Below are 136,244 nucleotides of genomic sequence, written 5' to 3'. Positions count from 1 at the left end.
CATAACCATGCTCGTTAGATAATACCCAACTCTTCCACCTCTCCTTCTCTTATAAATATCGGAAAGGAGTTTGATTGCTGCTGTTCTTAGGAGACTAGCGGGTTCCCTGAAGATAGCTCTTTTTGAAAAAGGAAGGTTGCTTAGTAGCACATGGTTTATATAGCACATATTAAAGGATCCAGAAATGATCTGCATATACCACACCCTGAGAATCAGAAAACCCTAGGAAAACATGGTATCATGTGGACCTTTGTCAAGACAAACCATCACCTCAGAGAACTTAGAACTGCATCATCAGCATTTAGAAGAGTTCCGTGCCCACTTAGAAATGTCCTGTACATTTGATCATATTTTTTTCCCTTCCGAGGCTTCCTTAGATTTCTGTAGAAGTGTGACGCACATATAGAATAATGGCCTGGATTTCTTCATATTAGAATTGGTAAATCAAGCCACTTCTCTTCAGTATTTAAAACAAATAAACAGTGCTCACTTCGGCAGCACATATACTAAAATTGGAATGAAACAAATAAACAGGAATCCCAAAAGTCTTCAAATTTCTTATAGCAAGAATCATTGGTCTCAGATGCTCACATGGTCCAAATGGACATTGGGAACTGTTCGGTGCAAGGATCAATAATCTTCAGAGGTAAGGCTTACAGATTACTGGTCTTAACCAAACTGAAAGACACTGCGTACATATAAAAGCCTCTGAAGATGACACCATCAGTTTCTCCCTTTTCTATGTACATACATGTTACTCTGCTCACCAAAATGTACTCTTTGGCTTCCTGAATCTGGAGTGGCTACCTCACTTACTTTGGCGAGTAAAAGAGAATAGAAATGATGCTAGTTAGTTCACAGCTTGATTTTAAGGAAGTTTGGTAGAGTCTTTGGCTATTGAAGTCAAGAAGCCCATAGGAAATCTGATTAAGCTGACATGAGCTGGGTATAAGGAATCACAAGCTAGCAACATGACACAGAAAGAAAAGAAAAGATGATGCACATGTATGTGTTTAAGTTTTCTTGGATATTCAAGGACTTCCCAGTGCAGTGTAACCTACCTTATATTCCTTGGAGCAGAAGAGTCTCTGTTGATGCAGCCTACAGAATGAAGAGAAGTATTATTATTTTTGTTTAATTCGTTAAGCTTTATGGTATTCTATTGCATAGCAATGGACACCTGGTGGATGCTCAAAAGAAAATAAACAACAAAAACAAGAACATTTTCTACTCGTCCATAGGTAACTAGCTATTATACCAGTAAAAAATTTGCAATTCTTAGTGAATAGCAGTCACCTGGAAAGTTTTCTAAACTACACATACTCCATGAAGGTCATCAAAATGCAAAAACCCTTAGGCTTAACATTTGCATATTTCAATCTCTGAATAAGTATAATGAGAAACCATTGTAGGAGCACACAAAAGTAAAGACTCATTGGCCCAAAGCAGCTCCTCTTTAAATATGCAAATTCCTTCTGGGAGTGATAAATCAAGCAGATGGTGGTAGGATTACATCAGTAATCAGATTGTTTTCCAAACTCCTGGTCGTGAGGAGAAATGTCTTGTGCAAAAACACTAAATGTGGGACAGGCGTGTACCTGATCTAAGAGTTGTTGACTGGGAACCACAAACGATGTCTATTGATCAGTCTAGAGTTAGCTGAAGTGAATTGGTGTCCAAAAACAGAAAGACAGATGCAAGGAGGAATGTGGAATCTTCAGAAAGTTTGGTTATACTTGTTCTGATGAAAAACCATGTTGGGAATTTGCTCTTGTTTAGGGGCCTGAGAAATGATTACAGAATAACTAAAAGACAGGAGGAAAGTTAAGCAGAGTAACTATATCTGCTCTAGAAAACCACATGAAATTGTATTGATTACATAAATAGAGTGTGTCTAAAAGTAAGTCCAACAGGAATTAGGATCCAGTACCAAAGAATGAATATGAACCAAGAAAGGCCTGTGTGGTGAGGAAATGCAAAGTAGGAGAGGCTCTGGTGACTCTCCTGTGCTTTGTTTCACCCCAGCCTCCCTCAGCATCTTTCCCACGGAGCATCTTCCATTGGTCGATTGCCCCCGTGATGCTCTGAGTCAGCTCTGAGAACTCTTCACTTTCACTCTTTCCCACTGGCTCTGTACTGAGCCCCACCTGGGGGTTTCATGCCACCTAAGAGAGGAAGTGAAAGGGGTTGCATTTTCTACATGACTTGATTTCCTACTGGCAGTGAAAAGAAAGAGAAACCTATGCCTCCAGAAACCACTTTACTTCCTGTGGTGCTGAGTCAGTAAGAAGAGAGTCCTGCTCTAAATATGCAGGGCAAGCAAAGCGCGTGATCTACCTCATCCTTTTCACACCATGCCAGAGAGTTACTTTCCTGAAGTGGACTGTGTGGTCCTCTATGACAGGTTGAGACACTGAGGCAAAGACTTGTCAGTAACTTGCCTAGAACTCATGTTTGGGAAATAATGGAGACAGAAGGTAAACTCATTCTAGTTGACGTAAGTCCTCAGATTCTAAGCAGCAAAATATTGGTCAATATCTTTTAAAGCATTATTTCCATGTCCATTTGTCACCAGACAGATGAAGCCTCATCACTTGCCCTTCAAGAGAAGCAGGGACCAGCCACAGGAAACTCACCAGGAGAAGTGATTTTGACATACCACAACTGGTAGCCACTAACTGGCCAAATTGACATGACAAAGGATCTTATTAAAAATGCATCATCTCGGGCTATGGAAATGGCATGTACCCTTTAAGAAGATCAGTGAGTTTGTTAAAAACCTAAGAAGCATTGGCTAAATTAATGTCTTCTGGTACAAATCTGGTACCCTACTAAACTGGATCCCGAATCTAAACACAATGCTATGCAAATACTTGAATCCCTAAAGCTTTCAAATCTCTCAACAAAAGATCTTTGAAATGAGCAAGATAAAATTAGGGTCTTAGACATGCCCATAAATTAGACTCCAATCAAAATAAGTCCTTGTCAATGGCCCAACTTATGTCATTTGGACAATATCCTGATAAACTCTTTACTGTCCCAAGACACCGTGTTAGGTGCTGAGGTGTATTCTATGGTAAAAAAAAAAAAACAAAAAACAAAAAAAAAAAAAAAACCAAGAACAAAAAACCAAGAACAAAAAAGAAAAACAAAAAACAAAAAAAACAAAAAAAAACAAACAAAAAACCCAAAAACAAAAACAAAAAACAAAACAAAACAAAACAAAAAAAACGACCTTCTAAGGACTCCTGACCTTCAGAGGAGGCAGGCAATTACACAAGGCCAGGACTGAGTAGAGAGGAAGCAGGAAGACAGCAGGTGATCACCAAGAGAGACACCACGTTTGCTGGCTTCCTAACTGATTTACCACCAGTTTCATGACAAATTGAATACAATCCCACCACCGCCCCTCCTTCCATGACCACCTCTGCCAGCATAATACTTCATTTCCTACCTCTTTATTTTTTTCTCCACTCATCTCCTTTCTTTCTTTTGGCATGAGTCACTTCTGCTTCTCATATTATTATCTTTGTAGGCTGTTCCTGCTTGCCTACCCCAGTGCACAAATTCTCAGTGTTTGAAACATCCACAACTCTTGTTTACTCGCAATTTCTAAACTTGAGTCTACAAAAGCTAATAATAATCAACTAAGAAACATTAAAACCCAACCAAACAAAACACCCTTGCCAACCCTACCTTACCTTCAACTCTTCAGATGAGGCAAGTGTGTGTGTGTGTGTGTGTGTGTGTGTGTGTGTGTGTGTATTACTGCTTTAGATGATCCTAATACAAAGCAAGTGTTACGGCAAGAACCTCTCATACTACTGTTCTGATATACTATCCTAGCGGGGATTGGGGCACCTTTTGTAAAAGGCACCTTCCATCCACAACCATTATGTTATTTGGTCTGCATGTCATTCCTGTAAAATAGAAAAATAACAAGAGTGAGATGTTTGGTCCATTTAACAAGTAGACAAAACCTGAGCTCGATAGAGGTGGAACCACAAGCCCATACTGAAAGCTCTTAGACCCATGTCTTCTGACTTGCCCTATTCTGGTTGAAATGAGCATGTATCTAGGGTAGGCAAGCTTTTCCCTATGCTTTCTGCTGCTCTCTGACCTACCAGGTGGGAAGGCCTTAACTAACAAGTGACGGCCTCTTGGAAGTCCTGTTTTGGGATATGACATTCATGAGCCCTCAAAGATTCTCCCCCTGAGAAAGAGGAAGTAGAAGTGAGGTGTAAACCAGAAGCCAGGTGACCTGATCCACTTGAGCAAACTCTGTGAGAAAAGGAAGGCTGCAAATAGCTCAAGGCTTCAGAACTTTCCTCAAAATCAATCAGGAGTCACATTCTGATCAGGAGGGCAGATAACGGGATCATGAGGACTGAGACATTCTGGGGTTTCATTTCTCTCCACCCAGACGTCACAAGCTGTCTTGGCCTGGTGTGAATGGACCCCCTTTTTACCTGAGTTGGCTTAAAAAGCAAACACGGAAACAGTTGTTAAGCTCCCTTCTCTCTTGTCTCTCAAAGCAGCCCAGGAAGTAAGGTTGGCTAAAAGAGGCCTCCAGCAAACATAAACATAGACAGGAAGGGAGGGGTTCTGAGTGGGGGATGGGAGAAAAAGGCCTTTCTTCCTTTCTTTTTGAAAAAAAAAATCTCATTGCTGGTTTTCTTCCATGCTCTACCTCAGAAATAAACTTATCTACTTGGGAATATGTCCTATGTATATTTCATTCCACTCTTGGCAGAAATAATTTTCAGTTCTCAGAAATGAGCAAGGCAGCGGATGGTGAGGGGAGGGTTGGATGCCTCCCACAGTGAGGAATGACACACAGATTGGGGTACACAGGAGGGCTGACATTACACAATCCACACATCAGCATTTCGGCTGCAGGCAGAAAGCTACTCCTGAGGGACACATGTTCTAAACTAGCAGAAAATAAATGCTGCTTTGAAATTAACCATCTCAGCCTATGACTTTCCCGGTCAAACAGTCTCTGGGGTTATTTTTCAGGGTGATGTGTATGGGCACACACAGGCTACTGCATAAAGGGATTGATTTCAAAAGGGTCCTCATTTTCATAAATAAATAAACCCCCACTGGCCAGTGGAATACAATTATATATGGAACAAAACGCCTAAATATAGAGCCATTATCTGAAGTCACGTGAACCACACCAGTCTTAAATCATCATGTTGTCCGTTGGAAAAAGGCAAGCTTCTGGGTTGACATAGGGTTGGGTGTGTGTGTGATTTCTCAGCAAATATCATGGACTCCTTTTGCTGTTTTGGGCAAGTTGGGCCAAATGACTTTCTCTGTATTAGGCAAATAAGTTGAAGCTACATACACACACACACACACACACACACACACACACACACACACACACACACACACACACACAAACACACACAGAGAGAGAGAGAGAGAGAGAGAGAGAGAGAGAGAGAGAGAGAGAGAGAGAGATTTTTTTCCTTTGGTAATTACATTTGTTCTTGAACAAAACAAAGTGTTATTCTCAGGAGAAAACACACAAATGTAGGCATACACTATAGATGGAAAGGTGGTTTCTGCCATAATGCTTTTTGTTACCTGACCTCTTCCACCCTCAACCTGACTATTTTGAAATTAGAAGAGGGACATCAGCTCTCTTCCTTGCCAGACACTGGTCTCCTTGTGTGGACTGCATCTTATGAGGTACATCCTAGGCATCTCTTCTCAGGTGGAGGTATTTCTGGGGTTTGTGAAGCTGTCTGTCTTATTAGGAAATAGTCATATGGCAAGCAAGGTAAATGCCATGGAGTAAATGCTAGAGAAAATACGGTAAACACAGGTTGGCCCAGGACATAGAGTTTGGGTGACGGTTTCTTGAATGGATTTTCAAAGAAAATGACATTTCAGATGAGACTTGGGAAGTGGAAGGAAGCCCATGGACAAGTAGACTCAGCAACAAAGAAGTCTTAAGGCATGCACTCATAGGGGACCGTCCCTGTACAAGGTCTACTATGGCAGTGTGGATGACAACAGAGAGGAGGGAATGCTGACACAGGATGACCCCTGGGAGCAAGCCGTACCTGAGCCAGGTAAAAGGAGTGGAAGCATAATCAACTCCAGAGAAGGAATTTTCAAGGTCACAGAGGCCACAGGTGAGACCAGGAAAAAGGTGGGAAGATGGGCAGATATTTCAAGCTATGATGCAAGAGGAGGAAGTGAGAAATGCTGTAAAGTGAGACAGTTGGGGTACACAGACACACTGGGGTTTTGAGACCACAGTTTCAAGTGAGGAAAATAACAGTCCCATTATAAATACTCACACCTCGCACTCTCCTGCAGTGGTGAATTTCATTTGATGACCCAGGTAGCTATAGGCTAGATTTTGCCTACAGGCTACAGTTTGCCAACTTCCACTCTAAACCATAAACTGAATATTCAGGAAAAAGTACACATACTAAACATGCTGTTATTCCCTCCCTCCTCCCCCCTCCTTCTCTCCCTCCCTCCCTCCTTCCCTTCCTCCCTTCTTCCTTCTTTTCCTCCCTTCCTTCCTTCTTCCCACTCTCCTTCCCTCCCTCTCCTCTCTTCCCCTGAGGATAGCGTATCACCCAGAGCCTTGCTCAAGCTGGTCAAGCACCCTTTCTAGCACTAAGCTATTTCAAAGTCCTTGTAGTGTTATTCATTTTTAGAAGAATTAGTCAAATGGAAAACAAACTTTCTGATATTTTGAAATTGGTTTCTTGGGTTCAGAAGAATCCTCCCTTCATTTTTCTAGGAGTCCCTTGAATGTCTAACCTCATGCTTATTATCTGGAAAACAAGGACAAGATGCCTGGGTATGTCAGAACAAGATTAGCAGTACACCTATCAATGTATATGTCCATCCATCCATCCATCCATCCATCCATCCATCCATCCATCTATCCCCTTACTCAGTAAGCAAGTAGTAAGTTTCTTTTATTATAAAACAAGTTGGCAGAATTCTATGGAATCCCTTGATGACTCAGCTATGGGTCTTTCTTCCAGTCTGCTTTCGTTAGGTTGGGGAGACAGCAGGTACATGAACATCTTGGATCTAAGGTGGAAAAGAGAAATGTGATGCCAGAGAAAAGGCTGATGGGGATGTGAGAGTGGTCAGAGCAAGATGACTTCCAGCTGGAAGCCATCAGAGTAGCTGACAAGATGACATCCAGTTTCCTGTTAACCCTTCAAAGTGACATATGAGTCCATACAAAGATTACAAGCAGACTTTGAGAAGACAATGCTCTTTTGTATATGTTACCAGCCTTTAGGTCCCTTCAGGCCAAATTTTATAAATAGTTGGTGAGTTCAAAAGTATTAGAAATGGATTCTCTTTCACACCCGGGGGTCAGGGTGGGGAAAAGATTACTTTAATAGTTTTTCTGTTTTCTATAAATTCTATGTTTCTCAGACCTTTATTTATGCATGAAAATGAGTTGGTGATACTCAAATGAATAACAGTGACAGTTCCTGAGTGCATATACAGCTCTGTGTAAAAAGCAGTCTTGTAGCTGTTATGAAGATGAAGCCAAAGTGATCAAGTAACATAACTAGGATCATATTAAAAAGGGAAACAAGCCTGTCACATATGCCTTCAGACCTTGAGCCTTCTCTTGTCTTCTGCTGTCCTTTCCTCTTTTCTCCTGTCCTCTCCTATCCTGTACTTTCTTCTCCTCTCCTTCCTTTCCCTTTCCTCTCCTTCTGTCCTCTCCTGCCCTCCTTTGTGCTCTTCTTCTTGTCCTCTTTCTCCTCTTTGCTTTCCTTTTATTTCCTTTTTTTCTTTTTTTCAGAGCTGGGGACCGAACCCAGAGCCTTGTGCTTGCTAGGCAAGCGCTCTACCACTGAGCTAAATTCCCAACCCCTTTGCTTTCCTTTTATTTATCTCTCTATGTTCAGTTTCTCTCTGCACCCCTACTCCAGTCTGTCTTACCCACACAGCTCCCTGGCCAGTATAATAGTCTACACAAGAGTTTGACTCCTCGGTAATCACCCTGTATTCTGTCCATCTTTCTGCTTGATATTTCCCTATGTCTGTGACAACTCCATGCCAGATCAACCAACATTTTTGCCTGTGTATAAAACTTTCATTACTGACTCACATGGGTCTCATAGTCTATGATCCAAAGCTTAGAATCATCCTTCTAACCCTTTTGTGACCCTTCAAATATGCCAACTGGACACAAATAAGCATCTGTTGACCATATCTTAAAATACATTTACTGGGGGCTCAAGAGATGGTTCAGAGGTTAAGAGCACTCGCTACTCTTCCTCAGGTCCTGAGTTCAATTCTCAGCAACCACATGGTGGCTCATAACCATCCATGATGAGGACTGGAGATGTCTTATATAGCCTGGAGGCATACATGCAAGCAGAACACTGTAAACATAATAAATAAATAAATCTGAAAACAAAACAAAAAACAAAATGAAGGGACACAATAGTTTAAAAACATACTTTCAGTGACTACCTTGTTTTAGTGACATTTTTCTGGGTTCAGAAAAGAAAAAAGTTAGAAATTCAAATATTAAGTGGCTTATTATTTATTTTATTATATCATCAAGCCTTCAGAATAAATAGCAATCCCCATTTGAGTTGGTCATAAAGTGTCTAGAGTAGACCTATTCCGGATTCAAGAAACAATGAAGTTTGATTTTCTTAGCTGTCTGGTCACTAAAATAGCCCTTGATCATCAACTAAACAACAGCTGGAAGGAAAGAAGTGCAGTGTGAGTATGAGAGACAAGACTCAACACTAAAGAGGATGGAGAAGAAGATGGGCTGCACCTGAGACTGAGAGGGCTTTTTTCTTTTCTTATAAATAATCCTCTATATATAGCCTACTCAACAAAAACCCATCATCCGTTATGGTGATTCGATGTTTTCCTAGGTAGGGACAATTACTAGGAGGTTGGTTGACCTCTGGTAGAATTTCCAGCAGCAATTACTTCATGATTGATTAGAAATCCCTGCAACTACACGTGTCCTGAGAGTTGATGAGGAAAGCTTATTTTGAGGTTTGCTCAATCGGGGTTATTTGTCCTTGTACAACAGCTTATAGCAGACTGTCACTCGAGAACCAAAATCCCAAGGAATTTGGGACGTTATCTGTGAGTGGATTCCATATCTGTAGCTCTGAAGGGATTGAGGTGGGATGGTAGTAGGTAGTGATAATATGACTCCAAAGAGGAGAGTACATAAACAAATAGCTTTGAATCACTGAACGGACTTTTAATTGAAAGAAAGTTAAGAGGAGTGTTAATGACTTTGAATGTTACCTTCCTGGGAAAGGTGCTTCTGTGAGCAGGGTTCATGTGCTGTGGTGGTGAATCATAATGATACCCTTGCTGTGACATTGAGGGACAGGGTGATCTGTACCTTCCTTGAGGTTTCAGTGAATTTGCTTGTGACATTAAGAGGGAAAAGAAGAGTAAAGGGAAATACCCTTTCCTTTGTCACACTGTCAGGGAAGAAACCACTTTGGAGGTCATGATCTATGACAAACACTCTCATGCAAATTCTCTGCTTGTTCCCATGCTCCATGTCTTTACCAACTATGGAGCTAGGCAAAACAGAACAGAAAATAGTGCCTGGAGGAGAAATAAAAGTGCTGGAGTAGACATTGACTTTCTAGAAAGAAAAAAATCAGCCTTAAGATATAATAATGAAATGGGCTTACCTGAGTGACTGTGGGATTTTTTTGATACTGACATATCCAAAACTCATGCAATTAAAGAATGCTGAGAGTTGGGGAAATAGTTTTCCTTGGAAAGGGCACACCAACTGGTTATCCAATACCAGCTCAGCCCTGAAAACACACATACATGTAACATTATAGAGATTGATCATGCTCTATTTATACATGTGTGTATTCATGTATATAATCTCTCTATATATTTATATATGTATTCATATATTATATATCATGTGTATATACTAACAAAGAAAAAAGAAGATCCCTGAGAATCATCATCTGATTAAAGTTTTCTAAATCTAAAGGGGATCATAAAGCAAAGTGCATGTCGTAGTCAAGGACCAGAATTGAGTTGTTTTTTTTTTTATTTGTTCATTCTCCTTGGGCTAAACAGTGTTTTCAATAATTATTAAAGACTGCACGATGGGCTTGATCTTGCATATTGACCAACAAACTTCCAAATATCTACTATTTAGACAGTCAAAAAGAAGTTTTCACATCTGTGACACAGTGTATAAGAATGTAGAACATCTTGGACCAAATAAAACTGGGCTGGCATTCTACTGGGATGTTCCATTCATTGATACAGTCTTTCTTCACTGGGCTTCCAATGTGCCACTCTCCTGATTTTTCTCCTTCCTTACTATCTTATTTCAAATGCTCTTCTTTGACAGTTAACTCACATCCTTCTTGTATCTTAACACCAGATCCAGATCTCAGACCTCAAACCCTGTCTCTTTTCCATCTCATACTCCACCCATACTCACAGTCTACTTTTTTCCTCCATATTTCCTAACATCTGCATATAGTGATTTTCACATTTACATATCTAGTTCAGACATTCTCCTTTGTGTTTTCTTTATAACTGCCACTAGGTATTGAAGAAACATCTCCTACTTGACAGATTTAAAATAATTCTCTTGGTCTCCATCCTCAAATCTGTTTTCCCAGGGGGTTTCCCAGGTGGTGGTAAATGAAAACTCTATCCTCCGTGTTATCATGGTTTCTTTACCAGAAAGTGGTTATAGCACATGTCTCTCAGTTTGTGTAGTGGAAAATATGAGATACTATGTGTTTCTCCTAGTCTCTGCCATATCTTTCATGGAATAAAACTCAATAGAATGAACCAAATGCAACTTCAACTTCATCTTAATGGTTCACAGATCACTCTTTCCTCCTCTTTCAGATTCACATTATCCCACCCAGAGACTGCTAACAATGTTTTTTTTAAGTAGTATCTTCAACTTAGTAAAATGGATGTTATTGTAAGGTGAGAAGAGGGAAATCAATGGCCAAGTTGCAGCCACCACAGAACTAAGCTAATCCTTGGGCTGGGTTAACAACTATAGCTATCTTTTAAAAAGAGGTTTCTTTTAGCTCTCCTCCAGGGTACAACTTCTGCTCTACTTGAAAAATAGATCTGAGAAGGTTTAACAAGGTACCTAGGAGAGCAACTGGAAGGCAGAAAATAAAAGCATATATCAACAGAACTGACATAATTTTCCAGATTTTCACTCCGTATCTCTGAACCTTATACTACAGCTTTTCAGTTTCTTTTTCAATAGATGGTACCAAGCATTTGTTTAAAAAAAAATGAAAAAAATAGACAGTTTTAAGTTATTTTATTAGGCACCTCACTGGAGATTTGGAAAGACTAATTTACAAATATTTAGGAATCTAATACATGAAATATAATAAATGTATTATTATATTTAAAAGTCATATAGAGAAGCCAAATCTGACACTCCAACATGTTAATTAGCAAAGATCACGAAACAGAACTCAGAAAAGAAGTGAAAGCCTGAAGCTGAATGTTTAACACTCAGGCTTACTAATATTCAAATCAATGGAAATGTTTAATAGTTTGGTAGCGTACCACATTAAGGTTCCAAATTAGTAAAAGTATGTGTATGCATGAGAGAGAGAGAAAGAAAGAGGGGGGGGCAGAGACAGAGAGAGAAAGAGAGAGAGAGAGAATGCTGAACACCTGTGGGTACATGGTGAGATGAAATTAGCAAAGCAATCATTTGAAAAACAATTTGGTAGCCCATGACAAAAAAATAGTTACAAAATGTCAGCAATTTTTCCATCAGAGATCTCACTTCTGTAATTGTACTCAATAAAGTAATACCAAAAGGATGACGAATATGTTAGAGGCAAAAGGTAGCTATGACAATCTCACTTACAATAGCAAAACATATACAATGGAAATCCTTTAAATTTTAAACAACCAAGCAGTTTTATCAAGGTGTGTGTGTGTGTGTGTGTGTGTGTGTGTGTGTGTGTGTGTGTGTGTGTGTGTGTTTGTGTGTGTGTGTACTATCATTATATGGAATTATTTACAAGACATTCAGAACGTGACCAAACACAAAGTGGGTTCTTTTTACAACTAAGCTGCAGTGCTCGTTTGTTGAAGCCCCACTCAGCTTTCTGTATTAAGGAAATGTTTCTGGATTAAGAGTTAGGGCAAGCGTGTGGTACATACTTCTAATTTCCAGCATTCAGGATGCTTCTGTATCATACCTTGAGTTTAAGACAGAGTGACTGTATAGGGGCTGCGGGCTGATCTATGCTACAAAATAAGATGTTTATCACAAAATACAACACATGCATCATCAAGTTCACAGTTAGAACACACATATAGATGTGGGATGATGTCATAGGTGAGGCAGGTACAAGATAGAAGGAGGCCTGTCATTGGGAGAGAAGGAAGGATGGGCAGGAGAAAAATTTGAAGGAAGAGGAGGAGACTAGAATGGAAAGGAGGAAGAGTCAGGAGGTACAGAGGGAGAAGCCGTGGCAGGACAATATGGCAGATGACGTTAAGATTCTGCTCTGTGTATTTACAGGTTGTTATTAATGTTCTTAAGGGATGGCTGGTACTGGGCTTTGCATGTTTCAGTGGGCAATTATATCTTATCAATTTGGTCAAAGGTTATTGTGTTGTGTGTTCTTTCATGTGTAGATTTAAGTGTAATGGAGTGTGGGGCAGCTGGTCTGGGCCACCACGGATTGGGATGGTGTTTCTGGCATGGAAACCTGCCTTGGGAACTAGATAGGCAAAGATTGCTGATGGCTCAGAGAGAGGCCTTCGGCAGTGTGATATGGGATGGAGCAAAGCAGGTGAGAGGCTTTGCTGACTGAAAATTAAGATATCCAGCAGATATCTTGGGGCACCGCGGTGCTGGATCTAGTGGGGATAAAAGACAACATTTTATTTTTTATATTTTTACAACAACATATAGATATTGAATATATTATTTTGTTGATTAATCTCTTATATATAATATTAACTTCTCAATTAATATGATTGACATTTATACATATGAAACCAAACATAAACAAAATAAAAGTAACATTCTAAAAGATATTGGTTTCTATTTAAGATGCAGAAAAACAATTGTCAATCCTAGAAGCACCAAAATTCAGTACTAATAAGCCTCAATTTTGCAACTTTTAAAAAATCAATCTGAAAAATCCAAACTAGCTTAAAATTAAAAGAAAGTTAAGCCAGGATATAATCATGAGCTTGAGTAGAACTAAAGACACCAGGAACTTTTTCTAAAGATTGTGAAAGGCCAGCATGAGATTAGAAAATCCCTGGGATTCACAGCCATATGAGAATTCACAACAATTGCTGGACTTTCTTAACAGACTATGAAGTCTGAGCTTCACAATGGTGAATGGTAGGGATTCTAAAGCAACAATAACAAAATACAAACAAAATGCACACAGTAGAAGCAGGGGCCAGACAGATAGACTGCCTCATAAACATGGCAGACATAAAACCCAGAATACTACATCTACCTTTTCTGTGCGACACAAACCTTCTATTTAGGAGAAAAGGGCAGAAAACAATGTTAGCTTTACATGAGTAGCAAAAATCTACTTTATCTAGAGTCAAAATACTGAGAAGAAGAGACTATTGTTGGGTCACCTATAACAAATTCCCCTATCCAAGCCTTAAAGAACATCTCAGAAGATGAAGTAGAAAGAAAAGGAGCAAGGGGATGGGGGCAGAGCCATGAACATTGTCTTCTGGTCACGATGCGGTTGTTCAATGCATCGACTCACTGTGGCTGTGGCTTCTTGCTCAAGACCGGCCCGATATACATCCAGGCAAAATTCCAGCCTGAATGCTGGCCTCATGAAAAAGTAAAGTCAAAGATTACCCGCAAGTGACTTTTCAAATACAGTATTGTTTTGGAGATGGAGTATGAAATGAAATGCTGAGTCCAAATCAAGACACTTGGTTCTTTGGTTGGTAACCATAAGTATGTCCATTTGTAAGGTCATAGAGCTCAATACCTCCCCAAAAGTCGTCTTTGCTGCAGTCCCTCTCCCTTTTAAGAGAAATGGTTTTTGCCCTTGAAATCTCTCCTTGCCAAATACTTTGTTTGAGAGGGTTATAGCACCTGGCCATTTCTGATTATTCCTGATAAAATTCAAGCCTGTTATTATCCTCTTTATTACAACAGCATTGCTTACATTATTATCATGAGTTAGATCATGTGTCACATTACAGATCTTCTGAATGTGTTTCAGATTCAACTTGAGGTTTTAGGTAGTTTGATAATGGAATAACAGCCTTCTTTGGTAATCACTCTGAGTACTGTGCATTTCTCCAAAGGCGTCAAGTGTGTCTCTCACTTCAGTACCTTTCAAAATATGTCCTTCTTCCTACTTGCCTTTCCTCATCTTATCTGTCTTGGCTCATGAGTTTTCCATAGTACTCATGACTTTGTTCAGGCAATACTCTATAAATATGTCTTTTTTTGCTCGATTTGTGACACTTATGGCACCTGTGTCTTATGAGCAACATTTCCAGGCTGCTTTGTTTGTGATCTTTATGGTAAAAAACAAAAAACAACAATAAAAATACTCAGGTAAAGATACTCAGGTGCTAATCCCAAGAAACTGTGACTATATTATTGCACGTCAATGAGGTTTTCTGATAGGTTCACACTAGTGATCTTAAGGTGGTAATGTTACTTTGCATCTAGCCACAGGGACATTATAAGGGTCAGAGAGTCAGAACATAAGGAAACAGGGCACAAATTTTGAAGACGAAGAAGGGCTTCTGCTGTGGAACACAGAATGCAAGCAGGATCTAGAAGCTAGAAACAGCAAAAAGTCAGATTCCCCCTTATAGCTTCAGAAGGAACACAGCTCCACCAGCACCCTGGGTTTAGCCCTTTAAATTTCAACTCAGACCTCTGACCTCCAGAATTAAAGGTGTTGAAACTGAGTTGTTCTAAGTCAAATGTGTATCATACTTTATCATAGCCACATGGAAAGACTAAAAGAATCACTAGAAGATGAACAGTCTTAGTGCATTTTTTTCTCCCTATAAATATGTCAGATTGCTCATAACTATTCTTAGTGCTGGGAAAAACAAGGGCATAGTGAATTAACTGTGGGCTCTAAATAAATAAATAATCGTCAATCCACTGAGCAGTTAACTTAGAAGTTAACTTCATCAGGGCTGGGTGATGAGGACAGAAGGGCAGACTTGATGTTGAAACCCGAATCATAGTTTTAGCTCTGCCACCTGCAAGGGGATGAGCGTTTCATGTCTGGGATGCAATTTCTTTACCTACAAAAAGGGATCAGCATAGTCTTTGGTGCCTTAGGTAGCTTTAAGTCATAAAACTCTGTGACCAGATGCCAAGACATTTTTGGAAGGCATGCCTGACCAGGTGGGAGGTTGGACTGATGACCTCAGAGGTCGCTTTCAGCTCCAAGAGTCTATAACAGACACAGCAGGATGCATCTTGTGCAGAAAGAGACCCTAAGACAACTGATTTTTCAGCATCCCCCACAGGGAAGGGAAGTCCTCCATGAACAAACAAAGGCACCGGTAGCTTCGGGTCCAGCCCCACTTCAGACTCTGGCCAAAGGCAACAAGAATGCCGCAAAGCACATCAAAGGGCAGAATCTGGCTGTGGAACAAGAAGACGGATAGAAGGGAAGTCATGATCTGCAGTAAAACAAATAAATAACCTTTAAAATCACATCTGCAGACGGTCTAATGTCCTTAAATGCTTTCCAATAAGCTGTACTGGTAGCTTACCACAAAGCCTGTCTGGAAGGATTCATAACAGATGGAAGCAAGACTCATGACCTGGCTCCGACACCGTGGCTGACCAATTTTGTGACCTTGGGCTCTTCATTTTACCTTGCTGGCCTCTAAGTTCATCATTTCTAACGGGGAACCAAACTAGATGATTTCCTACCTCTCCTTTGACCTCAAAAGTCTTACTACTTCCCCCTCCCACCCCGAAGCATTGATCACAAATGCCAAAAAAAAAAAAAAAAAAAAAAAAAAATCTGATTCTGTAGCTACTTTTGTTTTAAACAAGCAGACATTTGTAAGACTCTGCCAGGAACCCAAATTTAAATGTAAATCCTCAGATTTGAAGGAGGAAAGCGATGGAACGTTGGGAAATACAGCATTATAAAAGTTTCTCTTTTCTCTCTCTCTCTGTCTTAGAACCATTTCCTTATCGTTGCCTTTTGTTGATATAATGGCTTAAAATCCAAGATGACCACTGCCTTTCTAAATGACTGTGGTCATCCAAGTTGTCATATCAGAGTGAGGTGCAAGCTGCCGCTTCCTGGGGTTAAACACAGCTTCAAGCTTCAGCCTCCCAGGCATGAAATCCCAATCCCAAGAGAAGGCTGAGAAATCTTAATCTTCCTCTGTCTTCAGCTTTGCATAAAGTGTTGCTATCCAGCAAAAGGGAGCCCTGAGCTATCTCCCAGATTTCTTATTTTAGGGCAAGTCTTGAAATAGTTTCTGATGTAACTCTTTCCATTGCATTTCTGATGGACTTTCTCTTACCTAAACCAAGTGGCCTGAGCAAGAAGTTTTTGTCTTTTAAGAAAAGCCCAAACAAAAGAAATCCAAAGGGAGGAAGAAAGAAAGGCTTTACATTCACCAGATGCCAAGAAATGTTCTGAGTGTGAACAGGTTTGTAATTTAACCACAACCAGGCTTTCACTCGTTCATAGAAAACACCTCTGAGTACCAAGACCTAGGTATCTATCAGCAAAAAATGAGTGGGATCATAAAGACAATAAAATGTGCTTGGACAGCTAAACAGCTCTTGTGGGAAATGTATGAAGTATTAACTGTCCATGTCACTCACAAATGAGCATTTCTCATCCCAGAATCTATTACAGTGAAGGACTTCTGTGAAGTTTGAAATGGTGAGGGTGAATGTTTCTTCAGTACCTCTCCTCTAATATCTGTCCACTTTCTGTTGATTGGTTTTGTATAGTCTAATCCAAGGGGCATCGTTCATCCTCTAAGTCCCATTCAATGTCCCCCCACTCATCTATGCAAAGCATCGCTTTCCTTAACTTATCCAGCCTTTCCGAACCAGCTTTAGCATCTTCAAGTTCCTCTAACCCCTCAGCCCTAACCCTCATAAAACATCCATGCACTGAGCATTTTGTTAATCTCCACTCCTGTATCTCAGCGGTGCTTCACCTGCTCTGCACCAAAAGACTTCCGCATCTTTCACTGATAGTTTTCTTGGGTTGGAGCTCTCTTTCAGAGGGTCAGTCAGCTGCTTCGGGTCTTCAGGTTCATTCCACTGATTACCAGCCTATGTTGGATCCTCTACTCTGTAAAATTGGTCTCCAAGCTCCAGACTCATTGCTGTCTGATTTTCTTAAGTGAACATAGCCACTAAGCAGTTTTGTTTCAGGATTCTTTCTATACGTGTCCTTGTGTTTTTATTTCATTTCTAGTAAATAACTTTATTTCAGGAAAAAAGAATGTGAGCTGAATTAAATAAAATATATTTATGGGATACTCACAACAACACAAGTAATATGCAGGTGTGGTCAAATTTTTGTTTATTTAAATGAATGACAGCTTGACAGAGACTACGAATTGAGATCTTTTCTCAGAAATTTGTTTTATAAATCCTATAATTTTAAAGACAATAGAAACAATTAACCCATTGTTCAGACAGGAAATAATGCCTCATTATTTATAGTAGCTGTGTGAACTATCTGCTATAATACAGAAAGTCTGGTAGAAACAGCACTGAAGCAAGAACACACTGACTCCAGCTACAGTGTTCTTTGCTCTTCCAAATCATGACAATCTCTCATTCACACAATCTCTCCTCCTTCAGTATTCAAAGCTGGTCCCAGAATCCTCTACAGATATCAAATTCCCTAGATGTTCAAGTCTATTATATAAAGTTGTATAATATTAGCATTCAATTTATGTATATCTTCTTATGTAATTTAAATTATATCAAGATTCATAATGCTAAATGCCACACAAATGCCATTTAAATAATTGTTATACTATACTGTTTATGAATGGTAACAAAGGAAAATTTTTAACTTGTCAATTATGGGCATAACCTTTTCCAATAACTTCCGTCCATAGTTCATTCTGAAATTCCCCCAAACAGATGTCCAACAGTACTTAAATATAAATAATTCTTAAAATACAGTTCCATATTGAGTTCCATATTGCTTCCTAGAAGCAAAGAGAAATTTCAATAAAAATTATTTTAGATAGTTTTAACGTGTCTTAGGTTAAGAATACTCTATAATCAAAGCAAAGATAGCATCAGTAAAGTAAAATAAGATCCTTTATAGACTACCACATAAATAGAGTGCATAAATATCATTCATGGATCACAATACAAATCTATATTTTTAAACATCAGATATTTGAAAAGCCAAGTTATCCAACCTGAACATTGTGGGTTGGACTGTCTTCACTCTATCCAAGACCTCAGACACACAGCAAGACATTTACAGTGGCCCAGGAGAAGGTAGGATTGAGATCAGCTGCATAGAAGGACTGTCCAATGATATATTTAGACCTAAAGAAGGATGACCCCATAAGCATAATATTATACCTGACTTTCATAAAGAGTCATCAGAACACCAGTAGGACACGTACCTTTGCTTGAATAAATAAATAGGGATTTAAAAATCACTGTGACACAAGTAGGGGCTTAAGTCAAACTGATCCAGAGTAATCTCTGCCCACTCATGTACCTGCAGTTTAAGAACAATATGTCTAAAAAGCCTGTCTTGTTTCTTTACTTTTCAGAAATGTCATCAATAGCACTCAGCTCCTAAAGCTGTGGATAGGGTTGAATGAACTAACTCTTCTAGGAATATTAGGAAGGAAATGTCCAATGAATTGTGGTACTTTGAATGCTATATTTTTCTATATTCTCACTCTGTTCCCTTAACCAAATCAATAAAATAAATATAAGAGAAAAAAATCAAAGATATCAATTACAATTGCCAAAGGCACCCAAAGGGAATGACATCACTGAAAAGCTGTCAATTAAATCCTTAACAACAGGGAACAGAAGGATAGTTCTCAACTGTGCAGACCAACACAGTCTGCAGGCAGATACCTCAGCCCATAATGAAATGTCAAAAGCTAGTTAATATAAAAAGGCACAGAAAGGCATGTAGCCTGCTGGCAGCAGATACATTTTAAGGGCAGAAATGTAGCAGATTATTGAAGATACATGTGAGAAGAAGTCAGAACCACAAAATCATTATCTAACAACTGTTCCTCTCACCTAGAAAAACACAAGACAGTTTCTGTAGAGCCTGCAAAATACCAGGACATTGAAGACACAAAACTTGACTTGGGTATAAGAAACTGAACTCCAAGTTCAAATGTGAGAACAGAAAGCAGATTTCTTCTGGAACATTACAGTGAGTTCTGAAGCCCACAGAGCTGGGTCCTGAATTGGTGACTGGCAGTGAAGAGAGATTAAGAAAGACAAATGTAACTGGATGCTGGCAGGAGGGGGGCTGTGCATTCGGATGGAGACATGGCAGCCACCAGGTCTAGTTGAGTCATTTATACATAAGGAAATAGACTCGCTAATCTCAGTAGAAGGTCTCTGCACCCACAGTAATGACAACAGGATTCTCATGTCCTGATTACAACCTTAACCTCTATTTTCATTCTCTGCATTTTCTTCTTTTTATTTGCTTACTCAATGGATAGTTATTAATTCTTTCTTGCAAGCTAGAGATATAAGTGTGAGTGAGATCCTAACAAGAACTTCCCACCTCCTGTGTCCTTCTGGACACCCAAAGCTGTGCACCCCAGAACAGTCTTTTGACTTCACAGCTGTTTGCTTCTCTTTATGTCTCCTTGGTACAGATCTTCTCATTTCTCAGTTGCCAACGACCAGCAACCCCTACACCGTCCTTGTGTCTTGGCTTCAATGCCTCAGCCTTTAGAAAGCTATTTTTGAATTTTACTTCTCCAACCCCAGGGGTCGTTCCTGAGACATGTCTTCCCACATTTTGGCCTACACTTCAGTACTTAAAGGTTTATCTAAGGACCCTCCCTGAGCTGGTTCCCACTCACTGTCACACCCATTTCAGAGCAGTCCCTCTCCACGCAGTTCACACTGGCCTCCTTTCATTTCTCTAATGCACCCCCTTTTCTGAGGCCTCAGATTACCTACTCTCATGTTTTTATATCTTCTTCCTCACTTGTGTCCTTTACACTGGCTTACCTGTCTGTTCTCAGCTTAAATGTCACTTCCTTAGAAAGTGCTTCATTGAATCCAGTGTGAAGGTATCTGGCTCTCCTGTTACTTCAAAGATACTTTTGTATCCAAAGCACTTTACCACATTTTAATTCCATATGGCATTTTATTATTTCATCCCTGTGCCCCATGAATTTTATTAAGCACATATTGTATAACATAAACAATTTCAAAAGTAGGCATAATTATAACAAACAAATTAATGATCACTTTGAGCAAACACTGGTGTATATGTAATAGTAGAAATTAAAAGTAACAGGAAAGAGAATGATATTTTAGTGCTAACTAGGGAGATATAAAGAGAGCTATCGGACAAAACATCATGAGCAAACTGTTTAGGGACTAGGATGAGTTAGAATATTCAGAGAACAAAAGGAGGTCCAGTGTTTCTGAACCCATGGAAGGCAAAAGAGCAGGGAAAGGGGAGAAAATGAGGCTGCAGGGGTGATCAACCTAAAGTCAAGTCACACAAGACCATGACAGCAGTCCTGAGAGCACTGGGAGAACTCCAGTGGGCTATCTTGAACTTTCACTGCATGAACATTTCAGAGATGCCAGATATGAAACTATTTCAAGAGCTCAGAAGAGAGAAAAAGGTATCCAAGTATAAATTATGATATAACAAGGAAGATTTTGAGATGATATTTTTTAGGCTTTTCTGGAGAGAGAGAGGGAGAGAGAGAGAGAGAGAGAGAGAGAGAGAGAGAGAGAGAGAGAGAGAGGAGGGGGAGTTAGGTTTAGTGTGGATTGAGTGTGATATATGAGAAATAAGAAATACTTGATCCAAGAAGCTGAGTAAATTATTGAACTGTATTCAACTGGAGGCTATGGAAGGCAGAGTCCTTTAAGGGAAGGAAGAAGGTGGGCATATTGATACCATTTGTGCCGTAAGACCAAATTGCCCACTAGATTTCTGGGTGTATTTATTTTGTTCAGGCCCCAGAGAACAAGTTTGAATTGCATATACATGTTTGAAAGTCACAGACATGCAGATATAGAATATTAATTCTTGAAATAAGGGAGGTCCTGGAACAAAGGAAGGAATGGGAAAAAAACATAGGAGTTAAGATAGAATTCCATGATGTTATGACACATACATACAACTAACCTGCTAGATATAAGCAAAGGCAATGAAGAGTGGCCAGGAAAATATGAGGGAAAAGATTATTAAGTTCAAGAAATGGATCCACAGCTAGAAGATGCTCCTATTAGGTAACAAAGTATATAACACAGTCACACTGAATAATTCTAGGAGTATTTATTTGTAACATGTTTGTATATGCAGGGCCTGGGATATCAGAAGGGTTGATACTGAAACTCTCTGCTCAGAGGGTAGAGTTTAGTTAAGGAGCAACACAAAGCTGACCTTCCTTTCTTCCACAAATCTCCTATAGTTGTTATTATTCACTACATCCACACAGAATGGGGGTGTTTAAATACATTGAAAGAGAACAAACATGGAGAAAGGCCAAGAGGGAACCCAAGGATTCCTACAAGATAATAGGTGTTAACTTAAGTTTGAATGCCAATTGGGATTGATTCCATAAATGGAGACAGATGTTGAAAATAAGGAGGCTAAATATTAAGAATGAGTTATTCTAAAGTATCGGAGGTAAAGGATCCAAAGATCAGAACAAATGCTTTGATTCAGACAGAAGAGAGGGAGGTCATCTATCATTACAGAAGGGAAGGCAGGTGAAAAAGGAGGGTTGGGAGACTAAATATTAGAAGTAGTTGAGATGCCTTATTTCACCTAATATTATAGTAAAGTGTGAGACCAAAAGGTTAGTTAATAGGGAGGAGTTTCAGAAATGAAAGGAGATTGAGCCTGGTCATCACAGATAAGAAGAAACTAAATTTAGTGTAGATATGTAGGATAAAAAATATTTGTGTATCACATGATGTAGAGAGAATAAAGTGTGTAGAAGAGAGAATAAACTTCAGATTAAATGACATCATTCTTTGGAAGTCAGGGGATAGAGCCAATAAGTAGCAATTGAAGAGATAAGGGAACACAGTGGGATGCGTGAAATTATGATTTTAGAGATATGGTAAATGCTGGAGATAGCAAAGTGTACAGGATCACCAATAAGTAGGTGGTTGAGGAAGAAATTTTCAGAGCTAGAGACCAAAGGGTTGAAAGGTCAATGTTACGAAGGTTGTGTCTTCGTAGATGCTGAACTAGTCAAATATGACTTCAGGCAGAGAGTAGGTTAAGGTGAAGTAAACCAGATGCTCGAGTTATAAACAATTAATTATTATTAAAATAATAACCAGCATGTATGTGACACTTAGAGTACTTCATGTGGTACTTTATTTCATCTCCACATCTACCCTATCTTTAGAATAAAGATAAAGGGTGAGTCTCAAAGACATTAATTAATATTTGCTCCTCTCACACTAGTAAATGATGGAGTCTAAATCCAACGCAAGCAAACTGAGTTCAGTCTGCTTCCCTAAACATGGGATTCCCTGACTTCTCTACAAAACAAAAATAATGATAGATGTAATTAAAGCCAACACTTTGGAAGCATTTCTTCTACACCAAGTCTTCTGAGTAATAAAGTCTAATGATGTGCTTTAAAGCAGCTGGGGCTTTTGAAGTGGAAACAGGAAAGGGAATAACCCTTTGACCCTCAGGTCCTAAGTTATCTGAGATGTTGGAGATGAAAGAACCACTGAGGAGGGGAAGATCTACAGCAGGGGACTGAAAGTCTCCATTTAGGTCAAGTGGATGACAGACCCATTCCAAGAAAGTCTGAAACATAGTGAGGGCTATTCTTGGATTACCATGAACTCCAAAGAGGAGCAAGGCTTTCCTAAGGTAAGGAAAGAAGAAGAGAGTCAATTTTGGAAAATCTCAGTAAAAAAAAAAAATTCATTGACAGCCTTGGCATCTGTTGGAGACCAATGGGGAAATAATGAGAGTCATCACTGTGAATGGAGAAGACCTAGCAGTCAGGGAACATTGGTAATGAAAATTTTGTAAACAGAGAGCTTTCTTGGAAATAGTGAGAATCAAAGATCTTGGTACTGATGAGATAGAGTCACATTTTGGGGACAGACTATGGGTCTGGCCCATTGTACAACTGAGCTAGCTCATAAAAAATGTTTTATGAATTATTATAACCCAGTGCTCAGCAGAGTTCCCAGCACACGGGTGGGTACCTGTATGTTTCACAAAGGAACCAAGGTCCAGCATTCTCATTATGAATGAAGAGTCTCATTTCATCATAAACTATTGGGTACACTCATACATACCCAGTAGGTTTGATGGGATTACCTAAATCCATATGCCCTTCGGCACATTCTCATCAATGCACCTACTTTCTATTTCTTGAATGTTCCTACTCTAATCTCAGCTTATGCTTCACATGTTGCATACTTTCTCACCCCTCAAAGATCTCCTTAAACATCAGCTTCAGCTCCTACCTATATCCTTGGCCAACACATTCCAGCCTCTGTCTTCCTGTTTTATTTTATTTTCTTCATTGAAGTCCACAACAATCACTTGTTAGCTTCTTCATGTCTATACTTCTTGTGTGTTCTCTCCCCATATTTGTGGAGACAAAAATTCACTGTGTGCCTTATCTTCATGCCCTGGCATTTAAGTTAGAGAATGAAGTAGATATAATAAAAGGAATTAGTGACTAATAAAAAATAGCTAACATTGTCTAGCATGAAGTCCATATCAGACAAGCCTCCATATTTCATGAATATCCATCTCTCTACAGCCTCGCACCATTGCAGTCTCCATGGCCTCAAGCTAGCTCATCCCTGCACATCTGCAGCTAACTGTGTGGTTTCAGTGGCTGGCTGGAGCTGAACGTCTCACAAGGGGAGGAAGCAAATATTTGGCAGGCTCATTTGCCAAAAGAGTCATTGCTCCTGATTAAAAAGCAATTAATTATGGGAATCGAGAATTGAAAATGGCTTTCTTGTCCCTGGACCACCCTTTTCTGAATGACTTGGGCCGCCCAGGGCAAGTCAGGACATAAAAGTAAAATCAAGCCATGTGCACTGAAGCCACACCGAAGGTTTGACAATAAAAGCTGATGAGAAGGAAAGGTCACAGATAAGGTGACCTGAGTGCAGAAGATTCTAAAGAACGTGCCTTTGAACTTGTAATGGAGTGAAGGAAGAAAAGACTCTTATAATTAAAAGAAGTCATACTAATTAAAACACAACTGAGCCTGCATTAAAGAAAGATAAGATTTACTGCACTGGGAATACCGAAGGAGGCCAGGCAGAGCGCCGTCAAGGGATGAAGCAACTGAGATAAGCCTCTTCCAACTCTGAGTAGAGGGGATGAGGTTGAAAACAAAGTGGGCTTTGGCTCTGCCACCCTGTCAGTGTGAACTTCATCTTCCTGTCAGTGTGAACTTTGGCTCTTACTCAAATGATTCTTCACCTAGCCATGGCAAAAGCCTTCGAAGCTCTAGAAAATAACTTGTTTGATTACATTGCTCAGCCACTGGAAGATTCCTTTGCTTTCCCCCATTTAAAAAACAAAACAAAACAAAAACATGTATTGCCATCTCCTTTAAACTGAGCTAAGTTACAAGTTCACAGCTGCATATTAGGTTTGTTTTAATAACTTACAAAATGTAGAGGTGTGTTCCACAGGTATTCAGATAGTTTCCAACTTCCTGGACACTTCATGAATGAGGAATATTAAGCTCGAGAATGCTGAATGATCCTGTGGGGATGGGAGAGGAGGTTAACCGATGTCAGGGCAAACAGCTGAAAATGCAGGTATGGAGTCCGTATACCTTGTTTAAACCTCCTCTTCTATTCACTCGCTAGCTACGTCTTAAGGTTTGAATGTGAGTTTCCGCCAGAGGCTCATTGTTTGAATGTTTGGTCCCCAGCAGGTAGTTCTCCTTTCAAAGGTTTGGAAACCTTTAGGAGGTGGTCTTAAATGTGTCTATAGTGAGGGGCTTTAATATATAGCCCAGGCTTGCTCTGGCTCTCCCTCTATATCCAGATCATCACAGGTGTGAGCAAGCGGCTTCCAGCTGCTGCCACCACAGCTATGAGTCTCTACCATGGCTATACTTCCCTGGCCATGGTGGACTCCAATCCTTCAAAGAGGGACCCACAATAGATTCTTTCTCCTTCATGTTGTGTCTTTTAGCTGTTACATCACAGCAATGAGAGACTAGTGTACAACGTGACAGAGAAGCTAACTGCATTGATAAAGGCTATCCTCTCCATGAAAGCTTACATTCTTGTCTGTAACATAGTGCAATTTCTCTAAGTGCCATGGACACGATCACACACCGGTACTGACAAAACTCCGTGCAAGTAGAGCAAAGAGACACGCGTCAAGTCACTAATGCCAGTTAGTAAAGTGGCAACCATCATTCTCTTACAAAAAGTAATGACAGTCTGAGAGAAAGGTATGAGGGAGAAATAAGGAAGAATCTCTCCCTCACCTCCTAGCGTGATGAAGAATAAGAAGCGTAGTTCATGATATAGACTGTATTGCAAATGCTCTTGGCTTTGTTTCCTCTGTCCCCTCTATGGCTATAAGCAGATGATCTTCTGTGTGTAGGCAAGTGGTATTCTAAAACAATTGCTTCTCCTATGTGTAGAATTGATGGAACCTTTTAACACATTGCATGCCATGGCACACACAGCAAAATTGGGATGCACCCGAGCTTGCTGTGGTCTAGCACAGGAACTTGTGTTTTGTAAATGATGACAGATGCTTGGGTTTTTGTGCCATGTCCCTCCCTAGAGTTTGTAATGACCAGTGGGCTCTAACATTGTTTCCAACGGTAGCCATGAGTAGCGTGACAAAGTAAGAGTATGTCTCTGTCACCTACTAAAACAGGGTATGAGCTAGATCTGGCTTATTGCCTGTTTACCAATCACTGGCCTAATACAATAAATTCAATAAACATTATTCTTAGCCATCCATTAAATCAGCAAATATTTGCCAGCTCCCCTCTACATCCTGGGTCCCATCCTGGGTTTGAAGTTTCCTGTTGAGGAAAAGGACTTAGTCCCTATGTTCAGTAAGCTTACACTGCTTCTTAAATGTGTAGATAGAAAACATGAAGGGAATGAACATTTTGACAATCAGAAACTTGTGTTTTCTGACACAAAGCTTCACATTCTAAGATTGCTGATAAACTGTAAGAAATGAGAAACAAATGACCTGAGCAAGGAGAAATGAATTTCTTCTTAAATAGATTCTATAGCTGTGCACAGTTTTGTGCACATATTAATCAGTTTACTGAGAACACATTGGCTTTAATATCTCAGTAAGGATTTTGGGTTGTCATGGAGACTGTTAAATAGCATTTTCTTCTAACCACTCTACCACCACCCTTCAAGTTGATATAATGATAATTGGCAGACTAATTGGCATGAGTAATTTTTCTTTGGCAATATTAAATCAATGTGTTCAAGCTATAAATCACAAATGGAACAAAATGTATTGGAAAATAGGAAAATTTCCTAGTACTATGTCTTAACCTCGATTCTCCTCTGCCCAAAAAAGTCTGGGACAAAGACTTGCAGGGAGATTATATTTGAAAATGACTCTAAAGAACAAGGCTTGTGAAAGTGAAATAGAATAAACAGATATACTATTAAACTGAAGCCCCTCTGTACAACCAGGGCTTAGGGGTCTTCTGACAAGTCTTCCAAAATGTGCCATGGGATGTCTACCTAAAGAATCAATGATGGACACCTCCCTTTATTTGTCAAGGATCATTCTGGGAAATGCTGCCCCTTTTGAATTTCTATCTGTATTAGAAGAGCAGAGAAACACCAAAACGAAAAAGCAAGTATTTTCATAGAGAGTGCCCAAGGCTAGGTACTCTTGATTTTCTTTTTATGGTAACTATTTATTGAAGCAATGGCTAGGATAGAAATATGAATCGAGAAATTATAATGTGGTATAGCAGTGATGTCCAACCTATCTAGAGATAATGTCTATTTATGCATTGCAGCCCACAGGTGTACCAAAGAGAGTTCTGTGTCTCTATGAGGCAAATGTCGAGCCATCAGCCTACCAGGAAATCTCACCTATGCCTTCTTCTATAGTTATAGTGATGAAAGGAGTTCTGTTTTGTGTGCACTTGATAACACCTGGGGAGACTTATTTTTCATAGGAATCTTATGATGGAGTTAAGAAATGAATTATCCTCCCATTCTTTCTACAGAAAGGAAATCAGGCTTAGATAAGGCAAGAAAAATTGGCTTAACAATCACAGCCCAGCAGAACCAGCTGCTGTGATGGAAATGGATACTCATTGTCCCCCACAGGACCCCTTGAGCCATGGAGTACAGTACTCCGGAACAGCAGTCTTTGTTTTATTTACTTTAAACACTGAATTGTAAAGGACAAGTCAGCTGTTGTTACTTTAATGTGAATTTTGTAATTGTACTCCAAATATTTTTCATTGTTGAAGTGCTGTGAAAAAAAAATGTGTTGACAGGGCATTCTTCTTTTCATACTTAGTCCTAAATTAAACACTTCTCCTGCATTCTTGTTATCACCTGATTGCGTTCCAGTCTTAACTGTAAGAACATATCCAGAAATAGTGCAGAATAACTAATGGGGGTTGAACTAGCAACCATTTTCATAGGAACGAGGCAGGCACAAAGACTGACTTCTCCTTCCCCCAACCCCCTCACTCTCTTGTTTTCAGTCTGCCCCTGATCACAAGACTATTCTGTGATTCCATGCTTGAAGTGAAAATTTCCTAAAGCTTAGAGGAGGCATCCTGTGAAACAATGTATAAGGTGTGATTTGTGTAAGGAGAGAGTGGGAAAATAATTAGTGGGAGATCTGAGAGACTCAAAGTCTTCTGAGCCTGGAGTCCAGGACTTTTTGCTTCCTCTCTTTCCACTTCCTGTTTCAACTGCAGTAAGCATGTCAAGTCCAAATACATTCAATAAATGATTCACGAGTTATGAACCTAGAGTACAATTGTTATTTAAATATTTATGTGTTGTTTGGCAAGAAAGAGGCATTTTAAATATAAAGACAGTAGTAGATCATCTCTCCTGAATTGTTAGAGGATGGGGCATCGCATGTTCATGTATTTTTCAGAAAACCCGAGCTTAGTGTAAGCTTGAAAGCCTGAGATTTCTAAAGCCCTGCCCACTATTACTTGGGAAATGCCTGAAAGAATTCTCCCCTTTTGCAAACATAATATTTCAAATATGTTTATTCTTTCATCCATCTTTTCACTCGTTCAGTCATTTGTTCTTGCAACAAATGTAAAATGAATACTTTCCTCAGGTCAGTCTCTGAAAATTCTAAAACGCAAGGTCACTTCCAGGGCAGGGCATCTCCACAGAATTCTAATGTGGGTCATTCATATCATTTTTAGATTGCCCAGGACTTAGGTTTATACACAAAACTGGTGTGCCTCATTTTAGCGATATATTTAAATGTAAGCATCAAGTTTCATCATTGCAATGCCTTCAAATTTTAAAAATTCGTAGTGAGACATTTAGAGTACTTTCTTTACTTAGTCCTTGGAGCTCCCTCTGTGTTTCAGATCTTCAGAATATCTCAGCTCAGATCAACAGTATCTTAAGGACTCACTGGCCAAATATGGCTCTTGACTTTTACGTTGTACACCACAATTCCAGTGCAAAATAATATTAATGATTAATTTCCTCTTCCCTCGATAGGAATGAACACTTAAATATTTTATTTTCATGTGTCTGCTTGTTATGCATTTCCATTTGCCTTTTACTCTCAGGCAGCGCAGGTCCCTGCATTACTGTTACAAACCTCCTCATTTCGAGCATATGTCAATGAAGCCAATCAAAATGACAAAACTGATTTAATACAGTTTAAAAAAATACTGTACACAAACCCTAAAGTTGAATTAGGCAATTTGTGAATAAAACACATAGGGTTAGTACAGAAATTCCTACTGGAGCTTTGACTTCCCAGCCCCTGCCACTCTAGTAATTACTCCTTGATTGGCAGTTCTCTGCATGGATGGGTACCTAGTAGCCACAGCTCAAGTATGTGGGAAAGGTAGCAAGGTACGTCTCTTTCTGTGCCTGAAGTGCATCTGCCTTGTCAAGCTGTGGAAGTGATGCTCACGCTCATGCAAGTTTGAGAATCAGGGTTAAGTCTCCAACTCCTATATACATGAATTTGAGAAGAGTAAGTGGTAATTTAGCCATTGATATGAATAATGTTTGTAGTTAATAGGTTTTATGATATAATTCTCACATACAAATATTATTGTATCCTTTTAAAATGTGCCTCCTTCTTTCCTTGCTATTTTCTTTATGCTCCTGAAAGTGTTTTTCTGCTTTCATAACATATATATATAACATATATATTCAATATATATATATATAACATATAAAAGAAAATTTACATCTTGTTTTTCCATTCACCATACCTTACCCTTCTTTTTCTTAATGCTCAATATTGATGAAGAAACAAAAAACCATCTATTTCCATCTATCTGTTTTGTGAAAAACAATATCATAACCTGTATTAGTGGACATATGCATCCCTTTTCTAGTGCTGGTATAATAAATTACCCAAAGTTTTTATAATTTAAACAGCACAAGTTAACCTTACAATTCTAAAAGTCAGGAGCTCCAGAGGCATCTTGTAGGCTAAAATTAAGGTGCAAATAGGTCTTGGATCTTTCTGGAGGCTGAGATGGAGGATCTGTTTCCCAAGTCAACTTCTCCAGGAGGCCCATGGGTCTCCTGAGACCATCATAAAACACAGGTATTTATATTAGGATTCATAACAGCAAAATGACAGTTATGAATTAGCAACAAAAGTGGTTTTAATGTTGGGATTTATCACAACATAAGGAACTGTATTAAGGGGTGGCAGCATTAGGAAGATTGAGAACCACTGCCTTACAACAACCTGGAATGGTAAAAGGCAAAGCTTTACTTCATAAAATGGGATGGAGAAAACCATGGAAGGAAGAGGACATGGTCACACCCTGTGCTAGGTGAAGGTCACTTTTGGTAGGACATACAGACAAGTAGATACATTTACAGATGCCACACTCCCATTTCTTCTTTGAGCAGATCTAAAAATCAGAATGTGTCAATAGCCCAATGTTTGTAGGGCATATATATCTAGCAGTACTGCTAATATCATGTCTGTCTATGGGTAAAGTCTTATGTTTTATGCATATCCGCTATTAATAATAAACAACAAACTCTAGCCAACCGTGTGAGGGGGAAAACCCAGTGGCCTTTTGATTCCTCTGGAACAAAAAGTGACAGTGATAAACAGCTGGCTTCAGAAGAGAGGACAAGTGACAGACAACCAAACTAATGTAAAAAGTAATTAATTCAAATAGAGATTTTTCTAACAATTCTATTCACAGATTTTATTGTGTACTTTCTTGCCATTTAAGTGAATATTCATTTCTCAGAATTATGTATTTATGATTTGCATGTTTTGGCTAGAAAACTATGTTTGCTTATTTGTTTATTTTGAGACAGGGTCTCAAGTAGCCCTGGTTGGGCTGAAACTTGATGTGTAGCTGAGAATAACTTCAAAAGTTTTTATTTTGTTTTTCGATTATTGTCATCATTGTTTCTTTACATTCATATGTATGTGTGTTCATAGATATGGGTATGTGGGTAGCAGTGCATGTGCACACTTGTGCATGATTTTATGGACAGCAGAGGTCTTCATTTGGTGTCTGCCTCAGTCTCTCGCCATCTGTCTTCTGAGATAGGATTTCTCACTGAACCTGGAACTTGCTAATTCATCTAGTCTTGTTAGAGAAGAAGTCCAGGAATCCTTCTTTTGTCTCTTCAGTGCTTGGATTACAGGAAGCCATACTCTGACTCTCTTGTACATGGATACACAAAATCAAACTCTGGTCATCATGCTTGGATGGTGAGCTCTTTATCAATTGAGCTATCCCTCAAATCTTAGACAGTATTTTCAGGGCAGCATCAAATCAATGGTTTCTATTGCTTTCTTTTTCAGCACTGGAAATATAGCATCAAGCCTTTCATATGCAGGCACACACACACAGCTGATATATGCACAGTCCATGTCTTCTGATTTTCTCTGTCCCTTGACTATGGTCATTACAGATGGGTATGGACATTCCCAGATTTGTGGTGCAGTGGCCCAAGGCTTCCTCTATCCTGGACAAGTACTCTATCAATGGTACCCCCAATGGTTTTACAAAGTCACCAAATGAAACAATGCAATATCTGACATGTCTATTACATTCATATTTTACGACATCCCTAAAAAGTTAAGAAAAATTTCATGTACTCCCAACTGAAGGATAAGCCAGAACTTTTCTACAGTGAATGGTAGTTACCACTAAGTGATTATATAGTTTAGAAGTCAGTCCATGTGAAATGTTCATTACAGTTAAGATAGAGAGGAAGAAGAGAGCGAGGGGCTCAACATAGTGTCTGTACTTCCAAGTGGTATATTCAGCAACATCCTCATTCACACGGCAAACACCGAAGAAAACTTGGGACATATGAGTGACCACTGCTGAGAAGTGTCACCCTTTCCTTACCAGCTGTACAAAGTTCCTTTTTCAAACACCTTGGACCTCATTACCTCATATTTCTCTAATACATGTAGTGTTAATAACAGCTTCTTGAAGTATCTCCATTGTGCTGTATTTGCATTGCCTTTTAATTTTTTATATATGTTTAATCAATTACTTATATTGCAGTCCCTGTTTAACTTGTCCTATTTTTCACAGAAGAACTTATTCCTTTGGTGATGCTATGGCAGAATATATCTTCCAGAAATAATGTTAAGTGTTAAGGATTAAGGATGAAAAAGAAAGAAGCTGTAACTTCTAGAAATTATGCTAAGTGTTGAGCGTTCAATATGAAAAGGACAGAGGTTCTCTGCCCCATGATGCCAACAAGCTAAAGAAAAATAGACGGCAAGTTCTTCGGATGTTGTATCTGAGGCCATGCTACAAGTTAAAAGGCAAAGGTAACTATGCACAGCAGTGATCCAGGGAGAAGACTGACCAATCCCAACTGAGAGAAACAAGGTGCTCGATGATAATAGGTATTTCTTGACCAAAGAATGAGATTTTAGGACTGGAAGAGCTTGAAGGGGCTCGAGACCCCTTATGAACAACAATGCCAAGCAACCAGAGCTTCCAGGGACTAAGCCACTACCCAAAGACTCTACATGGACTGACCCTGGGCTCTGACCTCATAGGTAGCAATGAATAGCCTAGTAAGAGCACCAGAGGAAGGGGAAGCCCTGGGTCCTGCCAAGGCTGGACCCTCAGTGAACGTGATTGTTGGGGGGAGGGCAGCAATGGGGGGAGGATGGAGAGGGGAAGCCCATATAGAAGGGGAGGGGGAGGGACTAGGGGGATGTTGGCCCGGAAACCGGGACGGGGAATAACAATCGAAATGTAAATAAGAAATACTCAAGTTAATAAAGATAAAAAAAAGAAAAAGAAAAGAAAAGAAGGTTAGGTGGAATAACTAGAAAGACCAAAACCTTGAAAACATGAAAGTCCTCAGAATGATAAGCCAAAGCGAGTGGTTCAACCAAGTCAAAACAAGAGCTGAGGCAGGATGAGACAGGTGAGCCCTTCGATGGCATGAGAAGTTGGACTATGTCTTCCCACAGGCAGGGTAGTCATAAAGTCAATTTGCTCAGGAAATGACATATTCATCTCTGCATTTGTGACATTTGTGACATATGGCACCTTATTCATGCCACTGTGGTCAGCCTCGTGCATTGCATACTTTTTCTACTCCTTTCAGGACACGTAGGCAGATGTTCCAATGAGAGGCATTTAAATCCTGTCTGTTCAGTCAGTACCTTTACTGACAATCACATCACTTTATTCTCTGAGAAAGCTCGTTCAAAAGGTTGATGTTTTGCTCTTTGGTGGGTCTCATAGTGAGCCCTGAGTTGAGGATCTTAAGCCATGCACGGTGGAATGAAAGTGCACGTGACTGTGGCATGAAGTCCATTTTCTAATACTCATTTCACTGATCTGCAAAGGGCTATCCCAGCTCACTTCCTCAGAGTGGTAGCTTACTAGAATGTTAACCATGTCTGTACAATCCATGGTATTGAGTTTGTGTTCCATGCTGGAGTTTAGACCCCTCCAATGCATGGTTCCTATGAATGGGCACTTGTACTGTATGTATGGTACTATATAGTGTTGGCTGTCTAGTACAAGCTTATCTTTCTTTTATTTTGACTTACATCCTCAGTGTCCATTTCATACTACAGAGTTCTTATGAAAAACAGAAGTTCTGGGGCAAACGGTACATGAAGTCATTGATGAAGTCACCCTTTGATGTAGTCTGGGTTTGCTATGTCTAAATCATGAAAAAGAAAATTCAAATCTAGGTAGGGTGGTATGCAGATGTTCACAAGGTTAAAAATAATGCTGCTTTGGACTGCAATCAAATGTGTCCACCTAGGTCCATTTAAACAGACAAATCCCAGTTTGCCCAAAAAGCTCAAAGCTTGGCAACCTATACTGTATTCTCTGCTTCTACAAGTTTTAACACTGTTAAAAAATAAATCATGAGTGGAGTGTTTGTCCTTCTGTGTCTACCATCATCTAGCCTCATCCATGCCATCATAAACACCTCTTTAAGGCTACATAATATGTGTATGTATGTCTTCCTGTGTATGCAACATTAAAAAATCTGATCATAGATTGAAAGAGCATTTGGACTGTTTTATAGTTTTGGCTGCTATTAATTCTGTAATGAATATAGAGGTGGAGTTACAAATGAAAATCTACAAAATTGTAAATAAATCTCACAATTTCACAAGGCAGACATACTTATTTTTTATCATTTAGTGTGTGTGTGTGTGTGTGTGTGTGTGTGTGTGTGTGTGTGTGTGTGTGCATGCACACTAGAGGAACTATATCCACTGTGTTGGGGTGAAGGTCACTTTCATTCCACCATGACGTTCCTGTGGCTTGTACTCTGGCAATCAGTCATGGTGGTGAGCCATTTTACCAGCACCAGATTACGCCATTTTAAGCTGAAAAGAAGATTGTCTTTGCGACCATTCACTCCTTTTTACACTGGCCAGTAGTCCATTAAACATCTGTGACTATCTCACCTCAAAAGCTTGACTCTGGAACAGACTCAAGGCTCACCATTTAACCCACATTGTTCCATCATCACTATAAAAATTCTTTGTTATTTAAGGGAAGACCTACCACCCACCTTAGAAAGATAAAAACAATTCAAGGATTCATGTTACTAACTTAATAAAATTTTAAGTCTAACTAAAATAAAAACTTGCTCATCCAGTAATGTAAGACAGTTTCTTGTCAATGCAAGATAGTTTCCCATATAAGTATTCACTTTCTAGAAAGAAATACATAAGGGAAAACTGCTTTTTTCTGACCAAGCAGGGACTAGTCCATTTTGCATCTATCATATCCGTGTCACACCTATTTCTGTTCTTCAAATGTGCTTAAAAATTAATGTTTCAATGGATGTAAAATGGATTTTAATAGGAGTTACCCTAACACATCATGGATTTACCCTAATATTATATAAACCATCACTTCTGCAACTATTCATATGGATTTTTAAGTCGCCTATTCCTCGGAGGTTCTGAAGATTGTTGTTGCCTTCATATAACCCCCAAACCTACTATGATTTGTTCAAAAAAATTTACCAGTCAGCATTGAAATAAAAAAATGATACATCACACACTATGATAAACTACCCCATGTGGCTTGGATAAATTAAATACTTTAAGCTTTCGGTCTCCCTAACGATTTGGAAATGAAGCAGCTGTGATTTATGACTCCAGCTGATAGCTCGATCTGAAGTTTACACTTTGAAAAATGCCATATTTAAATTCTCCTATAAATAAAAAAAACTCATATTACTCAAAAAATCCAGCCTAAGATGTGCCTGTAATAAATTAGAGATTGTCACATTGGGTGGAGAAATCGTCAAGACTGATGGCTTTCTTCTTTGAGAAAATGGACCGAGTGAGCCTGACACAGGACTGTGTCTATCTGCTACTTTATCATTGGTTATTGTTCCTTCCTATCCAACCTCTTTTTTTTTCCTTCATGCCCACACTGATGACCACAATCGGGTCCACCTGCGATTGCTAAGTTACAACTTGACATACATTTGAAATCCACACCGATTCCAAATATCCATATTAATATCGTTCTGGATATTGTTCGTTTGTTTAAATGACAAAACAGCTGGTTAATTCTTTTGCTTCCTTCAGGGGTGGGGGACTGTGAATAGCAGATAACAGAAAAGCTGCCTAAACTTGGGGGATGGGCTTTGGTTGCTGTCAGCTGGTGCAAGTTTCTTTGGTCGCTATCTCTCTGTCAAAAGCTTTGACAAATTCTATATACACCCTGCCTGGGTTCATTATGATTGGAGGATGGGCTTCTTTAAATGATAAGTCCTCTTCTATCACAGCAAAGAGCTAATTTCACTAGAGTGCAGTGTTTAGTGTGGAACAAACCTCAGCTCAGTTCTCTAACAAGTTCCTCCTGTTCTTTATTGTAATTTTTTGAGGTATAACATGAAGAAATGTTCTCATCATGTAGTTATCATGATGATCTGCCAAGGTAATATACCCAAAAGATTTGCAATTCATGGTATGTAATCATGCTATGTAATGGAAATTATTATTTATTGGAACGTTCAATTATTATTGGAATAAAGGTTATTATTTTGGAATTATCAATGTATTTATTAGTCAGCTAGGTAAAAATCATTGAGGACATAAATATCTCAAGTTTCAGAGAGGGATGGAATATCCAAAAGGGGTCCTCCATTATACTGTCCCATAGTCGCAATACCCACCTAAGCTCTCAAATAGTACAAGTAACTCAGGGTTGTACCAATTTCTTCATGAACCCCTATAATCACCAGATTCTTAAAAGACTCACAAAGATAAGTCTGAGTTCCATCTCCGCCACTTGCTTGCTCTTAGGATTGTGCAAGTCAGAGACTTCTTTTGAACTATCATTTTTTTAATATTTATAAATGAAATAGGAACCCATACCATGCATGAAAGTTATCAAAACTCCCCCATGCAAGCCTTGCTTGTTTTACTCATACGCTAAACTAAGTACTAACACCATGATCATTATTTTTTTTTCTGGCACTGCTTTCCCTGCCCTCCCCATGTTGCTCCTGGTGCTTCAGATTTTCCATGGGGGCCAATCACTTCCTTTCTACTCAAGTTAACAGCCCATTTGACACACTCTGAGAATTCACCTTTTCTGCCTTTTCCTCTGTCTCCATGTCCTTACCTTGTCCACAAGTCCTCAGCTTGCTCATAAGAGCTCTTGTTTTATTTCTGAGGCACTTAGTATACAGATGGCACTATATAAGTGTTTAATAATCACCATATGGCTTCCTTGGAAATTCTGTCACTCAAGGAGAAATACAATAAGACAGCTACATATTTTGACATGAATGGGAGGCAGATCTCTATTTTCCTGTACCCATTGCTAGAGTTCCACATAAAACCAAAGCTGACAATCATACCAGGCTAATAGGAGTTTAGATATCACCAAATTTGGAAGTTGAGTAAGACCAAATATTCTATCCTGAATGTTTCTGTGTATGCCAAAGACAGATTAGTTGGGCCTATAAAAATCCAATCTCTGTGTGAGTTCTTCTATTTCAAGACATTGATTTTAGTAGCTAACTTTGAGATTTACAATTAGGTCCATTTCCATCATGATCTTCTGTCTCCTGGATGTCTTCTTCAAGGGCTTTGTAGCAGATCTCTGTGTCAAAGCTTTGTACTACATATAGATGCATGTGTAATGGAGAGCGATTGCACCTTTGACAAATGAAAAACAAGATTGTCTGGCCTGTTGACAGTTGTTGAGGTGCTCTTCTGACCTGGAAATATCACAGTTGAGTGGTTACAGTAATTGATTGAGAAAACACTTGTCAATAGCCTTCTAATGAAAGAGAGAAATCAGGAAGACAGATTACCTTTCTGGAACCTGGGTTTTGTTTAGCAAAGATGAGCTCACCTCCAAGTCCCATTTGTGAAATAAAAATATAATTCTCTAGCCAACATTTTCAGAGGAGCTCCTCCGTAAATTTAGAGCTCTAGAACATATCTGGAGCTTTATCAGGAGGTCAGAACTCTCAGGCTATCGATGTGAGCCATTTAGTTTCAGCTGCATGTACATTCGTCAAACTTTGAAGCAAATTTCCAATATTTAAAACCAAGTTACTTCATGTTTAAAATCTGTATTTTCTACCATTTTCCAGAAATGATACCACAGGAAATAATGGCCCATCATTTCCATGGGTAGCTGCTGCCTCCTGGAAATGGCTATGTGTGTCCAGCTTTGCCTCTGATCTAACCATCGTGTTACTATATTCACTGGCGTTCAGCATGTTGTTCTCTAGAGGATTTCCAGGTTAGGATCCATACTTTAGGCTAAAGATACTAGTTTATACCTCCTTGTTATAGGAAATCAATAATAGATTTATAAAGCAAATAGAGTATAAAGTAAAGATAAAATAAATTATGAAGTAAACATCTAACAAATAGGAAAAAGTCACCATTTTGTTTTTTAAAGTTTCTACATGGTAAATCCATCTAACATCTAGCATGGTGGCTAACATACATACCCAGTTATTTCACATGATGGTTTTGTTGTTGGTTGGTTGGTTGGTTGGTTGGTTGGTTGGTTGGGTTTTTTGTTGTTTGTTTGTTTTGTTTTTGTAATTCGTACCTCCAGAGGTAGACTGGAGTGTTGTTGAAGGGGGCCTATACCTGCAAGGCCAGGACTTTGCTTGGTGTTCATTTGTGTCAACTAATTGCTAGTAACCTAGAATCATTCATTTCCTGAGATAGCTACTTCTCCAGAGACAAGTGGAAAGGTGAGAGAAAACCACAATGTGCTATACCACTCATGGACTCTACAGTTTTATTGCAATAATGTTATATCCACTCAGAATATAACTCTAAGCAGGGCAACAATTATGAATTTCTTATTGTCAGAAAAAAGTCCTTAAAGTAAAAAAGAAGGCCTCAAGTAACTTTTAATAGAGTCACACAATAAACTGAGTAACCTAAAGGGCTCTTTCTCTGAGCCATAGCCTCAGGAGGTAGCACCCAGAATCGCTTCCTGCTCTAGTTTTTTACTTAATATAGTCTAAATAGAGTCCTACCTACTGTTCATGACACATGCCCTTCCTTGTGAATCTTTCTAGTGCAATTCTAATCCCTCTTATCAGTTTTCTAGTGGATGAAAGAGAAGGATGAGCATGCAGAACTCATAGAATTTAGGCAAAGAATTTGTTTTAGATCTGATTGCGTTTTCTTTTTTCCCCTGGACTATTCTCTTAGAACTACTGAGTAACAATTAACCTGTCACTGTCACTGGGTGAAACTTCAAGCCAGTGTTCATCACCCTAATAAACAAGGAATGTATATCTTCATCCTTAAACTATACTTCCCAGTCCAGAGTATCATGTGGAGCCCCTGGCTTTCAAGAAGAATAAGATGAGGCTTTTCTCTGATTCACGCTAACAACTACAGTCTCTGACAGGCAGGTGTCCCGCCCAAGAGAAGGACCGCTTTTCATCTTCTTATTTTGCTGTCTATTCTCCATCCTTCCCATTCAGTCGAAATGAGAAGAGTGAAGAGAGATAAGAAAATGTTCACTGAGCTATTATATAAAATAGCTCTGAAAGCTACATCTACACCTGTACATTCAGCTTCTCTTCACCAAAGGATCAAGTTGCCTTGTTGCAGTAGTCACCCATTCCTCCCCTTGCTCTATGCTCTCATTGTATGAAGTTCATCCCTTAAGCAAAACATTTGTCATGATCGCGTATGGTCAGTTCGCCAATACCTGTCGTTTTGAGATTCTGAGGACCTTCAGTGAAGGAGGTTTCTTATTTATCTTCAGAAACTAAGAACCCAGCATATATTTTCCATCAAATGCGTTAGTGTCAGTATTTATTGGAAGACAGATGGAGGTCTATTGCATATTGACTATGTGAGAATTAAAATCACACAAGCTCCTTAGATCACTTAAAGTCAGGCTGTTAGGAGGGAAGATCAGGAATTAAGGAAGTCTTCATCTTTATTAGTGGTAGCAACACCTCACCATGGCATGACAGTTTTAAATGAAGCATGCTTACACTAGCTTCTCTTGAAAATTATGTAAACTATAGGAGAAGCTCTCCAACGCAGCGTAGTTCAACTTCTTGTACTCACTGAATAAAATCCTATCAAATTTTCTACATAAAATATATTTCAATGAATTTTCCAACTATATTCTGATTAGAATATCTGCTACCCAGAATTCAGTTGTAGTTTAGAAATTCATGCCATGGTTAGAGTCTAGGAAACCTCTTTTTCCATCTATCTCAGGCTCAGGTGAGCACATCAATCACAGCACTTCCCTTTCCTGGCTGTCTCCAGTGACTGCTTCAGAGATGTATCTGTATTGCCTAGACAATATCACAGGACTTTTTTCATAGGCTTCAGAGAAATTTTCTGCTAATTTAAACCCAAGAGAATATAAATTTTGACTGCTCAGCCACCACCCCTCTACCAAGAGGATTGCAAAATTTGTCTGAGAATGGTGCTAACTCAAAGAAAGATAAAGAAAGAGATATTGAACCACAGAAATACTATTTGAGTTTCTGAGTAATTTTCTACATTTAGTCAATATTAGTTTGAGGCTGTATATCTATTTATCTGTCATCTCTTCATATCATTCATTTTATCTATATAAAATTACAAATAAATATGTCTTGTAATCTAAGTAGGTGAAACAACTTGTTTTGCTTGAAATGTAAATGGTCTTAACAGATTAATAAACTTTTTCAACTAGGAAGTTTCCTATAAACTCAGATTTTATAATTTCCTCCTGGAAAGTATGGATAAGACCACCTATAAAAATCTGAGAACTCCATGCATGAATTCAGGTGACCTATAAACAATAACACTTACTTGTTTACCCAGATACTGTGACAATGCCTAGAGATACAGAAATCTCATCTTGCTTTTCAAGTAGCTCATAATTCTAGCAGGAATCAGATTCTAAAAGTCTAATCATAATGTATGTGAAGGAGTAAAATACAAAGTAACTGGGGGAGAGTTTAAAGGAAGAATAACTTAGTATTGGTTTATGAATAGACTTCCTAATTAATGGATAGAATGAGTTTGTAGATAAAGGGGTGAGTGGATCAGAAGAATGTTCCTTTTCCATGCAGGCTACATGACAGCACCATTTGGACTGTTGCAATAATTCTGATACTGGGACTCACCTGCAGAGTAATGAATGTGGACTCTGGAGTGATGCCCAAGCACTGATGCTTCCCAGAAGCCCCAGAAGTAAGTCTTCCACACATCCAGGATTCTCCAAGCACCATCTATAGTTGCCAATGAGAACAATGCTCAGTCTTTATGTATCCCAGTCACTTTGGGGAGTATATGATTTTCTGGTATCAGGGTTCTGACCTGACAGTGTGATTAAACAGCAGAGGGTAGGATCAAAACACTGAGTTTGAAAGGTCTCCACATGTAGTTTCAGCCATAGCTTAAATATTACCATGAAGAGTTCATCATTCTGGAGGTATTACGTAAACTAGATGATTTTGTCAATTTAACACTAACTAGAGTCACTTGGAAGGAAAGAACCTCAACTTGAGGAATGTTGCACTCAGATTGGCCTGTAGGCATGTTTACATGGGATTTTCTTGATTTTTTTTTATTGATAATGAAGGATCCAGTCCAGTATGGACAATATCAGTCCTAAACAATTGACCCTAGCTTACAGTAAAAGTTAAACATGAGTCTGGAAGCAAACCAGTAAGTATAGTAGCACTGCTCCATGGCCTCTATGTCTGCTACTGCCCCTATGATCCTGACTTAAACACATTCTCTGGGTTCCTCTGATGATGCACTATGACTTCCTAAGTTGCGTCAACGAGTGTTTTGTCACAACAAAAGAAACAAAACTAGAACACAACTAAATGCTCATATATCCAGCTAAATGCATGCATATTTCAGGGGTATTTGGTTCTTCATAGAAAACTTTCCAAACAAAATAACAAGACTATGTTACAGATGAAGAAATACACACATTCCAAATGCAACAAGGCTTAGCCAATGCGACTGACATATACCACTTGCATGGGCAATTGAAGCCGAGATATAAACCCTAATTTGCCTTGTTCCATGATTCAAATTCTTTTTAGTATAGCATTCATTTGTTCCAGCACTCATTGATTGTCAGCCAGTCTATTATTCTTCTAACAACCATTTAGGGAAAGTGTGTGGTTTTACTCCCAGAACATAAAACACTCCAAGAAATAAGGAGTGACCAAAGAAAAACAAGCTATCTCCTTAGAAACATAACCACACAGACTTAGGTGTAAACGACTAACTCTTGTGGAATGGACCAGCTTTAAGCCATCCCAAGTACCTCAGTCTGTGAATACAGTGAGTAGCTTGTTAAATCTTGCTCTGGATACAGCTCTGTGACTATATGACTGCCTTCATAGAAATTCAAGCCACATAAATCAGACTGTGAGAAGTTCACCCATTCCAATCCATAGGGCAAGCTATATCAAATGTGCTTGATTCTCCTCTAATAAAAAAAATGACTTGAAGATCAGGAGCACCCGGGGCTTCCCACTGGGGAAGGAGTACCTGACAAGAGGGCAAAAACAGCCTTCATTTTCGAAATGAGATTTGCCTTCTGGGTACACAGAAAGGAGTTTCTTTGTCTATCTCACTCCCTGAAACAAGTGGCCTTTTGTGATTTTATCTGCCAGTGGTACCTGCCTGAGAGGACTGGGATCCTGTCATCTTAGGCAGACAAAGGCTCCAGAGCCAAAGGGACAGCTCCCTTTCGTCCCTTTCACCTGGATGGAGTCCCATTACAGGTACTCCCCTGCCACTTCAGAGATGCCTGCCATCATACCATCTGGCCTCAGAATGTTAGAATTCAGTGTTCATCTTTCTGTTCACCCACCAGGTCCTCTGCCCAGCTTGTAGCAGTTTCATTCCAAGCCGCATTTTCAGCTTCATCACTTGCTAATGCCCACAGATAATGACCCTGTGGTGCACACACCATGGCCCCTATCTTGTGCTTTCCCTCTCAGAGTGCCTTCTGCCTCTCTTCTTACTTCCTCTTCTTGGAAAGACACCTACATGTTTGTCAGCTCTTCTAGGAAGACTATCTGCTGTACTGGGAACAAAGTCTTTATAAAACACACGTGCACCACACACACACACACACACACACACACACACACACACACACACACACACAAATCCATGGATTCAGAGTATTAGCATTCGCTCCTCAAACCTGCTTGACAAATATCTTAACCACTGAGCTATCTCCTCAGTCCCAAGCAAGCAAGCTTATTTAATTCGTTCACGTTAACCACATCCTTTAAAATTCTTTTGCCAGGTTTTTCTGTCACATTCTGATTTGGGCAGCTATATAGTGGTTTTTTTTTTTCCTTACATGGATGAGGTGATCTTTTGTTGGGGGCCAAAAATCTTCTGATGCATATTATTCAATTGTTACTCTTACATAACAGGCTCTGACTAGATACTTTGGATTTTTAATTCTTCCATTCTTAGTTGATTTAGTCCATAAGCTTTGGTGTACAGCATCATATAGTAGCAGTTGTTTTACACACACATATACATGTGAGTGTGTTATATGTTATAACATGGTATATGCTATAAGGACTCTGTAATGTTATATAAATATATTATAATATTATAATATTATATAATATATTATTACAATTATAATATAATATATTACATATACCTCCGTTTGCTTTTATAGGTCTATTGCTTTTGAATACACCTTAGAGGATTTCAACTAAATAATATCTACATATTAGACTCTGTTGAAGCCTAATTTTCATCATTCTCTACTTTTAATCCTCATTTTTTCCATAATGCTACCATATTAGTACTGGAATATTTATATGCAGTAAAATCATCTGGAGATCTTGGGCCTCCTATTCAGTTATAATTAGTAAGTTTGAAGTGGAGCTCAATAATTGACGTGCATTATATACTCAGTAGTATTAATACTGATAACTCAGGAGCTTCCATTTGAAACTCACTGATCTATGCTCAGTTAAATGTTCTTGGGCCTATAGAATGCATGCTAAATTATTTGTTTACAATTCTATGTTTCCACTCACTCAGTCAATAAGACAGGTAATGAAAGTGATTCCATAAAAATCTGAAAATTCTAATTATCTATTGTTGTGAAATGAATTATCCTAGCTTAAAATAACAAATTCATATATTTTCATCATTTGTTTTTTGTCTACACATTTATTTTATTAGAAAAATGACTTTATTATAATGAGCTTACAAAAACCACTTTGGGTAGCCTGGTCCCAAACTCTAAGCACCTTGGTGAATTTCCACACAGTTAGAAAGGTCATTCTAAAGCCATGGAGCTTGGTTTCTGGTTTAATATTTCACTGTCACATTTTTATTCACTCATTGAACACTAACAACAAAAAAAATACGATGTCAGCCGAAACTAGAAAAATAGCATTATGTCCTTTATGAGAACTCTTGTTCTTTTGCATTCATTTCATTGCTTCTCATCTCTTGATATTACCCTTTCTTGATTTCTTTTTAAAATATAATACTGTATACCATACTGAACATCTGTTTACACATATACATGCATGCATTAAAAGCTCGGATATACATAATGAGGGAGAACATGCAATTTTTCTCGTGTCTCATCATTTCTAAGGGTTGACAATTATGAGTGGCTCTGCTGAATGGTTTAAGTTCAAGATCTTTTGAGGTTTTAGTCCAACTGCAGCCTTTTCTGAAAGCTCATTGAGAGGATCTTTTTCTAAGCTCAAATATATGGTGCTACCAGGTCTCATTGGTGTTAACAAGAAACTCAGATTCTTTCCTTCAATGTGCTGGTGTCTTCCAGAGATAGAAACTGTCCTCCTCCAGAACAAATGCTTCACCTGTTTCAAACCGCGTTTCAGGGTGGGAAGTGATTTTATGAGAATGTAATAAGTACAGGTGTATATCAATTACTGACTACCTCTCAGAGTAGCCATAGGAAACCAAAGCGATTCTTTTGTGTACAGTATCTAGGGATGACCTTCCTGAGGAGAGGGAATGCTTACAGACAAGGCTGAAAAAGAGGAATTAGCCAGCTGTATCAAAACTGAAGAGTAGAAACTTCTAGATGTAAGAAAACCTAATACAACAAGCAGATTAGATGAGAAGAATAAAAACTAGGTAAGTATAGTTATCCTGTGGGGTAGCCAACATCAATGATATCAACAACAGTGACAATTCTATAGGCTTTATCATGTTCAGTAATGTGCATGGGCAATGTGAGAAAAAAATGTCCATTGTTTCTAACTTCAAAGAACTGACATATCAGTTAAAAAAACACTCTAAGTTTTTCAATTTGTGTAATAAGAAGGGGAAAAGTCAAGATAAATTGGCTTCAATGTGTTTCCATTACCATACCCATTATTTCTCCCTGTGTGGGTCCCAATTATGTTTCATCAACCTGTGATCAAGAATTTAAGAAAAAAATGCCAATTAATTGAAGGAAGAAAAGCCTGTTTTATATCTATCAAATTTAATGAGACCAGACCTTTCCAATACTGAATAATGCTCAACTTAGAGCTGTGGAAGCACCAGAGGATCACAGAGTGCATTCCAGCCTTCCTTTAACCTCCAACTTGAATCAGGAAGACACTGGAAATAGCATGTTGTGGAAACAAGCCCAAGTATTGTTTGAATGGCCCCATAGACTCCTATGTTTGAATGCTGAGTCACTAGAAAGTGGCACTACTTGGGAGGGATTAGGAAGTGTGTCCTTGTTGGAGTAGGTGTGGTCTTGCTAGAGAAAGTTTACCACTCTGGGCTGGGCTTTGAGGTTTCACAGGCCCAATCCAGATCCAGTCACAATTTCCCTCCCATTGCTTATGGATCCTGTTATAGATCTCTCAGCCACTTCTCCAGTACCATATCTGCCTGCATGTCACTATGTTCCCTGCAGTGAAGAAAAGGAACTAAATATCTGAAACTGTAAATAAGTCCCAATGCTTTCCCTTACAAGAATTTCTTTGGTCATGTCTCTTCAGAGCAGTACAACACTAAGACACCAAACTATCATGGCATCATCCATGGTTCTCCATCCACTGATTTGATCAATAGATATACTGAACAGCTGTCCCAGCCACAGTGCTTGAGGCAATGAAAGAATGATTAGATACTGGGACCAGGGCACCTAGGTCAGCCTGCTATCCACCTGCGGATGTGACACAGAGACAGCCTCAGGAATACGAAGCAAAGAGAAAGGAGAAGAAAGAAACTGAGGAGCTGTCTGAATATCTTTGCTTCAAAACCAGCAGCAACACATTTTATATGTACCCTGTAAGATTTTTGCCTCTAAGTCTTCTCCTCAAAGAATGCAGAAAAGCACTTTACACAATCCTTTCTTAGGTAACAGTAATGACAAAAAATCAACAAACTGTGCCCTATGCAACAAACCCAACCTTCTGCCCAGTTTTGTTTACCTTCGAGATAAGAATGGTGATTAAATTTCTAAGGAGTCAAAAATACAGCGAAAAGTACAGTCTCATTATTGATAAAATTAAAATCCCAGTTTCCCTGAAGTTTTCTCACAGCCATCCTCCCTCATCTTGGTGCTGTCTAGAGTTGTTTGATGTGAGAATAGCAGAGCAAGGTAACTGTGATAGACCACGTGGTTCCTTTATATAAATTCCTCCAGACCACCAGGATAGTCATATAGCTAATTTCCCTATATTTTTTCATGCCTTTAATTCCCAGGACATCTTTAATATAAATTTATATTTACAATATAGTTGCCTTGAAGATATGGGTCTGGCCTTTTGGTAGAGTGCTTGGTTTATATTTTGAAGATACTTAAAACTAATAACATAGACTTATTTAAGATTACTTATTTAAACCACCCAGATCCTATATGCTTTCCTAATATCAACCTATACTCAGGGTAATAAGAATCTTGATGACTGATATATCATCCCCAAACTTCACCCAATAGAAACACATACTGAGGCAGTGCATTGATCTTTTCCAATGCTTATGATTCATGAATGAGGGGCTACAGAAAGATGTGACCTGAAGAGCATAGACAACTCCAACCTTTACAGCTACTTGAGGCCCTAAGTTGCAAACAAGAAAGGAATAAATAGAAAGAAGGGTGAGAAATGCTGTGAATGCTCCTTGGATTATTGCAACTCGCTTGTTGCTAGGGTGACTGGGATGGCAGAAGCTCAGACTAACAGTTCTTCAGTAATATTAAGTAATGAAATGCATTTTAAAGTCATTTAAATTTCTCAGTACTAGCTCAAGATACTCTAACAAGAATATATTAAAGTGTCTGTTTATACTCCTTAAAATACTTTTTTGAGAAAAAAATTCAAATTACAAAGTAAAATTTCTCCAAGATGACAATGAATAAGTAACATATCTTTTCATGGCACTATCATGGACGAGGGTGAAAAATGTAAGAGCCACAGGATACAAAGGAGTGGCATGGAACGATGCCCATTGTAGTTATTGGCACAGGACCTAGAGAGCTTCAAACCAATCTAGACCTCAGCATGAACTTGAGCAATGATTTCCAGGCCACACCTCTTACTGAGGTGATAGTCACTGGGTGAAGAAGAATCATTTGTTTTTAGGGTGTACCCACTGGTAGTTTGCTGTTGTTATTGTTGTTGTTCAGTCAATAAGCTCAGACCCAGGCACATCTGGGGAGCATTAGTTGGCCCTAGAGGTTATTTGAAGACCTGAAGTTGTGAAACGACCACATGACAGATATAGAGAAGTTGGAGGAAGAACGTGGGGGTTTGGTTGGGACCATATTTTATTGAAAACACTCATGAAATTCTGAAAAATAAAGAAAATTATAATGAGGAAAAGAAACTTAGATACATTGAATAAATAATTTTCGAAACCAAATTAGTACTATAAGCTAACCATAAAGTTGTTATAGTTTGTCCTACCATAACAGCATGCTTGGAAGTAGGTAGTTTATTGGTTTCTTGAGTGTGGGAAGAAAAAACATTCCATACAGTCTAGTGAAGACTGCATCTGACAAAGTCTTTCTTTGCTATAATCTCACATGGAAGATGGAGGTTCAGACAGAATAGGAAAACTGGGGGGAGAAAATGAGATAAAAGAAAAACAGAGAGAGAAAGGAAGGAGAAAAGAGAGACTATCTCTCATTTTTGTAAGGAGTTCAGACTCACAGTTAAAAAGTCACTCTGTAAATAAAGGCATTGGTCCATCTGCTGTTAGAACAGTCTGGCCTAATCTTACTTTTATTACAGCCTACCTGCTCATATTTTTGCATTGTAAATAAGTGTCCACATGTGCATTATTGACATACACATTAAAATCAGAGCAATAGGCATGTCTTTTACAAAAGGCACAAATGAGAAATAAAATAATACAGTGGGAAAGAGGAAAGGAAGAAAGGAGGAAGGTAGAATTGAAGGAAGGAAGCAAGGGAGGACAGAAGGAAAGAAAGAAGCACAGACAGAAGGGCTTTCACAAAGAATTAATTACCAAGAGCTGTTATTTAAAGTAATAGAATTCCCCAAATCTTAATAATTTAATGAGATTTTTTAAATAATTCATTTATAGAAAACTAATATAAAAATACCTCATAGTTGCTTAAATTACCTTATTGCTATTTTAAATATATATATATATATATGTCTATCAAAGAAGAAAATGCAATCAAATATTGCATCCATGTTGCAATTAATGTAAATATATACTTTCATTAGACTAAAAGGAATATCACATGGTGCTTCAAACTATCAATTCTATGGGACAAGAAGAACCTGTGGTCTAACCTTTGGGTGAATTTTTTTCTCTTTTAATTAACATAGAAATGTTCTAATAAATAATACCCTTATTTTGCTTCGAAGCCCACACCTGATGAAAGGAGACGAAATACACTATTTTTTTTAGATATTACTTTTAGGACAATGAGAAACATCCCTCAACTTGGACAGGTCTGAAACCTATCTGTTGGGGGTGGTTCACAAGCCTAAAATGCAGGGACCCATGGGGGAAAGCAAGCTGTGCTCTATCCATAAACTGCAGTAATCGTGACATCAATAGAGACGGATGCCCCTGATGGGAGGCAGAGACAAGGCCACTGAGCAAGCAGCTCAGCAGGGCCAGATGGTATTTATTCAAGGGCTCATTTATTTGTATCAACTTACGTATGAAATAGCAGGGATTCTGACAAGGACATGTGATACCTCATTTCCTTGAAGATTAGGAAGCTGCATACATAGTATTTGGCCTAGGATGAGATTCTAACGAAGGCAGAATGAGGCCAGAGTTGAATGAGCCCCGGGCAGAGCCAAGCTTCCATGAACTATCTAACAGAAAGAAGTGTGCCCTGAGTTATGTACCCAGTTGTATCCTCATGCTTCCTCCTAAAAAGTTAGGCTGGTGCACTTTGAGAAGGCTCCTTTCAGGACTTTAGAGGGGGATCTTCTTTGGAGAGAGCATCACTGATAAGATGAGGTCAGACTAGAGGACTGTAGTCTGATATAACAGCTTCTATACAGGAAAGTGGTACACATATACACACATATAAAATACCATGTGAAGTTACAGAGACACTAACAAAGAGATTGTCATTGGATGACAGAAGCAGAGACGGAGTCAGGAAAAGGATTGGCAACGATTTCCCACCTTCTTCCCAACCCTAGGATGATTCAAAGATGAGATCTTCTGAAAGTGACACAGGAATGCTTGACTTTGACTCCCCAGGTCTCTGAACTGTAAGATAATAAAATTCTAAACTATCTAGTATGCAGTACTCTCTTACAGTAGCCTCAACCAGGAAATTAAGCCATCTCTACTAGCCCCCACAAAAAAGCAGGTAGCCTATGAGAGAATCACAGCTAATTACTTTTCTTTGCTTGCCCTTTGAGTTGCTACAGCTAATCACGATGAGTCTCACTGATACAATGATATAGTGGAATCAACCTGTTTATGAGAAGCCAAAAGAAAGGTGGACAAAGCTGAAATGTGGGCGGACTAGCCTCATGGTAACACATAGGCATCCATGTCAGCAAGCAGAGGAGTAAAATGGAGGTGTCGATGAGAAAGAATTGTGTGCTGGAAAACTCATATATTCTGTCTAGTGATTACAGTGGCTGAACCACTGAAATCAAAGTTATCAAACTGCATTAGTTGTGATGCCTTGGAAGTTATTTAACATCTCTGGGGTTCAGTTGTCTAGTTTCAAAAATGGGCATACTGAGTAGTTCCTAACTTACAGAGATATGGTAAAGAGTAAGTGACTTGGTGCTAATATGCACGCTTAGAACCAACCCTGCGCATGATGTTTTAATGAACATCATGCCTGACCTGGCCTCACCAACTTAGTCTCTGGGCTATTCTTCAATATCAGTTTTGTCAAGTTATAAACAAGAGGCTAGGGAGCCTGAAAAGAGGGCTCAATGATTAAGGGGCCATCTCTGAAACAACAAATTGTTCTCTCGGAGTACCTTAATTCTGTTTGGAGCACCCATATCAAGAAGTTCCACTGGTCTATAACTCTAGCTTCAGGGAATTCAGTACACTCCTCTGGACATCCTGGGCACTATACTCCTAGGTCCATACTCACTTGCAGACAAACAGACATCCAGACACACATACATGCACATGTACACACTTAAAAATAATAATTTCAAAAATCTCAAAGAAAAAGATGCTGAAACTTGACATTAAAGAACCAATAATTGCTGAGCTGAGATAAGGCAGCCTTGTAGTTTGGGCCCCGATTCTGGCAAGAAAGAGGCAATATGCGACAGAGCAGGAATGTGGAGTGTTTCTGTGTCACCTGAAGTGAAATTGTCCCCAGGTGTGAATTACTGACCTGTTCAGTAAAGTTGATGTACTGCTGAAACTACTTTATTGATTATCAGTTAGGAACAAATGTGAAGAATGTCTGCTACTAAGGAGAAACAGAGTACACTTGCCTTTATAGCATGGGACCAAGTAATATTTGTTGTCATTTGTCAAGTGCCTAAGGAAAAGGATTGTATGTCCCTCTCCTTCCAAAAAGTTGCAACTAAAAACAAGAATAAAGAAAGGCACAAAATTTTGAGAACTACTGTGTCCAAAGGGCCTAGAAAAAGCCATCACCCACAGTTGAGTTAAGAGGTGGTTTGGTAAAGGAAATACAATCATAGAAACTTATTGAAAGGTGGGAGCAATGTGAAGGCAGAGAGACTGTCTCATAAGACAATGGATAATGGATGCATATGAAGTTGTCACACAGTGGACCAGGTGAGGGCGAAGGTAAGAATATGAATTATTCAACACAGCTGGGTTTTCCATTGCTTTTACTAGTTTGACTCACAAACCATGTAGAGAAGTCATGTCCTCTAAGTATTTCTCATAAATCAAGACTTGGGACTCCTCTTTGCTCCCAGGAGACTTCATCAGCATCTCCCATTGTATGGACCATTTCATTCCTGAATGATTGAATGGGACCATTGCAAGCAAGAAGAAAGTCAAGCTTCAATGACTCCTACTCTGTAAATATAAATGATACATCCCATAATTATGACAAACACAAATCCCAACTTTCAGGTTAGAAACAATGATTAGTAATACTTATGCTTGTCTCCAATAGTAAACTCCTTCAAGACTGGGAATGTGGGTTGCAAACATCCCTGTGTTAACCAAGCCCTTACCCCATGTGCAGTATGCAATTGCCACAGGTGGTGATCCACATGAGGAGAAGAGCACCAACCAAAAGGAAGCTGAAAACCCATAATGGGAAGACGAATCAAAGCTAGAAAGTAAGAACTATCTGGATATGCTGAGGAACATGGCCTTTATTCTATTTGGTAAAATCATAGAATTTGCTAGATTTTGCTATTTTTGTAAGAAGAATAGTTGATAGAATATATATATGTATATATACAGAATTATGTATGTATATAATATAATTCTGTATACCAACATAAGAACATACTAAAATATACACTTTTAAAGTGAAATTTAAACTTTGTTTCAGCTTATCAATCTAATTTTAGGTTCACCTTATATACTGACAGCAATAATGAAAAGAAGCAACTAATTAGAAATAAAAGAAATTCTATTCAAAAGATTATGATGGTTAATCATGAGCAGTCATTAACCATAGTCTAACATTATATCCTGTGTCACGGGTCATCAGAGGTCCCACTGTTTGGATTAATAGAAGGGTGGGTTCATTGCAGCTTGGAAGAGGTGAGTATAACCGGAGTAATGAAATTACCATCAAGAATGTACTCAGACAGAGAAAGGACAAAGGAAGACATGATAGATTACAAGAAAGAAATGGACAAAAAAATGAAGAATGCAAAGAGGAATGGGAATACAGTGGGAAGAGAAGCCAGAGGAAAGTGGAAAGCAGGCACATGAGGAGTTACTTGTCCCTACAGGCTCCCATTTGTCCCTCACATTCACTTCCAGGTTCCCTTCTAATGCTGTAGCTTCATCAGTTTGGAGTCTGATTACCATAGCTGACACAGCATAGAGCCTGCCTATTTTTAGACTAAATTAATCATTTTCGTGCGTTATTTTTGGTTCAGATCATGGCTGGAGTGCACAGCAGCCTCTTCGTTAGCTGCCAAGAAGAATGTAAACAAGGTTGGGTCGCTGCTTGGCAGCTTCTATATTAGGCTCTGCCATTGTGAAGCCAAATTTCCTAAAGAGAAAACTAAAACTCTCTTGTATCCAAGGAAGGTTTTCAGATACTCAATGAAGTAATGAATGAGCTGAATGAATTTGGTACGACTTTGACCACTTGTTCTCTTTGTTCAGTTTCTTCTAACTCAGAAACTCTTTAAATCAGAACTATTGACCTGTGACTGGAGTCTTATTCATTGTGGAATACTGCCTGGGGAGTTACAGGATACTTACCCATGGATGCCAGCAACACCTTTCACTAAAAACTTTCTCCAGTCCTTTTCAAATGACTCCTTAGGACATACACCAGGGTGTTCGTTCCTAACTGCAAACCACTGGTTTACATCAACAAAGCCATAATAATATACCATAAATCATGTCACCATAGACCTCTAGCTCCCTTATGTCAGAAAATTTAGGTTGTAACTGATGACTCACAAAATAGTAACTTTTTCATACATCTGGATTCTCAGTGGTTGCTACTGCTTATTGAAACCCCAGGCCTGGCTTTTCAGGCTACCTCTGATCTCTCTTGCTTTGCTCCAAGCATGTACCATTATCTATTCACAACTGAGAAAACCTATGTAAATGCTTACTCTTTTGTCCAGAAAGTGCAAGGACACTAGGAAGGTGAGACAATAGGATAACCATAGTCCTAGCTCCTTGGTATTTTCTGAGCTGGCTTGCTTATCCATTTCACGAATAGTCTTTTGGCCCTGTGCCAAAGATGGGATGTTCATCTCTAAGAAGCTAGTTAAGTCCCATTGCATTGACCAAGCTAAGTGTCCTTGTACCCAGTGCTCATCAAAGGAGCCATTTCCTGCAATTCTAGACTAGTGTATCTGAAGTCACCACTTCCCACTCTAAGAGCTATCCAGTCCCAGCATGACTGACAGTAGGAATGTCTCTTCCCACAGTTTGATGTTGCAACCTCAGAAAGACAATCAGCCAAAGAACTAGCACCAGAGCCTGTCTGTGTCTGAGATATACAAGGCATAGACCATCCACATACAGTATCTTAATTTCTCTTCTTATAGGCTAAATTTACTATTGGAGAGAACTCCATGATAGAGTAATTATAATGAAACCAAACAAGATTGGAACCAAGAGAAAACATACAACCTGGTCCAAGTTGGTAAAGGAGACTCCAGAGCCAAGTAGAAGCATAAGCAATGATTATGAAGGTGGACAGAAGTTAGCCAGATAGAATTCACAGAGGGCTGAGGGGATGCAGGAAACTATTCCCAAAGTAAATGTAGAAAACATTTGAGATATCATGAATGTCTCAAATATAAAAACTGTCAAGATTGTGAAGTACAAGACAGAGGGTAGGGGTTGGGGATTTAGCTCAGTGGTAGAGCGCTTGCCTAGGAAGCACAAGGCCCTGGGTTCGGTCCCCAGCTCCGAAAAAAAAAAAAAAGAACCAAGACAGAGGGTAGAAGATTTTATATTTGACTTATGAAAACTAGAGGCTATAATGAAATCTAGAAGCTACAATGAAATGATTGAATTTTGGAAAAACTCGGCCAAGACTCACCTGAGCCACCTTATAGTGGGTACTGTGATAAGCTAATCACATTTTAGAGAGGGCAATGGTTTCAGTTTTATGTTTGAATAGTAACTCTTACCTTTTCCATCCAATAAGGAACACTCCCAGCTCTTATAAATAAAATCTACATTGCATATGTTAGGATAGATGGAAATTAGAGGTTAATATCAGAATGAAGGCAAAGAGCTACCTGAAGCCACACCGTGTCCCAAACAGTTGGCTCATTAGAACTCCTAAAGGATCCTGTGCATGGCTGAGTATAGCATCAGGCCCCACATTGACCTTTGCCCTAGAGAAAGCAACCCACACACACTCAGGCATTCAAGTCAAGCATCATGAGTAAATGTTTATGTCTCCCTAAATTTCATGTTGAAATCCTAAGACTCACTGTGCTATAATTAGGTGATAGGGGTCTTTTGGGTGGTGACTAATTAGGTCATGAAAACACAGAGCTATTGTAATAAAATTGGTACATTTATAAAACAACTGCTTTTCTCAATATGATGCTAGAGAGGGAAGTGAGCAACCTGTAAGCCAAAAGAGAGCATCCACCAAAACACAAGTCTGCTGGTACCTTCATATTAAACTTCCTTCCTTTTATGTAAAATATGTTTGTGTATAAGCCACTGACCATGGCAGTGTGCTACACTACTCCCAAAGGACTAGTATTAACTCAATACAAATCTTCTTACCCACACTGTATATTCTGCTAGCTACCAAGTTCCCTGTCTACTTCTGAACATGATGAAAGAAATAAGGGGAACAGAGTTAATGTGTCTGATGGCATTGGACTGATACTGGTACTCTTGTCTCCTCTCAGTCACAGCCTTACTATTTTATTTTTTTATTATTTTCTTTGTAACTTATCTGGGATCCTCTCTGAAGACATGAGTACTTAGAGATCAAAGATTAAATTAGACAAATACCACTCATTCTTCTTAATAAAAAAATGTTCAGTTTACCTAGTTCTATTCTAAGCATTCTGCTTTCCTATCTGTGCATATCCATGAACAAACATACCCTGTCCCTAGCTCTGACTGGACATAACTTATAAGCCAGTCTTTGTCGCCTCTAACCTACTGAACGATAATTTACTTAAAATTATCTGGCTTCTCTTTTATACAAACAACACCCTTTTAGTTGATGATTTCCATCCATTTATAATATGCTAACATGTAAATATAGTCTTCTATCTTCAAAACTATCATTCCCTTAACTCAATGTCTTTCTCTAAAAACTGCCCCTGTTTTTCCCTCCTTACATACCCATTACATTAAGAGAATTAACTGTAGTATCTGTCTCTATTTTTTTTCCATTTTCTCTTTGACCTATCAAATCAACATTTGTCTTCACCATCTGCTAAAACCACTTTTGTCAACTTTACCAGCATCTTTCATTTTGCCCAATCAGTGAGTATTTCTTTGTGCCCATGCTACTGTTTCTTTTTTTTTTCTTTTTTTTTTCTTTTTTCTTTTTTTCCGGAGCTGGGAACTGAACCGAGGGCCTTGCGCTTCCTAGGCAAGCGCTCTACCACTGAGCTAAATCCCCAACCCCCCATGCTACTGTTTCTTAAACATCATTTCATAATTGCCTCTCTCTTCTAGAAAGATCTTCTTTCCTTGGCTCTGAAACCACACACTCCTCTGGCTCTATTCTTGCTGATGGCTGCTTCTTCTAATTCTCCTTCAATGGATCCCTGCTTGTACATAACTACTAACTACAGCAATTAGCTTGACTTTGGTTTCACTCTATGTGTCTTTAGGACATGCATCCATGGCTTTAAGTAAAATTTCTCATGTTCTCTACTGTACTTTAAACTTCTCCCTTGATCCCTGGCTTGAGAAGACAAATACTCCCATAACCTGCCTAGTAATTACTTGTACTTATTACTACATCCCAAAGGGTACTTTCCCACCTCTACTTCACACTTGCTCCCTTCCAGTTTGCCTTATAAAATTTAATGATAACACCATTCACCCAGTTGCATAGGTCATAAATCTAAGACTCTTTTTTTGTTTTTGTTGTCTCCTTTTGTAATCCTAGGAGTCAAACTTAAGGTTTCATACGCGCTATGTATGAGGAAAATCAAGTGCTTTCCCACTGAGCCTAGCGTCCCCAACACTAGACTATAAATCTCAGAGGTGGTTCTAATTCTTTTCTTTTCCTAACACTCAACACCCATGTGTAGGCAAGCTCTGCTGGCTGTCACCAAGACACATTCTGAATAGGAATTTCTTTCATCACCTCCACTGCTGCCCATCAGTGTCCATTACTATCACATCTGTGCTCTTTGTCCAACCTCAGAACTTCTCTTCTACAGTTCATTCTTCAAAAGTAGCAGTCATCAAAATACACTTGACTGACACCCCCTTCTTGCTTACCAATATAAAATTGTTTCCCTCTATATTTTTAATTAAATCTAAATCCCTAAATGGCCACCATGGTCTTCCCCACTTCTACCTGTCTATCCTCTCTTCTACAGTCCTTTCTCTTTTGTAAATGTTCTAACCATCCTGGTCTGTGTAGAGTCCCTGTTCTATGCCAAGTGTACTCTAATTCCTGGCCCTTCAATCTGTGTTTTCTTTTTTTAGGAAGTTCTATTGTACCTTATTAATTTCTGTACTATCTTCTGGTCACACAAGTATTCATGCAAACGTCCCTTTTATAGGTATCACTTCCACTGCATGCTTTTGAACAGAAGTCACATTTGGGACCTCATGCAATGGTCATCAATTAACAAAGGTCTACTTTCTTTATAGTACAGTGCACTGAATTTACTAGGCATTTATTAATTGTACTTTATTTGTCATTAAGGTAATGTGTTTCATAATGACATTTCCATACATGTCACATAATGTACATTGGTTATGTTAAATATATATATGTTATATATTATATTCAATAATCATCCTATTATTCTTCCTTATCTTCCTAATAGGCTCCCTTTCATGTTCATGCTCTTTTAAATTAAATTCAACATATGATACAAAACAAGTGATGATTGTTTTTGTTAGTCTGTGTTAATTTTTAAACATGATAATCCCAATAACATATATTTTCCTATATATTTTATGATTCCACTCTTCTTTACATATAAATAAAATGAGTTGTTTATATATACAATGTAATATTCTTTTTATCCAATAATCTGGTGATAGATACCCAGGCTGCTTCCATAACCAATATTATTATGAGCAGAAAAGTAATAAGCGAACATGCCAATACTTTATAGTTGTGCAACGCACTTTTCTAAATTTTATTATTTACATATTGGATTCCTCATATTGTTTCCCATCTTTTCCCAAATGGAATGAGAACATACCATATCTATTTTATTATTACATGTTTTTTTTAACTAATTTCTCTATCTGCTCAGAATGCCTTAACTAGTATCTGATAATAATACATTCTAGGCAAGTGTTTACTTCATGAAAGGACAAGCTTGTTTCCAATTGTGCTTTCATCCTAGATGTATGGTTAGTGTTGGAAGGGTAGTTTACTGGATGAGATGGTGAGTACAATGATGATAAATGGACAATGGATTGGTTGGGTGGGTGGATGGATGGATTGATGCTTGCCTAGATATAGGATATGAAATGTGTTTTCTCAATTATCCATTGCTGCATAATGAACCACCTCAAAACTTAATATCTTAGAACACAATTCATTTGTTTAGCATCAAACAGTTTTAATTATTTCTAAAATTGAGGGATTTGTTTAGGTCAGTTTTCTGGCCCTGGTAGTGTTGGCTAGAATACTGTCATAGCTATAGGTATTGAAGAGCTAGCTTTAAAACCATAATAGACAAAATATCTCATTTATATGAAACAGTTCCTCTTGGCTTCTGGCTAAGAATTCAACTGGGAATGTCAACCATTAAAACATAGCTTGTCGTGTACATGTCACATAGGTTTCTTCCCACATGGCAAGTGGGTTACAGGACATTAAGGACTGAGTATTCAAAAGGATTCAAGGAGATGCTGAAGCTCTTTCTGACCTTCTCTTGGAAGTCCTAGAATATCATTTCTGCCATATTCTGTTAGCTAATCAATGACTAAGGTCAGCCTAAATTTAAAGTAAGTAGCAGTGTGGATATTAGCCATCTGGGAAACTATCGCCACACCTATAAGCAGACAGCTCTCTGGGTTATGTGGGGAGAGCCTTCTGTCCTCTTTACTTTGAGTAAATACACCTTTGTTTCATATTTTAAGCAGACCATATCTTAAATAATCATAAGTGATTTAAATAAATGGCTTTTTATGTCAAGCCTTTACGCTTCAATAACTGCACATTCATTACAAGAAGATTTGCTTCCTTTCTGTTCCAAGATTTCAGTCTTGTTTCACGTTCTTTAAACTATTTTCTGTATTCTAATTAGGGATCTCTTTTTTTCCATCTTTGTGTTCCAGCCACCTGTTTCTACCATCACATCTCCTCATTAGTTCAGAGAGTCTGATATAGAAAGTAAAAGTCAAGTCACTTTGAAAATAAGAGTTACAAAACAGGGTCTGATTAACCAAGTGGAAATAGAATTGAGACCAAGGATTAAGTGGCAATTGTTAACCACTGGTCCCTGTTCAGTTAGGTTACCACTATCTTTCCCTCCAAAGTTTATGGGAATCATATGTAGAGTCATGACAGAGAAAGAGGAAGTCTTGGCCTTCTCCTCAGACTTATTCATAAGAACTGGAAAGTGGAAGGGGAAGCCCTGGGTCCTGCTAAGACTGAACCCCCAGTGAACTAGACTGTTGGGGAGAGGGCAGCAATGGGGGGAGGGTTGGGAGGGGAACACCCATAAGGAAGGGGAGGGGGAGGGGGATGTTTGCCCGGAAACCGGGAAAGGGAATAACACTCGAAATGTATATAAGAAATACTCAAGTTAATAATAATAAAAATAAAAAAAAAAGAACTGGAAAGTGTATAGCTCGTTGTGTATACTTTAAAGTTCAACAGTGGTGACAATGATGCTTTGTCTGTTAATTTCCTATCCCAGGTGTTGAAATACCATACAAAATAGAAACTCCTGGCAATTATGACATATCTTATTAGCACATATTATTCTCCATTGAAGAAGTGACTACTCCTAGCTTATATGTCTCATAGAGTGTTTCATACCTATTTCTGGAAGATAGATAAATAGATAGATAGATAGATAGATAGATAGATAGATAGATAGATAGATAGATAGATAATATATATGATATATGTGGCAATATATATATATATACATATATATATATAAAAAAGAAACTCAGTAAGAAGCCCCTTATATGAAAATTCACTTCCCAGGCATCTTTTCCATATTGATCCTAATCTGTGAAAAAGCATTGACCTAGAACAAAAATAACTCTGGCCAGTTAATTGCTGTGCTGAACCTCCTCAGAGGTGCCCTATGCAGTAGGCCAAAGCTTCAACCAGCAGATTCTTCACTATTCTTTTTCTTGCTGGAGATGAAATTTGCTGAGGCCAATAGCCTGGTGAATAATTCATTTTCCCAAAGAATAATTTGTAAGCCCTGGAATTCTATTTGGTCAACAAAAGAACAAATGTTAAGAGATAGTAATCCTTTCCTCACCTACATAACATTTTATGATGTTTTTCTAACCATTCTCCATAGAATAAAGATAATGGCCATACCTAATGTACATTGATTTTACAATGTGCTAGTTTTTTGTGCTAAGTTCTTCCACACAGGAATCATAGCCTTTAATTTTTAATGCTTGAGATAGGCATTGGCATGATTATCTATCCTTTGCAGTGGAGGAAAGTGAGATTTTAAAAAGTTAACGTTCATGAAAGCACACAGAATCTAAACTTGCTTCATAGTCACTATATGTCTCCCATAGAGACATATCTTCAAATCTCTCCGGAAGTCAGTAGGCAATATAAAGATATAGGCTAATTTGACAATCATTAAATTCCCAATGAGTATTTAAAAAAGAACATGAAGGATGGTTCCAGTTTTCAAAGGAGAAACACTGGGCTACAGAATTGCAACAGGGTACCCAAGTAACATATACGATCAAATTAATTTATGGCATGGAGCCTTAGTGTCTCCCCACAGCCCTGTGGTAATTCTGACAGAGCCAAAGAGATTGATTCCTCTAAGTCTTGCCTTGTACTGTGAAGAACAAATGTAGGGTGGGATATAGCAATAAATAGAGCGCCTCGATGACATTTTCAGCCAAGAAGATTGGCTTATCAAATCCCCATCAGCCCATACTAGATCATATCAAGATTTTGCAATATGAACATAATGTTCCCTACTGTCCAGGATCTAATCCTTTTTCATTGGGGAGCACATTTGCAAACAATGACTCCTAACTCATGAGGAAAAGCATCCAACACTTACTCCACCAGGACCTTTAGTCCACATTGGAGGCAGCAGCCCCGAGGTTAAAGGGCTTTCCTGAATCTAACACTGAAGTGCTTGCTTGAAAGAAGATTTCCCAAAATGAACCCCCAAAGAAACTGAAAATGGCATGAATGTACATCCTGTTACTCAACACACCCTGGTTTCCTAATGCAAAGTCAGGAAGAGAAGGTGCCAACATTCCTGAATGTTAAAATCATCACAGAACAAACTTTTACTGTTCCCACACTTGAATGCTAACGTTAGAGTTCTTCGTCTCCTCTTTACTTATGGAATCACTGCAAAACCCTATGGGCCGTGTTAGTCCCCCGCTACTAATTCTCCTTATCATTCTCAATAGGGAATTTTCAGGCTCATCCCAAGCAAATGGCTTTAAAATCTAGGTTGTCCTGTTTGGAAACATAGTCATGGGACCTGAGAAGGAAAAACACTTTTGAACTTTGACGTATTTCTATAACCACTTCCCTAATTAAATCTCATAGTTTCCTACAGAAGAAGCAGTCTTCCTCACTTCTGTGTCACAAATAGAGAACTGAAGGGTGTACTGTAGGCCATGAAACCAGACCCTCTTTTGCAGCCACTTGAACCCTGATGGGCTTTGTTCTAAAGTCATGAAGGTTGAACTCCATCTCCCAGCCCTTTGGCTCTTTGATGAAAGCAAAATGAGATATTTTGTGTGTAGTGTGATGTGCAAAAATGTAAGACCTGGTTGTATTTCTTGGTCTAGGGATTTTAACATTACTATTGTAATTTCTCTATCTGAAAATGGAAACAATAAGGAAACATGCTTTATTTCATGTGTTATTGTTTGGGGTCAGTAACATACTGTATGGGTTAAGTTTTTCCCACGCATATGAACCACAGACAGACACACACACACACACACACACACACACACACTCACACACATGTACTCACACACACATTTGCACTGACACACAATCACATACACATACATACACACACACACACATTCATATATACACAGACTCACGTACACTTTTGAAACACTTAGCAATTTTTTTCTAAATTGTCTTCACTCATTTACTGGTGTTTCTGATGATCATTGGATGTAAAATCAAAGACTTTATCCATAAAAGACACAGCAATGAACAATATATGGGGGCCCTACTTATAAAATGTACTTTGTTTCTATAAATTAACACAAATTAAAGTTATTTCCCATCATTAATTTCAAGTCAATGCCACCATTTACTTGGCTAAATGTTTGCTTGGTTCTTCCCCTGGCTGGTCCACCCCATTCCTTTCTCAGGTGGGGCAGTTCTGCTAGTAACTGCTGCAGAATGTGTTTTCTTGAGGGGGGCGGTGTAACCAAAGGGATGGAAGTTTTCTGGAATTTGACACCTACTGGCTATGCTTTGTATGTGTGCTGATGAGAAATTCGAATGGGATTTCTGCTATGTGCAGGCACTGTCCTGGGTATTGTGCTGAGCAAGAAAAGAAGAGTGCACGGGCTTAGGCACTGTGCTAAGTGGGAGAAAGGCTGTGCAGGGAAAGGCTGTGAAGCATACACAGCATTTTTCAGAGAGGCGAGATGGGTGAGTGCTGCATTCCAGGGCAAGCCACTAGTGTGAGCAATCATGGACAGCATGTTCTAGACCTTCATGCTTGGGCCCTACCACAAATCCTCTATTCCTTTCTAATTATATACACATATACATCATATGCATACACATATGCACATGCATATATATATACATATATGCCTTTATCTATGTATCTGCTCATGGGCATGTGTGACATGAAATATACATTTTTAATTTACTAAAGAAGAGATTTGTTAAATTTTAATTTGGGGGACAGAATCAAAACCTATATCTTGTTATATACTAATAAAGGAAGTTTTCTGAGATTCCTGTAAGAAAAGAAAAATGATACTTCATTTTTTTTTTGCAGAACAAAAAGTAATGTATTCACAAACATGCCTATTGTTCTATAAGTGGCAAAATTAGAATTCAGTGTTGGTATTTGAAAACACGGGATTTTAAGGAAAACAAATGAGGGAGGGCAAGCAGAGAGAAAGAAGAGGTTTTCAGCACTATAAACACCTACATTTTTAAGGTCCTAGAGTTTACCATCTGGTTCAACAGAGAAAGATTAAAAAGAAATCTATCAATGGAAGACACAGGACAAAAGAAGAAAGCGGGTCACAGTGGGAAAGCCCCTCAATCCTCATCAAAAGGTCTAGCACCCTAAACTGCATGACTGTGAGAGCACAAGTCATTCTTAGGGAGAAGGACAAGATCAGCATCAGGCATCAGCTGTCAGCATCCATGGCTCTCAACCCAAGGTCCAGATAGAGCCTTAAAACCAGTGACTGTAAATCCCTTTCCAACCCATCCCAGGCATTTCCCACCTCACATGCATCAAGGTCCAAGTCACACTCTGTCCCCTACAAGAAGCCTTCCATGAAAACTCAAGCTTTCTCTTGCCTAAAGCTCTTATAAGTAAAACAAACAAGACTAGTAATAGTCAGTGTTTATTAAGGATTCATTCCGTTCCAGACACTGTGTGAGACCTTTTCTACAGTTTCTCTCATCATAACAATCTATGAAACACTTCACTGTCTTTTGAAAACACAGTGATTTTCTGCCGTCAGAATATTTTCAAGTAGGTTGTTAACCCAACCCCACTTTGGCTTCACAGTACTAGCTTTCTTCCTGGTCTCTGACTGCTTGGAGAATTAGCCCAGGTGTTACAGGAGCATGAATAGAAGAAACAGTTCTAAAGAGTCTTTCTGACACTACCCAAAGACTATACATGGACTGACCCTGGACTCCAACCTCATGGGTAGCAATGAATAGCCTAGTAAGAGCACCAGTGGAAGGGGAAGCCCTTGGTCCTGCCAAGACTGAACCCCCAGTGAATTTGATTGTTGGGGGGAGGGCGGTAATGGGGGAGGGGAACACCCATAGAGAAGGGGAGGGAAAGGGGTTAGGGGGATGTTGGCCCAGAAACTGGGAAGGGGAATAACAATCGAAATGTAAATAAGAAATTCTTAAGTTAATAAAGATGAAAAAGAAGAGTCTTTCTGAAGAGAGACTGGACAGGGTCAAACATTTCATGCACAGCAGGTGGCATGTTCTCCAAAGGACTCAGCTCAGCGTATGGTCATAGGCACTGTCAACAGAAATCTGAGGTGCATGTACAAGGTTGGAGTCCAATTGCAGCTTCAGGACACTTCATGGGACAAGATGTAAGATGAAAATGAGCTGCTGAATAGGACATTAAAGGAATAAATAAAGTCATTGATTAAACCAGTGAAGCGAGAATCAGGTGGCTGGTGGCTGCCAACACATGCAGAAAGTAAACGTACCAGCAAGATCGGAGGCCTGCAACTGAGTGCTGCTGAAACTTCTGATGTCACAAACCCTCCATCTGCTCAGATTAGTCCTTCCCTTATAAAACCTGTCAAGTAGGATGGGTAGACCCAGTGAGAAAGAAGGCTGTATGATCCCTGACAAAAACTTACCTCCCTCTGAATGACTCCCCCTCCCCTCTACTGAGTTCTGCTAAAGGGAGACCTCTTTCTCCTGTCCCTCCACTTCTGCCAAAAGGCCTGTCTTAAATGCTCCAGTTTTAAACACACAGATACATAGACATAAACCTCTTGCTATTTGTTTTTTGCCTCTTTCCTATATCTCCATCCCCAATGAAGACTTTGTGTTTAATAGGTAAATGTTGACCAGTGACAAGGAAGAGCCTAATTTTCATTTCCCATAGATGTGTCTGTAAGTCACTGAGTCAAAGGTCAAATGCTACAGACTGTGTTCATCAACCACAGCTTAACAAGATCAAGTACTGCCTGTGATTGTCTTCTACCCTCACCCCGCCCTTCTACACTCTCCTTGGAATTCTCCCAGGTATCTCAGAAGCATCTCTCACAGCTTATCCCTTGTCCTGGACTCCATTGCCTCTTGCTCCTAAGTCACTGCAAAAGCACCATTTGCGCTCCTACCTTCTCCGTATACTTGTGTCTTGGTCTCTCTGCCTTGCAGGCAATGAGGAACCCATAGTGTTTTTAGAACAAGGGAAAATGTGATCAGATAAAGTAACTAGAGATGTGAACCTCACATTTCACAGTTTGCTTGTAGCTCTCCTCTCATCCACACCATTCATTTATCTTTTTATTTACTCAAAACCATAAGAGATCCATCATAAGTTCTTAGGCATGTAGTCAAGCTATATTCATTCCTAAGAAACCTTCTTGTAGTTTTCCTTTCTCTCACATCGTATCTTTGCCCCTGACACCTGCCTCTGTGTGTGTGTTTGTGTGTGTGTGTGTGTGTGTGTGTGTGTGTGTGTGTGTGTGTGTGTGTGTGTGTGTGCGTGTGGTACATGCCTGTGTGTTTTTATGTGTGTGCACTGATGACTATAAAGGTCAGAGGTGTCTTCCTTGACTACTCCCCTCTTTATATATCAAGGTAGTTTCTTTCATTTGAACCCACAGCTCACTGATTCACCTCGTCCAGATAGACAGCTTTTTCTGAAAATGCCCTGTGTCTGCCACCAACACTGTTGGGATAACAGACGGACAGCTGCAACCAGCTAGCATTCACCTGAGTATTAGAGACCTAAACTTGAGTCTTTAAATGTGCAGAATTAAATGTTTTTCCAGCTGATTCATTTCCCCACTCCCTCTCGTAACATTTTCTTTGCCTATCACTCTTTGACAGCCTCTTACCCTCCCCTATTCCTCAAGGCCAAGTATCCATAGCATCTATAAAGTTGTCCTATAAACAGAGAGATTCCCTACATATTTTCCTCTTCTATATCCTCCCTTTCCCAACATACATTTTTTCACAGAATATCAGTGGCTGGAATCATGCTGGAATCACTGATGGCTTCTCTATTCCTTTTCTAGTAGATTCTATTAGCTTCAAGGACAGGAGAATATTACATCATTATCTAAATGCTTATTCCAGTGCCTGGTACATTAAAAAGTACCTGTTAGTTGACTGACCTACCTCCAAGTCTCTACTTACTTCCTGAAACAGTAAGTTTATGAAACCTTTGAGCACTGGTGCCCTTCTCTTTAGTCTGCTCTTTCTTCAAGAGACGGTTCTTGAAGCTACCGCAGACCACTTCCCACTCAGAGAAAATCCATCCATCCCTATCCATCATCACCACTGTAGCCTCTATACTCTAAACCTACCCATAAGAAAGTCCAGCAAACAATTACCAAGCTTATATGAAAGTCACAGCTCAAGGTGGAGGAACACATGGATCTCCCTGGGAAAGGAAACTAGAATAGATTTTGCAGGTTAGCTGAGGGCTGGTGGGGAAAAGGAGGAATCAAAGTAGGAATAGTGGAGGAAAAGAGTACTGAGAGACATGACTTAGTTGAGGGCATTTCAGGGCCAAGGCAGAAGCCTCATGCAATGGAAACTGCATGAAATCTAGTGTGGTCCCAGTGACGACTCCTAGAACAGAGCATGTGGAACCTGAACCAGCCATCTTCTGTGACCAGGCAAGGCTTCCGTTGCAGGAACTGAGACATCAACCCAGCCACATAACCTTTGACTTAGAGTTTGTCCTGCAAGATATGCTAAGATAAAGGTGGTACAGAACTTGTGGGAGTGGCCAAACAATGATTGGTTTACCATGAGAGGAAGCCCATGCCTGACATTGTCTCGAGGGCTATAAACTAGAGGCTAGATGACCCAGAGACCTAGGCAAGACTCAAACACAACTGGCAAAATATAAATAAAAAATGTCAAAGAAATGATGACTCCCATAATATTCTGCTTAGACTTAGACTGGAACATAATCTAATCATCATCACAGGGTCTTCATCCAGCAACTGATAGAAGCAGATGCAGACACCCACGGCCAAACATTAGCAGAGCTTAGGGAATCCTTCAGGAGAGGGGAAGGAAGGATTGCAGGAGTCAGGGGAACAAAAACATGGCTCACAGAATCAGCTAATTAGAGCTCACAGAGATTCACAGAAACCGAACCAACAATCAGGGAGCCTATGTGGGTCTGACCTAAGTCCTATTTATATATGTTATGGTTATAAAGCTTTGAATTCTTATTGTACTCCTAACAGTGGGAGTGGGGGCTGTCTTTTACCCTTTTGTCTACTTTTGAGAGCTTTCTCCTATACTAGGTTGCCTCATCCAGCCTTTATGTGAGGGTATTACCTAGTCTTATTGCAACTTTTTCTGCCATTTTTAGTTGATAACGCTGAGAGGGCTACTCTTTTCTGAATGGAAATGGAAGAGGAGTAGATCTGGAGAAGAGGAGGTAAAGGGGGGGACTAGAGGAGGGGAGAGAGGAGAAACGGTGGTCTGGATGTACTATGTGAGAAAATAAATAAATAAATAAATAAATAAATAAATAAATAAATAAATAAATAAGTATTTTTTAATTGAGGAAGAAAGTCAGACTCCCAAGGACAGTGTATATATATGTACCCAGGACACTCACAGAAACCGAGCCCTCAAGAAGGAAGAAATTAACCTTGTGACCAACAGCAGTGATAAAGCGGTGCTATGGTCTACTCTGGAGATCCCTTCCCCAGTCCAGGCCCCTGTAGCTATAAAGTAGTACTATAGGATGCTCTCAGGGACCCCTCCCTAGTCTAGCCTCTGTAGCTATTAGGAAATTAGAGCAGAGAGCACAGAGGAATGAATGGGAGGGGAAGGGGAAAAGATGGGAACAGAGTGAGGGAGAATGGCTGTCACACCTCAGAAGAAAATCTATCATAGCTTAAGGTGAATCCTTTAAAGGATAGCTTACAGATTTTACCATCCATGAGCACCAAACTTTGAACATTTCAAGCCTCTTTTCATTGAGATAATTGCATTGATTTGAATGCATCTTCCAAGCTACACGTGAGTAAAGTTAGACTGGGAAGTTAGCCTAGAAAGTTGCTTTGGAGAAGAAAGGGCCTCAGGTCACTGCCCAAGGATGGGCATCTAAATATCAAGATAATGTAATCCATGGTCTGTGGGATCATGTCTTTATCCAGAACTTGAAACACAGCTGCCCTGCACTCACCCTTAGCAAGGTCCTTCTCCTCCATTCCATGTTTGCTCAGCCCCCTTCACAAGCCCCATTTACAAACACACTCAGGCTGGAGTGATTATGGACAGGCTGAGTTAAAGGAGTTGAAGACTCCCACTGCTTGAAGTTAAATCTATCTATAGAAAAGGGAGCCTGACCCAGTGTACTTTTTAAATAAACTTTGTCATTCCCACTAGAGAAGTGGTGCCAGAAAACAGCTTATGGGTTATTCTTCTCCAGCCTACACTCCAAAGTCCTCAGAAATCTCATTTGGACCAAGCTAGTCCACATAAGAAATACGTGAAGGAATAATACCCCATTAATGTCTTTCTTGGCAAGACGTGTGTGTGTGTGTGTGTGTGTGTGTGTGTGTGTGAAGTATAGCTGAGATGAGATCACACCTCACTGTAAATACTACATAAGGCCAGAGAGCTCTGCTACCTGCAGGTTATTAGCCATGGGAAATCAGAAGCATTTAAAAAAAAAAAAAGGTCCAACCTGCTCATTATCTTACAAATAAATGACTATTCGCCTCTCTCTTTTTCTCATGCTTGTTTTTCACTTGCATGGTGCCAGACTTCTCATCCCCTATTATTGCAAGGTATTTCTTCATATAAGACACAACATTGTAAAGTTCAGTAGATACTGGCACAAGCTGACTGCCATAGTCATGGAAAAGCTGTGCACATAGAAGCAAGCTGAATACTGGCTCTATTAACTCAGGGAGTAGAATAGCCAGCCCCAGGCTGGCCAGTGACGTATTAGATTAACTGTCACTGGACCAAATGACCCTCATCTACCTCAACATAGCATCTGTCCTGAAGGCAGAGTAGAGGCTTTTAGGTACCTATAGTGGGGTTTAGTGACATCATGCTCAGGTAGGGGTTAATATTGCTTGTCCAGAACAATCCAGAATAATTGTTTATATCTGGAGGATCTCACTGCTGATACAGAGTGAGGGCCTGCAGCTAGCTTTACTCTAGACATGTTGATTTCCAGACTCACATTATATGTCCGGCCTCCCTCTTCCTGTTCAAATACAGAAACTTCCTTGAGTATTAGGCACTGTTTTATTTAAGACTCAGTGGGGAAGCTTGTTTCCTCGCATTCTCCTTGTGGTACCTCCTTGTGCTATCTTCAGAGAAGTTATTAATGATCTATCTAGACTCAGTCCTAAGCCTTGGTCTCAGTCTCTTTGTTCAAAACCAGCACTTGTAAAATGTAATTGTGGGTTAATTTGTGTGAATATTCCCATTCTGTTTCGGTATTAGTCTGTAAGCAAGCTGAGGGGATGGACTGCTCTAATTTTATTTCTGTCAAGTAACTACCATGTTTAGCAGGGCACACATTCTGAAAATAATATTTGGCATTAGTAGTAAATGGCTAGATGAATACATGAGTGAGGGGAGGAATAAACAGGGAGCTCCAACATTCATTGAGATATCATCAGTTACCTGGGTTCAGAACAAATTTATTCTTCTCTTCACTGGAACATAGATGGATTCCCCTTCCAGGCCTTTCTAACAGCTAAGCCATGGTTTTATCACTTTCAGACTAGTACAAATACAGCTTCCTGGTCTATATACACCCACGTTCATCTCCAACACATTTTCTCTTGGTAGTCAAGATGGATGCAGATCACAATGGCAATGTTAGAAGCAAATGTTGAACATACTTTAATTGTGTCTTCCCATGTCCCTCACCCATTTCAAGTGAACAAGGAATACATTTATAAGAAGCATGTTATACAGATGGTGTACAGTATATATGATGTTTCACTTGTAACTTTTTCACATTATGACAGTATGACAGATTTCTCATGCAACTTTTCTGTTTTCCACTTTCAGTAAGAAAATCAATAGTCTGCATAGGACCTCACTTTATTTATCAAACTACTCTGTGTTATGTGCCTTTGAATAACCCTGGGCTAATATCAGTATATTAAACACAACAAAAGTAAATCTACAGGTGTTGTGTTGTGTTGTATAGACTGTCTTGAAGGTACTTTTGTTATATGTTCAAAACGCTTTGTGTGCAACTAGCGATGTTTGAACAAATACACCTCCACTCTCCAAGTGATTCTTAACTAGAGAAAAATTTGGAAAAATATTGAAATCTTATAGGAAAAGAGGACCTTCCCAAATGCTGTGACCTGAGTGTGGAATGTCTCCTTATAGGTTTATGTGTTTTAACACTGGGCTTCCAGATGGTGGTGCTCTTATGAGATGTTGTGGAACCTTTAGAAGGTAGACTTAGTGGAAGAAATGGACCGCGGAGGGCGGTGCTTGGGGAATGTGTCATTTATCCCTGCTTCCTGTTTGACCTTGCTTTGTATGGCAAAAATATGTGAGGAGGCAGAGTTCCAAGTACATAATCCTAGTACCATGCAGCTGCCTGCTACTATAGATCCACTGTGTACTTCTAAACCATGAACCGAAGCAACTTCTTCCTTTTAATTGCCTTTGTTAGCTCATAGCAATCCAAAATGACACTAAATAAAAAATGAAGTGTCCAAGGCATGTTCACCACTTACACACTTTTCTAAATCAGTATGGATTTAGGGCTATATAATATTAGATAAAAGGGTCTGTGGATATATGCAATAAAGGCATTCACCTACACATATGGATATAGAAACAGATACGACAAAAATCATAGCTCATCCTTGGAATGCTAGGTTCTGATTAATTTTCTTTCAAACCAATCACAGTGTCATAAGTGGTTTTAACCATCTAGTCCCCATGGAAGAATGAAATGGTGAAAAAAAAGAAGAGACAACATAGAATCTCAGTTTAAAGGACTTTTCTAAGTTCTCTCTTACAGTGACACCTTAACCAAATCATCTCACCTCTGTCTTTCTCTGTTTCACAGGGGCTTAGATATGAAACTCAAAATAACTATTAGATTGTATAATCCAAGTCAAATCAAAGTGCTGGTGGGGAAAGGAGAAGAGAAAAACACAGAAGGTGGCCAGTTACCATCAGTGAGAAAATATGGCCTGTAGCAATCGGGTAATAGAGAATGAGGTCAAGGAGCAGATAAAGTAAGGACTACTGCCCAAGTCTAAGGCAAATGGCAAGACTAGAACAATACATAGATGACTAGCTGGGATTCCTTGCATGTTCTGCATCTTAAACTGAGCACTACAAATTAATCACAATGCAGAGAACAGAAAACCTTTTGTAGCATGTCAAGCATATCTCAGTGTCCAATTAAATGCTGGGCATTCTAATTTGCTAAAATCATATGGACACAGTGGAGTGCCCACAAGGAATCCCACAAGAAAGTCACCTTTAACTGAAATTCAAACACCAAAACTATGTGCCTGGATAGGGATAGAACCACAAGGCAGAGCTCTTGCAAGCATGTATAAACAAACACACACACAGACACACACACACACACACACACACACACACACACACACACACACACGTACCACAAACAAAATTCTAGACTCTATTCTGTAGCTAACTACATATTTCACTTTCAAAATTCTAGCTGTTTCCTTCACCTTCCTTGTCCTCTTTTGGGATATGATAACATCAGCAAAATTATTTCAAATTTCTTTTTCAGTTCATTCAGCCAGCATTTCAGCAAATGTATCAAACCATTTATCCTGCAGGGGGAGCTAGACCAGGATCTAAAACACCTGGTTTCTCTTACCAGCCCCATACTGGGTGATTGTGTGACCCTGGGCAAACTGTCTAACCTCCCCATATCTTTAGGTCTCATCCATAAAACAGAGGGATGAACAAACTCTCCTCCTACCAGTAAGGGGTGTAGCCAGGGTTAATACCCTCACCCTCCTTTGAGCTCAGCAGATGAAAGGCACTGAGAAAAGTACAAAGTATTTTTATGTGCTATTGACTTTATTTTATTTTATGTGGGGGAGGGAGTTTGCCCCAGCTGGAAAGTTGCTTTCTCTGAATCAAAGGGCAGGAACCCAGCAAGTTTCTCAGGATCAGGACCTTAGGCTGGGCTGTGTGTACAGAATGCCAACCAACCCCAGAGTTCAGTTTCCTTTAACCTGGTGCTCCAGGCAATAACTGTGCAACTCTGCAATTTAACAATGTGTTCGTTGTCCCACAACTGTTCTCATTTCGCAATTGCCCAGGTAATATGTTTGGGCCTGTAGGAAGAGTCAAATAGTTAATGAGGGAAGGGCTTGGCATGCCCTACATAGGTTCTTCCAGCAAGTCTCAGCAAGAACACATTCTCTTTCTCCTTCTCTCCCCTGGTTCCTGACCTACCCTCCAAAACTTGCAAGTGTCACAACCAGGAATGAGTCCTCTTTCCCGGCAGGCTGTCATACCAGTTTGGCTGTTATCAATGCCTGGGTGAGGTATATTTTGTTTATAGTTTTATGCCATTTATTTTCCCAGGGATATTATGATTTCTAAGAGCCCTTGGGTTTGCATTGGCTTTTCAAACTACCAGCAATGCCATTTCAATGCTTATTAAGCCCTTAATATGGTATGAATAGGAGAGCTATTGGACTAAAGTACCATAATCACCCCCCAAGGAAAACATCCATCACCAACCTTGATGTGGTCCATGGACCTCTAAGAGGTGACATCTCTCTGAGGTATGTCTGATGAGAGCTTTCTCTGGGAGATGCCAAGAAGTCAGTGCATTTGACACAACTCAGAAGGGCACTTTCTAGCCATTACAAGTCCCCTAGTCGAGCATCTCCATTTCATCTACGTGATGAGCCTTAATTAAATTTGCCAGGGTTTGATTCTTTACTCCCAGATGTGGGGCTGACAGAGATTGCTGACATAAATAAAGTGTGCCCCGAGTGTTTGCTCAGCTCTGGGCTCAGCCAAGACAGATGTGGCTTCTTGAATGTCATTCCCAAGATATCCTGGAGGTATTTAGCTTCCCTCCATCTATTCTGGAAAAGATACCATGGGCAACATCAGTGCAGATGATGCTGATACATCCTGACAAAGTATCCCCACTGGACAGGTGCACTAGCACAGATACCTTCGACAAAGCAGGTGTGCGGCACCTACAGGCATATTCTCAACAAGCAAAATGGATAAATCTTCAGCTTTATGTGCATGAGGCTTACTTTAAACAGAGAGAGAGAGAGAGAGAGAGAGAGAGAGAGAGAGACAGAGAGAGAGAGAGACAGAGACAGAGACAGAGACAGAGACAGAGAGACAGAGACAGAGAGACAGAGACAGAGAGACAGAGACAGAGAGACAGTGAGGAGGGGGGAGGAAGGGAGGGATGGAACATTATCAGGCAGCCTTATTTGACTAGTATTCCAGGAAGAAATCCAAGTAGCAAACTCTTCTCCCAGTGACTTCCTGGTTCCTCATTCCTGGCTTGTTCTCTGTCAACTTGAGCCAAGAAAAGAGGCTTTCTCACTGTTGGTTTTTTAGCTCATTTCAGGCCAACTTTTTAGCACCTGGTTCTGGGGGTTAGCCAGCACAAGAGAGCTCTAAAAATTGGCTTGGAAACCACAACCCAGTTTCCATCAGGATATTCATTATTATCCTACCTCAGCCTTTCCTTGAGTTCAGCTAATAGTGTTCTGAATATCACTTCCAAGTGCTGCCAGGAGCTTTCCCTTCAGTGATGAGAACGGAGATCCTACCTCAGCCTTTCCTTGAGTTCAGCTAATAGTGTTCTGAATATCACTTCCAAGTGCTGCCAGGAGCTTTCCCTTCAGTGATGAGAACGGAGAAAGAGCAACGGCACCAGGGCTCAGCCTGCCTGGGTCTAGAATGTTCACATGAAGTGACTTTGGATATATTATTTCATTACTGGGTCTCAGTTTTCTTACCTGTGATCATAGATCATAAAGGCCCATCTCAAGTCAGGAGGGGATGCATACAAACTCACTTGTCCCTCTACTTCAAGTGACATTAAGAAACAGCTGTACACCAGCTGAACTTCTCTAGAAGAGTACACAAGGCGGTGTACTCCTAGCCTGAGAAACTTTGGCAGAATTGAGGCAAAACAAGAAAGAACCCAAGGAAATACAAAAAGTCGTTCTCTCTTTTTCCTGGTATGTTCCTTGGCTCTACAACTGCTATGATGCCACCGGCTGGGAACCTCAGAAACTACCCAGATCTCTCACATTGTAAGGCACTTCAAAATTAAACTTGGCTGTAGTAGCAACCACGAAAAATGCCCCCAATCCACAAATAAGGAAACCAGAGTTCAAAGAGTTTAAATAACAATCCAAAGAGCACCACAGCCTAAATGAGTAAGTGCAGAAGCCAGGTTATGGTCTGTTTCCTGATCTGAAGTGCTCTCCACAGTTGACAGGGAGGGTGGTATCACCAGTGTTTGCTTTTTCATTCATATTTCCTCTCTCATTCTTATCATCCCCAGAGTGCTCTTTGTTTATCTGAAGTCCCATGTTTCCCAGATCCTGGATTTTATGGCTAAGTCTTGTTCCATCTGGAAATGTCTATTGCCTCTTTTTCTCTGGCATTTCATGTCTCAACCTTGGTCTCAGAATTCAGGTTAGAATTCACAATCTTCACCTTCCAGAAAAGCTGCAGCAGAAGAACTAGGACCTCTTTAGAACCCAATGGCTACAGCTTAAATAAATGTACTTAATCTAGATGAAGGGTAGTGGGAAGATTGCATTACAACTCTGAGAATCAACAGAGAATATTGTTATCTCTGCGACACTGGAGATGGTTATGGCAGAACACCTACAACACAAGGGTGCAACGCTGCTGACCAGGAGATGCTAGGCGAGTGTCACTACATCCTTTCTCCTTCCTACTTCTTCTTTACTCCAGAGAAAAGTGTTTTTATGATGGCAGTATCCATCACACTATTAACAATCATTTGTTTCCATCCTTCTTACTACATCACTAATAAGGTACTCAGATACACGACATGAAAGCTGCCATTTTTCTCTCTGTGCCCCAAGCACCCTACTTGAAATATACAAGATACTCAGTGTCTACTGAATGGAGAAGCCATTCAAGAGCAGGAAGTGTTAATAAAAAGAAAACAAAATTCTTTTCTTTTGTCTATGACAAAATATATATTCTCTCTGGTTTCTTCACCTATTTAGCCCAGCCCTAGTTGAAGTTTCTGAACTTTTGGTGACTTCAAATGCTAGTTCTAATTACATGGTTCAATTGAAAACTTCCCTTCCACAATACACAAATATCTGTGTTTGTGTATAAAGTTGAAAGACAAATCTTTGAGGAGACTTCATCCTTTTTGTATCTGGCAACCCAACAAGCATATGGCTAAATGGTTCTTTTCTTGGCAAGGAGTATACACATTATAGAGGTGACATGAAAATAGACACTAGCCAGACCTAAGGGAAACCGGATAATAGATCTGAAGGAAACAAAGACTGCAACCCAGTATAAAATCCCCAGTCCTCCATCCGTCTTCATCTATCAATCATGTTATGAAAACCCGTGTTCATTGCAGGCAATTAAAAATTGGGTCACCACAAAACCACATATTATTTACCTTCTGTTGTAGAATGAATGTGTTTAAAGGTTTGATCCCAGCTGGGTGCACATACTGTTTTAGACAGTTGTAGAACCTTTAGGCGGTAGAATCTTGATGAAGACATGAGTCACTACAGTGGCATTGAGATTTGCAAGCCTGGTTCCACTTTCTCTTTGGTTCCTAACTTTAAATGCAGTGTGACCAGCCACCTCTCAGTCTTCCTGCCAGTACAATGGCTGTATCCTCTTGACTGTAAGCCAAAGGAAACTCCCCTTCCCCTTAAGTTGTTTCTTTGATCACAGCACTGAAAAACAGTAAGTAAACACCTTCTCTTATCTTTAAACATTTTATCAAGTAAATGGGTAGAAGCTTTCCACCTACTAAGTTATTAGAAATGATACACAGTGTCAAATATCTATTTGAAGTGGTTTCCCTTGTGCAGATACAGATTACAGTGGGACCATCTTTGATTTCAGACAAACTCTGACAGTGTATCACTAGTAACACTGAAAACTGAGTGAAGCTTTCTGCACAGTACTGAGAACGGAACTGTCAGACTGTGGTACCACTTATACCTCTGTCTTGCACGGGTTCACCCCTTGGGATGATAATATTAATTGTCAACTTGATAGAACCTAGACTCACATTGGAGGAAGATCTCTGGGCACATCTATTGGGAATTAGTTTGACTATTTAAGTTAGGTTGGAAGGACTCTCTGCTGTGGGTAGCCCTATTCCCTAAATAGGATCTTGGGCTGTGTAAGTAGAGAAAACTCACAGAGCACTAGATCGAATTCACTGGCCTTGCTGTCTGACAGTGAATGTAATAGATCTATCTGCTTCAAGCTCCTGCTGCCTTGGCTGACCTGCCTTCGTGGACTGTGCCTTGAGCCATGAGCTAAAATAGGCCCTTTGTCCTAAGCTGATTTCTGTCAGAAAATTTTGTCAGAAACAAACAAACAGAGGCTCTAGAATAAAATGTTGCGGGGCAGAGATGCTTCACCTTTGATGACCAAGGGTCCATTCTCTAGGATGACAGTGGTCCAGGAATAGTGCCTCGAGGACTGTAGGAACTGGTATTGAGCTATTGCTTAAGAAGGTGTGTGACATGGACATCTGTGGTGTAGAAGAGTATTTGGGGACCTATGGAGCATGGGTTAGGAAAGGGAAATACTGGTTGCTGAAGCATTATCATGTTCATGCATGTGTGTCTGTAAGCTTTTCAGAGGCTAAGAAGAGGGCATCAGTATCCCTAAGGACTGGAGTCACACGAGGTTGTGAGCCACTGCATGAGTGTGTAGGGAACCGACCTCAGGTGCTCTGGAAGAACAGTAAGCCTCCTATCCTCTGATCCAACTCGTCAGTCCCTGAAATATTCATTTAATCATAAGTAGAAGTAATAGGGTTCTGAGATGCCCATAAGATGAAGGAAATAAAAAACTGCACTTTGAATGCAACAACCCCTGGCTCAGAGACCAGTTTTGTGTGTGAAAGCAGAAAAGAGAAAGAAAGGAAGGAGAGTTATACTTGAGTAGCCCCTCCCCCTAAATAACTAGGACAGACATACGCATCCGTGACAAACAGTGGCAGCAGTGTATCAAAATGTTTAGTAGGATTTTCTTCTTCTAGTATCATGTTATTATTTAGTTCACCCTCCCAAACAGAATTCTTTAGTGAAGACAACATAGCCATCAATCAAGAAGTCTAGATTAAGCAGGCTAACTCTTGTAGGTTATTTCTAGCATGTCACATAAGAGGTTGGCCACTTCGAAATGCTAGCACTACACTAGGGAAAGGCCTAATCCAAACCCGAAGCAGCAAGGCCACAAACCTGAGGCCAAGGTGCTAATCCCAACCCATCTAATACAAATACTTGGTTAAGATCCATCCATGACCTAAGTGGGTCATTTCCAAATATGGCCTTTTGCTGTCTGTAATAAGTTCCTGTTTTGCTTTTTCAGAAAGAGTTATCTTATCTTTGGAGAAGCCAAGAATTCTAAAATAATCGGGTTTAGAGACACTAGTTGGCAGATAGAAGGGAAGAGAGTACATTCAACACGATACCTCACTAATTCCACAAGATTTCCTTAGGTAATAAGCAAAGAAAACTGAGAGAGAGAGAGAGAGGAGAGAGAGAGAGAGAGAGAGAGAGAGAGAGAGAGAGAGAGAGAGAGAGAGAGAGAGATCGTTAGCTGCTATATCTAGGAAGTGCAGGGTTTTGTAAATCTGTACAATGATAGCCTAGTCAGACTTTGAAGTGTAGGAAATGCTATGATGTGCTACTATGGCAGAATATTTGAGAATTTGAGAGACCCAGTGAGTTGCAAAGGTCTTCTGTACTTCAGAAATCTGTTTTGCCTTAAGATTACTACACTGTAAGGCATCTGTGGATTGAATCCATCCTGGTTTTGTTACCCTCATTTTCCAGCAGGCAAGGCATAACTACTCCTTTGCTCATCCTGTTCCCTTAGCAGAGAGAAAATTGTACTTGGATTCCACACTGTGGATGCTAATGGTGACTTCACCTGCTAGCCTGCCTTAGGGGAAAAATAGCTGAAAAAAATATGCTATGTAAACAACTACCTACAGAAAATATACCAACTCATATTTCAGATACCTCAGTGATGCTTCAGACATATTGAATGAATCTGACCCCGGAACTCCATCTTTTCAAAAGGCAGATTCAGGGCTGGAGAGGTTACTCAATGCTTAGCATTACTGGCTGCTCTTCCAGAGGACCCAGGTTTGATTCTGAGTAAACATATGGTAGCTCAACATCGTATGTAACCCCAGTGCTAGGGGAGTGAGATGTCCTCTTCTGACCTTTTTGGGCACTGCATTCACAGACATAAATACAGGCAGAATGCTTATATGCATAAAATAAAGGAGAATATTTTTTTAAAAGGAGTAATATTATCAAAGCCTTTCCTATGTTAAGATGTTACATTAACTAGGTGAAATCAAATAGTGTTGTATATTAAAATGGGGTTAACAGGAACACAACATCAGGTCATGCCTGATAGGAAATTATCATATAATGAGGAAACAACCAAAGCAACACACATGTGAGAGTGGAAAACAAAATATTTAAACACTATGCATTGTGTAGTGAAAACAAACAAACCAACAAATAAAAAACCCAAAAAACAAAAATCTGATAACTGACTTACACATTATTGCTGCCAAGTGAATGGATCTCAAACATAAACCAAATAATTGTAGGAATGTCTGGTGTATTAGTCAACTCACATAAAGGTCCAGACCAGGAAAGCTAATCTGTGCTGATAGAAATGAGAATACTATTGGAGAGGGCAAGTAGATGGAAGCCAGAAGAAGTGTCCTTTGTCTGTAACCAGGTTGTGATTGTGCAAATGTGTAGCTCTGTAAAACACCCATCAAGTGGTGTTTGTTAATGTAGATGCAATATATGTTTATAATTTATAGTCATGGTTTTTAGAGTCTCACCATACATAGTCATTACAATGCTGTCTGCCTAGCATCTTCAAGAACGATGCCCCGAGTGTCTTCACCTACCCACCTATGCCTGGAGACTAAGCTCTGTCACTGTAAGCAGCATGGTTTTTGCAGGCTGAATGGCAGATACTGACGCAAATCCAACTCTGAAGACACGAGACTTCAATCATGACAAATAGCATGTCACATGAGCACAAATTCCCTCACTAGCAAGAAATAGCTCTAATTTACAGTGTTGGGAGAATTAAATGAGAAAATAAAAGAAGAAGAAACAATAATTTAGTGGATTTCCTGGCACATTGTATATGCTCTATAAATATATGCTACAGGTCATTATCATGATCACAGGTGGCATGTCAGTACCCTCTGATCTAGTCTTACCTGCAGTGGGGAAAGTTCTGAGGTATGCAGGATGAAAGTGGAGAGGGAAGAAAAGAGGGAGTAGAGGGAGGAAAGAAGGAAGGAGGAAGGAATGTAGGGTTGAAAGGAAGGGAAGGGAAGGGAAGAGAAAGGAAGGGAAGGGAAGAAAAGAAAAGGAAAGGAAAGGAGAGGAGAGGAGAGGAAAGGATAGGAATTCAGAGTGTCTACAAGTTCTCCTCCAATTGTGTTCCCAGCAGTTTCCTGCTTCCGAATTTGATGCTGACTCACATGGAGGACATTACAAACTGAAGCTTGTGTGCATACTATACATCCAGTCGGTTTGGCCCGCAGGCCTTCTTAATGGGAAGGGTAACAGGCAGCATTGCTAGTCTGCTACATGAAGACACCAACCACAGAGGAGCTGTGGGGCTCTAGTGGGTTCATTAGTGACTCTGTCACCCACGGCCCTCATGATTGTGACCTAAGCTAGTCCGAGCACCAGTGTACCTAAAGGCAAGAGGGAAGACCCCATAGTGTCTCTCTGACAGCTGGCTGCTTCTATAATAGAGTATTGATCTCCACCAGGTGCATCACAAAGCCCAGCACACTCAGCAGTAGCCATTCAAGTCAGGCTTCTGTAGATGGCAAATCCATCAGCCACCAATTGACATTAACAAGCAATTATGGTGGAGTCCGTGTATTAATGCCACACAGTGGTATTAGAATGATTGCTTCAAGTGGAGAGAGAAAGACCTCAGCAACTCCAGAGTGGTTCTCTACAACTCAGTGGATGAAGGGGGAGGCTAGACAGTTCATCAGAAAAAATACTGGACTCAAGTTAGAAAAATGCCCCGACCTGTGCCTTATTCTCCTCCTGCCTCTGAAACAGCTAATGATCTCAGCAACATGCACACATTGTGCTGGCACTGGGTATGCCATCCAATGAGTAGCTGCAGAGGTGCTCACTGAACTGAGAATTTTCAGGCAGGCCAAGGAATTTGCACACATACCAAGGCTATGCCATTTTGGCAGCAGGGAGCTATGAAATCTACCAAAGCTTGCACAACAGGTAAGGCACTCACAGGAATAGCATTGCAGCTGGTCCATCAAACAAACAAATGAACAAATGAATAATAAGTGTTTATCATTAAACAAGAGAGGGAAGGAAATTTCTGGGAAAAGGAAACTGACTACATGTTCAAAAGAGAGAAAGTAAAAATAAGCAAAGAAAGATCACTGCGTGTACAGGGTAGAGTAGGGCAGGGCAGTTGGGATTCTCTAAGATGCCTTTAGATGTGTGCCCCAGCAAAGGACAAGAGAACAAAAACACAAGGGCAATCATGCCTTTCTTTCTTCAAAAGGACCCAAGTGGTGACCTAAGCTCTGACATCCTGGCATAAATGTATGCACATACAACTGCATAGCTGTAAACATGCAAACACAGAGAGACACAGAGACAGAGAGACGGGGGGGTGAGAAAAAGAGAGAGAGATGGATACAGAGAGAGACAGAAAGAGAGAGAAAGACAGAGACAGACAGGGAAACAGAGACAGACACACACAGAGAGAAACAGAGAGGAAAAGATGAAAAGCAAAAGCATGATTCTTAATCTCTTGGTACAAGTCAGCTCACAAATTATCATTGCACATAGTTCTAGAGGTTATGACTGCCCAGGGATCAAGGCACATATTTACTCAAATAAAATGATAATGTCATCCAATAAAGTTGTGTGGCTCACTGCCATTTCTACCTCATGTCATTTTTAAATTTTTTCTTATAATCCTTTGCATATTAATGAAGAAAACCCCACAGTAATGAATCTCCAGGAATCAGACATGGGAAGCCTAAACTTGATACAGTTACATTATGGTCCTCTGTGGTCCAGCATCCTTCCTTTTTCTCCACCCTTGCCTGTATATCTCCCATCCTCTCACTTTACTGTGAACATGGCAGCTCCTACCATTACTACTGTATTGTAGGTTCAAAGACTTAAAATGGCAAGAGGAAGGCACAGAGGAAGAAATCATTAATTCAGCTTCCATTAAGCCATCTACCAATGAATCTTACCTTACACTCCCTAGAACACATAGGAATGATAAGTTAGTGTTGTGAAAGTTTAGCAAACACAGTCACTTGTGAATAACCTGTTCCTGTATAGAAGACAAAGTTAAACTGTTAGTGAAAATTGGAGAGCATGTAGCCACTTCTGTCATACCAACTGTTGTAGTTCCTTCAAAGTTTATTTCCTTATGTTTTATATTTGACACATAATAATTATACAAATTTATGGAGTACAATGTAGTATTTTGATACATGTATCCTCCTGCTTCTCTATATTCCACTGTTATTATTCCAGGTGAGGTCCAACCCCAGAGAAATAGCAACTATCTTTATCCCACCCAAAATAGCATTTTCCTACTGAAGGCACCCTTAATTCAGAAGAAGCAGTAATGGAAGAAGGACTAATTTTTTCATTTTCCCTTTGATTCAATAGTGGGAGAAAAGGAGATAGGATGGAAAATGAGTGTGGTGGTAAATAATTGATGCTAACACAGCCAAGAAAGATGAGGAGTGCTGATAAGTGAAATGCAGAAGCAAGAATGCTGCGCTGCTCGATGGCAAGTGCATTAGGTTTGTAAGTATGCATGTCTGCTTCCTCACAAATTCCAACAACATCAAAGCTCTGGGACTGCCAGTATCCCGTGCTTACCGATGGTGTGTTCCTGTTTGTCTTTTGTGAAGACATGGATGGAATTCTAGGAGGCCCACATGGTCCTCTTGTGCATCGTTTTTCTATGCAATCTCCTCTACCTGTCTGTATCCCAGCATCTAACCCAATGGCTGGCCTGTAGTATTTTCAAAAATTATTATTGCAGTAGTCCAGTTGGAACGTAAAGCCTGATTTGGTGAAGTGGAAAGGTTTGCAGGTCATGATATTTGACTTGTCACTCTGAATGAAGGCTTGTACATCTGCCATCCAATGAAAGTCAATCAAGCAAATAGTTTCCTCAAACAATGCCTTCCTTTCAAATATAGGTACCTCCACTGAAAGGACACTCTGCTAACTTTCCTTCTATGGTCCAGATGAATGAAAATAATAATAAGTATAGGGTATGTGGGATGTTGTAACCCGACAGGCATAGGACTGCTAAGGTTGAGTGAGCTCAGACCCCAGGAATCTCAGAGCTTTGAGATCAGCAGGAGTCCAGTCACTCCCTTTCCACTCCTGTACCTGTCTGGAACATCCTAACCATGACACCCCACTGAGAGGACCATGGCAATAAGTCACATATAGGCAACATCTATAGTCTTTCCCCATGCAAATAGAACATCACTAACCTCCCAAACTGAGCCAATAGGAAACATGAACCCTAAATCCCATTCCACTCCTCAATGTTTATAAAGTCCCTATCCACATGGAATAAAGCCCACAGTTTCTTCAGAAGATCATCTGAGAGTGTCTGTCTTCACTGAGCTGTAACACTTGGGGAAGAGCACTCTCTACTGAAGCATTCATTGCTGGACTTTGGACCCACCTGGCAAGCCAGGCTCATTCACTGCGACCCTTGCTGCTGGCACTGTCACTGCTAGGGTGGTGGAACCTCAGCCACCTACCAAGGACAGGCCATCCAAACCTCCTTGCTTCTCTTCTGAGAGCTGTAACACTTCCAGCACTCCTGACCAGACTAAGCTCTGTGAAACCAATTTGTCCTGAATCTGCTTCACACATCAGTTGCATAGCAGATGACAAATATGGGCCTTACACTATTCTTTGAGGAATAAATAAATCTAGAAAAGGGTCCATGTGGTTTGTGATTCTTAGGAAATGGCAGTGTGCCCTGCCCATTATAGACACAATCGTCCAGCTGACATTTAAGAAATTATGTAGTCAAGGCTAAAACAGTTGAAGTTAGCCCTACATAGGAAAGTAAAGCTACTGTCTACTGAGAAATTATATGTCTCATCTTAACATAGGAATCTCACAACAAATTTAACAAATTTAAGAGGCATATTATTATGCTCAACAAAAGAAGACTAAGAATGACCAGAGAGCATATAGAAAGCTTAGATTTAAATTACTATGCAGCTTATTAGAAAGACTCAGCATTGTAAATAACCATGAGAATTTAGAAATACTGAAGAATCACCTGTAAGCTCCCTTTCTAGCTAATAAGTGAATAATATATTCCAGTGTTTGTTATACGTGATCGATTGTACATTGGAAATGTAAAGATAGAAAATGTGGCAGTATACCTTGTACAAATAGAAAGGACTTAGAACTCACACTGTACCTCTGTGTCTGTCACGCTGGTGTTATGATGAAGACATATCCTTGAGAGTTGGAAGTGAGGAGGTCATTGCTTGTAGGCTAACTTCTAGGAATTGGGCCCTGTTTAAATACTTACTTTGTACCACAAACCTTACCAAGGACTTCATTGTCTGTAATCTACCATGAAAAATCTGTGAAGTGGATTCAATAAGATCACACTTATATCAAGATTGAGGAATATAGCACAGACACATCAAAGACTTACCATAGTCCTAATTCCCCATTTTCTTCTCACTCTCTTCACTATACCATAGTGTTCGGTGACTTCAAAGCGTTCGGTCAGGGAGGTTCTAGTTTCTTACACTGCTTTCTAGTCTGTTTATAATTATTAATAATAATAAAAATTATTTCCCTCAGAAATAATCAGAATGCAAATAGAGACAACTCCTATGAAGATACTGCTGTAATTTTGGTGACAAAAAAATGGACACGGGAAGCATGACATCTATCTTTGCATCTCAAATTAGGCACTGATACAATGCACACATTGTTTGATATTTCTGATCCTTATCTAAAATGTGTGGATAGTCATTTACTATTCAAGGGGTAATGACAATGATTTTAAAATATCATTTATGAGAAATGCATTCCTTTGTTTAAGAAACATGTGATGACACCTCAGGCACTTGGTTAATTATTCAAAAAGTATGCACAGATGCATATTCTCTCAGAGATTTCAGTAGAAAATAAACATAATCAATGATAATTTTAAGTACATTACAGAGTGTGAATCATAATAAATGTTCAGTAAATACTCACTATTAGTTTCTTTTCAAATCTCAGTGGTAGTGATTTCTGTTTCAATCTGTCCAATAGACCCTCTTTCTTACAGAACCTCTTTAGCCACTGAAAACATAATCCCAATCCCTCTCCTTTTCTTGATATATTTGAAAAGTCATCAACCATTCTTTATCATATTGATAACTTATTTGTAAAAAAAACAGCATGTTTACATTTCAGTTCACTGATAATATTTCACATTAAACCCTCTACTGATAATAAAATTTAGGAACTTAAATCCATGTAGTATTCATGGTCTTATTAAAGGAGTTTTGCTTCCCTGAATGCTCTGAAGGTTCATGAAGAGAAGGTAATAAACATTTCTTTCTAAGAATAATTTTAATGGGATAATAGATAATAGATAAATGAGAAGCCTGAAAGAATGAAGTATTATTAACTCGGTGAATCATCAAATCCCTAAAATGAAGATAAAAATTGTTACCACATTACTTCCAACAATAAACTTGAACAGTCTTAATGGTCCAATTAAAATACATAATACAAATACTGGTTGAGTTGATTCAAGAAAGCAGAGCCCAACTGTGTGCTGTGTACTGGAAACATAACTCACTGACAAAGACACAGACACAGTAAAAGGACAGGAAATTAGATTCTTTGCAAGTAACTGCAAGTAAGTAGCTATGCTTACATCTTGCAAAGCAGACATTAAGCCAAATTCAGTCACAAAGGATAAAAGGGCTGTAATATTACTAAAGGGAATCCAATCAAAACTGTGTAATGACTGTAAAGATGTATGTATCACATGTTAATGTACCCAATTTTTTTAATGTACCCAATTTTATAAAATAAATGTACATGAACATGACTGGACAGATTGGTCAAAATATAAAAACGGTAAATGATTTCCAGCATCCATTTTTATTAACAGACAAGTTATCCAGACAAAATCGTCACCCAAAGCCAGCAAAGTTGACTTGAACCGTACAGCAAATGGACTCAACAGAAATCTACATTATATGTCATCTAAGATCTACAGAATACACATTCTTATTAATGACCCATGTAATCGGTTTCTCTAAAATATATCACACTTGAAACTATAAAACAAGTCACAAAATACGAAAATATAAAAATTCAATGTATTTATCAATCGTGATGGGATAAAATTAGAGATTAACATTAATAAAGTTATGCAAACTTGCAGATATTGAAGAGTACATTATTAATGTTTAGTAGGTCAATTATATTAGGGGGAAATCTAAAAATTTCTGGGATAAAACCAAAGGAAATTTTACCAGAATCTTTAGAACCCAGCAAAGGCACTTCTAAAAACTAATTTTATAATTATTAATGTCTACATTAAAAAATCTCAAACATATCTCAAATAGACACAGTGAGCCTCAGAATCTTAGAAAAGAAAAACAACAACAAAAAAATGCAAATTCCAATTAGTAGATGAAAATGACAATGAAAATTAAGCAGAATTTTTTGAAACAGAAACTAAGAGAAGAATTGGTTCTTTATGAAAAGGATAAACAATATTGGCAAATTTTAGCCAAATTAACCACAATAGATTTCTAGATACATATGAGCTGCAAGGCCTGAAATAAAAAAGATATAAATAGCCTAAACATAGCTATAATGAGAAAGACATTGGATTAGTAATAGTCTCCAATCAAAAGAAGAACAGAAATTTCTTCCCAGATTTTCTCTTCCAGGGAACATTCAAACCTCATACTCACTTTCATTAAACAATGAAACAGAGAGCTGATTCTGAAACTTCCTAGGGCCATTGACTGTGCCGAGTGGTAGCAAGCGGGAGTCTGTTTCAAATTTCCAGGGCTTTGTAAATGATATCTCAGTCCAAAGACATCTATAAATGACAGGACATGTGGGTTTCTTCTTTGTTTTCTTGGTGGAAGTTTATATAAAGTAGCAGATCTATGGCCAGAAAAATCTAAACGGAAGTCAGGAAACCCGGCTTTACAGAACCAATGTGGTAACCTGTGTTGAGCCCTGTGTCCTTTTCCTGAGTTTCAGTTTCCTCAGACACAATGGATTAAGTCACCTAAGAAAATTTCCTAGATCTAAATGTGACAATGGTTCCTCTCAAATAGTTAGTAACACCACTGAGCATTGTCCCTGGCACTAAGAACTGTACTTGCCTTGTGTTTCTTGCATTCTCTTCTTGTCACCTTTTGTTTGAGACAGTGGCTTAGTATTTAGCCCAAGTTGGCTTCATGATGCTCTTGCCCCTGCCTCTCCACCCTGATTCCAGAGGACTAGTATATAGTCATAGACTACCGTTGTCCATAACTCTGGGACTGTATAAGTTTATTACTTACTGTTCTTGACAGTGCATCTAACAAAAGCAAATCAAAGGACGTTTGGGTGTTTTTTGTTTGTTTGTTTGTTGTTGCTGTTATTTTGTTTACTTACATTTTATATGTTATCCCCTCTCCCAGTTGCCCCTAAAAGTCCCCACTCTACCTCCTCTCGCCTGCCTCCGCGACAGTGCTCCCCCACCCACCCCAGCCCCACTGACTTATCATTTCCTACACTGGGGCATCAAGCCGTTACAGTCCCCAGGGCTTTCCCTGCCATTGATGCCAGACAAGGCATCATATACCCAGCTGGAGCTGTGGATTCCTCCATGTGTCCTCTTTGGTTGGTGGTTTAGTCCCTGGGCGCTCTGGGGGATCTGGTTGGTTGATATTGTTGTTCCTCCCACAGGGTTGCGAACTCCTTCAGCTCCTTCAGTGCTTCCCCCAACTCTTCCATTTGGGTCCCTGTGCTCAGTCCCATGTTTGGCTGCAAGCATCCACATCTGTATCTGTAAGGCTCTGACAGCTTCTCAGGAGACATCCACATCAGATTCCTGTTAGCAAGCACTTCCCAGCGTCAGCCAGTGTCTGGGTTTGGTATCTACACATGGGGTGGATTCCCAGGTGGGACTGTTCCTGGCTAACCCCTCCTTCAGACTCTGCTCCATTTCTTGTCCCTGCATTTCCTTTAGATGAGCAATTATGAGTTAAAATTTTGTGAAGGGTGGGTGACCCCATCTCTCAACTTGGGGCCATGCCTAACCTCTGGATATGGTCTCTACCGGTTCTCTCTCCCCTTTGTTGGAAATTTCAGCTAATGTCATTTCTGTTGGGTCCTGGGATTCTCTTGCTCTTCTAGCATCTGGGAATCTGGGACTTTCTGGTGACTAACCCCATCCCCCATTCTCCATCCCCATCTCCTATTGCTACAGCCTCTGCAATTTCCTGACCCTCTGTACATCTTGCCTGTCTTCTCCCACACCTAATCCTGCCTCCCCTTCTCCCCTCTTTCTCCCAAGACCCTCTCACCCTCAATCCCCCAATATTATTTTGTTCTCCCCAAGTAGGACTGAGGGACTCACACTTTGGTCTTCCTTTTTCTTGATCTTCATATGGTCTGTAAGTTGTACCTTAGGTATTCCAAGCTTTTTTTTTCTAAAATCTACTTCTCAGTAAGTACATACTATGTGTGTTCTTTTGTGTTTTAAGTCACAGTGTGAGGATATAGTTTATTATGACAGTAGGAACATGAGAAATCACATTGAATCTACAGTCTGGAAGGTGAAGGTTGACAGTCAGTGTCCTGCTCACTTTCTCATTTAGAGTTGGTCCAAGACTCTAGCCCATGAGATGATGCTACACACCAGAAGGTGCTTTTTACTCTGAGCAAGGATCTTCTTCCTGCAATTAATCTTTCCCAACAGTGCCCTCATAGATCCATCTAGAGTTGACTCTCTTAAGTTAATTCCAGATACCCTCAAGTCAACAACGGAGATAAACCTTAGAGTCACCTCACATTGTTTTTTTAATATTAAACAAATCGGGAGGCAAATGGTACACGAATGATATAATATGTACGTTTTATCGAAAATAAATAAACAAACACAAATAAAGGTACAACATTTTCGTTGAGCAACCTTACCAAAGGAAGATGCTAAAGTTTAGATTATTGGGTGATCTTCTTGGACCCCAGAATTATCAAGGGTCCAGGGTTTTTTTTTTTTACAAATATTCAAAAGAGGATGGGTGACATATGTCAAACATGGAAAAGCAGACATGAAAACAGCATTCAGAGCATTCCCAGAAACCAAGGTTCTTCTGCTCTTAGCATTCACATGTGCTTTTTACACATGTGCTTTCAGCATGGGCTTTTTACATCACCCTACTCATGTAGAATGTGTCAATGTGATTTTTTTAAACTCCATCTTACCACAGAGGAGTACCAGAACATATTTGACATCTGTGGGCTCAATGTACATTAAAAAGGTGTTTAAGCAAGACTTTAAAATTAAATGTTGAAAAGTAGAATTAGGAGGATGCATAGAGCCTGGAAAGACTGAGCATTTTTAGACCTAGAGTATTATATCAGCTCCATTATACTCAAAAAATAAGGCTTTAAATAACCTGAAAAATGTTTATTTTTCTAAGAATTCTTGCATGGAAGTCCTAAGCAAGGTATTCAGACTTCTATGTAAGTATATTATATTACCTTCTTACTCTACCAAGGCAGGTGCCATGAGCCTTATATATGAAGAATCTTCAACTTAGAGGAGGACACAAGAATCAGACAGAAGATTTTTGAATTCTCTCTCCTATTGCAAGCATGCTGCATGAAGGTGCTAGTTTCTCGTTACTTATTTGAAAAAGCCTCATGCTTCCATTTGGGAAGTAGTAAATCTATTCAATAATCTGAGAATCAGACATTTAAAAAAGAGGTGATGAAACCCAGGTTGCCAGTGAGCAAAGCCCTTCTGACATGTCTGCATACTGCAGTGCAAAGGCAGCAAAGTTCCTAGCAATACGAGCCTGAGAAGAAAACAATGAGTGACTGAAAGTGAGAAGAGGAATCCTCCAAGGATCTTGAAACTAGATACTTTCTCAAGCCCCACCTATGGTCAAACATAAATCATCTAGAAGTAAAGATGCCAGCTTCCAGGAAGTATCAAAATAAAACTTGTGTTGGAAAATATGCTGGCACTAACAAGCACGTCAACAGTGACAGAAGAGTAAAACAGCCAAAGAAAGCATCATGGAGGAACTGGGGAGATCGCTCACTGATAACTGTATGTCTTGAAAATGTGAGGAACCTGAGTTTAAAACCAAGAACCCCATCGAAATGAAAGCTGGGTGCTGTTGCATGCTCATAATCCCAGGGCTGAGGAGGTAGTGACATAGTTCCTTAGGGTTCACTGAACATCTTGCCTAACCTACTTAGGGAGTTCTGGGCCAGTGAAAGACTATCCTGGGGGGGATGGTGGATGGCACCTGAGGAAAGATAACTGAGATTGTTTTCTATCTTCTTCATACATATAAGTGTGGCCTGCCTACCTGAACACACATAAGTGTGTACATGCATTAAAGAAAAGATAATGGAAGTCATGTTTTAAATCAGTGGAGTCATTCCATAGCAGAAGACAGAGAAATATATGAAGAGCTGCAATCTATCTGGAGTTTATTCTCTTTGGGCTTCTGTCTTCAGAACGGAGGTTTTGAGCATTTCCAAACTTTAGAGAAAGAACCTATGCGTAGTATATTTGTTTGCTCATTCTAACGGCCCTTCTATACCTGACCAGCACTAAAGGAATCTCTCAAAGATCTTATCAGTTTAGTCTTTGCCTTCTGACTTGCGGTTAGGTTTAGTCAATGGGAGCCATCAGCAGAAGAAATGGCTAGCAGAAGAAAAGCTAGAAAAATACATATAGTATTTCAGCAGCAGCTGTAACTCCCTCCAGGGACATTTGCCCAGCATTTAATGTTTAATGTTTATCCCAGCAGAGGGAGTTTGCTATAGGATAAAGATGTTTTTGTGTATCCACTTGGTTCTTAGATGATTCTTTGGCATTAACTTTGGAGGTGGTCCTCAAATAACATGAAGCCCAGTCTGGTCTGTATATGAGTTAGGTGGGTAGAGAAGAGGTTTGGCTTGGGGGTTTAATCATCAAAAATTTATGTGTTGGAATCCTGATTTTCAGAGTATTAATGTTCAAACTTTGAACCTAATGGAGGAATTTGAGTCATAGATCTGCAACCCTCAAGAATGGGTTAAACTTACTGTTATGACTGGTAGAGTGGACTGTTGTCAAACAAATCTGCTCCTTTGTGTTTGTGCTTTCTTTCTTCCACACATGTTGTACTGCCATTTTGTGAAAATTCTTGTCCTTATACCTCTCAGCTCCCAAATTCTTGAGATCGATAATGTTTTTCTACCTTAATTACTCAGCCTGCTCTATTCTCTTACAGAGACAATAGATGAAATAAGACATAGGCTTAAAGTGATAATGGCTTATAGCAGTTACTAGCTGTGGGGTGCTCTTGGATATCTCCCTATCTTTGCCCACATCTGCATAAGTAGCTTTTCCTTGATCCCCTCCTTTGAGTGTATAAGATGATTACCTTGGAACAGACCCCTCTTGGGAAGAATCCTGACTGATGGTGGATTTAGGACATTAGAAGGGTTAAGGGGCTTGTTCAAGCACACATAAAGATAGTTAGTCTTTATGATAAATGAAAATGTAAATCTCTATGACTTAAAATAAAGGTATATTACCTTCACTTTATTTTGCTTAATTCAAAACTAGTAATTCCTGAGTAGCCTAGTGGCTCTCCTCTAAGTGATGATTAGAGCATCAGACTCCTCCAACTTCCATGTTCTGCCATATGGAACACAAGAATTCTGACTTCTCTAGGAGCAGGTGTCTCTCTTAGAGAAAGCAACAGAGGGTTGAATATGGACAATTGCACATCACAGCTGTACCTACCACTCCCATTTATCAAGGTGGAGGCTCTGTTGCAGTAGAGGTCCACAGGTCTTGTTTCAAGAAGATGAAGGGATGTTTAGGAAGTAAGTTACCAATCTCTTCATATGGGGTTGGTATGAAGGCAAAAACAAATCCAGAGATGTCTAACTCAAAGCTTCAGAAAGGCCTCTAGTAGATTGGTGTGTTTTATGTGTTTATTATGGTGATTAAAGAACAGGGTTCTGTGTTATGAGCTTGAGAGGAAAGGGGAGGAAAAGCAGGAAATTATGCCTCTGATTATGACTTTACGAGAAGAGTACCTACTCTGGAAAGTACATATATGCTGTATTAGCCAGGGTGCTAGAGTTCTGTAAAGAAACAGTACTAATTGTGTGTGTGTCTGTGTGTGTGTGTGTGTGTGTGTGTGTGTGTGTGTTGTGTGTGAGTGTGTATACACGTGTGTGTTAACCCACTGAATTGGGGACCTACTCTCATGTAACCAGCATCTCCTTTCTAAACAGACTGGAGATTTTACTCTCCAATTGCACCTCTGTGGATTTCTCTCCAAATGCATGCGAGTTTTATAGTGTGAGCTCACACCTTCTGAGACTACAGCTGCAGTGGGACTTTTTGCACGGATATGTAAACCTGAAGATCCACCACTCAATAAGTATTGACCTGTTTACTTTGCCTTTTTCAACTATATAAGCATTTTCACTGATCCAAGAATTTGAAAAAAGAATAAGTCTCATGTAAAAGTAGGTTTCCCCTAAATGAGTGCTCTGGAAAACTTGTGGAGGAAAGTAAGCAGACTCAAAGGTTATTTCAACATTTGTTAAAAATGTATCTATGTTTTAGATCAATCAGTAAAACCTAATGAGCTTTAAGCTTGATCACCTCCATACTATGCTGTCTTGTTGTTATACACCAAAACGAATGTGAAGGAAAGAAAATCCCCAATGTTGCATTATTATCATATGACTTCACTAATGCTAGTTATTTGTTGAATCTGAGACTCTGTGCATGATGAAGTAAGAAATTCCTCATCACTGTCCTCGGGCATCTAACATGAACTATGTAAAAGGGGTATACATGGTCCATTAATTTTTAATTTAATTTCATAGGGAAATAACGAGTATAAAGGCAATCAAGTCTGGGTGCTGTTAGAAAGTACACAGAGATAGGGATAAAGCATGCTACCTTAGAGGAGTGATTGGAAAACACCCCCTTGAATAGAATCCTATCTATCATAGCATTAGCCATGTAGGGAGTCAAGAACAGTGTCCAATTCTGTGCAAAGACATTGCAATCAGAAGGCCTCCAGGAATAGTATGAGCCTCTGGTGCTGAAATGGAAAGATTAGAAATGAGTTAGAAAGATGGCCAGGCTCAATTCCACAGCTTATAGGCCCTATAGGCCAAGATGATAAGTGTTTTGAGTTTGTTTTGAGGCTACACTGCAAACCATATGGAAGGGAGTGAACATAGGAAAGTTAGGCTTGGGTTTACCATGGGGAAAACTAGGTGAGAGATGGGAAATGGCTACATGGATGCTCTAATTGGAAGATGAAAAATGTTCAGACTAAGGGTACAGTGGAAACTGGGACTGGGAGACTATGTGATAGCTAAGGCATTCATGGTGAAGGTTTGCAAATGTCCTAGAAGTACTCCAAAGCTCGGTTCACTGGCAGCTAACCAAAGACTTATGTTACTATTAGTTTTGTAATTTCTAATAGAGGCAACTGGAAGAGCTATTCTGAAATAGTGTCTGGAAACTTTCAAATCCAGAGCTCAATTTCCAAAGGTCTACTGTGATCTTGGGTGACTTAAAATAAACTATGAGTCCTATTTTTAAAAAAGATACCAAATATAAGACACAATCAATGATGACCATGTTGAGGAAATGCCCACATGTTATTCTCAGAGGAAATGGAAAAACAATGACCTGTATTAAATATCATCTTTATGGGATTTACATTCTCTCATCCAATACATGGAATTTCTCTCTCTTTGAGTGTTCAAGTCAATGTTCCTTTATCTGGAAGTCTCTTCCACAGGCATAAATATAGTTTGTCCCCTCTTTTCCCCCAAGATTTCAGATGCTACCTTCTTGGAGCCTTATTTTGAGGCAAATTAATTAACCATTCCTCACTTTCTTCACTTGCCAACCAGGTCACCTGTCTCAATTTACCCTGATGTTGAGAAGATAAGCTTATTTTTCTCTTAAATTTGTATCTGTGTTTTAAAACACACTCACTCATTTTTTTTTCTAAACTTGACTTCTAATTCTATATGATTTGGAAGTTATTTGCCTGTCGAGAGTTTATGGCCATGTGCCTGTAAGGCAATAGTTCTTAATTGTACACCACAGTTCAGAGAACGAAGGTTAATGTATGATGCCTTTCTAACTTGGGCTCATTGAGGACTGATTCTCAAGCCTTCAGTATCTATATCTTGAGAGTGTTATACCAAATTCCAGAAGAAACTTATGGTGTTGAGTAATATAAATTACAGTTCTGAGAAGGAAAATACCAAAAGTAGGTAAGATTCCACTAAATGATTCAATTTGCAAAAAAAAAAAAAATACTATATGTAGCCAGCTGCCTGGAGTGAAAGGCTCTGAAGCCCATTCAATAGGTATAGGATGTTAAGACATTTGATTTGTGTCTTTCAACTTAACATTTCTTTCTCTCTTTCCCTTGTGGTTTTAAGTTGGCTGTCTGGTCTTGAAGGATTGTAATTCCATGTAGCCCAAGTTATGTATTTCTCTTTTAAGAAAGAAGGAGAAATTTTGTTTGGTGACTGTCCTTCTGCAAAAGTGGCTAAACCAGCATGTATCTGACTCATCCAACCTCCGTCATTAGAAGCCAGTAGAACTGGGGGTTCTCACTTAGAGATCTTTGTTGGCAGACAAACAAAAAGTGTTTGCCATGCCCAAACTGAGTAAGTTTGGGAAGATGATCTTCCTTGATAATCCTAATCAAATCTGTGAGTAGAGCCAACTTCTGAGAGCTTATAAATGTTAGGTTCAGGAACACCTCTCTAATCAAGCTGGCAAGAGAATGCAAAAGGTTCAGTCAGACTTCAGGGACTACTGCCTGTAAGGATCCCACACAATATATTATCTCAAATGTACCCTCCCTTCCTGAGTCTTACATCTCTGTGATAGCAGGATCCCAGAGCCCACTGAGTCATGAAATCCCACCCTTAACTGCAGCTTGAAATTATACTGGTCACTGTTAGTACAAATCTCTCCCAAAGCAGATCTCTCATTCAGTCCTCAGCCATGTTCATGGAATCTTGACGTGGCTGGAGCTTCACTCTGTTCATAGTCTCTTTACTGCTGAGCACCGAAGCATTCAAATTCTAACAAAACAGGTCAATGTGGTTCCTTGTCCTTCATTAATTGCTATGTACTCTTCCAGAATAGATATAACAATTAACAACAGAGTACAGGGCAAATGCAGACCATATATGAGTGTTTATTGCTTACCCCTAATTGAAAACTTTATATCACCCCCTACAAGACCAAAGGAACATCATAGAAAGAGTATAAGCCCTGAGGGTGGAAAGAAGCACTATGAATAACCGTTCTCTCTGAGCATGATTATTGCTGCAATCGCAAACACACGGGGATATGACCACCTACATAAAACAAAGTGACCCACCCAACAAAAGAGAGAGACTGGATAGGAAGAAAGGAGTCAACTAGGAAGAAAGGAGTCAACGGGATGATCAATGGATAAAAGAAAATATCAAGGGTGAATATGATTACAATACATTGTACATACGTATATAGCTATCAAAATTTTTAAATGTAGGTTCACAAATCAACTCTAGTTCCACATGCTGCTGATACATTCATCTCTTCATTTAGGAATATTCCAAGAGTCTGTTCTGTAGGACTCATCTTTGCCCTATGAGTAATAACTCCGGCAAGGGGCGTGTCAGAAATGCCCTGACAGGAAAGTCTGGACTCCTGTCAGATGAACTTTTCACTTTTTTTTCTCTTGGTCTCTCCACTTCTGCTTTTTCTCTTCCAAGGACAATCTAAAGGTGGGAGTAGAGTTTAGTCACCCGGGGAAGCTGTTTTGACTTGTCACCAGTAAGTACTGCTGCATCTTCATTCTGCACAACTGATATACTAGCATGCCATCTCACTACCACCCGGTTAAGCCTCCATCCCGTTTCCAAAACCAGCAGGACAAGTCTGTCTCAGTATTCCTATCAGCTCATCTAAGGCTTTCTAGGACAGTGAAGCCATTGAATGGGAGTGAGACTCTGAAACCTCTGGTCCTGTTCTAGGACAAAGGACTTGTTTGACAATCCTCTACTCCCTTCTGTGAGGGCAAGAATGTCAGCTGTAGTGGATTGTGATTGAAATATATCACATAGGTGAAAGGCTTAAAATTTAAAAGGTATTCACAACGATCTCTCTCTCTCTCTCTCTCTCTCTCTCTCTCTCTCTCTCTCTCTCCTCCCTCCCCCCTGTGTGTGTGTGTGTGTGTGTGTGTGTGTGTGTGTGTGTGTGTGTGTGTGTGTGTGTCCATCCTTTCATGCAAACATTATTGAGATTCTTCTTTCTACAAAATGTCAAGTCTTAGGTCTCTCAACAGCCACTCCTGGATTATGGAAAGAACTCATGAGGCCCTTCTTCTGCTAGCTGAACTGCTAGTTACTGGTAAATACTTCTGGAGGAACAGTCATTGTCTCCAGTTTTATGCAAACAAGTTAGCCCATCAGGCTCCATGATTAGTTTCAAACCTATGCTCACCCAGATATTCCTGGTTAGAAATATGTAAATGACAAAACAAAAGGAAATGAGTATGAAAAAGGAACTTTAAGGAAGTTCTGTGTGTGTGTATGTGTGTGATTTTATACATACATATAGTGTCAAAAATTATTAAAAATACTTAGTCAATAAAAATACCCACTCTTAATCTAGGTGTATCTAGATGTATCAATATCAAACAAAATGTGCAATGTTAGTTCTGTATTGCAGAATGGAAGACAGATAACAAGCATATGTATGGCATATGTTATTGGTGTCATGAAAACAAATAAAGCATGGTAAGGGAAGATAATCCTGGAGGTGCGAAGTGTGATGAGTGGGAATGTCTGAGAGGGCTGCGTTTGAAAGGAAACCTGAAGGAAGGGAGGCAAGGAGCCATTTAGGTGGCTGGGGAAAGGCCGTCTGGGTGGAGAAAATAGCAGAGTCAAAGATTTAGGTAAGAACAGGACCCCGATCTGTTGATAACAGTAGAAGACCAAGGCTAGATCAGAGTTGGTGACTGATGCAGTAACATAAATCTACAGACTTAGCTGAGGGTGGCTCCCACGAGGCTTTGCAAACCAGATTAACAAATGAAGCTGCTTCTAATGGAGTTGAAAAAGTCATTGGAGATGCATGGACAGAAGGGGGTAAATCTCTACTGATGCTCTCAAGCAATGACTAACTGCTCGCTCGAAAAGGGACCACACATCCAAGAGCAGAAGCCAAGAGATACAGAAGCTAAGAGATGAGGTCAGACCTCACTGGGACAAGTGGATAAAACCCTTGATCATACTATATTATGACAGTAATGAGGACAGCTAAGAGAGGTCACTGATGAAGAATTCATTTTGAAACTATCAGTTATTCCAGTTAGTGTTAGGAGAGATCTATGTATGAAAGGGCCTGAGAATGTCCAAGGATGGAATTATCATAGACTGGCTAAAGACGGCTATAGAAGTGGGTGAAGTAAGAGGTTCAGGATCTCACAAACCCCATAAGTGTATGATAGAGGGAGTAACTCATAGCAGGGATGAGAGTAAGAATAAAGATTGCAGTGACAGAAAGATCTCTGCACTCATGAAACCCATATGTACACATATATTCAATCTATTGGTTTGTGAAAATTGCATCTCAGACTTCTTAGGGAAGATTATAATCAACTAGAGTGGAGAAGAGGTGTTTATGAGTTTCTGGCCATTGTAAAAAGACAATCCTGACATATTTAATTTTCAGACTTCCCAGTACTGTACAGACACATCTCTTACCCACATATTCCAGGAATAGTGAGAGGAGGGGATAATCCCTAGTCTGAGTCTGAACCTTGCCCATTCAGACCCTCAGACTTACAGCTCAGGGTTATTCCTGGTGTTGCAAATCATTTCTCTTCTCTTTCCTCCCTGTGTATCCATCCCAGACAGGCTGATCCAGTAGGAAACCCCACAACCCCAATGACTTCATACTCACAACACCACACTCACTAGAGTTCCTAGGTTTCCAATTAGCATTCCAGTCCCACCTTGAGTCTCACTAAGCAACAGGACCTATTTTGTCTACTATGATTTAGGAAATATTTTATGTGTTATTATTTTTGACCAACAAGACTACAAACTCTGTGAAGACAGGGATAATACATTACTATGGTTTTGTATCCCCAGGAAAACATACCACACTGCAAACTGTCCAGGGATTAAATCATTGATGACCTTGGTATCATCTTGGGGAAGATGATTAGAAAGATAATTGTCTTGTCAGTGAACAGGCATCAGCCTGACTCTGGTTAAACACCATGACACGATATGTCTAGAGTCATACCAGAAAGTCAGTTTATTAATTCCAATGAGAGGGAGAAATAAATTTAAATGCGGAAGTTGGTATGGCCTGAATTGCTGAGTTTTCTTCTCTGTCCCTCAGCTAGAAGGAAGCCAGCTGTAACTGAAAGTCATTTGTTTTGTTTTGTTTTGTTTTATTTTGTTTTATTTTATTGCTATGAGAATTAATTTTGTGGGAACCAAGAAATAATGAAATTCCGCACAAACAAGCATAGTTTCTGTTAGAGAAATCATGGCAGCATGAATTGCCGTTTATAACTAATGGAGTTATTTCTCTGACTTAGATGGCCTTTGATGTTTCCCACATTTTACAGGGTTAAGATTTGTCCATGGATAGAACTTTGTTACTAACTACTAAAACGTGTCAGAATGTGTGCATATATGTGCATGTACAGTAGCACACATAGGTGCACTGCCGCCAAACATAGAAACACCATGTACAAACAGGCACATCACATGCACATACACAGGAGAGAAAAATGTATAAGATTCACCTCTTTAGGCTGAAAAATGCCAAATAAATGGTATTGAATATATACAAGTCTATCTGCTGTAGGCAGAGCCCAAAGAGGCTAATTTTGGTTTAATCTGAAGAAAACTGACCTCCATCTTGATTTCTGACCGAGGTCAGAAAGCTTGAGGGAGAGCCTGACATAGAAACAATCGATACCTGTGGCTAACCAGATTTTCAATAGCCAGTTTGAGAGACTAGTGGTAATATTCTATAATTAGAATAAACAAGAAATAAAAGAAGAACTTAGAAAAAAAGAGAGGTACTTAGAAACCATAATAATTTCAGAGATGAACCCACATAGCCTCGAAATACTTAGGACAAGTCAATTTCTTCTGTTGGCATTGTTCTTCATGATGTGATCATGCTTGATATATCAGGAAAAAAAATCGTGTATCCTGGATCAGGGATAATAGTCAGGTAGACATAGTGCTTATGTTTACACTGTGTTCCTTGCAATGACCTCATATGCTGTGTGGTTTGTGCTGCAGATTAAGAAACAGGCGCATTGAAATGGATTGAGTTGATTATTCTCAAAAGGCTCAAAGGGACTCAGCCACTAAAATGAGAGTTAGGGCTTCTATCCCCATCTTCTCCTACAAACTCCTTCTGCATCTCTTGGTGGGGAAATGTCACTCAGCAACTTTTATTCTTCTTCTCTTGCTGTGGTTTGCACATTGGCCACATATCCAAAGCACATGATCATGTCCAATGTAGATTTCTAAGGTCTGTCTCTGGATTTCTGATTCCCTAGATGTGGTATGGGCTCCAGGCATCTGAATGTTTCCATCAAAGAAGCATGAGAAAAATATGAATATTGTCAGTGCTGCAGTCCCCTAAAGCACATGAAGTAACAGGTATTTCAGTGGTCTGAGTCGTATCTCTTAGGTGAATGTGGAGCTCGACTTCAGGGAATACAAATTTTACACACTTAGATAATCTACTTTGCTTCATGATTGGCTTGAACTTGGAAAGTAAATTTGGGGATGTGGATCAATGGTAGATTGTTTGCCTAGTATATATAAGGCACTGGCTTTACTTCTTTGGACAGAAGGAGAAAGAGAGAGGAAGGGAGAAAGAAAAAGATAGAGAGAAGGGAGAAGAGGAGAAGAAAGAAAAAGGAAAAAAGGAAGGAAAGAAGGAAGGAAGGAAGGAAGGAAGGAAAGAAGGAAGGAAGGAAGGAAGGAAGGAAGGAAGGAAGGAAGGAAGGAAGGATGGGTTTGGATGGCAATAGAAAAACATGTTGATACTGTCCTGTACTTGAAGACTTGGACCTAGGTACTTAGCACCTTGCAGTGTCTTTTAGTCCACCAATAATGTAGGGCTTATAGTAATGACTCTCTGAGGATATTATGAGGTTCAAAAAAGACAATAAGTATAACTTAAATGGATGCTCCATGTCAAAACTAGAGGTAAAGGGCACACTTCCTGCTGGTAAGCTGCCTGGAGTCATATTGCAATGCTTTTGGCTATGTCATGTAGGGGAGTTCCTTGATTTCACTGAGTCTTGGTGCTGTTATCTATAGCATAAGGAATGACAATAGTAGTGCCAGCTCAAAGACTGCCAGAGAAGCAAATAGAGCCACATATTACATGCTTGATTCAGACTTTCTCTCAATATTAATAAGAATATAGTAACTGTTAACTAGTATTTATTAAGGGTAGTGTTTTATTCATTGTGAGTATGGGAGTATTTACTGAAAATTCTTCCAAGCTCACCCTCCTTTTTTATTTCTCATTTCATATTTATCAATGTATTTCTGAATAGCATTATTACTTTATCTATTTTATAGGTGCTATTCAGAGTCATCAGTCTTCTTGTAGTCTTATAACTAGCAAATGGTGACACTCAATCTGAATTCAAGTGGAGAGAAAACTCTGAGATTCTGCCTCGTGGTACAGCCCGAGCCCTTGTGAACTCTATGCAATCCAGTCTCTTCTTCCAGCTATAGACCTCCTCCAAGGTTAGAAATGAGTCACATCGTACCTCCCAATTTTTATAGGGTCCTAGTGATGTTACAAGGTAAAGTTTCAAAAAAACAGAAAAACAAAAACAAACAAACAAACAAACAAAACAAAGCAGCGACAAGAAAAAAAAACAAAAAAAAAACCCTAGAAAGGGAAGGGAAGGGAGGACAGCTATAGTTTGGGATAGCTTAAAATTCTGGAGAAAGAGAAGAGCATGACCCATGGCAGGTTTGTATGTGTGCATTTATGTGATCACACTTCGTTCTTCCCTAGCCACATCTTTAAACTGTCTCCCTGGAGCCCTTCTGAGGGGCTGTGTTTTACACCTGGCTGCTAAAAGATAGTGATGATTTCTGCTTGCTCTGAAAGCCAGAATGGAATGGTTGCACTGTAGTGTAAGAACAGTGGCACAGCTAGGAGAGTGATCTCAGATTCAGGAAAGGCTACTGATTATAACAGACTACTCTACAAAGAAGGACCTCAGAGTCTTAAAGGTGACAGAACCCAATCTGGTACCCAGCAAGCAAAACCCAGAGAGATACCAAGGTGGCCTAGTAGTTAGCAAAACACCTGTTTTCTAAGCAGCAAGATCCAGGCTGCTGAATTCCAGTAGGGGTATTTCTCACTATGCCTTCTTATATTGTTTTACTTCAGGGAACTCCATTTAAAGCTATCCTATAACCACTATCAATTTTTAAGATTCTGATGTCCCCATTTCAGAGGTTTCTTTGAAACAGTGCCAGCCCTTCCAGTAAGCATACAGCATAGAATGGCGCTTTTTCAGAGTGCAGACTGGTGGAAATGAAACCCAGACATGTAAAATTTGACACCTAAAGTACCCACATTCCCTGTCAGTTCCCACTCCCTGCCTCAGCCCCCACCTTCAACACCCCCGTAGTTTCATTCTCGGGAAAACCATAAGCAGCACATAACAGCATAGGCCAAATCCCCTAGCCTTCCTTTTAAAAAAGAGACATAAAAAAATTGTCAAAACCTATGGTGGTTTTTAATACATTAGGAGAGCCCCCTAAACTTTTACACCAAGTATAATATTATCTTTGTCTTTAGGAGACTTCTTAATTGATTCCATGAAAGAAGCTTGCAGGTAATGAGTTTTAAATAAATAGTATCTATTCCAATACTCTGACTGGCCAAGAATGTAAATGTCTTTTGCACTTACTTCACTGAGTGTGGGAATGGGAAAGAGGCCTGTGTAAAAATGTGGGTCTTTCTGCAAAGGGCAAGATTTTTGGATTGTTGGACTTAGATGTAATGGACTCTGGCTTAGCTTCAACAGCGGAACGACAAGCATGGTGTTTGGTATTTATAAAATGCTTAGACAGGCACTTAAAATAATTAAGTGATATTAATAATTAACAAGTTCATTAGTCATGAATAAATGAGGTCTGTTTGGGCATCAGCCTTTCTAAAGTATTTACAATTCCTGAAATATAACTTTCCTTGCCGGGACTCAAAACATTTTGAGGCAAGTATGTGATTAGAGATGTCTGTCCTTCCTACCTTTCTGGAGACAGACACTTAGGCTTTGCATAAGGTTTGATTATATTTTTTCTTCTGTGGTTTTGAACCTAGTCCGAGCTTTGAATTTTTCTGTTCTGCTTCTTAGTCTCTAGTAAATGAACAAATAAAAGAATAATATGAGACTTAAAATACACACACATCCTATGTGTTCCAAAGCTGGGATCCAATGGAGGTAGTGTTTGGCAATGTATGCATGCATATATAATAATCTTACCTTTTAGGCAACAGGCATATTAGATAGAAGATATAGGTAGATAGATAGATAGATAGATAGATAGATAGATAGATAGATAGATAGATAGATAGATAGATAGAAAGAATAGATATGAAAACAGGAAGAGAAGGGTGACTCTCTTACATCATCACTGACAGTGCCAAGGATACTCTAGTTTGAAGAGATAAGACATACTCCAGTGAACTATAAAGGCATTAATCACGACGTGTTGTAGTCAACTACCTGTTTGTGAGTGAGTATAATCTCAATGTCTGGTAGCCAAAGATGTGGTCCTGAGAGATGACATATAAAACACTGATGAAATGATGTCATGAACAAGCACATCATCAGGCACACATGGGTTGTCTGAAAACATCACCCAAACTGAACTGTGACTGGGTAGTGATCCTCAACTGATGAGTTGAATGGAGTTCAATTGCAATGATTGCATAAATCTGATAGAATGTGAGTTATATAAAGACAGATATCTTATGTGTTTCATTTCCTGTTATCTCTTTAGAGTCCAGCACAAAGTAACCCCTAAAAGGTATGAATCAGTGAATGAAGAATGAATGAATGAATGACCAGTCAGTGAGTCATTCTGTCAACACAGCTGTCCAGACAGCATGTGGAGGAGCCTCCCCAGGATGAAATCATGTGATTCAGAAATTTTTCCAAGAAAAGTGTGGTTTCTGCCTGACTAGTGGAGGGCAGGGAAGATAGAACCTGAACTTAGCATGCCATCTGCACTGAGACAGGGACAGAAAGTTAGGGACAGAAAAATACATCAGTCTTCTGCAATAACTGCTATTGTAACACCTTGGGGTACCAATCATCCTTCCAGGCTACCTAATTGAATGTTGTGGTACTCCTGACAAGAATGAGAATCGTGCATCCTCTAGATGCTTTAACAAAAAAAAATACTTTAAAGAAATCCAAATTTCCAGTTTAATAACTTTCCCCATGCCTGTTTTCTCTGAACTTGTGTGTCTTCAAGTTGGAGGTAGTGCACTGGACACCGACATCAAAAGCTGATGAATGGTTTCCATCTGTTAGGTTCTTCCAGAAAGGAAGGAGAGCTGTAGGTTCTCACTTCAGGCCAGAGCAACAGTTTCTAACACAAGCATATTGTTAGGAAGAACGGGAGACCTGCTTGGTCGGTGCAGGTTAGATCGCATGGATCATCATAGATGAGTTACAAAGCCACAAGACTGGTGCCAAAGGGACACATAGATGCAAGCCACTGGACTCTTGCCTGAAGAAGAAGTCAGAATGGTAAAAGGTTTTGCCCAGGGCCACACAGTTGTTTGGTCCCAACCACCAGGCCAAGCCCATCCTGCCCTAAGGCTTCCAACCACCCACCATACAGATCAAAGCTGGACTCCAGTAGAGTTATTATTGGGCAATGTGAGTATGAATCAATTTAATGGAATTAAATTTTGCCATGAAAAAACAAGTAGAAGTGCTTATTAGGCTAATACCTGATTTTGAGAAACCCATTCAATTGGGCTTCATATTATATCATTACCTCCATTTGTGTACTACAAGGCATAATCCAGATTAAACCATACTTCTCTATGACATGACATAAAAATAGGGTTGAGACAAGAAAAAGTCTATGAAGTTAGAAATAAGATTCATGTTTCTACAAACCAAGGCCTCTTTACCATCAAACTTCTTTTGGCTCGCTTCCTGCCTATCAAATCCTAAACCAGGTTCTTCATTTATACTGAATTGTAAATGACTAGGAGCAAATTGCCACTTCTGAGTCCAAGTGTGGAATCAATATGGTAGAATTTTGATAGCTGGCCCATCGCAGAGAGGAGACACCACATCTGAAAAGAAGAGAAACTTCCCCATCAAAGCATAATCTGCCCCCAAAATTTCAGCAGTGCAAAGGTTGAGGAAGGACAGTCTGAGGTTGGGCAAGTTTCATAAGCTCTTAGCATGAATCATCAGATGAGCACCTTGAGAGGAATCTGACATTTACAGAGCTTTGTACTAAACGTTTCCCCAGAAAAGTGGAGAAAAACTCAGATATGCTAATGGTCAAGCTCTTTCCCTGAATCCACAGGCATTGTGAGCAGCCTCGCAGGATACTTGGTACACATCTTCATTAAATATCGTATCTTCCCAAAAATCTTGGGACAGGAAGTAGTACTCTGTTCATCATCAGTAGGAAACTGTAGAAGGAGATTGTTCCTCAAGGCTGTGCCGATAGCAAGAATAAGATGCTCACTTTAGCCTGCTCTTTTTTCTGAACCAGCACTGTCCCCAGCACCTCACAATTCAGAGAGACTCATGGATTCTAAAAGGTTGAATGTTCAGCGTCAGTGCTATTTGTCTAAAATGGACATCTTCAGACATTTCTTCCCTGGTTAAGTGTCACAGATATAATAAATGCTCATCCCGACAAAAATGTCCATACTTATCCTCCCTGAAGTTTGGTAATACGTTCCTTTACATAGCATGCAGGTGTGATTAAATCAATGACTTTGAAATGGAGACATTACCTGGAATAGCAAGTGGGAATACTATTTCAGGATCACAGGATCCTCCTAGAGGAAGAGAGTCAGAGCTCGGGCACAAGACATGAGCATGGGAGGAGGTCAGGAGGAAGGGCCAGCAGCCAATGAACATTTCTCAAAAAGCAGAAAAAAGAAAAAGAAAAGGAAAAAATGGATTCTGTCCCAGAACCTCAAAAAGAATGCAGCCCTAAGGACATCCTGATTTTAACTCAGTGAAGATGATCTCAAATATCTAACCTCCAGGATGATAACAACAATAAGTGTATGGTTTTAATGTACCAAGTGGACATTTTTTATTATAAGAAACCACACTAGAATTGAGGGCAAATAAACTTGAATTTCAGATAAACAGTAAATTGGGGGTTGACGAATAGGTTCCATTTGTGTGCCCTGTGTTTTATTTTGCTAAGCTTAGTAGTCCTAACTTTCCCCTTACCGCCTATCCATTTCCCTCCTTTTTGTCTGTTCAGTCACTACAGTAATATATACGCTACTCTGGGTTAGTCAGTGACTCAACAAGAGTGAAAATTGTTAAGGCCTCAAACAAATAACTCTGGGTGAAAGTTATTATTCTATATCATTGCCTATCAATTATTTAGAGGTTATAATGTAATGCCATTTGTAATGGGTCATATATTTTCCCACTATGTTGCAATATCATTGAACTCATCAGAACAACCACTGGGGAGATGGATTGGCTCCTGGTAAACAGCAATGCCTTTATTTTTAACAAGGTGTGTGCATTTCTGAACTAGAAAATGACTGCTGTTTTAGATGTGAGAAAAAAATTCTTTTCTGAGTTCAAAGGGAATAATAGAATCCTCCTTTCAGAACAAATTGATTTCCTAGGAATCAGGGATGAAACTGAGGTAAGGCAAAATTGCTGTATAGGGTACCCAGTGTAATGAGGCTCTCCAAGGAGAAACTCAGGAGTCTGCTAAGAAGACTAGCTCCAGCCACCCACTAACATCAGCGATAATCTCCCCTTTTCACACAGCCTAAAAGAAACTCAGCCTAAAGAAACACTGTAGACAGGCCAGGAGCCAATTAGAGGACAGCAATTGATTTTGTGGATGCTTCTCCAGAGTATTTTGGACAGTTCCCCCCACTGAATTTCAGTCACCTCACTCCCAACCCCGGGGCTAGGCTTCCTCCTGACTCAATTCAGCATATCAGTATAATTGCACATCACTGACCTCAGACACCAGGCACTTAAAGCAAACATAAGCCAGTCAATAGATGGTGTACCTCCAGTAGACCCAACGTGTACACATAGGACTGTGAGTTTGAGTGGATGAATAGAAAATACAATTGCTCTTTCCTTCAGAATGTTTAGATTTCGGATGGAAAACTTTGGATTGTTGGGGTGATCTAAGTACCATGCAGAAAAGCAAAAATGAGAAGAAAGTAGTCTAGAATCAGAAAGAGAAGGCAGAGCCTTTAGTAAAAAAAAATCTTCCCAAAGGACTTGTTACCTGTGAATTCTTCTGTAGTGTGTACCAATGAATTCATGTTAGTGTTTAACCCAGTTTGAGGTAGTATAATCTGTGATTTCCAGTAGAAGATTTCCCAATAGGTCAATAGCCATAGTACCAACTTAGAAAGCCATGCACTCTCAGGCAGAACTAAATGTAAACATGAAAATGCCCTCTACTGTCTTTCCTTTACATCGGCCTCTACCTGCCTGGCGCACTGAGCTTTCAGAACACAGCTAGCATAATTGAGGATCATAATTTTAAAATGTTATCCATTGTAATTAATTTAAGTATAAATTTACATTGCTGTACATGATTAGTGACTACCATAGTGGGCAGTGCAGCCCCAGAAGCAACCTACTCTTACTCCATCTGCCATCTTATCTAAGACGTCCCCCTATCCTGGCATTCCTTTAGGCTTCTCTTTTCTGGGATCCTGTGGAAATTAGGCATGTTTCTAACATTGGAGTGTCATTTTTTAAAGAATAATTATATTTTTTATTATGTCTAAACCTCCTTTGTGTGAGTTTTTTTATTTATCCTAAAAAAATGCTATAATACTGCACTGAAGACAGATATTACACACTGTAACAATGAATTAGATGTAGCTGAAAATATGAATCATGCTGAAAGGTCATGATTTAAGGCTGTATGAAATGTTTGCCCTTGCTATTATTCCTATTTTCCATATTAGTGGTTGTTAACCTTGACATTTCCCTCTTTGTGCTGCATAGTAAGACTCAATGAGCTTAGAGATTCTTATCTGCTCTGCTCTGTAGTTCCTATAACCATGGATTTTAGGTTCCCTGGCTTCTCGTTCTACTGTTCCTCTAACCTACCAAGTATCACTTATCCTTATTCTTCTGCCTGGCCTTCCTCTGAAATCAGTGGTTAAGGAAGAGGTGAGTATTACAGAGTTCGAACTAAATCCTCCATTATACATATGTATACATATACATAAAATACATCTGTGTGCATGGACATGTATATGCCATATTCTATATAGTTTAATATATGTTCAAAAGAGGAAATAAAGTGGGGTATATTAAAAACCAGGGATGGAGGACCATTAAGACAGGCTCTGGATATAATTCAAGAAAAAGATATCAGTGACAAGATCTAGCTTGTGATACTTGAACAAAGAGTTTCTGAACAGTTTTTCTTTTCATTTGTTTTCGCTTTGATTTATTTAGTCTCTGCCAGATCAGAGCATAAGGTTTTGCCGATTCTCTAATAGCCTCACACCTAGGTAGGTACTAAATTGCAAGGTTTTCCAAACCTTCCCAATGAAATGAAATTCTCTAACTAAACCCACTGTCTGATGCAGGATAAGAAGAAAAAAAAAAACAAACCTTAAATAGACCATGTCACTGCTTTCTGTATCTGTTTCTTCCTGGGTTAATAAAATATTGAGGAAGATTACCTATAATATCTGTTCTAATTTAATATTTTATAATAGTAGTATATGCTCAGGCAATAAAAAGACACCAATGCAAAGAAAGAAAGAAGGAAAGAAAGAGGAGTGTATAGAAAGAAGGATTGATAGAAAAGAAAGAAGAGAAGAAACATAGATGAAGCCAAGATAAAAATTCTCTGGCAATGAGAACTATTTATAAGGATTTATTAATTAGGAAAATGAAGATATACTATCCCACAAGCTGACAAGGGACTCCTGGCCTCTGAGTAGTACCTTCTACTTCCCCTATATCTTGAGCCTTGTCCTAGTCCCTGCTCCCCCTTTGCAATCCTGGTGGAAGTATAGGGCACTGTCTGCTCCTTTCCTTTCTAGCCTGAGCCTAACCCGGTGCTCAGAGTCCTGCAGAGGGAATCTGTCTCTCAAATCTGCTCCTGCTGCTCCTGTCTTCAAGACACATTCACAGTATTTTCCACTGTGTCCTTGGCCTTCAGTGGGCCTCATGCATCTTAAGGAGCAGTCAGGCAGGTAGCCCGAGGCAGCCAGAGTGCCAATGTTCTCATTCCCAGGGCCCAGTCTGAATGTCAATGACCCAAATCCCATTACTGGTTTTCTGCTTCACTCATTACCATGAGTTTTTCATCTCTTCTGGTGCTCGGGAAAATATCATTTCCATTTCCAGGAGAAACAGCCTTGCCTTACAACTTTGCTAGGCGGTCGTTGTTTTTTATTATTGCTGCGCGTTCTTTCTTGGACTGCATTTTATGCAGTCCTTTACAACTCTTTATTTATGCGGCTTGAAATAGGGAGAATTCTGACTAAAAGAGTTGCCAGAGAATTGTAAAAGATTAAAATTTTATAAGATTCTCTGTGGGGTAAGGGATCTGTTACAAGATAGTCTTCTATGCTGGGAATAAAAACATTGTCTCTATAGAAAGACTTTGATGGAGAAATTATTGCGAATGATAAAACTCACTTGGAAGAGAGACGTGAGAAATGTCGTCAGTGTTATGCTTTCAGCCTAGTCCTAGGAACTAGGAGCCGACGCAAAGCTAATAGGACACTGACCTGCCTGCTCCCTAAGGTACTCAGGGTTGCTAATGAAGACACAGGAGAGACAGAGAATTACTTCCTACTATGCCCCAAAGAGGACAAATGTGACTTGTTAAAACAGAAGCAAAATACCTACCACAGGCCTTACATGCATATTTTATGAAAAGCCTTGTGAATGTGAGATACACTGAACCCCACAGGCTGGGGTACTTCAATGCTTGCCCCATCCCCCAACTAGTAGCACAGTTTGGGGAGATTGTTGCCAACAGTCATGGGGATTTAGAAACCAGGACTGGGAGTTGACTCTTTCAAATATTTGACTTCAGAGATGACAAATGTAAAAGACACTGCTAGTCTCTCAGTGGAGTCAGCTATGTAAGTTTAGAAATGAGGAAGCAGGCCTGACTAAGTCTAGCTATCCATACAAGAGGACCTAGTGAGAACTAGGCTTTCTTATTGTACTAGTCCAGTTATAATCTCTTTGTGACCCAGGACTGACTGCTATTCTCACTGGGACATACTACTTTAAAGGCTTCTTATGACCCATGTGACATTCCTAATCGTAACAGCATTTCCCATGTGGTCAATCAGTGATGCCCTGCAAATCATTTTCATCTATATTGTCTTATCGATTTCTCTGAGTACATTATGGAATTAATATTCCATATCTTCTCATGAAGAAAGAAATTGAGACATTTCCTAGAGCACATGAAAGAAGTCCAAGGATACATAACCTAAGGGGCTCTTCTCCACTCTCAGAAATTTGGGCTCAAATCTTTATTCCATGGCCTCGGGCAAAATTATAATTTTCTCTGCATATTATTTTTATATCTGTTGATTGGCAAGATTATTTATTCATTCTGCTGTTTTTTATTTGGCATCTGCTGTATATGATGCTCTAAAAATACAGTAGGAATCAAAATAAAAATCTTTGCCCTCATTGAGGAAAGACAGCAAGTAAACTATATTTTAAAATGAGGAGTGAAAAGAATACAATAAAGAAAAAGACAAGAAGTGTTGGAAGGAGGCACTCATTTCAAAACTGAGTGACTAAAGACGATTAGAAGGAGGTGAAGTCCATGAAGATACCAAATAGTCTGGAGATGCCTGCAGAATTTTCTAGGCAAGAATGAACAGCCAGTACAGAGGACAGAGACAGAAATTGGAAAGATTTTGTTGTTGCTACAAGAGCAAGGAGGCCATGGTGGCTATTTGGTCTGAAGGGTGGTGTTTGTGTTTTCTTGTAGTAGTGATCAGCCAGTCTATGCTTTTGGTAAAAGTCTATCATATAATCTACCTTTAATTTAGCAAAAGAAACCAGAGCTTCTTTGTTGGGCTACACTGAAGGGATCAGGAATAGAGGCCAACAGGGAGGCTGTTGTACTTATGTAGCCAGAGAAGATGGAATTAGAAAGAGAGTGGGCATCATTGAATTAGCAGATGGAGAAAGTAGCAGCAAATGGACTTTATCATTAAATAGAACCAGTAGGATTTGACAGTGGATTCTACCTGGGTAATTAAAAGACAGGTGCTGTTCACTAAAACTGGAGAGCCTCACTGGAATGGTGGGGACAGATTAATCAATGACTGAATCTTTCCTCTAGGTATCCAATGTGTGGAAAAGAGGTACACATGTACTCTATAATAGTTATGTGTTATTAGTATCAGCTTTCTCCCTTAATCTAATGACATGTAGAAAATGTATGCCCGGTGGCTTTCAACCAGCAAATGAACTACAATCATTATCCTATAAATTATTTCAAAGTCAATTTGGCCCATTTGTCATGGTGTGGTCTCATCACCTTTTCATTTATCAGTCCCTCTACATTCTTATCTCTTTTTCTCCTTGCTTCACTCAAAATATGGACAAGGATGCAAGTCAGTGCAGTCCAATATATGGCTTCATTCAGTGCATGTTTTCTATTTTATTTTTACTATATAGAATCACATCATTTCTCTATTCCTTTTAATCTTCAGTCTAGCCCAACCTCCCATGTTAAAGAAGAGTCTAGAAAAGTGGCATGGATTCCACTCAGCACCTTTACCTACATGATGAGATATTGGTTATAGAATGCCTAGGGGTTCTTCTCATACTTCAAGCTTTTCTTCAATAAGTGCATAGTACAATAAAAATAAGTCTGCAGATTCCAACAGTCACTCTTGTTTGCTCTGTTCTCCTCACTTACATCTAAGCCAACAACTCCTATTTGTTTTACTCCAAAGTACAATCTATTCTGTTCTGTTCTTCCCAAGGCTAGATTTCCTCTTGTGTATAGGCTACTCTCACCTTCAAATGCATAATGAAAATGGATCCTAACTTGTTCCCAACATCAGTCTATCCCTCCTACTACTCACATGACTGTGGCAGCCTAAATTGGATGGTCTGACTAGAATTTGAACCAACACAGTATCTTTACCAAACTCCCATAGCAAGATTCTATAGAACTTTCCTTGACCTGCCAAGTCCTCATGGTCTTCACCCTCTCTTCTTTTCCATGAGGAATGAGGGTGTCTGAAAGAGTGAGGGACTCAGAAACTCAGAAATTGAAGGATCGAACCAGTTCTTCAAGATCTGAATGGCTGGGGGAATGAGAAGAGAAACTTTGGACGTGGTATTTTGGTAGCCTAGTGTTGCATAATACATTGTTTGAGACATTTATTATGTTGCAGTTTCTCCCATACCCCTACTGTAACACTCAACAGGTTCAAGCCTCTCTAACTCTGCCTCTGTGCCTTTGTGTGCGTAGTAACCTCCAGCCTTTTTAAGCTCCTAGGAATTTAAGCTCTAGAAATTTTTTCCCCTCTTGTTCACACCCTTCAGGATTCCTCACCTCAGGACCTAGCGACTTGCTTCTCCAGAACAGAGTGTGCCATGCACAGGCGATGGTATACCACCCACAAAGTCAGGTTACAAAAGATAGCAGCTCCCCGCCCCCAGTGTCTTTGCTCTCTTTCTTGCTCATTCTGATGAAGGAAACATCCATGCTATAAGCTGCCACTTGCTCAGAACAAAGAGTATCCTGATAAGAAGGACATATGTATGCCCCACCCCCAAGTTCAACATCCCTAAAGAAAGTAAATTTTGTCACCAAGAATATGAATAAACTTAAAGCTCTCTTTCCATCCCAAACCATTTTAGCCACAAAGTGTCAAGAGTCCAGCCAATGCTTCAAAGCAACCCTGACTCAGAGCTTCCAGCTAAGCCATACTGGCATTTCTGACCCCCAAAAAACTGCAACACAATAAACGTCTTAAAATGATGTGTTGTCCAATAATAGACTACCAAGATACCACCTCCAAACATTTTTCCCTTCTTGGTCCCTCAGCCAGGAGTTCTCTACATTCAGATCTTGAAGAACTGGCTCCGTCCTTCAGTCTCCCCATTTCTGAATCCCTTCCTCTCTCAGAAATCCTTCCTTGTCCAGCCCTGTTCCTAACCTGTCACTCTGTTTCATTAGTTTAATCCTTATTCAATCAATTGGAAACTTTCTCCAATCAGACGTGTAGAGGCCGCATAAAGAGTGAAACTTTCCCTTACATGTTCATATCTATGATCTCCAAACCAAAATTAGAGCCTGACACATGAGACCCTGTCAATAACCATAAGTTGGATAAATAAACAAGAAATGTTGCTTGATAGTAATTGCACAGGAGAGATTGAAGAATGCAAAGGCTAAAGCATGATGTTTTATAAAGTTTACAAAAGACACCAGAATTTGTCACATGACTCATCCCATATATCAAAGGAAACTGAAATTTTACAGGACCCTGGGGTTGTTTGTTTTTTTCAAAGATCACCTCAAGACTTCATTAGTTCTTTACTTGAGTTTCCTGCAGATTTCAGCTGAATTTTAAGCAAACCAAAACCCACATCCTCGTCCTTCTGGTTTCCTCCCCCTCTTTTTTCCTCCTGTATAAATCCACCACACAGTTTAATGCACTTCCCTCCCATGTGAAGAATATTCAAGAAGCTATAGAAGTTACCAAACTTTCAATGTAACCTAACTATATTTGTAATAGTTACAACAAAAAAAGACTCAAAAAAAAAAAGATGAAGCTCTTCTGAAATCCATGTATTTTTTTAATTGTGGAGAAATTTCTAGGCCTAGAGTAGACTGCCAACTTGTGAAAGCATATTCTTTTTTACAAGGCTGGTTTCTTCTTTCCTGTTTTCTTTTAGTCTGTAGCTTAAGGCAGTAGACTGAACTATATCCCCAGACTTCCACAGCCAACAGAAAGTACACGATTATCTCATTTGTAAGAAAAAAACTGAGGAAATCATGTTAGCTTTCCCCTGGAATTTAATATATAGATAAAAGAATGCATCAGTTGAACATCAGAATGCTGGAAAAAAGGATAAATTATCAAATTAGTTCAACACCTTTCCATGGCCAGATAAAATTTGTTAAAGTTAGACAAAATATTGTCAATGACACTTACCATACAATTCCATAATTAACATAAAACTGCTTTAGATTTAGATGTTCAATAAAGGAACAATATTTAAATACATTGTGGTATACATATCCTAGCATACTATATATGGGAAAAGCATGCACTTGAAGTGCTAAGGACAATACTTCTGATAACAGTAAACAAGATTTATTCAAGTAGATGATAGGATTTCTTTTTTTTTTTTCACTTTTTATGGGATATTTTCTTTATCTGTGTTACTAATATTATCCCTCTTCCCAGTTTCCCCTGAGAAACCCCCATCCCATCCCCCTACCCCCACCTCCATGAGGGTGCTCCCCTACCCACCTACCTACACACTCCCTCCCACCTCTCCACTCTGGCATTCCCCAACACTGGAGCATCTAGTCTTCATAGAACCAAGGGCCTCTCCTCCCATTGATGACTGACAAGACCATTCTCTGCTACATATACGACTAGAGCCATGGGTCGCTCCATGTGAACTCTTTGGTGGTTGGTTCATATTGTTGTTCTTCCTATGGAGTTGCAAACCTCCTCAGCTACCTCAGTCCTTTCTCTAACTCCTCCATTAGGAATCCTGTTCTCAGTTCAATGGTTGGCCACAAGTATCAGCCTCTGTATTTGTCAAGTTCTAGCATAGCCTCTCAGGAGACAGCTATACAGGCTCCTGTCAGCATGCACCTCTTGGCATCCCCAATAGTGACTAGATTTGGTGACTACATGTGGGACAGATCCCCATGTGTGGCAGTCTCTGGATGGCCCTTCCTTCAGTCTCTGATCTACACTTTGTCTCCGTATTTCTTCCTGTGAGTATTTTGTTCCCTCTTCTAAGGAACACTGAGTCATCCACACTTTGGTGTTTCTTCTTCTTGAGCTTCATGTGGTCTGTAAATTGTATCTTGGAATTTTCGAGCTTTGGGTCTAATATCCACTTATCAGTGAGTGTATATCTTGTGTGTTCTTTTGTGATTGAGGTACCTCACTCAGGATGATATTTTCTAGTTCCATCCATTTGCCTAAGAATTTCATGAAGTCATTGTAATAGCTGGGTAGCACTCCATTGTGTACCTGTACCATATACTCCATGCGTCCTTGTTTTATGTTGGAGCATTTTTTGGGTGTATTCCCAGAAGTGGTACATCTGGGTTCTCAGGTAGTACTATGTCCAATTTTCTGAGGAACCTCCAGACCGATTACCAGAGTGGTTGTACGAGCCTGTAATCCCACCAACCATGGAGGACTGTTCCTCTTTCTCCATATCCTTGCCAGCGTCTGCTGTCACCTGAGTTTTTTATCTCAGCCATTCTTACTTGTTGCCATTTTCTAACAAGAATTTTGTCTTTGCTAACACTTTCTCTGTCCTTTATATTGCAGTCTCTTCTTTCCTTTCTATTATCCCCTAAAGGAAAGCTCATTCTTGCCAACTATATTTCTATAAGGTGGGATCAGGATAGTGAGTGAGGAACTGCTGAAACAGAAAGGTAGTGAAAATTCAGATGAGTTTCTTTCTTGCCAAATATGGTTTCCAATCCCTTTCTGCTACTGTGAGTCCAAGTAATGGACAAAGGAGAGAAAATTAAAAAGAATGTTGCGAAAAGATTAGAAGAGAGGGATAAAGGCTATATACAGGATATGATATGAAGAATATGTGGCTGATCTGGGATGAATAAATATTTTAGAAGTTCTTGTGTAGGGGTGGAGAGCTGGCCCTGTGTTAAAGAGCTTTTGATGCTCTTTCAGAAGAGAGAGGTTTGTTCTCCAGCCCCCACCTAGGATTACAAATATCTGTAGTTACAGTTTCAGAGGATCCCTTGCTTTCTTCTGACTTACAGTGGTGCATACATACACATATATAATGTGTTCATGTGCACATGTCACACATGCAGTAAATAAATAAATAAATAAATAAATGTATGTTATGGTATGTTTATAATATTTTAAATAATAAAATAATGAGAAGAAATGTTCAGAAAATATCATTATGGGTTCAGAATAGGATTATACTTGACAATTTTTGAATATTGTGCCTAAAGCTCTCAGTTTCCCTAATAATTATATTTTTCTAATGAGGTGGAGAGCCTTTGCCATGGCAGTAGTCAAGACTAGACTGCAGAGATCCCTAGATTATAGTAATGACACCAAAGAATGCACTAAGACATCAGAATGTTCAACTCATCAAGAGCCTAGCCCTAATTATTTCTCCCCAATGAGAATATAGTTATTTCATTGTTTGTATTTGTCTGAATTTTCTCTTAAAATTTTTATATGAAAACAGCATTGCTCAAAAACATATATATGATTCAATGGGAAAAACTATTTCAGCAAGTATGGTTGTGATCTAGTCCTTCAGTTACAGCTGAAAAGAATGTGCAATGGTAAGAAAAAGAAGACAAAGGAAAGGGCCCTGTGAGTATATGGATTAGAGGAAGGTGAATTCTTGAATCTTCTCTCACTGAGGCCTTGGCCATGTTCACAAGTTGTGTGGGAAAACTACTTCATGATACAACGCTGTAGTTAGTCTCGGTCTCTATCATACAGAATTTTGTAGAAGACAGATTTCTAAATTGCTCCTAAAAAAAGAAAATTGCAAAAGAGATTTTCAATGATCTATTTTACATATGTCAGTGCACCATCAAACAGAATTTGGCATAGAGGGTGTACTGAGAGCAAATCAGTAATTAAACAAGCACATTTCACAGACAGTATTGTGATGGTGTCCATGCCCAACCATGAAAAGAACTAAAGGAAGGCATAGAAACCTAGTAGCTAAGATGGCTACATCATCTACAGTGGTTGTTCATCTCTATGTTCTCTTGCATAACCTCTCCCTGGTAGTCCACAGTCTCCCCCAAAATCTACAACTTTTAGTCTGTTCTCGTATGTCTTTCTTTAATACAAAAGTTCTCAACCTGTGGGTCATGACCCCTTTGGGGTTGCATATCATATATTCCCCCTTATTAGATATTTACTTTATGATTCATAACAATAGCAAAATAACAGTTATAAAGTCACAATGCAAATACATTATGGCTGGGGGCTACCACAAGGTGAGAGCCCTGTTGAAGGAATCAGAGAAAGAACTGGAAGAGCTTGAAAGGGCTCGAGATCCCTTATGAACAACAATGCCAAGCAACCAGAGCTTCCAGGGACTAAGCCACTACCTAAAGACTATACATGGACTAACCCTGGACTCTGACCTCATAGGTAGCAATGAATATCCTAGTAAGATCACCAGCGGAAGGGGAAGCCCTTGGTCCTGCTAAGACTGAACCCCCAGTGAACCTGATTGTTGGGGGGAGGGCAGCAGTGGGGGGAGGATGGGGAGGGGAACACCACAAAGAAGGGGAGGGGGAGGGATTAGGGGGATGTTTGCCCGGAAACCGGGAAAGGGAATAACATTAGAAATGTAAATAAGAAATACTCAAGTTAATAAAAAAAAAGCATTAGGAAGGTTGAAAATGACAGCTTTAAATTAATATTAGCTACCTTCCAGGTAGAGAGATTCCCAAGAACCTCTATAGGATCCACTGCAGGTCTACTCTACCCTCCATCAATTAGAGAGATGTGGTTATAGGCTATATGTAACATAGATCCATAGATGACTGTTTCTTAGTGCACAATCCCCCACCCCTTGTTCGTTTCTTAGTGCACAATTCCCCCACCCCTTGCTTGTTTCTCATGGAAAAGCCTTGATTTGGAATATTAAAGATAGCCCAGTCTAGAGTAGAATCACATTTTTGACACTCACTGGCTGTGTGATCTTAGTCTTTTTTGTGTCTCTGCTCCTACATGAGTATTATGTGATTAAATAATTATCACTAATTAATTACCCTTTGAAGTATGCACAATCATTAAAAAATAAGAATATACACATTAAAATAACAGAAGACCTCTGAAATTAACATTATCCTGCATATCCCGCCTGATCTGCCACAAAGTACTCAAAGCCCTGGCTTACTCTAAGAGAGGTGATAGATGGAAAGCATTTTATCCTGAAACGTCTTTCCTACCCTTACTTACACCTCAATGTATTTTTAGTTTGGGGTATAGAGTTCTCAAAGAAAAGGGAAGTCTCTCTTGGCCCAACCTCATTAATATCTTGTTTTCTGACATCTGAGGCAGTTTTTTAAAAGCCATCTAATGTCATAAGTTTTCCTTGGTTCTCCCAATCCATATTTGAGCAAAACATTACAAAGAACTAGTGTGTCTGGAGTTTTAACTTGTATCAATAAATCAAGGGTTAATATAGTCAAACTATGTCAACCAGTTTGTAAGATTCCATGAGCTGGTCTGTTCTTTTTATCCATGTGAACTCTTGTGAGGCTCCCATCAATGCTGTCAAATTCATGCCATGCTTATCTTTGTTCACCACATAAGCAGCCTGAAGAATTAAGACTGCGATCCAAATACAGCCCAACAGATTTTGTATGGACTGTGACCTAAAAGAAGAAGTGTTTCTTGTCTTTTTAATGATGCTACATTAATTTTATGAGTCTTCACATGAAATCTTTAGTGGTTCTTCTCAGTTTTTAAATACAAAATACATTCTTAAGAAAAATAACCATTTTAGCTTCTCCTGCCTATAGTTTTTAACTGTTGTGAGATATTCCCTCTCATACTTTGAGATTATTCCTCATGATTCCAAACATCATGACAACTGGAAAACCATGAATCATGAAGAAAGGCAGCAGCATCGTGTTCCTTACTACTGCAGGCGGTCGTGAGTATCACAGTTACCACCACACACAAGCAGAACCTGCCCATCAGTGACAATTATCATGACAGTTACTGAAGGAAGTACAATTTAAAATAACTCCAAAGTTTCCAAAAAAAAATATTCAACTCAGCTTGAACACAAACAATAAAAGGGGCAATTTGAGAATCTTTGTTGAACTAGAGACTCCCAGCATCTCATTTAATCAAGAAGGCCCAAATTCAACTAAAAGATGCATCCGAATGTCCCCTATGCCCGTTGCATAGGGAATTAGGACAGGGCATTCCTGCTGCTGAAAAACTTATGACAGCTGAATGTACAGCATAGAGGTGGTCTCACCATCTGGGATTTCATATCTGACTTTTGCTATCCTTCAGTCAGCATAGCCCTTATGACTAGAGGGATCTGTTTCTAGAGATAAAAATGTACAATGCCTGAGATGAAACTATCATACAGAATAAAGTTGGATTTATTTTTATTTTTCCATTCATTCAACAAAGACTTATTGAACATCACTATGCAGAAGTCATTATGAATGGGGTTAAGAAAACAACATAGAAGATTTTATACTTGAAAACTTCATAACCAAATGAATTTATGAGAAGTCCCTCTCCCTGGGACCTATTCTTCGTAGTCCATCAATATATGGATGAATAACATTTTGCTAAGATTCGTTTTATATATGTGAGAGAACAGACATACCTGCTCTCACATAGCATTAAACATTGTCTATAACAGCAGTCCTCAAAGAGGCTGACTTAGCTCTCTCCATGTGATAGTTGCTGACATATAAAACTATTACTCGTATCACAAAGCGGTAGAAGCTCTGCTATTTCATAGTCAAGTCAGGGATGTTGTCAGATAGTCTGCAATACATTGGATAGCTCTGCATAGCCATGAATTCTGAGATTACAACTTTAATGATGGCTTAGCGTGAGAAGCCATGATATACTGTTAAGACCTAACATCTAAATCTAAGCAGCAGATAGATAGATAGATAGATAGATAGATAGATAGATAGATAGATAGATAGATAGATAGATAGATAGATAGATAGATGGAGAGAGAGAGAGAGAGAGAGAGAGAGAGAGAGAGAGGTATTTCTTTTCCTGGTACCAAGGATTAAAGACCTTTATAGATAGCTAGAGTTTTCTGGAGGATTGGACCTTTTTGAACATCTTTCCACACCTGAAACATTTCTCATATCTTTAATGTAGAAAAGGAGACTAGCTTTCCCATCCTCCTTTGCAATGCTTGGTGTTGACGTTAGCATCCCCCATGAAGAGGAGAGGAGAGAGACAATCCACTGAGAACAGTGCTGTCTGAGAGAACAACTACTGGAAGAAAGTCAGTTTGGGGTTAGAAATGGGGACCTCAGCTGATTTCTTGTAACAGCAGAAGTGAGATTTCTAGATCTGATCTAGATTTGAGCTGTGGTCATGATCCTCAGTGGTATGAAATGGGTTCCATTTCGAAGTGACTTTCATCCAAAGAGCCTCCAGGTGTGGCTCTCTAGCCTTCTCAGGAACCTAGAATACTACCTAGAGTTCTATGAAACATTCTCTCCGCACCTTTTTTTTCCTCAGCAAACCCACTGAAGTGGTTTTGTCCCCACTGTCTGGTGATAAAAAACAGCAACAGTTCACAGCACATCTGGGATCTGAAAGAGATGTGTTTACATTTTTTAGGTCTCATTCACTGGCTGTCACCCATCATCTTATTTTGGGGTGAAAATCACTCAGGCTGTTAAAATAATAAAACATACTAGTGTGAATTGCATGAAACACACACACACACACACACACACACACACACACAAAGATTTAATAACTTCATCAACAGCAAAGAAAAAAAACCTGTTCTCTGCCACTATAAAAAGTAGTCAATGTCTCTTTCCAGACAATTTCTTACCCCTGGTCATAAATACATGCTTGTGTCTCTGTTTTGCAAGCATAGGAAACTGGAATCATAGCCCCCTTGCTCCTTTCAAATCAAATTAAAGGGAAGGAAGGAGAATAAAAGAATAAACATAAAAAACAACACCTTCATAAAGATTTTAAAGCCAGACTGCCTTTGAGCTGCCTTGAAGGTTACTTTAAGTGCCTTGTAATACCCAGTTTGCAGAGGTTCGGCTGTACCCTGGGAAAGGAAGAAAGGCTGTTTATACAAGATGTTCTTTCTTGTCCTTTACTACATTGGTTATGCTGTCATGGGTTTCTTCTTACCAGTTCATCTCATGCTAGAAGAGAGAACCCTAAACTTAGAAATCCTCACACCTGTGCATGTTGGGGTTTTTGTTTGTTTTGTTTTTAATGGAAAATGTCCCTGGTGACTGAAAATCTATACAGAATTTTCATTTCAGTGGTATCAGTCACCCAAACAGTGGAATTTAAAGTGGAATTCGAGTCTTGCTCGAATTATAACAACTGTTTATTTTATGCCCTATGTATGCCCTGCACTTGCCCTCACTATCTCTGATCTTCATGGTAATGGTTTAAGGTGGATCCCATTCTCAAGTGAAGAACTTGGGGCCTCCAGGAAGTTACATGCTTTGCTCAAGATCTCAGAGAACAGCTTATGGGTTTTGTAGAGACAAAACTCATTGTTTTTCAACTCTATCACATATTATCTCTAGCCCCCTATAACATCACCAAAGAGCAAGTGAAAGCATTATTCTTTCAAGGACCTATACTTTCTCTGTCTCTCTATCTGCTACTGTCTGTCTGTCTGTCTGTCTGTCTGTCTCTGTCTCTCTCTCATCCTCTCTCTCCCGTGTGTGTGTGTGTGTGTGTGTGTGTGTGTGTGTGTGTGTGTGTCATTTCCCACTGAAATCATGGTCCTTTTGGAATAGAAGATGATCAGTAAGGACTTGTCACATAGAATCTCATCCAATTTCTTACCTTGACCCTAATATCAAACCAGTAAACAAATAAATCCATATTTTCTACATAATGTCTTCATTTTCCTGGGCCTTATTTTTTCATCTACAGTGACAAGGAGCTTTATTTTATATGTTTCTATTTAAAGATGCCTTATTTAATACATATTCTTGATTTGTTTAAACTTAACTGATCACCAATCCAATAGGAACTTCATTTGATATGTGCGCATTCTGCACAAGGCTCATCATAACCTTCTTACCTTCTTGCACTTGGTAACATCGCATTACAATATGCTAAAAGTTCATTTGAAGCAGGAAAAAATCACTAAGGAAAGCATCAAAAATAGAAACACGATACTAAAGAAGCTGAAGATTGATCTGAATAGGAAAGTGGCATGTCAACTCATTCAACCTTGGCCAGGAATGTGTGTGCAGAGACTGACTCAAATACCTGACATTTTATACATGTTCAAGAATGACTGCAACAGACACATGAGTATCGATTTAGGATTACAAGTACTTTTATGCAAGGTTAATGAAAATGGAATCTATGAATAATCAAGACTCACAACACTGTCATATGCTATACTGCTCAACCCTCAGGACAACCCCATAAGATATTTCATCAGCATTCTACAGAAAACAAAAATGAGAATTTGAAGGTAGAATGGGTTTCCTAATGACAGGATTGCTTAATGGTGAGGATAGGATTTAAACATGGCCAAAATAGTCTTAGCTCCACGATGCTGTTTTTGTGTACTGTATTGATTCTTAGAAGAAAAACTCAAATATCCTGAGTGAGGTAACTCAATCACAAAAGAACACACATGATATACACTCACTGATAAGTGGATATTAGCCCCAAAACTTGAAAATCCCAAAATACAATTTACAGACCACACGAAGAAGAGAGACCAAAGTGTGAATGATTGAGTCTTTCTTAGAAAGGGGAATACAATACTCACAGGAGGAAATATGGTGACAAAGTATAGAGCAGAGACTGAAGGAAAGGCTATCCAGAGACTGCCACACATGGGGATCCATCCCATATGCAGTCACCAAATCCAGTCACTATTGGGGATGCCAAAAGGTGCAAACTAACAGGAGCCTGATATAGCTGTCTCATGAGAGGATCTGCCAGAGCCTGACAGGTACAGAGGTGGATGCTTGCAGTCAACCATTGGTCTGAGAATGGGGTCCCCAAAGGAGGAGTTAGAGAAAGGACTGAGGTAGCCCAGGAGGTTTACAACCCCATAGGAAGAACAAAAATATGAACCAACCAGATACCCCAGAGCTCCCAGGGACTAAACCACCAATCAAAGAGTACACATGGAGTGACCCATGGCTCCAGCCACATATGTAACAGAGGATGGCCTTGTCAGGTATCAATGGGAGGAGAGGCCCTTGGTCCTGTGAAAACTCAATGTGCCAGTGTAGGGAATGCCAGAGCTGGGAGGTGGGAAGGAGTGGGTGGGTGGGTGGGGGAGCACCCTCATGGGGTGGGGGCATGAGATGGGGGTTTTCCATAGGGGCTACCAGGAAAGGGAATAACATTTGATATGTAAATAAAGAAAATATCCAATAAAAGAAAAAAGAAAAAAAAGAAGAAGAAAAGCTCAAGTCTGACCCACCCCAATTCTCAGTTTTCCTGATGGTTCCTGCTCCCTGACTAATCTGATTGTCTTTTCTAACCTCCATTCCTCTAGTCCCCACAACACCTTCCCTACAATTGAACAAATTCACTCCTCTTTGTCTTCTGCTGCTAAATTCTGCTGCTGGCTTCAAGCGCTTCACTTACATGCTCTCCAGCAGGCAGCTAGTCCACATGAGAAAGCCAGTTGGTAGCTTGGTGCTGATCCAGTCTGCCTTTGTTATGTTCAGCTCAGACCTGGAGAAGATCAGTGATCTGACCAATGTTTGTGAGAACCAGACAACACTTAAACCCAGACCTGAGGACCATGAGTGATTGCCTCCATGATTCATTTGACATCCCCTTACTTCTCCAAAAAGTTACCCCTGGTCTCAGAGCAAACAATTGAAACCATGGTGGGGAGGGAAGAAAACAAAAACTAGGCAACCCCCTCCGTTAGGTGCTTTCAACCTTTTTCAAAAGAGCTTTAGAAAGGAGACAAAGTTGATGATTGTGTCTGTGGGCCAGGCATCCTCCTGTACTAACAGACTCTAACAAGCCAGTGAACAATAATAGCACAGAACCTCCAGTCTATGAATTTATACAGTTCCTTTCATCTCTAAGTCTCAAGTCTCCTTCTAGACATTATCTCACTCTTCCCAGAGCACCCAGTAGAGAGAGACCAAATGAATGTTGTACCCATCTTATTGATGTAAAAATTCAATTTCAGAGGCATTAAGGGACTTTCTTAAAAAAGCCAAAGCTTTGGACTAACAAATCTAAATCTTTAAGGACTGGGAATGGGGAGGATACTCAGACAGCAAAGTGTGTGAACTTTAAGTATAAGGACCTGAGCTGAAGCCTTAGAAGCCATACCTAAAAATGCTGGTCTAGTGAAGAGTACTTATAAGGCCAATGTTAGTGATGTGGGATAAGGTAGATAGATCCCAGAGGCTTATTAGTCAGCTGATAGACTGAGTCAAATAGATAAGATCCAGGCCACTTAGAGAGACTATCCCCAAAAATAATGTAGCTGATGTCTGAGAAACAGCACCCACCAATATCCTCTGGCATTCATGTCCATGCATGCCCCATACACATAAACATTAAGATACACACATGTGCGTACACACACACACACACACACACACACACACACACACACACACACGTCTTTTCAAGTTCTGTTCCTTTTCACATAAATAATTGTCTAGAAATGAATTAATGAAACTAATATTAGTGAAAATAGAGGATTGCTACTTATGGAAGATTTTCCATGTCAGTGTCTTACGTAAAGCATCTCATTGATATTTGGCATCTATACTATAAACTGATAATTATAATCTTTGTTTTATAGGCATGATCATGGTTCTAAATGGTGAGCATCAGAGGCAAGACCTGATCATGGGTCTCCATGACCTCACAGCGGGCTTCATTAATAGAAATTCAAAAGTGCCTTGCTGGAGTATACACGAAATGAACATCTAGCAAGAACAGACTATGTGCCAGCCTCTGGGGCTCCTAAGGCAGCAAAGGAGCTTCTTCCAGGAGTTCACACTCATTTGAAGAAAGAAGAATAAATGAATGACTACAAAATATTCGATTATATATTCAGCTAGCACAGTCTCTACAACAGGCACTGTATTCTGTGCTCACTGTGCATCATGATCCAAGGAACAGTGTGCCCAGCAACCTGTGGAGGATCAAAAAGAGGTAGGACCTTGAGTTCATGTACTGTGTCTTGAAATCTATTCCAAATCCAACACAATACTATCTAACATATTGAGGTTCATTTTAACATTACTAAATATTTCTTTGTAAAGTTGCTTTTCTTCTTTCCATGTTTTTTTTTTTCCGGGAGATTTCAATTTGTTCTCCCTGTTTACTAGCAAATACAAATGACTCCCAACGCACTGAAACTATGCCACTAGAGTGCACAAGCTCAATTTAAAAGTATCTGGCCCAAAGCCAATTCCATTAAGACTACTTTGATTCAATATCTTCAGTGTCTTCCAAGCACTAGTCTGAACTGTACAAGAACTGGGAAAAAAATGTTAGGAAAGATAAATTATTTACATCCAGAAAAGTTAGAGCCATGCCCCAGAATAGTCACAGGAAAGCCAGCAGATAAAACCAAGAGGACTAAGTGTTATGCTCCATAAGGTCTGAGTTTCTTTCATAGTTGCACATAAGAAGCGCACACACACACACACACACACACACACACACTGACACACACACTGACACACACACACACACACACACACACATGCACACACACACACATATAGACTCACAGACACACACACACACACACATATAGACACACAGACACACACACAATCACACACACATACACACACACACACACACAATTTGATCTGATAGATTCCAACTCATTTGGTCTATACTAATGAAGCACAAAATGACAGCTAGCCTCATGGCTCTCTGTGAGAGCACAGACAGGAGCAGGCTTTCCTGTGGATCCTGTTGTCTGATGCTCTGTAAGCCAGCCTGGGCCAGCACTTCCTATCTGCCCTATTCCAAAGCCTGAGAACTGCTTTTTAGTGACACTCTTAGGAGTGACCTCTACTTGCTCCCTAAAATTTCTTGAATGACTATTTACATTTCTTTGACCATGACGTTTCTAAACTTAGCACTATTACCTTTAGTGTTGGATGACAATTGCTAAACAAGGATTTCTCCATGCCCATGGGAAAGACAATGCACTGGCTAGCATGTTTTTCTTCATTGCCACAGCCTGGCAAAAATAACACAACAAGTGAATCACCACATTTACCTATATCCAAGTTCTTCATGTGCCCCTCTCCATCTTGAACCACTCCAAGAGCCTTGGCTTTTCTGCCTCTCCTACTATCAGATTCAAGTAACATTTATTGAGAATATACTATGTATATTTCAGGTTCACAAATGGTATTTATTCATATCCTCTGGATGTCCCTGAGAAGTACATTGTTTATGACATGGTACAGATGAAGTCCCCAAAACTGAGGGGTGGGGGGATGGAGGAGAGAGTAAATAGTTGAGTGGAGAGGATCTATCTTCCCAAATCAAAACTCCAGACTCCAACCTCAGTACTCTGTCTCTTAATGTGAATCAACTATCTTCTGTAACCACTCAATGCATCAAGGGGAGGAATTGAGACACCAACCCAGTCACAAAACCTCTGACATACAGTTTGTCCTGCCTACAGAATGTGCTGAGATTGCAGTCTAGCTTAACATCCGAAAAAAATCCAAGTTCATCTAGCAACTGATGGAAACAGATGCACAGTCCCAGAGCCAAATATGTGGAGTTCAGGGAGTCCTTCTGCAGAGGAAGGGGAGGATGGATTGAAGGAGCAGAGGTGTCAAGGATACCACAAGAACAGGGCCCATAGAATCAATTGACAGGGACTTAAGTGGACTTACAGAGATCAGGGAGCATGTGCAGGTCTGACCTAGGTTTTCTGTATATGCATTATGTTTGTGTACGTCAGTGCCCTTGTAGGATTCCTAATAGTGAGAGTAGGGGATGTCCCTGACTTTTTCACCTGCTTTTGGACCCCTTTTTTCTCCTACTGAGTCACCTCATCCAGCACTGATAAGAGAATATATGCCTAGCCTTATTGGAGTTCGTTAATGCTGTATTTGGTTGATGCTCCAGGAATGCCTGCTCTTTTCTGAGGGGAGAGAATGGGGAGATACAAGGGGAAAGAGAGGATGGGGAAGAGAGATTGGGTGAGGCAAGGGAGGGAAAACTGCAGTCAGGATGTAATATATGAGAAAAGAATGATAAAAAGAAAACAACAATGTTGAACAAATGTCTCGGTGGTTGGGGCAGGAAAGAGATTAAGATAAAGAGAGAAATGAAGAGGAACGAGGGGTAGAAAATACATTACAATTTTCTCCATTCCAGGGGCCCACCCCAAAACTACTGAATAGACTCGACCAATTCTTAGGCAGTTTGCCCAGCTGTTTCTGTCAAGTGAAATTTATGAGCCACTGCAGGACACCACATGTAGTTTCATCAGAGACAAATTCCTTCTCTGCAAACAGAATGTGTAGAATGGATAGAAGAGAGAACACTTGCTTGCCACACCCCGGTACCCTTGTTTTCAGGAGTGTCCTTTGTAGAGACAGTTTTTGAGAGAAGTGAACACACACATCCCACCACTGATGTTAATCAGTAAATACTACTATCAGACCCTTTAGTGGGTGACAGAGTGGCAAGAGAAATAGGTACAGTTCTTTCTCCATGCTTATAAAATAATACTAATACATGGACGGTAATAGGATTGTAATTGTGAGGGGAAGTCAGTAGGGAGATATATACAAGGATACTACAGAAAAGAGATGGGAATGCCTGTCTTTAAATGACATTTCTGCTTATGTCCTTCAGGCAGGAGCATGGGAAATTGGAAGAAACGGAAGGGCAAAAGCAGACAGAGACTATAATATTCTGTAGTTGGCTTTTCACATGGATTTTAAAGATTCAAATTCAGGTCTTCTTCCTTGCAGAACAAGTGCCCATATCCACTGAGCCATCCTTGCAGCCTTATTTCATTTTAATATATGGAATTTGGAGGGATTTGGTGATTTTCCCCCAGCTTTCTCCATCAATGGCATATCAATGTCAATTCAGTTCTCTTTGGACTGGTCAAGTCATCTTCGGGTACCATAAAATTTTCTCAGTATAAAAGCATGAAACAGATGTCAATAAATCAAATCCACTTCACGTTCTAAGGGGTCAAGTAAATCTGAAGAAAATGCTGACTTTGGCACTGCACTGAAGTGGACTATCAAGTCTTCCAACAGTTAAAATTATGGTCCTGGCAATTATGATATAAAAAAAAAAAGTCTCCTCCTTACCCTCAGGCTCCCTCTTCCTCTACTTGATAGCTCATTGCCCTTCTCCAATTTCCAACATAGCTGGCCCCCTTTACTCAATTTATGCAGAATCCCTCATCCTCTTACCATCAAACCCTCCAGCCATCGCTTCCACCTGGGCATCTCTCTACTCATTGGCTTCCTAAGGCAGACAGCTAAGTCACTCTTACTTTTTCTGACATGGCTAGCTCCCAGACTTCCAGTCCATATGCACCAAATTCTTCACTATGAACTGTGGCCTTGGCTATACCACTTTCCCATTCACTGGCCTCTATTTAGTTTCCTTGCCTGAGACATCATGACAATCTCAGTGTCCAACAACACCTGGTCCACACTCTATCCATGCCTTCCCAAGTGAGTTACCTGTGGAAGTCCCGTGCTTGGTTTAGTTGACTAATGCTTTTACCTTCCAGGTTATTTTCTATGCCTCGGAAACATCAAGAAGTCCTCAGTGAACCCTAAAGAACATGATTAGGGATGTTGTACCACCCATTTACCTGGAACCCAATGCAATACTTAACAGGTTAACAGGTATCCAAAGATATACCTTTAATGAAGAAATGAATGAGCATTGTTTTTTTAAAAAGCACAAGAGATGTACAACAATGCCAAGCAACCAGAGCTTCCAGGGACTAAGCCACTACCTAAAGACTATACATGGACTGACCCTGGACTCTGACCTCATAGGTAGCAATGAATATCCTAGTAAGAGCACCAGTGGAAGGGAAGCCCTGGGTCCTGCTAAGACTGAACCCCCAGTGAATGTGACTGTTGGGGGAGGGTGGCAATGGAGGGAGGGATGGGAGGGGAACACCCATAAGGAAGGGGAGGGGGGGGGATGTTTGCCCAGAAACCGGGAAAGGGAATAACACTCGAAATGTAAATAAGAAATACTCAAGTTAATAAAAAAGAAAGAAAGAAAGAAAGAAATACTCAAGTTAATAAAAAATAAAATAAAATAAAATAAAAAGCACAAGAGAATGAATGAATGTTGGAAGATCCAGCAACTCTGAAGCCTCTGGGTGCATGAGATTAATTTTGTCTTTCATTTTCTATACTTTACAACATATAATGTCCTCCCAACATACACTCGCAGTTATCTTTTTCTCTCGTAGGGTACTGGGTACTAGCCTTTTTTGTTCCAGATACATACTCTGTGTCCTATTTCTCATTCTCCAGAACCTAATAGGTATGCAATACAACATCAACCAGCAACTCAAATTTTAGTGACAATGATGAAGAGCTAGTTTTCTTTTTTTTTGGAGCTGGGGACTGAACCCAGGGCCTTGCACTTGCTAGGCAAGCACTCTACCACTGAGCTAAATCCCCAACCCCGCTAGTTTTCTTATATCTCATCTCTTCCTATAGCTTAATCTGACTCATCTACTTGAGCTCTGCCTTTTCTACTTGCATAACATCACCCTCATGTCTCCAAAATCACACACACACACACACACACACACACACACACACACACACACACCTTGGAAAATGATAAAGAAAATCATTTTGGGAGTGTAGAATGAATGACATGTGATTTATATAGTTGAAATATGTTAATATAATCTATAATCTATTCTTGATTTAGAAAGGCAAGAAACGGAGGGACACACAGGTTAAACACCTGCCGTGAAGTTGGGCAACTGGTGAGGGATGAAGCCAGAGCTTGGGTTTTGCTGTTCTTTTCTTATCTGTCCATTCATTTATTCATTGAACAAATATTTAGAGTACCTAGGACGTTCTGCTTCCAGACTGTATCACTTTGGGGTGGAATCATTCATTTGGCAGACATATCAATTTTGTTGCTTAGACAAAGCGAAGGCAGGAACCAGAGGATTACAGAATAATTGACTCCTCATCAGGAGAAGGGGAGGGGTCGGAAGGCAGCTTTTAGTTTCTGGTGAGACCTATGAGTGGAAGACCATTCTTCCAATGGAGCTACCCTCCTCCGTAGCTCTAGGTTGAATGAATTGCATGAATTGAGGAATGAGTGAGTGTCGAGACTTGTTTTATTGGTATTTACAAAAGTAGGTTTTAAAGGATCAGCGGTTTGCAGATTCCATTTGGGTGTGTCATACCCACCTTTCATTCATCGCATCCAAGTGAGGCTGGGGCATGCATCAGTGAGTAAAGATTTTGAGCAGGGATTTGGAGAACCCAACCCTCCTGAAGGGGGTGGCTGCTGAGATTGTCGTTAATTATTCTTCTGCTACTAAGGTGGCAGCGAATCCTTGGACAGGGATTTACCTGACTATTCCAAATTCCTACAGTTAGGTGTTTATACCTATTAACCCTTTTGAGCTGTGTTCAATGGGACTGGTGCTTTAAAAAGGCTACGTACATTTCAATTACTTCCAAACCAACAAGCCATCGTCTGTTATCTCTGCACAGGGTAAAGGCTGCTTTATTCATTATTGCTTCATTCAGTACCAAGCCTGATAACCAGATGGATGCTAAATGAGATTTTGAGTGTCTTAGTTACTTTCCTGTTGCTGTGACACAAACCATGGTCAAAGGCAACTTAAGGAGACACGTGTTAGAGCTTACAATTGTGGAGGGGTAGATGTCTTCAGTGGTGGGAAAAGCATGGCAGCAGGATGAAGGAACAATAAGCTGGCAGATCACATGTCAAGTACACTCAAGAAACAGGAAGTATGAACCAGAAGTAGTTCACAACTCTTAACTCTCAAAGGCCAACCTCCTACCTCCATCCAGTGACATGCTACCTCCAGCAAGCCTCCACATTCTAAAAGGTCGTGATCTCTCCCAAATAGTTCTGCCAACTGAAAAGCAAGTGTTCAAATATATGAGCCTTTGGGAAACATTTTTTAATTCAAACTACTGTAGTAGAAAACAAAATAAGGACTGATAAAGAAACACATCTAAAGATGTCTGTTTTGGTTTTAGAAGTCTCTTGGATAGCCTTGGCTAACCATTCAGAAGAGAGTTCAAATGTCTAGGATTAAAATTTTAGTTAGGTGGTCTTTGGGACTAAAAGGGAACACCATCAGTTCAAATTAGCAAGCTTCATTAAAACTAAATTATACATGTTTATACAAGTAGTTACATATATATATGTATATATACATATATATGTATGATAATGTTTTTGTTACTTCCCCTTTTATGACTAGTACCTAATATGATGTCTTGTGGCTTTCCCAGGCAACCTTATTGTTATTTTACATATCTGTATTTACCTTTCTAACCCTTCCCTGAAGAGCCTGCTCTCTTTTCCTGTTTGCTCTGTCTCATCACTTGTATTAGTGGAATGAATGAAGTGATCTGGACTTGAGGCTGGAGAGATAGCTGGACAGCAAGGGACCTGCTCTCAACATAGCCCATAGAATCAACTAAGCTGGGCTCATAGAGGCTCACAGAGACTGAAGCACCAATCACAGAGTCTGCATGGTCTGCACCACATCCTCTGAATATATACTGTGGGACTGGGGGTGTCTGAATCTTTTGCCTGCTCTTGGCACCCTTTTCCTCCTCTTGGGTTGCTTTCTCCAGCCTTGATATGAGGGTTTGTGGCTAGTCTTGTTGTATCTTGTTATGCCATGTTTAGTCAATATCACTGAGAGTGCTGCTTTTTTCTGAAGAGAAACAGAAGAGCAGTGGATCTGAGGTGGATGGCAGGGGTGGAGCTGGGAAGAGTGGAGGGAGGGGTCTATTGTGGTTAGGATGTATTGTATAAGAGAATAAATAAAATAGGGAAGAGAGAGAGAGAGAGAGACAGAGACAGAGACAGACAAAGAGACAGAGAGACAGAGAGACAGAGAGACAGAGAGACAGAGAGACAGAGACAGAGACAGAGAGAGAGACAGAGACAGAGAGACAGAGAGACAGAGACAGAGACAGAGAGACAGAGACAGAGAGACAGAGAGACAGAGAGACAGAGACAGAGAGAGACAGAGCACTGCTCTCCCAGAAAGTTCTAATGAGGTTCCCAGTACCCACATTAGGCATCCCACCAGCTCCAGGGAATTTGACAACTTTTTCTGGCCCCAGAAAACACACACACACACACACACACACACACACACACACACAGAGAGAGAGAGAGAGAGAGAGAGAGAGAGAGAGAGAGAGAGTACTCTGGCATGTCTTACTCTATTGGTCCATCTATTGGCACATCTTATTCACTGAGACTCTTACAGCATCCATATTCTGTTCATGGAAATGGAAATAATATTGTTTATTTGTCCATATTATGGTAAGGATTAAATTAAATCAATGAATTAATTAAAATTTAAATGTATTTGCAAATCACATAGCTTACAACTGTTCCAATGCTACAATAAGAAGGAGATGCTTTCAAGATTTCAAAGAGCTCAGAATAGCCATGAAACTCCCGGCCTTGATCAAGCAGTGATTGGCTTTCTGTGAGCCATGTTCATGGTAACATACTTCCGCTAATCAATCAGTTTTCTACTTAGGTGTCTTGATATGTATTAGTTGTAAGTATGTGGGTGTGCATATGCCACGTGTGTGAGTAGTTGCAGAGACCAGGAAAGGGCACTGGAGTTCCAGCTCTGTAGGAACTGGGATTACAGACAGTAATCCCACAGAGCCACTAATATGCAACTGGGAACCTAAATCTGGTTAATACTCTTAAAAGAACAGTAAGTGTCATTAACCTCTGAGCCATCTCTCCATCTCCAGAGTCCACATTTAAATAAGGGATGCTGGAATGTAGATCTGAAGAGAAAAATCTAAGTTGCCATTGTCAAAAGCTACAGTGATGGTGTGAGATATGACTGAATCCTATCTCTTCACCAATCTTTATTGAGCACTTTGTGTGTGTGTGTGTGTGTGTGTGTATGTGTGTGTGTGTGTGTGTGTGTGTAAATTTCAAGATAAAATAATAAGAAGCAATTAATATTAGAATTATCTCCTAAAATGTTATCTCATGGTCTACTTTGCTTCCCTGAGCCTCAGTTTCTCTATCTGCCGAGGAAGCTGCTTGGGAGACACATGCTCAAGGTAGTTTCCACTATGACCTTTCGCATCTAATAATTCTCTAATGCCAAAGTTTAAGCGGTAAATGTAACCCCCCCATACACACACAGCCCACATCTGGGCTATTCTTTTTAAGAAATAAAAATCCCTCTGTTGGTTAACTTAGCCGAATAACAATATCTGAAGATAATCTCTAAATTTCGTTTGTGCCTCGGGAATCCCAAATGATGTCATCCCAAAACAATGACACTTAGACCATTCGTGAATGACTCTACCACATTTTCCTGCATTATCCTCAGTGCAGTCCTCTAAGGGGGTATTATCGACACATTTTACCAGAGAGATCATATAATCTTAAAAGGATTAACCTATTTGCAACCCTGAAAGGAATTAGCTTGGCAAAGGCCTAAAATCAGATCTCCTGTTTATACCCTCTCCCCTCCCCTTTCAAGTGCCTTCATGATTGCGACTGGGAAAGGCGGGTTCAGGGACCTGGAATTTAACCAAAGAAGCTAGTAGACCAGGCCAAAAGCCCACAGCTCCTCTTCAAGCGCCGAGAATCTTGGAATGGGTTAAGTCCTCTCTGGCTCAGTCCCAAGAGACATTAAATTCACCTGTACTTGCTCTGAAATAAATCAGTGTCCCTTTCTGCTCCGCTGTTGTCTGGAAATAATGCAAATGCCAGGGCCTGCACTGTCTTTGTGCTTCCCTAGAAGGATGCACATAATAAATTGTCCCTTAATACTGTTAAAGAGACATTTTCCTCTTACTCAGGAGCTTTTGAGGTTGATCACGGCTACTCACCCAGCGAGGAGGACATGCGTCTTGTCACTGGGCCCACTTACTCCTGTGGCCTCTCATTGCTCCTTGGCTTCTCGTTTTATTAGGTTCAAGGATATGTTCTCCAGCCTCTTTGTTGAGGCACAGGAGTGGCTGGTAATCGAGATGGGTTCTCTTGTTTGTGCTTTGAATTTGTTTCACGTGTTTGTATGTTTATTTATTCGGGTGTTTGGAAGCTGAGGGAAAATGGTCCATGCCATTCATCATTTGGAAGAATGCCAAGCGGTTTCCACAGAGGACAGAAGGCATTGGTCTCCCCTGCAGGAAGCCACTGCTGCTCCTTAATTGTTTGCTGGAGGAAGAATCAAGGGTAAAATTTAAAGTAAATGGCTGGCCATCTTGCGCTAATTCATCAAAGCGTGTTTCGAGTCAGTAGTCAGAGCATGCATCAGCCCCTGGCGCCACCAACTTCCACGAGAGTGGAAACATTAGCAGAGCTCCAAGCAGACGAAATCCTTAGGAGGCATTCAGCAGTGCTTGAAAAGCAAAGGAAGAAGAGACGGCGATTTCTATGCATACTCGTGCTCCGTTTCCCACATGGGAAACACCAGTTGTCTGTGACCTAGTTATCAGAGAGAGGAAGCTGGGAAGAAAACCCACAAAGCAGTTTACTGTGTGAATCCCGTATTCCGAGGCACCCTGTGTGCTGAGAAAATAATTAACATCACCTACTTGACTCTTGTCCTTTTGCATAGATATTTTTTGATAGTAATAAAAATCAATCCACAAAGGTAACTCGAAATGAAGGGCAAGGTTGGGGGGAAGAGGGGTAGAAATAGACCACAGTGTAACCCAGGTTTATGCGAAGCTGAAAGTGTTTTTGAAAATCTGTCAGCACAGTCTCCAGTACACACACAGTCTGTCTCCCTCTCCTCTTCCCTCATTATGTGATTACTTCTGAAATGGTTTGTGCTCTTAAATCATCACTATAAAGATCTTTATTTTTGTTTTTCAGTGTGCAGACATTCATCTCCTCTGTAAATATTTATTGAATCGTACCCTGTAGCTGGCACTATTCAAGATGCCAATGATATAGTGGTGAACAGGGCAGACAACACGCCTGCCCTTGTGGAATGTACTTCTTACTGCAGGGCTAGAGAATCAACAAGGGGAATACGGAAAAGACACTGTGGAAGAGCAGCAGTCGGGGGTTCGAAGAACTGATCAAAAGAGGGGAATTGAAATGTTGGACAAGGTAGTTGAGATCTTGAATAAAATGAGGGTGTAAAACCCTACGGAGGAGGTCCTTTTTTAGTAAAGTCCTGTCGGGGAAGAGCCCTGCTATGATTGGGTCGTTCATAATATTGTGGACCTAAGAACTGCAGAGAGCGTGGGTTGGTTTAAGAGCAGTAAGGAAGCCAGTGATGTCCTGCACAGATGAGTGAAGGGGACCAGTTAAAGTCAGAGATCTGGAGAGACAGGTCACAGAGAACCTTGTGAGTTACAGTGAGGAGTTGTTTTTATGATGATTAAACAAGGTGACAAAGCCCCCCTCAAATTGATTAACTATGTCACCTTCTAAGATCAGAAGTCCTTTCTTCCTGTTAAGTCAAAAATCTCCTAGTCACACAAAGAAGAAATCTAAATAGTAGTGGCCCATGCTTCCAGAACCGTCCTAAATTCCCCAGGCTTACCCAAATACCGGTCTAGAAGATTAATTAGAAAACATTTTCTCTCCTTATCTTCTATCCAGAGAGTTCTTGATATGATACAATATAATAGAGTTATCATAAATGGCTGTAAGAGGTTATGTTACTAATTTATGCCAAATAAAGTTGGAACTATTTTTAATAAATTAGACTTAATTAAATATCATTATTTTCAATTCTGAAATTTTCAATGTGTATTTAAACAAACAAACAAAACCAAAACAAAACAAAAATTCCAGGATTTTAGGGCTGGGCAAAGGTTGTGTACACCTTTAATCCCAGCATTTGGGAAGCAGAAGCAGGCAGATCTCTGTGAGTTCCAGGATAACTTAGTTTACCTACAAAGCCAGTTCCAGGACAGCCATGGCTGTTAAACAGAGAAATACTGTCTCAAACAAACAAGCAAACAAACCAACACAGGGCTTTACTGGTAGCTCTGGTGGACCCAGAAGTCATTATGTAGGCTAGACTAGGCTTCGTTACATCAGTCTCCCTGACTCTGCCTTCTATAGCTGAGATAACAGGTGTATGTCCCTACAGCTAACCCAGTCTGCAGTTCTGAGTGGAAAGGAAGGGTGATCATGCGTCTGGAATGTCATAGCAACACCAAATCTAGGCACGTACTCACTTTAACATTTCTTTTGTGACTCTTGGTGGCAAGCAGTGTGAACAGCACTTCCATAAGGAACAGGATTAGAATGTAAGAATATTTATCTGGAAAAATAAATTCATTTCTCCCCCACAGAACCACTGCAAAGATAGATATTGTATAGAATGTTTATCGCTCAGTTTAAAGAGCAGTGAACTCATAGCAAGGACCAGACAAAGGTCTTTTTCTGAGGATAATTGCAGAATGAATTACTGTGCTGCTCACATAATTAAATGCAAGGAAGTTACCATCTGTAGATCAGACTCTTCACATGAGAGAGGAAATTACTAAATATATATTTACATAGTTCTCATGAATATGCATTTTGTAAATGCACAAATATGTACAATTACTTGATAGACTGTTTTGGTTCCTATCTTCCGAATATTTAATACAACTGTAAATGTTTAATTCATATTTACAGGGGATGATTGAACAGTTTCAGAATTATCCCAAGCCTTGCTAGAAACAAGATTGAGTGTTTCTAGTTTATCTGTACACCAAGAATTGGCTAATGGAACCCACACTAACTGATTCAATAATGATTTTCTTACAAAGCCTATTGAACAAAGCAGCTGGCAAAAGCCAGCTTCTGTTATGTAGCAGACACACTTGATTCTAATCCAATGGTGGCCGACAGAGCCCTGAACTGGATTCCATTAGTTTATTGTATTTCTTTCTGGAACACCCCTCATCACTGAACCTTAGTTCATAAAAAACTCGCATTCCAAATCAAAACAACCCTGAGATTTCACCTCACACCAGTGAGAATGGCTAAGATCAAAACTCAGGTGACAGCAAATGCTGGCGAGGATGTGGAAAAGGGGAACACTCCTCCATTGTTGGTGGGGTTGCAGACTGCTACAACCATTCTGGAAATCAGTCTGGAGGTTCCTCAGAAAATTGGACATTGAACTGCCTGAGGATCCAGCTATACCTCTCTTGGGCATATACCCAAAAGATGCCCCAACATATAAAAAAGACACGTGCTCCACTATGTTCATCGCAGCCTTATTTATAATAGCCAGAAGCTGGAAAGAACCCAGATGCCCTTCAACAGAGGAATGGATACAGAAAATGTGGTACATCTACACAATGGAATATTACTCAGCTATCAAAAACAATGACTTTATGAAATTCGTAGGCAAATGGTTGGAACTGGAAAATATCATCCTGAGTGAGCTAACCCAATCACAGAAAGACATACATGGTATGTACTCATTGATAAGTGGCTATTAGCCCAAATGCTCGAATTACCCTAGATGCCTAGAACAAATGAAACTCAAGACGGATGATCAAAATGTGAATGCAGATCGCTCCTGAGAGACACAGCCAGAATACAGCAAATACAGAGGCGAATGCCAGCAGGAAACCACTGAACTGAGAACAGGACCCCTGTTGAAGGAATCAGAGAAAGAACTGGAAGAGCTTGAAGGAGCTCGAGACCCCATATGTACAGCAATGCCAAGCAACCAGAGCTTCCAGGGACTAAGCCACTACCTAAAGACTATACATGGACTGACCCTGGACTCTGACCTCATAGGTAGCAATGAATATCCTAGTAAGAGCACCAGTGGAAGGGGAAGCCCTGGGTCCTGCTAAGACTGAACCCCCAGTGAACTAGACTTTTGGGGGAGGGCAATGGGGGAGGGGTGGGGAGGGAACACCCATAAGGAAGGGGAGGGGGAGGGGATGTTAAGCGGAAACTGGGAAAGGGAATAACACTCAAATGTATATAAGAAATACTCAAGTTAATAATAATTAAAAAAAAAAAAACTCGCATTCCACCTTCAGTCTCTGCTTTCTATGCCCAGAACAACACTCTTTAGATTGACGGCAAGATTCTGTTATGACATCACTTGTCTGTAAGATCTGTCTTAACTTTCCACTAAGATTTTCTATGGTTCCATTGCTAGGTTCCTGATGCTTGTTACATCCCCATGCCTCTTCACCTTTCTCTCTATCACTATCCTTCCACATATAATGTCACTAATTTATGATTTTTTTTCTCTGTCTTTATGCCCACTTACTCATAGAAACACTCCAAATCCTAGAACAGAGCTGACAACTAACAGAAAATAACTCAATAAACAAAAAAAAAGGAGGCAACTGAAGTTCAAACTCAGCACAGGAATGGAGCAAGGACAGTACAGGAGAAGACTACTGTGAATGCACGTGACACGTCAC

At 39.7% G+C, this 136,244-nt stretch overlaps 1 long non-coding RNA gene across 1 annotated transcript; it reads right to left on the bottom strand.

Moving 5' to 3' along the window:
* Positions 1-18,440: 18,440 nt before the first annotated feature.
* On the bottom strand, positions 18,441-131,900 carry LOC116912065. Its single transcript, XR_004389419.1, has 4 exons — positions 131,724-131,900; positions 40,541-40,645; positions 24,881-24,977; positions 18,441-18,568 (listed from the first exon to the last, which is right to left on the bottom strand). It is a non-coding gene; the product is annotated as an uncharacterized LOC116912065 (long non-coding RNA).
* Between the last annotated feature and the right edge of the window lie 4,344 nt (positions 131,901-136,244).

Source organism: Rattus rattus, chromosome 1, assembly GCF_011064425.1.
Source record: "Rattus rattus isolate New Zealand chromosome 1, Rrattus_CSIRO_v1, whole genome shotgun sequence".
NCBI classification, from domain to species: Eukaryota; Metazoa; Chordata; class Mammalia; order Rodentia; family Muridae; genus Rattus; species Rattus rattus.
Note: the sequence above shows the minus strand (reverse complement) of the source record. Positions and strands in the feature narration are given on the sequence as shown.